Raw genomic sequence first — 107,682 nt, forward strand, 5'->3', positions numbered from 1 at the left:
TTATTTTTAACATCTGATCTGAGGCTGATGGGCGCTGAGGGGTCTGATGGGGAGCTGATCTTAAGCTGATGATGGTTGATGGGGGTGTCTGATCTGAAGCTGATGTCTGATCTGAGGCTGATGGGAGGTTGGGAGGGGGTCTGATCTGAGGCAGATGGAGGTTGGGGGTCTGATTTTAGGCTGATGGAGCTTGGGTCTTTAATTTGGGGTCTGATGAAGAATATGGGGTCTGATTTGAGATCTGAAGAAGAATGGGCATCTGAATTGGGAGTCTGCTCCGAGGTCTGATGGAAAATATATTTTTTTCTTATTTTCTTCCTCTAAATCCTAGGTGAGTCTTACAGTCTGAAAAAAAAAAAGGTAATATGGCGATACCCTTTAAATATTATATCCACGGAACCATGATGTTTCAGTGGATATAAGTTTCTGGATCCCATTGCTGATAAAGAGTTACCTGCCATCCAAAGTTTGGAAGTCAGTAGGTAAACTTTTATATAGAGGTATCAGTGAGCTGGCTGCCCTTTTACCCCTTAGATATCCATGAATCACTGCATGGTCAGGAAAAGCTTGTTGCTCAAGGCACCCAATTACCCTTATGACCCCAAAGTTCAGCATAAGCCCTTATTCACACAGTCAGTGTTTGAACAGTGATTTCCATCAGTGATTGTGAGCCAAAACCAGGAGAAGAGACTACACAGAGGTGAGGTATAAGGAAAAGATCTGCTCCTGCTTTTGTATCACAATCACTGATGCAAATCACTGACCGAACAGTGACTGTGTGAATAAAGACTTATTGTTAGAAAGACAGTCCCCATGCTCTTACCTTTCATCCTCCATCTCCTCCACAGTTGTGTAGTTCTCGGTAGATGGCTGCCCAACCATGTAAAGACATGTGCTCATCACACAGCATGATCTGCTGCCCAGAAATGATGATTTAATGTGCTGCATGACAGATCATTTCACCTGATGTTCATCGGGTGGGCAGCAGCACATTTACAAGGGCAGATCATCAGGAACGACAGTTTGTAGTAACATTTGTAACTGATAATCTGCCAGACGATTGTGCAGTGCAAGACTACCTTACCTGCAGACATGGGCGTAACTACCATAGCGGCAGACCATGCGACTGTTATGGGGCCCAGGGCAAGAGGGGGCCCGGTCTTAGTTGGGATGATCCCCTCTTCTACTGGAGGCGAAAACTTGGTCAGGACTCTACCCTCTAAATCTAAAAGGAACAACTTTTAGCAAAGGAGGCAGTGGAAAAAATGGCCCAAGGGTCATTGAAAAGGGTTTAGTCGGAAACCCTTCTGTCCTGTGTGGGGGGCCTGGTTTGATAATTGCTATGGGCCCTTACTTCTCTATGTACGCCACTGCCTGCAGATTACCCGCGTTTTTCCTGTGAAGAAAAACTGCGGAGTAATAGAGTACCAGCAAAGTGTAAGAGATTAGACAAATCTCATGTAAACTTTGGGGGAGATTTATCAAAACTGGTGCCAAGGAAAACTGGTTTAGTTGCTCATAGCGACCAATCAAATTGATCCTTTCATTTTCCAAAGGGGCACTGGAAAATGAAAGCTGGAATCCGATTGGTTCCCATGGGCAACTAAACCAGTTTTCCTTTGTACCAATTTTGATAAAATCCATCTTTGCTTTTTTTCTTCTGTGCAGAAATTCGCTTGCTGTGTGGATTTTGAAATCTGCATCATGTCAATAGTTTGTGCGATATCTGGTGTGGATTTCATCCTTTGCAATTCAAGGATGATATCTGCAAAACCACATCAAATCCGCAACAAAACCTGCAAGTAACATGTGGAAACGCACAGAAATCCCCACGCACTTTCAGTTTGTAAACCTGCACCCGTGTGTAGGTAGCCAAAATCCGCCATAAGCAGAGAGAAGGAAAGCAATCAGACAAGAAAATCATCATTTTTATTCTTCCAACTAAACGACATGGTCGTGTAAAATGATAGGACTTTGTCATTGGTCTACTTTTGTTTAACCAAAGTGAAATGTAATCACCCATAGGAACTTGTACTATAAATGAGATATTAGAAGTAATCATTCTGTAAATTACAAAGGCACAAAGTCAAAGATTTAGGTCTTTTTATACACACACAAAATAAAAATCGCAATTTATTTCCGATATGTATTTCTTTAAAAGGGATTTCCAGCCTTGAAGCCGACAACCTCTGGGTTCTAACCTGTGCCCTTAAATATAAAATCCCCACCCACCTGCCAGTAGTGTCACCATTGCTGCATTACTGGCTGCTTACAGTCCCCGAAGGACCAGGAAACTGCTTGGTCCCACAACTGCTAAGGCCAGTAACAGGCCTCAGTGGACACACTGACTTGATCGCTTTGACACAGCAGCGTTGTACCATTTAAGCCACAGAGGCCTATGCCTGGCTGCAGTGGTCACGAGACCAAGTCACTTCCTTGTCCTGTGGGGGCTGGAAGCAGCCAGGAACGGGGTAGTGGACATGCAAGAGTTTTGTTTTTTTATGATCGGGGCATAGGTTAAGGCGCCAAGGATCTATTATTTATAAGCCTGTGTACAGATATGAGGAAAGTTTAAGCATTTTCAGGTAAAAAAAAATAATTGTTGTGTGTGCATTTACATTAGATTTAAACTATGTTCTATTTCTGCTGATTTCTGGTGAAGAGGTTCATCCGTTACCAAATTCATGTGACACGATTTACATACTCCAGCCGCCATCAATGATGTGCGCATTACCAGTAACGTAAGCGGACTAAAAAGATAGGAAAAAAAAGAACATTCATCTTAGATGTAATACTATGCGATCCCAAGAAATATAACAAAATGCAAAACCTAGGAAATATCAGATGACTAATTCACATGTCTAAAAAAATCAAGTAACGCAATCGAGGACCAAGGACCCCTTACTGTCATTCCTGGGAACCTAGAACAGATCCCAATGCTGTCCTTACAGATAGCCTGTTAGGGCATAACTTTTATTTTAGTAACAGCCTATCATAATACAGAGCATACTATATTAGCATACACAAAAATACAATCTCCTTGGGCCAACCAAAGGAAATTTTCCGGGCCTTACCCTTATATTGTCAATAAAGTCTAAGGGTACACTCACACGTTCAGGTTTCCCGATACAGTTTTGGAAGCCAAAAACCAGAAGTTGCCACCTTTGGCCAACCTCCCTACTGGATAGACCTGCAAAGGGAAGCATATTTGCTTGTTCCCGGAGATTGGTCGTGGCTACTTTGCTCCCCGGCCTCGGCTGCCTCACTCACGTGCCCCACTGTCAAAATCCGCTTTGACCAAATGACATGACACAAGGGGAGTAGATCACCGCTGCGGTCAGGGGAGCGAAGGCATTGGGACCAACCGCCGGGTAGCAGGTAAATATGCTTTCCTTTGCAGGTCTGCTCAAGAGGGTGACTTGATAACACCCTCCCCCCCATATGGGTGGTAAAACCTGCCAAAATTAAAATGAAATTGAAATAATTATTATTAAAATAACGTTTTAACATTTTAATTTCATCTAGTGTCTGCAAAATGCATGCCAAAATGAGAAAGAAAATTCAATTTCTCTATTTGAATTTTCTTTTCCAACTCCAGTGTGGGTCATAAGTGTTAAAAATAAATGTCAAATTTATTTAGTCTTTTCCATTTTAAATTTCCACTTTGTCAATTAATTCTCCTCTTCCTATAGTGGGTTTTGAAAATGAAATGAAAACACCATGTAGAAGATGAAAATGGTAGATTGAGATTTCAATTTCATCTCTTGCAGGCATTTTCCCTGCCAAAAGTCAAATGAAAGAGAAAGTCCATTTGAATTTTCATTTTAACGTTGTACTAATATTCAGATTCATTTAAATGAGCAGTAGTGGGCGTGGTGCAGCATGCAAAATGCTGTTATTTCATTCCTGACAGACCAGACAGTGACTCTGTAGGTCCACTAGAGGGCGCTGTGCTTCTCCACATTTCCAACAGCTAACACAGGATCAAGTTTATCATTCCAATAGATGGCGCTGTGACAGCGCAGTGAAATCTTAGCACTGTGCAGAATGCGTAGGATAAGATTATGAGTCTAATAGATGGTGCCCTCTTTTTGAGGAGTGAATTATACTAGGATTATGATTATATCATCAACTCTGCTGCCCTTTTAACCCCCTAGATGCCATGGTGCCCAATCACCTGCAGCATCTATGGGGTCAATCCCCTGCAGGGTCAGGGGAGCACATAGCCTTTGCAGTGCCTGAAGCAAAAATTTAAACAGCAACTCCTGTTGCAGTTGATGATATACTCATAATCCTAGTATAATTCACTCCTCAAAAAGAGGGCACCATCTATTACACTCATAATCTTATCCTATGCATTCTGCAGAGTACTAAGATTTCACTGTCACAGCGCCATCTATTGGAATGATGAACTTGATCCTGTGTTAGCTGTTGGAAATGTGGAGAAGCACAGCGCCCTCTAGTTGACATACATACAGAGTCACTGTCTGGTCAGTCAGGAATTAAACAACAACATATTGCCTGCTGCACCACGCCCACTACTGCTCATTTAAATGAATCTGAATGTTAGTACAGCGTTAAAATGAAAATTAAGATGGGCTTTCTTTTTCATTTGACTTTCCGCAGGGAAAATGCCTGCAAGAGATGAAATTAAAACGTTAATCTACCATTTTCAGCTTCTACTTGGTGTTTTCATTTGATTTATGATTTTAACATGAAAAACCCACTATAGGAGAATTAATTGACAAAGTGGAAATTTAAAATGAAAAAGGCTCATTTATTTTATTTGATTTACATTTATTTTTGACACTTATTACCCACACTGGAGTTGGTAAAGAAAATTCAAAAGGAGAAATTGAATTTAGTTTTTAATTTTGGCATGCATTTTGCAGACACTCGATGAAACTGAAAAAACTTAAATTATAATTAAAATAACGTTTTAACATTTTAATTTCATTTTAATTTTAGCAGGTTTTACCTCCCATACCCCTAAAGGTGACCAACCCCTTTAATCTCTTTTTAGGATGCACTACTTATTTTGGCTTCTAAAAAGGCATCAGGAAACTTGATCATGTGGCCGTACCCTCATAGGTTTTGAAACCAAGGAAATAGGCCCTAGTCACAAGTGGGACCTTTGGGGCCCACTTTGGCTTCAGAGACTGGGTCCATCCGAGGATCCTCTGGTGGGCCATTCTGACCCTGCCTTCTACCCTCTTTAGGAGCAGAACAATGAAAATAACAGACGTCCCAGATCCAGCACATAATTGCACCCATTGACTATAATAGGATCCATGAGGTTTCCATTTGCGAGTCATTTTACCAGACAAAGTAGTCCTGCATGCATTTGAAGTTATAACAAATTTTCCTCGCAGGAGCCCATACATTTGAATTACATTTGTATAGCATTTAAACAGTTCTGAGCGAATTGACTTTGGATCTAGGATCTAAAGCTCGATTCGCCCAACACTATTTGAGAGCCTTTCCAGTATGCACATTCATACACAGATATAGCATAACTTGTATTCCTTTCATTTCAATTTCTGCTCTTCCTGTGCCCAAGAATACATTGGTGGTCCATTTCAGCAACTGACCTCCATCTTTGTAGGACTGTGCATACAGGAAAGGCTCTCTTTCATTCAATTAACAGGCTACGGTTGTGGGCATCACTGGGTTTGTGTCTACAAATCTATATATCAATCTGTGCTGCTCCTTCTGCTCTATAACCTGTTGCCTACAGATAGAACTACACGTACAACGTCAACCCTTTAAGGGTCCGACACACCAACCCAGCACAAGGTGACAGCAAGTAACTCCATAAACATACATTTCTTCACATACAATATTCTTTTTCAAGGTTGCTGGAAATTTTGACAGACTTTTCTTATTATGATATTAACCAAAATTATAATGGGAATAAAAAATAAAAAAAAATAAAAAAAATCACCTCACACAGGAAACTTTTCTAAAAATGTTTTACCACATGTTCCAGGTTGTATACAACAAACAACTCCAAAGTGGCGATATTTAATCATAAGTTCCTTTACAAGAACCCATAATAATTTCCAACAAATCAGTTTTTTTACCCACTTCTCTCTTTATAACCACACGTGATCAACATAAAGATATCATAAGGCCCCACAGAAAAACATAATGGATGTACTGCATCTTCATAAAAGTTAAAGGGAGTCACATCATTGTCACTAATCTAACTAACAGCATTGCCCCTCAGAAGTTTGGTAACAAAATAAAAATGTATACGTTGACCTATACTTTTTCTTTTTTTTACAACAGAACTCTATGGTGAACATATGCCACTGTATGGCATCAATCTTAGGGCTCTTTCACACTTGCGTTGTCCGGATCCGGCGTGTACTCCATTTGCCGGAATTACATGCCGGATCCGGAAAAACGCAAGTGAACTGAAAGCATTTGAAGACGGATCAGTCTTCAAAATGCGTTCAGTGTTACTATGGCAGCCAGGACGCTATTAAAGTCCTGGTTGCCATAGTAGGAGCGGGGGAGCGGTATACTTACAGTCCGCGCGGCTCCCGGGGCGCTCCAGAGTGACGTCAGAGCGGCCCATGCGCATGGATGACGTGATCCATGCGATCACGTCATCCATGCGCGTGGGGCGCACTGACGTCACTCTGAAGCGCCCCGGGAGCCGCACGGATTGTAAGTATACTGCTCCCCCGCTCCCCACTACACTTTACCATGGCAAACAGGACTTTAGCGTCCTGGCAGCCATGGTAATCATTCAGAAAAAGCTAAACGTCGGATCCGGTAATGCGCCGAAACAACGTTTAGCTTAAGGCCGGATCCGGATCAATGCCTTTCAATGGGCATTCATTCCGGATCCGGCCTTGCAGCAAGTCTTCAGGATTTTTGGCCGGAGCAAAAAGCGCAGCATGCTGCGGTATTTTCTCCGGCCAAAAAACGTTCCGGTCCGGAACTGAAGACATCCTGATGCATCCTGAACGTATTTCACTCCATTCAGAATGCATCAGGATAATCCTGATCAGGATTCTTCCGGCATAGAGCACCAACGACGGAACTCTATGCCGGAACAGAACAACGCAAGTGTTAAAGAGCCCTTAGGCTACTTTCACACTCGCGTTTGGTGCGGATACGTCATGCATCTGCACAGACGGATCCGTTCAGATAATACAAACGTCTGCATCTGTTCAGAACGGATCAGTTTGTATTATCTGTAACATAGCCAAGACAGATCAGTCTTGAACACCATTGAAAGTCAATGGAGGACGGATCAGTTTGTATTATCTGTAACATAGCCAAGACAGATCCGTCTTGAACACCATTGAAAGTCAATGGAGGACGGATCAGTTTTCTATTGTGCCAGATTGTGTCATAGAAAACGGTTTGGCTCAGTTTAGTCAGATGGACACCAAAGGGAAATAGAGACAGAAGAGAGCCAAACTGATGCATTCTGAGCAGATCCTTTTCCATTTAGAATGCATTAGGGGAAAACTGATCCGTTTTAGACTGCTTGTGAGAGCCCTAAACGGATCTCAGAAACGGAAAGCTAAAACGCCAGTGTGAAAGTAGCCTAAGGCATCCATTAAAGTATACATTTTTTTTGTATACTTTAAACATATGTTAAAATAGGATTTTCTCACTCGTATCATTGGGGGACGCAGGAGACCATGGGACGTTGCAAAGCAATACCATGGGGAGGGAATAACAGACTAGAACAAATTTAAGGCCGGTCATAAGACCCCACACAGAAATGTGGGGAAAGGATGCACAGGAAACCTGAATAAGGCAGGAGGAGCATGAACCAGGAAGACCAGCCAGAGAGCGTAGAACGCACGGCGTCTTAGACTGGGCAAAAAAAGGAAAACCTAGTTAAAAGAAGCCCGGGGGCTCAAGAGGCTTCAGAAGATGTGCATAGCAGCCCATAATATCCACAAGAAGGATAAGCATGTCTGACGACTGAAGATGATGTGCGGAAGGTACTTCCAGATAACGAGGACCACAGAATTGCTGTCTTGCATGGCAATAGGCACCATAGAAAACCGAGGGGTGTCTACTCAACAGAAATGAACCTGTAGAATCTGGGTATGCACGAGACCTGGCGAACGAGCAACAGGAAAAGCCAGACACGACCCTACCCAATGTGTAAGCATCAGGATGGGATACTTCAACCCAGGAAAAAACTGGGAAAACTGGAATGAATTACTGGGCAACTGGCAGAGAACTAGTCCTGTAGGGATCTCCCAGGTACATGAGGAGACCCTGTGGACCAACTTGTAAAATAAAATAGCGAATAGCCACTCCCTTGTAAAGAATCCAGCACGAGAAGAGACTAAAAAGTATGGAATATGATTGATCACTCATCAAGACAGAGATATGGGATGGCCAAGGGGGACAAAAAGCCACAACGGGAACTAGTCAGGAGGAAGGAAATGAAAAACCATAGACAAATGGGGAGTAGTCTAAAAGGAGAAGACTGTATACCCGGGGATCAAAAGCATCCCAGCCATGCGGCAGCAGAGAGCAAAGCGGTAGCAGAGAGCAAAGCAGCAGAAGAGTGCAGCCAAAACAACCTCCGCCACTGGACAAAAGGAAGACTGCAAGTGATGCTGGAACCAGGACCATATCATGACTGGCATTAGACAGCCTGAGGAAACTGAGCAACTGCACTCTTAAAGGAGAGTAGGCTACAATACATGAGAGAGAGCAGATACACTCCAAAAAGGTAAGGATCACAGCATACATCTCTTCTTAAAAAGGAAACGCTCCCTAAGGTCAAGTATTATGGAAGACAGATGCCCCCAGCGCTGTTCAGTAGGAGCCATGGCATGGAGTGCTAACACACATCCTTCCCCGAGAAGAATCCCAAACAGCTAGTAACCACCGAAACAAGAGCTAGGGCAATACCTGAGAAGGCCATACAGTAGTAGTCATGATATGTAGCACTAGCGCAAGACCGGCGTCAGCACCCGACATACCAGGGCAAGTGGCGGGGCCCACAGCTCCTGCGGGGGCCCACAGCACAGCTGCCAGAAGCAATGAGCGCTTCCATCAATGCAGATGGAAGCTCTCATTGCTTGAGCGCAGGAAGCTGGGTCCTGTCACTCACGGTTCAGCTCCCCGTGCTCCTCCCCTCCTTCTGGCCAGCCACACTCTGGACGGTAAAAGCAGGAAGACTTCTCCCTGCTCCACCATTCAGCCTGCAGGCACGGATCGTGCTGCCGACCTGTGTGGGCGGAGCCTGCAGCCCGGTAATCTGCATAAGATCCGCCCACACTGTGCTGCGATCTGTGCCTGCAGGAAAGAGGACTGTGAGTAACAAAGTGAGTAGTTACTGTGTTTTTCTTTCTTTCTTTTTTTAATATATAGGGGGCACAGAGGGCTTAATTACTATGGAGGGGGCACAGAGGGCATTTCTTACTATGGAGGGGGCACAGAGGGCATTTCTTACTATGGAGGGGGCACAGAGGGCATTTCTACTATGGAGAGGGCATTTCTACTATGGAGGGGGCACAGAGGGCATTTCTACTATGGAGGGGGCACAGAGGGCATTTCTACTATGGAGGGGGCACAGAGGGCATTTCTACTATGGAGGGGGCACAGAGGGCATTTCTACTATGGAGGGGGCACAGAGGGCATTTCTACTATGGAGGGGGCACAGAGGGCATTTCTACTATGGAGGGGGCACAGAGGGCATTTCTACTATGGAGGGGGCACAGAGGGCATTTCTACTATGGAGGGGGCACAGAGGGCATTTCTACTATGGAGGGGGCACAGAGGGCATTTCTACTATGGAGGGGGCACAGAGGGCATTTCTACTATGGAGGGGGCACAGAGGGCATTTCTACTATGGAGGGGGCACAGAGGGCATTTCTACTATGGAGGGGGCACAATGGGGATTATTACTGTGAAAGGGGGCACAATGGGGATTATTACTGTGAAAGGGGCACAGAGAGGGCATAAGTACTGTGAAGGCACAATGTGGGCATAGCTACTGTGAGCGGCCACACATCTGTACATAACTACTATGAAGGTTGTACTCTAAGGGCAATACTACTGTGAGGGGGTACACGTTTTTTTTAAAGTATTGGGGGAGGGGTACCAGAGAAAGAACCCGCCCCAGGTTCCAAACACCGTAGGCACGCCACTGAAGCAGGGAACTATTTGCTCCCCACTCCACCATTGAGCTGCCAGAGCTCCATAGCAGCAGCACGATGTCCTCACACATGGTCCTGCTGATCTGTGTAGGAGGAGGAGCGGGACAGGCTGGGAATCAGCCTCTGCTCCTCCTACACAGCAGCGAGATGTGTCACAGTATTCTGCTGCTGCTGATGGGGAGCGCAGATCATAGGAGGAGCCAGGTGATTGAGGCGAGGAGGATTTATTGTTTGTTTTTTCAAACCTCTTCCTGTGAAGGGGCACATCTGGGCATAACCACTGTAAAGGGGGTACATATCTTGGCATATCTACTGTGAAGTGGGCACACATCTTGGCATATTAACTGTGAGGGGGAACATTTTGGGATATCTACTGTGAGGGGGCACATATCTTGGCATATCTACTGTGAGGGGGCACAAATTTGGGGATATCTACTGTGAAGGGGGAACATATCTTGGGATATCTACTGTGAAGGGGGCACATATCTTGGCATATATACTGTGAGGGGGGCACATATCTTGGCATATCTACTGTGAGAGGGGCACATAGTTTGGCATATCTACTGTGAGAGGGCACATATCTTGGCATATCTACTGTGAGGGGGCACACATTTTGGGATATCAACTGTGAAGGGGCACATATCTTGGGATATCTACTGTGAAGGGGGCACATATATTGGCATATCTACTGTGAGGGGGGCACATATCTTGGCATATCTACTGTGAGAGGGCACATATCTTGGCATATCTACTATAAAGGGGGCATATCTTGGCATATCTACTGTGAGCGGGCACATATCTGTGAATAGACCTGAGGGACTGAAACACTGGATAGAAAATAAAAGTAGGCACATAAGGACTGATTCACATATATCCGCTCTGTAGAATGCTCTGTGTAAGGTATTTAATCTATAATACATGCAGTTTCATTGATGTAAGCGCCGTGCAAAATGCCACAAGGGGGACCACTTGGACTTTATCGCCCAAGGGCCCACATGAACCTGGAGCCGGTGCTGCGCTAGCGTAAATACTCCTCCTGAGAAGGAGGCTATAACATAGTAGCCACAAAAGCCAATGTCAGTGTAGACACGCCACCTGGGAAGGAGGCCCTACAGTAGTAGCTACAATCTCTAGTGCTAGCGCAACTACTCCACCTGCGGAAGAGGACATACAGTAGTAGCCATGGAATTGAGTGCTAGCCTAAATACGCCACCTGAAAAGGAGGAGAGCTAGAAGTGGAAACAGTATTCAGAGGCAGTGTAATATTCAATTAGCTTGGTAGTAACCACCAAATTTTTTTCTAGGGCAGATACATCACCTAAGAAGGTGTTGAGTATCATGAGCAATCATGTAGTGTGGAGTCCCACCGGGACTTAAAGCGGTGTTGTGGGGATACACCCTGGGAGGACAGGGACTGCCATGTCAGCACTCAAAACCAACAACCAAAAACGAAGGGGGTAATGCGGTAGGAGCTGCCGTATCCAGTATTCCGCTTGTGGGGGAGGACCGGGTAATAGTAGGTACCGTCTCTTGGCATACACCCCCGTGGAAGTGGGAGAATATGATAGGAAATATAGCATCTGGTGCTGTGGCATAGTAGACATAGTATCCAATGGTGGTGCAATTACTTCACCCGTTCATGTGAATACTGAACTTGTGGGAGTAGGTAACGCAGGATATACTATCCACTGATAGAGCAATTACTCCACCTATGAAAGGGAGGTAATGCGACCGGCTGTGCCGTCTCCAGTGTTTGTGCAATTACGCCACCTACGAAGGGAAGTACTGCAACAGGCAGTACAGTATGCAGTGGTCGTGCAATTTCGCCGCCTATGGAGGGGGGTAATGCGACAGGCTGTACAGTATACAGTGGTAGTGCATTTATGCCACCTAAGAGAGGGGGGCAATGCTACAGAGTGTGAGGCATCCAGTGGTAATTACTCTACCCGAGGAGTGAGTAACACGACAGGATGTACGGTATACGTGGGTAGTGCAATTAGTCCGTCTATGGATGGAAGGTCATATAATGGGATATACGGTATACATTGGTAGTGCCATTACTCCATCTAGGGGAGGAGGGGAATTTGGATGTACAGCAACCAGTGGTAGTGCAACTACTCCACTTAAGGAAGGGGGAACGCGACAGGATGTACAGCACCAGTGCGTGTCCGTGGAAGGGGGGTTGCACGAAAAACATCCAGTGGACTTGTTGCAGGGAACCGCATGAAGGGGAGCGCTCATGCACCACCTTAGAGGGGGTTAATTCTGCAACAGACACCACACTCAGCACATGATGTGCCAGGGTAACTTACTATTTATTTTAATATAAACATATAGTCGTGTATTCGAAAACTGGGGTCTTGCGTAGGCGCGGACCGACCGGAAGGACTTCCAGCCGGAACAGAAGGCCGGGAAGAACGGCCGTGGGATTCCCAACCCCAGACCGAGGAGACCTGTGACGTGGGTAGTCGACACCTGGTAGCTGGATTCAGCGGTCAACCCAGGAGGGGATGTGACCGCTGGGAAATGGTACCGGTTGGCCCCAGAGGAAGGGGGTGGAGAGAGGGGGAGGAGTCACAAGGCGAGAACCCGGGCCGGGAGGGAATGCAGTAGAAAAACAGCACTTGGCCGAGAAATGGAGGGGTGGAGATGGGAGGAATGGAGAGGGGAGGTGAGAGATTGGGGGAGGAGGTGGATGGAGGGGGTTATACTCACCCTGTGTTCACAATACTCACCGATTTCCCCCCCCCCCCTCGGGGTACCAGCAGGGTCACCTCTTCAGCCACTAGCACTGAGGTGGTAGTAGTGAGGCTGGAGTGGAGGGGGAACTGCAACAATGCAGGTGACCCCATGCCTTCTTTGGGGAGGTCGGGCGGTGAGGGGAACCGACACCGGCCTTCCTCCCCGGGAAAACAGAGAGGCCGGGCGTCTCTGTTTCCTGTACCTAAAGGGGGAAAAAGGAAAAATAATAAAAGACGCCCTGCAAAGCAGGGAGGTCTGCCTCCTATCGACACTAAGCTAAAACTGATTAACTGAGAGGAGGAGATAACATTTTTTTGCCTAGTGTCGCCTCCTAGTGGCAGCAGCAGCTATACCCAATGGTCTCCTATGTCGCCCAATGATATGAGCGAGAAAAACTTTTATTCTGCTGAAAAATGGCTCCCAAGTGCCTCTCCCCTGATGTCAGCATCTCAAAATCTTGTGCAAGCACCCTATGCTGTGCTTCCAGCGCCTGCACAATACATTTCCTTTTGTGGGCTACTGCCTCAGGGATATGTTCTGCGCAGGCGCTGTGACCTACGCTTGTGAAGATCAGAGGCCGAGTGGCTTATTCCCATGTAATACAGGAGATTCTGAGATGCTTCACAGTGACGTTAAGGGAGAGAGGAGGAAGCCTTGTGCGGTTAAGGGATTGCTGCTGGATTGCAGGGCGGTTGTAACTCCTGGAAACGAGAAGTGTCTAATGTGAAAAATGAATCCAGCCAGCAAAGGAAGCAATATGGACAATCACAATACATTATTAAGTGCCTGGTACAAACTTTCTCTACGCTAAAGCGAGACAACCCCTTTAAAGTCTTTGTCTGTGAAGGTTCTCATTTATCCAGGTCATGGTATATATCTGTAAAGAATAAATCAAGGCAACTGGACGTACTGTAGATTTCTTGAAAACGTTTCACTCGTTCTTCCAACGAGCTTTCTCAATTCTGAGTGACTGTACAAAAATTCTGGGAATAAATATGTAACTGAATCCACATCTGGTAATTATACCCAGCATTGGGTCAAAGGTGTTGATTCCATTATCCTAATTGGAGTCAGTAGGTGATAAAGACTTCCCAGAAAAAGGTGTCAAGACAGCATTGTATGTGGCAGACAATAGATGTCTAACCCCCCCACCTCTATTCAAGCTTGGCTTCTCCATTTTTACGTAGATGGCCTCCTTCACGCCTCGTTTGTACCAATCGGCCTCCTTATCCAAAACACACTGAGGCAACAACTGGTTCACCCCAAAGACCCAATGCCTAAACACAAGATGGACAACATTGTGTACGCAGTCCAGTGCAATGAGGAATGCTCAGAACTGTATATCGGCGAAACAAAACAACAACTACATCAGCGTATGGCGCAGCATAGAAGAGCCAAAACCTCTGGTCAAGATTCAGCCGTGTACTTACAAGTAAAAGGAACAGGTCACACCTTTGAAGACAGTCAAGTACGTGTTTTGAATAAGGAGGCCGATTGGTACAAACGAGGCGTGAAGGAGGCCATCTACGTAAAAATGGAGAAGCCAAGCTTGAATAGATGTGGGGGGGGGGGGGGGGGGGGGGGGGGGGTTAGACATCTATTGTCTGCCACATACAATGCTGTCTTGACACCCTTTTCTGGGTCAAGACAGCAAGTCTTTATCACCTACTGACTCCAATTAGGATAATGGCATCAACACCTTTGACCCAATGCTGGGTATAATTACCAGATGTGGATTCAGTTACATATTTATTCCCAGAATTTTTGTACAGTCACTCAGAATTGAGAAAGCTTGTTGGAAGAACGAGTGAAACGTTTTCAAGAAATCTACAGTACGTCCAGTTGCCTTGATTTTTTCTTTACAGATTTAAAGCCTTTGGACACCTTTATATAATTTTTTAATTGTTGCATTGCATTTATTATTTTATAACTGTTATTAAATGTTTTGTATCTGTAACTTACGCATCTAAAAATTTACTTTTGCACATTTTTTATCCCATTACTAGACCCCAAAGGGCAAATCCACCATTTTAATTTTATGCCATGCACTATGCAGTGTAAATAATATGATTCTTTTAATCTATGGATCACGGTTATTGCAGAGATGTCCGATATGTAATTTTATTGCTTACTGTTTTAATCTAGGGGAATTGAAGCCTTGATCATTTGATCGCACGCATCATTCTTTGTAGTATTTCAATGCATTCTTTCCTGTCAGTGTCACTTCTGGCATGGTCTAATAGGCAGGCAGTTTATATTGATGACCTATCCTCAGCGGGGGTCCAACACCCGGTATCCCCTGCTGTTTGAAGAGGAGGTGGCGCTCCATGTGACAGCTATTCCTCTTCATCACACTGCCCGTCATTTTGGAAATGCAGTGTAATCACAAGTACTTGCTCTATTCATTTTAATGGAGCGAGTACTTGTAATTAATTTATGCCACGACTGCAAGGGAGGCAGTGTAATGAACAGTAAGCACCGCTTGAATGGAGTACTGCCTCCTCTTCAAACAGCTCATCAGCAGGGGTGTCAGACCCCCACCGATCAGATATTGATGACCTATCCTGAGGATAGATCATCAATATATACTGCCTGCACAACTCCTTTAAGGGCCTTTTGATATGCACTCAGATGCCATGGTAACCCATCTGCACCCCACAATCATCCTTTCCCTCTGTCAAGCTCCTTAGATGCTGTGGCTAATAAAGACCATGGCATCTAAGGGGTTTACAGGTCAGGATCCAAGGTTTCTCTGATCCTAGCCTTTACAGCAGGAGCCTGGCTATCAATTACCATGGGGCTCCTGCTGTTGAACTTCATGATGTAACTGTAAGTCATGGTGCCTTAGTGTATGGCAATCCATGACGCACATTTAAGTCATAGTGCGTTAAGAGGTTAAACACAATGACAGCTGTATACATCTATATGCAGTTACCACCTCCTCCTTCTTGTGGCTATAGTTCAGTGTCAGGATCCCGTGCATCACAAGCCTCCAAGAAGTTGTGTGCCGTGCCTCCATCATAAGTACGGCACAGACAAGGGCATTCTTTATGACCCCCTAGAAACAGCAAGACCTACAGAATGCAGATACAACTGAGAGAACTGGCACCAGGCAGGATGCCCGCTGCCAGTAACTGCTATTTACCACCTGGCTCCCACTGGCCTCCGAATTTAGAGGGTTTCAATGTTTTTTGACTTTCATAATGAGAGGAGTATAAGCTGAACGGTCTGATTCCATAGTCCAATCTTCAGGCATCTCTTGTTAGACAATATGGACCAATAGCTCCAAAAAAATGGGAAGTCTATTTTCACAACTGTCTAGGTCTAGAAACATGACTTAAGGACTTACTTCATCAGAAGCGAGGTATACGCACAGATGGGCAACTTCTTCTGCTGTGGCCATTCTTCCAGTCTTTTGTCTCGCAAGAAAATCCTTTAAAGCCTGGTCGAATGACGGGAACACGATGAGATAGCATCGACACATGTAGCACTGCAGCTAGAAATAACAGACTATTTCATGTCCTTACCTGTTCAGGGTTTGGTCTGGCTTGGATCCTCTCTCTCAAAGAAGGTGTATCCACGGTTCCTAAATATATATACCTATATATTAATGCCCATGTTTGAAGCATTATAATTCTCAGATTATGATATCATCATTTTAGGCTTCACGTAATTACACAGAAAGTAGCAACACTGTTAAAGTCTTAATCCAGCTTTGGTAACAATTTTATAAAGTATCAGAGGACACAGTCCATATTTGCCCCGTGAATGAGTAGTGACTGAGCTTTTTATTTCAATCTGGCCACATGAACAGGAAGCATCCAGGATGCCCACATAGCACCCACCTCTCAGCCTGTTATAGACCAGCGATATGTGTATAAAACATTAATGTTGAATGCAATTTTCTAATATACTTTGTGCTTTAATTCCTCATATTTTCCAAGACCTCTGCTTGCTGACAGTGAGCCAAATAAGGCAGCAGCCCAAATGTCTCCCCTGAACTGAACACTGGGCTGCAAAAACTGATAAACCCTAACCCGTGTAATGTCTCATAATAAATGCCCAATAGTGTATATCTGCCTTAGATTAGATTTACAGACAGCACCTCTGTGTACAGACAACACAGGATCCTCCATTCACAATGGGTGATTTCACAGCTTATCTGCTCCCTCCTGACCTCTGCACAGGTCACAGAGCATGCCTAGAAAACTCTCTCATAGAAGTCAAAGAGGTAGTCTTCTGACCATTGTGTCTATGGGGCTGCCATAAAGCAACCTCTCTAACAGCTCTCCCATGTGCCGGGCTCCTCACAGGTAATATACTTACCCCGCTCCCGGGGCCGCTCTTGGTCCCTGCACTGCTGCCGCTGCTTCTTCCTCTACACCAGGGGTGCACAACCTGCGGCCCGGGGGCCACATGCGGCCCTCAATACCATTCTATGCGGCCCCCAGCCATCTGGTAGCAGACATGTATGTCTATGTCTTGTGGCTGCTCACATGAATCTTTCATGTATTCTCCCATTAGATGGGAGTACTAGAAGTGTAACTAGACATTTAGAATATATACTGTATGTTCAATATGCCATAAATATAGTATTTCACTTGGTAATACCCCTTTAAAGATTATTTTCGGCCCTTGGAATTGTTTCAGGTTGACAATGTGGCCCCCAACCAGAAAAGGTTGTGCACCTCTGCTCTACACGGATGAAAACATCCGGTGACGGGGGAAGGAGCAGCCAATGACAGGCGGGGACGAGCCTCCCTAGCGTCACCAGAGACGTTGGATAACCCCTTTAATGATTTCTAAATGCTGTTAAGAACAACTCAGGCAAGATGGCCGCTCCCATAATCATGTTCAGTAAATAGAATTAAAAAAAATCTCCAAATCAGAAAATAAAAACAAAAATTACAAAAATAGGAGATGTGTAAGTATCTGGTTTTAACTGGCAGATTTTGGTGACACATTTCCTTTATATAGCAGATGCTGTAGTCCCATTTACCATGACACAATGGTAACTCACCGAGGCCTTAAATGGGGGCACTGGAGGCTTTAAAGGGAACCTGTCACCAGTATTTTGGGTATAGAGCTGAGGACATGGGTTGCTAGATGGCCCCTAGCACATCCGCAATATCCAGTCCCCAAAGTGTGCTTTTATTGTGTAAAAAATCAGATTTGATACATATGCAAATTAACATAAAAGAGTCATATCTTACTTGTGTGACCACCGAAGAGTCATATTTTCAAGCTCTGACTCATCTTAGGTTAATTTGCATATGTATCAAATCGGTTTTTATACACAATAAAAGCACACAGAGCTATGGGGACTGGGTATTGTGGATGTGCTAGTGGCCATCTAGCAACCCATGTCCTCAGCTCTATACCGCAAATCCTGGTGACAGGTTCCCTTTAAAGATCACCTAAAGCCAAGCCTTCAGGGTTTTCATGTCCATCAGTTGGGCCAACTAGCAGATATTAAAGCAGTAATTGTTTGTTCCATACCTTATATCTGATACAAATTTCTCAATTTCTAGCAAGGGAGGGGGCACTTACCCAAGAATCTAGATGTATGTTCCCTTTTTCTTTTCAGTTTTTTCATGTTTTCATTTTTATGTAGGTATGGAGGACCAAGTGTATGGACATTTATACAGGGAGTGCAGAATTATTAGGCAAATGAGTATTTTGACCACATCATCCTCTTTATGCATGTTGTCTTACTCCAAGCTGTATAGGCTCGAAAGCCTACTACCAATTAAGCATATTAGGTGATGTGCATCTCTGTAATGAGAAGGGGTGTGGTCTAATGACATCAACACCCTATATCAGGTGTGCATAATTATTAGGCAACTTCCTTTCCTTTGGCAAAATGGGTCAAAAGAAGGACTTGACAGGCTCAGAAAAGTCAAAAATAGTGAGATATCTTGCAGAGGGATGCAGCACTCTTAAAATTGCAAAGCTTCTGAAGCGTGATCATCGAACAATCAAGCGTTTCATTCAAAATAGTCAACAGGGTCGCAAGAAGCGTGTGGAAAAACCAAGGCGCAAAATAACTGCCCATGAACTGAGAAAAGTCAAGCGTGCAGCTGCCAAGATGCCACTTGCCACCAGTTTGGCCATATTTCAGAGCTGCAACATCACTGGAGTGCCCAAAAGCACAAGGTGTGCAATACTCAGAGACATGGCCAAGGTAAGAAAGGCTGAAAGACGACCACCACTGAACAAGACACACAAGCTGAAACGTCAAGACTGGGCCAAGAAATATCTCAAGACTGATTTTTCTAAGGTTTTATGGACTGATGAAATGAGAGTGAGTCTTGATGGGCCAGATGGATGGGCCCGTGGCTGGATTGGTAAAGGGCAGAGAGCTCCAGTCCGACTCAGACGCCAGCAAGGTGGAGGTGGAGTACTGGTTTGGGCTGGTATCATCAAAGATGAGCTTGTGGGGCCTTTTCGGGTTGAGGATGGAGTCAAGCTCAACTCCCAGTCCTACTGCCAGTTTCTGGAAGACACCTTCTTCAAGCAGTGGTACAGGAAGAAGTCTGCATCCTTCAAGAAAAACATGATTTTCATGCAGGACAATGCTCCATCACACGCGTCCAAGTACTCCACAGCGTGGCTGGCAAGAAAGGGTATAAAAGAAGAAAATCTAATGACATGGCCTCCTTGTTCACCTGATCTGAACCCCATTGAGAACCTGTGGTCCATCATCAAATGTGAGATTTACAAGGAGGGAAAAACAGTACACCTCTCTGAACAGTGTCTGGGAGGCTGTGGTTGCTGCTGCACGCAATGTTGATGGTGAACAGATCAAAACACTGACAGAATCCATGGATGGCAGGCTTTTGAGTGTCCTTGCAAAGAAAGGTGGCTATATTGGTCACTGATTTGTTTTTGTTTTGTTTTTGAATGTCAGAAATGTATATTTGTGAATGTTGAGATGTTATATTGGTTTCACTGGTAAAAATAAATAATTGAAATGGGTATATATTTGTTTTTTGTTAAGTTGCCTAATAATTATGCACAGTAATAGTCACCTGCACACACAGATATCCCCCTAAAATAGCTAAAACTAAAAACAAACTAAAAACTACTTCCAAAAATATTCAGCTTTGATATTAATGAGTTTTTTGGGTTCATTGAGAACATGGTTGTTGTTCAATAATAAAATTAATCCTCAAAAATACAACTTGCCTAATAATTCTGCACTCCCTGTAGTGTCACTAACTTTTCCAAAAACTTTTGATATGTCATAGAGGCATATAAAAAGTTTTGGTCGATGGGGGGCTGAATGCAGAGACCCCACTGATCTCTAAAATTAGAGGAGAGAAGCGCTGCTGAGGATGGAATCGAGACAGGCCCATAGACGTCTATGGAGCTTGTCTCGTGCAGCGAGAAGAGAGAGCGTCATATGCACGCACTTCTCTCCCTTCGTTCAAGATGTGTGGTTCTCAGCACTCAGGCTGCCACCAATCAAAACTTTTGATATGACATATTTTTGAAAAGTTAGTGTCTAATAATTATGCTACTGCACCTTCGGTTATCTGTAACGCATGTATAGTGTATGTTTACCTTGTATCACTCACTTCCTCCAATTCTGAAAAACCCAATAAAATAGAGATCTTGAAAATAGTGAGGAATCTATTCACAAATTATATTAGAAAGTTGCAGAACTCTTGGAGTATGGATCCACTCCATCGCTCGGGTAAGGGGGGGGGGGGGGGGGGGGGTACTGGGCTTTAGTTGGGTAGGGAGGGTTGGTTTCCTGTTTATAAATTATTGGGTGGGAAATGTGGTTCTGTACCAGGTATACTTTGTAACTAGACTACATGATTTTATGTGCTTCTTGTACCATGGTTTATGTTACTTGGGATACTCATGTAAGTAACTATCTGCCCGATCTTGTAATGCTATGGTATTTTTGTCATCAACTGTTGCATGTATGCTGTACAGTATGTCTTCCTTTTGCTTTTTTGTGATTTTCAGAAAAATCAAATAAAAATTATCTGATAAAAAAAAAAAAGAAAGTTGCAGAACTCTTTATTGTGCCATGGACAACCCGATCATGGCAGATGCTCTCTAAAAGAGTCCCATGAAAAAGTAGCCTGCTTCCAATATCTCCAAATCAAACTGCCTAATAGTAAATCAGTTTTAGTTGCCCATAGCAACCAATCAGAGCTCAGCTTTCAGTTCCTACAGAGCTATGAAAAAAATTAAAGCCGAGCTCTGATTGGTTGCTATGGACAACTAAGACAGAGTCACTTTTCGGCAGTTTGATTTGGAGATATTGGAGGCGGGCAATTTTTTCGAGGGCCACCCTGTAATTCAAAGATTCTTGAAAGAGGTCACATAATTCCTGTGTGAGTGTCCCAGTAAGACCACCCGGTGGGTTGCCTGCCTGAAGTGCTGGAGGATGACGATTGGCTGTATCATGTGAGAAGAACTCCTTCCCTCGCTTTGTGGACGAATTTAGTTAACCCCTTCCTGAAGCAGCCTTTTCATTTGTTACTCCATGGCTTCAGGGGCTGTAACTTTTAACTACTTTTCCGTTCACATAGCTAAATCTGGCTTGTTTTTTGTGGAAAAGTAGTAGTTTCTAATGTCACTACTTAATATTCCATGAGATGTAGTTTAAATACTCATGTTTTAATATGTAAAAAAAAAAAAAATATGCCATTGCCTTTTGCTGACCACCATAACTTTTTTATATTTCTATCTACGGAGCTTTGCAAAGGCTCATTTTTTCTTTCGGCTACCATATTCAACATAACAGATAAAAAAGGTTTACATTTTAATATTCAGACATTTGTGGACGCTGCAATACCAATGATCTTTTTTAGGTCCCCCTAGTCAACATGCAATCATTAGATCACTTACAGGAAGCATAGGATAGGAACTTTACTATGGCAGCCTATGGAGCCTTCAGAAGCCCTAGGCTGCCATAGCAACTAAATGGCTCCTGCGATATCATCACGGGGGAGCCATTTGGTCACCGGGAGCACTGTGCTTCAACAACTGATGAGATGCCATGATTGCAATTGGCCACGGCACTCTGAGGGGTTAAAAGACACCTCTGATCACAGACTCTGTTTAAAACAGCATGCACATGGCATCTATGTTGCCCACTGAGCAGGCGCCACCTTTAACGACCTGACATCTGCTGTACATGTACGGTGGATGTCGGGGCAGCGTTAATACCGTAGTCCCTATAACCATTGTGCTGACAAAGGCAGAGGTTGTCCCCTGTTGTGGAGACAGTGGTGCACTTCTCTACGTACACTATGAAATGCTACTTTGTTATTCAACTCTTTGAACTTATTCAATAGATACAACTCTGCATGCAGTTTGGTTGGATGTAGAATATGTGCCCTCTGGTCTATGTGTAGGTAATATATACCATATGGATCAATTGTTGTGGTTGAGATATGTTGTATACCTTTTTTGTATACTGGATGCTCTGAATTCCCTTTAGTATGTTACTTTGTATTCTATGTGTCACTGTAGGCTGTTAATTTTACTGACGTAGAAGGAAAAAAATTATAAATGTAAAATGTGTGCTTGCTATATGTTTCAATAAAAAAGAATTTAAACAGAACAGGCAATGCTAATCTGGCCTCAAACTGTCACAAAGCTCTTATAGCTAATACATGTCATTAGAGAAGAATGCTAAATAACACAGCAATACACCATGTTATGAACGTATGACTGGAAACCCTATATATTTCATTCTGTACTTCACTTACCTGGACATATGCAGTTACACCGAATCCCTTGCTCAATGAAATCTGCAGCAACAGATTTTGTCAGACCAATGACTGCGGCCTTTGAAGTGCTATATACACATCTGTTTACTACTCCTGGAAGGAAAAGAGTAATAGAAATATAGTAACTAAAGGCACGGTGTAAAGTACTGCATACATAAAATACAATACTAGTACATAAGCTCCTCTCCTACTACACAGACTGTGTGCATCTCACTTTTTTCCTAATGTCAGACTGCTGCTGTATTTGGGGATACTATTTCTCCTTATAGAGAGCACCTAGTAGGCCTAAGGAATCTTATAGGCAAGGCAAAGCACTTTTGAGGGGGGGTATGCAAATTAGTTATTTTTCTAGAAAAGAAAGCTGTACCTCCAGTGCCACCAATGTAAGGTAGCTATCCTATAAGTCATTGCTCGATGAGGTACTGGCTTATAGCTATAATCCAAGTTATGTCTTAAAAGGGTTCTGCAGTTTGTTTTAACTGATGATTAGGGATGAGCGAACTCGAACTGTATAGTTCGGGTTCGTACCGAATTTTGGGGTGTCCGTGACACGGACCCGAACCCGGACATTTTCGTAAAAGTCCGGGTTCGGGTTCGGTGTTCGTCGCTTTCTTGGCGCTTTTGTGACGCTTTCTTGGCGCTTTTTGAAAGGCTGCAAAGCAGCCAATCAACAAGCGTCATACTACTTGCCCCAAGAGGCCATCACAGCCATGCCTACTATTGGCATGGCTGTGATTGGCCAGAGCACCATGTGACCCAGCCTCTATTTAAGCTGGAGTCACATAGCGCCGCCCGTCACTCTGCTCTGATTAGCGTAGGGAGAGGTTGCGGCTGCGACAGTAGGGCGAGATTAGGCAGATTAACTCCTCCAAAGGACTTGATTAACTGATCGATCTGCAGCTGTGGATCATTGAGCTGCTGATCCTCAATTGCTCACTGTTTTTAGGCTGCACAGACCGTTTGTCAGTCTCATTTTTCTGGGGTGATCGGCGGCCATTTTGTGTCTTGTGGTGCGCCAGCACAAGCTGCGACCAAGTGCATTTAACCCTCAATGGTGTGGTTGTTTTTTGGCTAAAGCCTACATCAGGGTGAAGCTGTCACACCAAGTGCATTTAACCAGCAATAGTCTGTTCATTTTTTGGCCATATACAAAATCAGGGGCAAGCTGCGCCTGTCACCAAGTGCATTTAACCCTCAATGGTGTGGTTGTTTTTTGGCTAAAGCCTACATCAGGGTGAAGCTGTCACACCAAGTGCATTTAACCAGCAATAGTCTGTTCATTTTTTGGCCATATACAAAATCAGGGGCAAGCTGCGCCTGTCACCAAGTGCATTTAACCCTCAATGGTGTGGTTGTTTTTTGGCTAAAGCCTACATCAGGGTGAAGCTGTCACACCAAGTGCATTTAACCAGCAATAGTCTGTTCATTTTTTGGCCATATACAAAATCAGGGGCAAGCTGCGCCTGTCACCAAGTGCATTTAACCCTCAATGGTGTGGTTGTTTTTTGGCTAAAGCCTACATCAGGGTGAAGCTGTCACACCAAGTGCATTTAACCAGCAATAGTCTGTTCATTTTTTGGCCATATCCCAGTCTAATTCTGTCACTAAATCCATACCGGTCACCCAGCGCCTAAATACTAGGCCTCAAATTTATATCCAGCTAAATCTGTCCCTAGTGCTGTAGCTGGGCGAGTTATTTAGTGTCCGTTCAAGCACATTTCTTGTTCTGGGTTGAAATACAATTCCCAATTTAGCAATTTCATAATTTAGTGGTTCCTGCTATATCAGAGCTCTTTGAAATCTATCCCAAAAAGGGTATATAATATTGAAGGTGCACATAGGGTCATTCAGAGTAACTTCACACACACCCGCTACTGTGTATTTCCAAGTCTAATTCTGTCACTAAATCCATACCGGTGACCCAGCGCCTAAATACTAGGCCTCAAATTTAATTCCCTCTAAATCTCTCGTTACCCACCGCTGTACTGTTGTTGCTGGGCAAGATATTTAGTGTCCGTCAAAGCACATTTTTTGTTCTGGGTTGAAGTACAATTCCCAATTTAGCAATTTCATAATTTAGTGGTTTCTGCTATATCAGAGCTATTTGAAATCTATCCCAAAAAGGGTATATAATATTGAAGGTGCACATAGGGTCATTCAGAATAACTTCACACACACCCGCTACTGTGTATTTCCAAGTCTAATTCTGTCACTAAACCCATACCTGTCACCCAGCGCCTAAATACTAGGCCTCAAATTTAAATCCCTCTAAATCTCTCGTTACCGTTGTCCTGTTGTAGCTGGGAAAGTTATTTAGTGCCCGTCAAAGCACATTTTTTGTTCTGGGTTGAAGTACAATTCCCAATTTAGCAATTTCATAATTTAGTGGTTCCTGCTATATCAGAGCTATTTGAAATCTATCCCAAAAAGGGTATATAATATTGAAGGTGCACATAGGGTCATTCAGAATAACTTCACACACACCCGCTACTGTGTATTTCCAAGTCTAATTCTGTCACTAAATCCATACCGGTGACCCAGCGCCTAAATACTAGGCCTCAAATTTAATTCCCTCTAAATCTCTCGTTACCCACCGGTGTACTGTTGTTGCTGGGCAAGATATTTAGTGTCCGTCAAAGCACATTTTTTGTTCTGGGTTGAAGTACAATTCCCAATTTAGCAATTTCATAATTTAGTGGTTTCTGCTATATCAGAGCTATTTGAAATCTATCCCTAAAAGGGTATATAATATTGAAGGTGCACATAGGGTCATTCAGAATAACTTCACACACACCCGCTACTGTGTATTTCCAAGTCTAATTCTGTCACTAAACCCATACCTGTCACCCAGCGCCTAAATACTAGGCCTCAAATTTAAATCCCTCTAAATCTCTCGTTACCGTTGTCCTGTTGTAGCTGGGAAAGTTATTTAGTGCCCGTCAAAGCACATTTTTTGTTCTGGGTTGAAGTACAATTCCCAATTTAGCAATTTCATAATTTAGTGGTTCCTGCTATATCAGAGCTATTTGAAATCTATCCCAAAAAGGGTATATAATATTGAAGGTGCACATAGGGTCATTCAGAATAACTTCACACACACGCTTCTGTGCATTTCCAAGTCTAATTCTGTCACTAAATCCATACCGGTGACCCAGCGCCTAAATACTAGGCCTCAAATTTAATTCCCTCTAAATCTCTCGTTACCCACCGCTGTACTGTTGTTGCTGGGCAAGATATTTAGTGTCCGTCAAAGCACATTTTTTGTTCTGGGTTGAAGTACAATTCCCAATTTAGCAATTTCATAATTTAGTGGTTTCTGCTATATCAGAGCTATTTGAAATCTATCCCTAAAAGGGTATATAATATTGAAGGTGCACATAGGGTCATTCAGAATAACTTCACACACACCCGCTACTGTGTATTTCCAAGTCTAATTCTGTCACTAAATCCATACCGGTGACCCAGCGCCTAAATACTAGGCCTCAAATTTAATTCCCTCTAAATCTCTCGTTACCCACCGCTGTACTGTTGTTGCTGGGCAAGATATTTAGTGTCCGTCAAAGCACATTTTTTGTTCTGGGTTGAAGTACAATTCCCAATTTAGCAATTTCATAATTTAGTGGTTTCTGCTATATCAGAGCTATTTGAAATCTATCCCTAAAAGGGTATATAATATTGAAGGTGCACATAGGGTCATTCAGAATAACTTCACACACACCCGCTACTGTGTATTTCCAAGTCTAATTCTGTCACTAAATCCATACCGGTGACCCAGCGCCTAAATACTAGGCCTCAAATTTAATTCCCTCTAAATCTCTCGTTACCCACCGCTGTACTGTTGTTGCTGGGCAAGATATTTAGTGTCCGTCAAAGCACATTTTTTGTTCTGGGTTGAAGTACAATTCCCAATTTAGCAATTTCATAATTTAGTGGTTTCTGCTATATCAGAGCTATTTGAAATCTATCCCTAAAAGGGTATATAATATTCAAGGTGCACATTGGGTCATTCAGAATAACTTCACACACACACGCTTCTGTGCATTTCCAAGTCTAATTCTGTCACTAAATCCATACCGGTCACCCAGCGCCTAAATACTAGGCCTCAAACGCAGCCGCCTGTCTACAGCCAATGTGGACAAGCTGACGTTCATAAAAATGAACCAGGCATGGATCCCACAGGATCTGTCCGTCCCTTGTCCAGATTAGACATTAACTACCTCCCCTTAACCATATATTATTGGACTCCAGGGCACTTCCTCATTCAATCCTATTTTTATTTTCATTTTACCATTATATTGCGAGGCTACCCAAAGTTGAATGAACCTCTCCTCTGTCTGGGTGCCGGGGCCTAAATATATGCCAATGGACTGTTCCAATGTTGGGTGATGTGAAGCCTGATTCTCTGCTATGACATGCAGACTGATTCTCTGCTGACATGAAGCCAGATCCTCTGTTACGGGACCTCTCTCCTCTGCCTGTGTGCTGGGCCTAAATTTATGAAAATGGACTCTTACAGTGGTGGGTGACGTGAAGCCTGATTCTCTGCTATGATATGAAGACTGATTCTCTGCTGACATGAAGCCAGATTGTCTGTTACGGGACCTCTCTCCTCTGCCTGGGTGCTGGGCCTAAATATATGCCAATGGACTGTTGCAGTGGTGGCTGACGTGAAGCCTCATTCTCTGCTATGACATGCAGACTGATTCTCTGCTGACATGAAGCCAGATTGTCTGTTACGGGACCTCTCTCCTCTGCCTGGGTGCTGGGTAGTGTTGAGCGCGAATATTCGAAAAGCAAATTTTTTTCGCGAATATCGCAACTTCGCGATTTCGCGAATATTTCGAATATAGTGCTATATATTCGTAAAAACGAATATTCGTTTTTTGTTTTTTCCCCCCCCCACAAAATTACAGTACACATATAATTGATTGTTTCCCAAAGGTCCAACAGCTCAGATCTTACTCACATTGCCTAGAAAGTGATTGAGGCGCGAATCTTCGTAAGGCGATTTTATTAGCGCACATGCGAATATCGGCACGTCCCAGAACAGAGGCAAAGGGCTTTGCATTCATACATTAGTGAATTGAGTTGCGAATCTTCGTAAGGCGATTTTATTAGCGCACATGCGAATATCGGCACGTCCCAGAACAGAGGCAAAGGGCTTTGCATTCATACATTAGTGAATTGAGTTGCGAATCTTCGTAAGGCGATTTTATTAGCGCACATGCGAATATCGGCACGTCCCAGAACAGAGGCAAAGGGCTTTGCATTCATACATTAGTGATTGAATTGAGCTGCGAATCTTCGTAAGGCGATTTTATTAACGCAAATGCAAATATCTACACTTGTCCCCAGAACAGAGAGGCAAAGGCCTGTGCATTCATATAGTATAGCACCATATTCGCGAATACGTAGAACTTCGTAAAATTCGATTTACGAATATTCGTATTTTTTATTTTACTTTCCACCTTACAGATTACATTGATCTGTACTCTGTCAACTACTGTCATCACCCCCCACTGTATCTCGATTGATTCCCAAAAGTCTCACATTCCCTAGAAAGTGATTGAGTTGCGAATCTTCGTAAGGCGATTTTATTAGCGCACATGCGAATATCTACACTTGTCCCAGAACAGAGGCAAAGGGCTTTGCATTCATACATTAGTGAATTGAGTTGCGAATCTTCGTAAGGCGATTTTATTAGCGCACATGCGAATATCGGCACGTCCCAGAACAGAGGCAAAGGGCTTTGCATTCATACATTAGTGAATTGAGTTGCGAATCTTCGTAAGGCGATTTTATTAGCGCACATGCGAATATCGGCACGTCCCAGAACAGAGGCAAAGGGCTTTGCATTCATACATTAGTGAATTGAGTTGCGAATCTTCGTAAGGCGATTTTATTAGCGCACATGCGAATATCGGCACGTCCCAGAACAGAGGCAAAGGGCTTTGCATTCATACATTAGTGAATTGAGTTGCGAATCTTCGTAAGGCGATTTTATTAGCGCACATGCGAATATCTACACTTGTCCCAGAACAGAGGCAAAGGGCTTTGCATTCATACATTAGTGATTGAATTGAGCTGCGAATCTTCGTAAGGCGATTTTATTAACGCAAATGCAAATATCTACACTTGTCCCCAGAACAGAGAGGCAAAGGCCTGTGCATTCATATAGTATAGCACCATATTCGCGAATACGTAGAACTTCGTAAAATTCGATTTACGAATATTCGTATTTTTTATTTTACTTTCCACCTTACAGATTACATTGATCTGTACTCTGTCAACTACTGTCATCACCCCCCACTGTATCTCGATTGATTCCCAAAAGTCTCACATTCCCTAGAAAGTGATTGAGTTGCGAATCTTCGTAAGGCGATTTTATTAGCGCACATGCGAATATCTACACTTGTCCCAGAACAGAGGCAAAGGGCTTTGCATTCATACATTAGTGATTGAATTGAGCTGCGAATCTTCGTAAGGCGATTTTATTAACGCAAATGCAAATATCTACACTTGTCCCCAGAACAGAGAGGCAAAGGCCTGTGCATTCATATAGTATAGCACCATATTCGCGAATACGTAGAACTTCGTAAAATTTGATTAACGAAAATTCGTATTTTTTATTTTACTTTCCACCTTACAGATTACATTGATCTGTACTCTGTCAACTACTGTCATCACCCCCCACTGTATCTCGATTGATTCCCAAAAGTCTCACATTCCCTAGAAAGTGATTGAGGTGCGAATCTTCGTAAGGCGATTTTATTAGCGCACATGCGAATATCTACACTTGTCCCAGAACAGAGGCAAAGGGCATTGCATTCATACATTAGTGATTGAATTGAGTTGCGAATCTTCGTAAGGCGATTTCATTAGCGCACATGTGAATTTTGCATAGCATATGTATTATGCGATGCGAAAATTCGAATTATCGCATATGCGAAATAATAACGAATTTGAATAATCGCGAATATTTTACGAATATTCTTTCGAATATTCACAAAATTTCGCGAATTCGAATATGGGACATGCCGCTCAACACTAGTGCTGGGCCTAAATTTATGACAATGGACTGTTGCAGTGGTGGGTGACGTGAAGCCTGATTCTCTGCTATGACATGCAGACTGATTCTCTGCTGACATGAAGCCAGATTGTCTGTTACGGGACCTCTCTCCTCTGCCTGGGTGCTGGGCCTAAATATATGCCAATGGACTGTTGCAGTGGTGGCTGACGTGAAGCCTCATTCTCTGCTATGACATGCAGACTAATTCTCTGCTGACATGAAGACAGATTCTCTGTTACGGGACCTCTCTCCTCTGCCTGGGTGCCGGGGCCTAAATATCTGAGAATGGACTGTTCCAGTGGTGGGTGACGGGAAGCCAGATTCTCTGCTATGGAACCTCTCTCCAATTGATTTTGGTTAATTTTTATTTATTTAATTTTTATTTTTATTCATTTCCCTATCCACATTTGTTTGCAGGGGATTTACCTACATGTTGCTGCCTTTTGCAGCCCTCTAGCTCTTTCCTGGGCTGTTTTACAGCCTTTTTAGTGCCGTATAGTTCGGGTCCCCATTGACTTCAATGGGGTTCGGGTTCGGGACGAAGTTCGGATCGGGTTCGGATCCCGAACCCGAACATTTCCGGGATGTTCGGCCGAACTTCTCGAACCCGAACATCCAGGTGTTCGCTCAACTCTACTGATGATCTATCCTCTGGATAGATCATCAGCATCTGACTTGAATGGAGCTTAGCCGCGCCCAGGCCAGTTGATACTAGTCGTGACGTCACTGGGCCAGCGGTAAACAGTGAGAAGGCCGCGGCGCTGCTGCCTTCTCAAACAGCTGATCGGCGGGGGTTCCGGGTTTTGGACCCCCGCCGGTTCGATGCTGATGATCTATCCAGAGGATAGATCATCAGTTAAAACAGACTGTAGAACCCCTTTAAGGCCTGTTTAAAAGGTTGAGCATTGGCTTCTAGGATAGCTACATCTGGTGGTATTATAGACACAGCTTTCTTTTCTTTTTTGGGAAGAGAGCTAACTTGCATACCTTTTTCTCAGAAGGGCATTGTGTCTGGGCTATAAGATTCTCTACACCTCTAAACCTGACAAAGGGCTCTCACTCAGTCAGTTCCCTCTGCTCTGCAATAATGAGTAGCAATCATCCTGAAACAGCTGTCTCCAGATGAGGTGCTGGCTTAGTTATTTTCCAAGTCATGTCTCAAGCCCTGTTTAAAAAAGGTTGAACATTGGCGGAGCCTAGCGGCGCATGGAGTAGGTCGCACGCCGCATCAGCTCCGGCATTATCCTGCTCGTTTATACCTGACACGGTGGCAAATCGCCTTGGATTTCATCGGAGGTGCAGGGGACAGATCCGGGAGGTGGTCCGGCGCAGGAGTCCGACATTATGCCCGCGAAGAGAGGCAAGACGCCGAGCCGTCCTGAGAGAGAGACCCGGTCCCAAGATGGCGCCGAGGAGGAGGACTGGCCTGACCTGAGGGCGGCGGTGAGTCAGGGAGCTGCAGCGCGGCTGGAGCGCTTTGCTCACAAGTCACAGCGGTCCCCCAGTCATGTGTGGGGAGAGGGAGATGACACCCTGACGCCAGTGGAGGAAGGTTTAGGGGAGCAGGATGGCCCCTGTGATGAAGACCAACAACCCCCTGTTCAGCAGGAGGGGGGGGGCGAGTCCTGGCCTGTGCTGCACTGGTAAAGACCTGCCAGTGGTCACTGCCCCTGAACCCACGTTGAAAGACGTGATGGCAGCTATAGCTAGTTGCAATGTCACCCTCCAGTCCATGAACATTAACATTGGAAGCCTAAAAGCGGACATATCCATCATCCGGCATGACCTGCATAAGGTGGCTGAACGCACCTCAGAAGTAGAAAGGAGGGTCTCTGACCTGGAAGATGGGGCTGTTACCCTGCAGAGAGTGAGCAGGGCTGCGTCAAAAGATATAGAGGCGCTTTATGCAAAGACTGACGACCTTGAGAATCGCTCCCGCCGCAATAATATTAGACTGGTGGGCATTCCTGAGAAGTCTGAAGGCCCAGAGGCGACTAAATTTATTGAAAAATGGCTCGCAGAAAAATTCCGTGATAAAGGACTGTCTGCACTCTATGCGATTGAGCGGGCACATAGGGTCCCCACTAGGCCCCTGCCGCCAGGGCGGCCGCCACGCCCAATACTTGCTAAAATCCTGCACTATCGAGACAGGGACACTATACTGAGGGCTGCGAGGTCTCATCCTGATTTGAAAATTAATGGGGTTCAGGTGTCCCTGTTCCCGGATTACTCGTCGGCTGTACAAAAGAAGAGGGCCCGCTTTGTGGAGATTAAACGGAGGCTGAGAGACTTGCAAGTACAGTATTCCATGATGTTCCCGGCAAGGCTCAGGGTGGTGGCGTTTGGATCCGCTGTGTTCTTTGAGGACCCGGACGCTGCGGTCAAGTGGCTGGATCAAAATGAGCGCCGCCTTAGGATCCCTTCAACGGACACCTGAGACTGATGGACATTCCTGTTCCTGATTGAAGTTCTGATGTCCCCTGGACTGTCCACCCACCGTTGTGGACATTTTATTTCTGTTTCTGGCCGGTTGCTGGAGACACTTTGTGGGTAGAGCATACGCCCTCGGTTGCTCCCCACTTTTTCAATGTGCCTGCACATGGTATCTTGCTGGATGCTGTGCTGCTTCAGGCGCTGTTGGGCCAGGTTCGCAAGGTTGGCCCCAGAGTCAATATTGATTCTACATATGCTGCATATGTTTACTTTGTGGGGTGGGATGTTTGGGTGGGGGGGGGGAGGGGAGTTGAGGTTAGCGGGGGGTAATACTGTCAGGGGTACTATTGACAGCAATACTAAGGTGCTGAAACGTACAGTCCTCTCATACCTATACGGGGGACTTGGAGTGGAGTTAGGAGACTGTATTCTGGTGATTAACATTGTTTTTCCTTGCAGCTGCTGGGAGGTGGGGATGTGTGGCTCTCAATTGTGCTTTTATCTATGTATGCATTCTTATGGGACCTGTTACGAGAGTACTTAGCTGGAATGTGAGGGGAATGGCGGATGCTACAAAAAGACATGGTCTGTTCCGTTACCTATCTAGATAGGGGTTAGATACTGGCGATTGAATGCCTTTTGGTTGAAATTGATAGGTGACCCGTCCGAGTTGCTTCAGTCCCTTAGGGAGTATTTTTGTATAAATGAGGGGACTGCATCTCCGATAATTGTTTGGGAGGCGATGAAGGCCTTCCTCAGGGGCTCCCTTATTAAAACAGTCAATAGGATTAAATCTAAATCTAGAGAGCTTGATCTGCAGAAACACGATAACATGAAGCTAGCGGAGGAAGCATTTGTGCTGAATCCATCTACCCTAACTAGCAGTGCCTTGAAAATCAGACAGGAGGAACTGAGGTGTCACCTCTTGGAAATAGCAGAGAGGAAAAGACTGTTTTATAGGCAGCAGTTTTTTACTGAAGGGGAGTGTGTGGGCCATATGCTCTCGGTTATCGCAAAAGCGCAACAGGGGTCTCAATGCCTACCTGGCCTGCTGGATGCTGATGGCGTCCTCAGGCGTGATACTGACAACATTTTGAACATATTGAATAATTTTTACTCTTCTCTGTATGCTCCTAAGGTGACATGTTCGGAAGAGGATATTGACGCATTTTTAACCACATTGAATCTTCCTAAGCTTTCCAGGGAGGACAGTATGCGGTTAGAGGAGCCGATTGAGCTAGAAGAGTTGAGGGCGGCGTTGGCAGCTATGGCTAATGACAAGGCTCCGGGTTTAGATGGGCTTCCGGCGGAAGTGTATAAGACCTTCGCGGATGTGTTACTCCCGGAACTTCTGAAGGTATTCAATTATTCCAAGGAAGGAGGGGTGCTTCCTCCGTCTATGCAGGAGGCATTAATTGTAGTCATTCCTAAGCCAGACAAGGATCACTCTCTCACAGACTCATATAGACCGATATCGTTACTCTCCACTGACGTTAAGTTGCTTGCAAAGGTATTGGCCATGCGTCTGTCTAAAGTGATTTTGTCTATCATACACTCTGACCAGACCGGCTTTATGCCTCAGAAATCGACGTCACTTAATATCAGAAGAGTGTTTGCCAGTATTCAATTGCCAGCTGAGAATGTTGGAGATAGAGCTATCCTTTCTTTAGACGCGGCCAAGGCCTTTGACAGCATTGAGTGGCGCTTTCTGTGGAGAGTTATGGCGTTTATGGGGTTTGGGGATGAGTATATATCCTGGGTCCGGGTGCTATACTTTAATCCCAAGGCATGTGTCAGGGCGAACGGAGGGGTATCTCCCAAGTTCTGCTTGGGCAGGGGTACCAGACAGGGGTGCCCGCTGTCGCCTCTGCTATTTGCAGTGGCGATTGAGCCGTTAGCTGCAGCGATTCGTCAGTCACTGGACATTCGGGGGTTCCAGTATGGAACAGTTAATAATAAAGTGGCGATGTACGCAGACGACACTTTGCTTTTTTTAGGGGACACTGGTCCATCTTTGGAAGCGGCTATGAAAATTATTGACTGCTTCGGTGCCCTGTCGGGTCTGACTATTAACTGGAGTAAATCGGCAATTATGCTGCTGGACGGGCAGGGGCAGTCGCAGATAGTGAGGGACAGAAATATTCCATGTGTAGCGTCCTTTAAGTATTTGGGTATCCATATATCGCCTAGAATCCGGGACTTTGTGCGCCTTAACTTTGACCCGCTGGTTGGTAAATTTCGGAACAAGGCTAAGGCATGGTGTAAATTGTATCTGTCGGTGGCGGGAAGAGCCAATCTCATTAAAATGGTGTTGATGCCTCAGCTGCTTTATATTCTACATAACTCCCCGGTCTGGCTGCCAAAGTCCAAATTTGTTCCAATTAATGCTATTTTCAGGGAGCTCATATGGCGGAAGGGGCAACCGAGGATTAAGCTTGAAACGCTGCAGTATCCTAAGATGGAAGGGGGCCTTGCAGTGCCAAACCCCTGGGTATACTTCCTGGCTGCACAATGCCAGCATTTTAAAGGGTGGATAGAACTGGAGTCGAGTGAGGTGTCGTGTCAGTTGTTTCAGCATTGTTTGTCATCTAAGGACCTAATGATGATTCTTGAGACTAGAGGAGCTGGGAAGAATGGTCTGTTGGGAGATTTGGGTTACTTGATGCATTCTGTGTGGAACAGGGTTAAGATCCTGAGGGGGGTTGTCGGCAGCACGGAATACACTCCATTGTGGGATAATCCCGTGCTGCCGGAATTCCTCTCTCTGTCTGATTTTGGGGAGTGGAAAAGGAAGGGTATTCTGAGGTTGGGCCACCTTCTGGAAGAAAAGAAGTTCATGTCCTTTACCAGATTTCAGGAATTGTATGACCTACCTAGAACACATTTTTATAAATATCTTCAGGTGCGACATGCGCACAATTCCACATTTAAAGGTACGACTGTGATGGCGGGGAGAGATGCTGCATTGCACCAGATTCTGTCCAGGGGGGCAAGGAGAGGTATGATCTCATGTATATACAAGCTGCTGCTTGATAAGTTCCTACTGTCACATCCGCTTGCGGCTAAAGGTAAATGGGAGAAGGATGTTGGCGAGTTAACTGATGACCAATGGTCTGACATACTGGAGGCGATACCTCTCTCTTCCTTGAGTGAGGGGCGTAAACTCTCGCAACTGTTCATTGTCCATAGGGTCTACAAGACACCGGTTTTTTTGTTTCGCATAGGGTTTAGACCCACGGATGAATGTCCAAGGTGCTCTATGGCTTCTGCTGATTTGTTGCATATGTTGTGGACGTGCGAGAGATTAGGGAGATACTGGGAGATGGTATCTCAGACGATACAGGACGTTTATAAGGTGCCGGTGCCGCCGGATCCGAAAGTGTGTGTGTTGGGATACGTATCTGAACTGGCCACTAGTCAGGTGCATAAAATAGCTATAGGTAGAGTGTTATATGTTGCTAGGAAGTTGATTGCTCTGCACTGGATACAGACAGCGCCGCCAACCCTAGGTGAATTCCTAAGTGCTGTTAACACAATGTTAAGCTATGAACGGATGGTATACCAGAAGCGTGGATGCCCAGCAAAATTTGAAAAATTATGGGAACCGTGGCTGTCGTCTCGACGTCTGCATAGGAATATATGTTAGTGCGCCTATGTATTGTGTAGATTAAGAGGGGGCGGGATGGGTGGGATGGGTGGGGGTTGGGGAGTTGGGCGGAAATTTGATTTTTACTCATGGATTGGTATCCTGTGTGTTACCAGATTTGCTGAATAATGTGTCTGTATGTCATATTGGTTGTGACACGCTATAGTGTGCATTTACTTTGTACATTTTTCAATAAAAAAGATCTGATTTAAAAAAAAAAAAAAAAAAAAAAGGTCGAACATTGAGTTATAGTATTTAGCTATATTATATCTGGTGTCATCAGTTCAGCTTTCTCTTTTGGAGAGCTAATATACATACTGCAAGTACTGTAATGTTCATAGAAGTTCAAGAACCTCATACAGAGAATTAATACAGAGACTACAGAAGAAGGATAGAATGAGTGATCAATGATTTCAGCACCAAGCTAAGCAAGTCAGTAGCTTTACATTCAGATTATTCACTATATATAGGCTGCAAGAATTTTACAGTAAAGTTCCAGCCGAGGTCTAAAGCAAATATATGCGGGGGTCATGCTTGTTGGCTATGTTCAATAAGGACACAGCTATGATCAGTTTTAGCAGCTCAGCTGTAATCTAAGCTACTGACAAAACCACCATCATATAAGTGGCTTGAGCTGCTGTATCCAGCTTTATGCTGCAGCCCTGTGTGCTCAGATTGCTGAATATAAGCACAAGCTCACCAGGATGATAACGGAGAGGATTTCTCTTATTGAATTATCGAACAAAACCAACGGTGAGAAATAGGTTATTAAGGCTAGTTTCTCACCTCCGGCATGCTGTTCCGACAGACAAACGGAGAATCGTCCGGACACAAACCGCAGCATGCAGCGGTCTGGCTGACTCCCCACTTGTCTTTCAGAACAGCGTACGGCAGCTCTCCACCTCACCCTACGAGGCCAGCGGACATTCTGTCCGCATCTGGCATTGCCGGATCCGGTGAACTCCGGGAGGCTGTTCTCTGCTGGAATTCACACCAGAGGTGTGAAGGTAGCCTAACAGGTTTTTGCCATATATACAGTGGGGGAAATAATTATTTGACCCCTCACTGATTTTGTAAGTTTGTCCAATGACAAAGAAATGAAAAGTCTCAGAACAGTATCATTTCAATGGTAGGTTTATTGTAACAGTGGCAGATAGCACATCAAAAGGAAAATCGAAAAAATAACTTTAAATAAAAGATAGCAACTGATTTGCATTTCATTGAGTGAAATAAGTATTTGAACCCCTACCAACCATTAAGAGTTCTGGCTCCCACAGTGTGGTTAGACACTTCTACTCAATTAGTCACCCTCATTAAGGACACCTGTCTTAACTAGTCACCTGTATAAAAGACACCTGTCCACAGAATCAATCAATCAAGCAGACTCCAAACTCTCCAACATGGGAAAGACCAAAGAGCTGTCCAAGGATGTCAGAGACAAAATTGTAGACCTGCACAAGGCTGGAATGGGCTACAAAACCATTAGCAAGAAGCTGGGAGAGAAGGTGACAACTGTTGGTGCGATTGTTCGAAAATGGAAGGAGCACAAAATGACCATCAATCGACCTCGCTCTGGGGCTCCACGCAAGATCTCACCTCGTGGGGTGTCAATGGTTCTGAGAAAGGTGAAAAAGCATCCTAGAACTACACGGGAGGAGTTAGTTAATGACCTCAAATTAGCAGGGACCACAGTCACCAAGAAAACCATTGGAAACACATTACACCGCAATGGATTAAAATCCTGCAGGGCTCGCAAGGTCCCCCTGCTCAGGAAGGCACATGTGCAGGCCCGTCTGAAGTTTGCCAATGAACACCTGAATGATTCAGAGAGTGACTGGGAGAAGGTGCTGTGGTCTGATGAGACCAAAATAGAGCTCTTTGGCATTAACTCAACTCGCTGTGTTTGGAGGAAGAAAAATGCTGCCTATGACCCCCAAAACACCGTCCCCACCGTCAAGCATGGGGGTGGAAACATTTTGCTTTGGGGGTGTTTTTCTGCTAAGGGCACAGGACAACTTATTCGCATAAACGGGAAAATGGACGGAGCCATGTATCGTGAAATCCTGAGCGACAACCTCCTTCCCTCTGCCAGGAAACTGAAAATGGGTCGTGGATGGGTGTTCCAGCACGACAATGACCCAAAACATACAGCAAAGGCAACAAAGGAGTGGCTCAAGAAGAAGCACATTAAGGTCATGGAGTGGCCTAGTCAGTCTCCGGACCTTAATCCAATCGAAAACCTATGGAGGGAGCTCAAGCTCAGAGTTGCACAGAGACAGCCTCGAAACCTTAGGGATTTAGAGATGATCTGCAAAGAGGAGTGGACCAACATTCCTCCTAAAATGTGCGCAAACTTGGTCATCAATTACAAGAAACGTTTGACCTCTGTGCTTGCAAACAAGGGTTTTTCCACCAAGTATTAAGTCTTTTTTTGTTAGAGGGTTCAAATACTTATTTCACTCAATGAAATGCAAATCAGTTGCTATCTTTTATTTAAAGTTATTTTTTCGATTTTCCTTTTGATGTGCTATCTGCCACTGTTACAATAAACCTACCATTGAAATGATACTGTTCTGAGACTTTTCATTTCTTTGTCATTGGACAAACTTACAAAATCAGTGAGGGGTCAAATAATTATTTCCCCCACTGTAAGTAACTTAATCAGAAATGTCACACTGTTACTGCACCCACTCATTTCATTAGGTCAGAAATCTAGGCTACACGTGGCAGATGATGAAGCAGATTTGTGCTATTCTGGCCATCAAAATCTATCAAATCTACATGTAGAATAAAACAGTTGATGCATCTGGACTTCCTCAGCAACTTACGAGAACACACAGACACCACAAAAACTCATAGTAAGCCACAAATAAGTAAAACATACATCATATACAGTATTAACTGTATATGAATCATGTGTACCTTTAATACTGGAGGCTACAGAAGACATGTTGATAATATTTCCGGATTTTTGAGCAAGCATCTAGAAAACATTAATAATCACAGTCATGTAATGTCCAATATAATTGCTTCTAACTGCTATATAGTATTGATAACTATCTCAGAATTAGAGAAGGTGTTGGCAAAATGCTGGGGGAAAAAAACAAGAGCTACAGAATGCTGTGTTTTTTGTTTTGTTTTTATTTAAAAGAAGCCAGAAAGATAAAACAAACCACCTAATTAACAAAAATGCTTTAGTTTCACATTCCCATGAACTTTCACCCAAAATCTGGAGCTGGTGTTTTTACAGCAAAAAATGCCTCTAAAATGCAAAACTGCGGAAAAATGCCAACAAAAACCTGTGTGTGAAAGCAAGCACTCTAAGGGTCCCTACCACTTACGGTATTTCTAGGCCACTTGTGGTTCTTGCCACTTTTTTTTGCAAACAGCGTGACTTACCACTAACGTTTTCTTCATGGCATTTTTCCTTACATAGAAGGTGTAGGCAAAATGCTTGAAAAAAAAAAAAGGTGTGAAGGTAGCCCAACTGTTTTTTGCCATATATAATTAACTTAAATCAGAAATGTCACACTGTGTTACTGCACCTATTTCATTAGGTCATTTTTTTTTTAGATAGGGACATGAAAAAATAAGAATCTCACCCAAAATCCTTAAAAAATATGTTTAACATAAAATCTTGATTTAAACACCAAAATCCTTAGGCCAAACACAGATGAACGAGTTCAGTGCGAGAAACTCTCTGTGTGTGGCAGTGCGAGTTCCCTTTTTTCCTCTGACGGTATCGCACGGCATTACAATGCTTTATAATGCTGTGTGACCACATAATGCGTTATGGAGGAGAGGACTCCAGCATACTGGAAAAGAGACGGATCCGTTATGCAGCCCATAGACTTCTATTATGACAGAATGAATAACGGAATGCCTCTAAAGGTATTCAGTTATGCATTCCGTCATGGAAATGCGCTATGGTCCGTGGTAACGGAATCCATAACGCAATTCAGTAAATACCACAACACAAAGCGATAACTAATTTCAAAATATAAAAGTCGCTCATCCCTAGTTGTAATCATACTGACCCAGAGTATGAAGGGCACAGGTCAGTTTTGCCGCAAAGGGAACACCATAGGAACAAAACCCGTAAAATGGTTGAGGAATTGCGTATTTTTTTTTCCAATTCCACCCTATTTTGAATTTTTCTCCCGCTTCTCACTACACTGTGTATGCCTTATTAAAAGGTGGCATTAGAAAGTACAACTTGTCCCGCAAAAAATAAGCCTTCATATGGATACGTGAGTGGAAAAATTAAAAAATTATGGCTCAAGAAAGATAGGGAAGAAATATTTTAACGCAAAAACGAAAAAAAAAACTTCTGTATCCTAAGGGTTACAAAAGTGTCAAACTGGCTCCAGTAGGGAAGTGGTTCAGAAAAACTGGAGTAGCATTGCTAGATAAAAGTGTTAGGTGTATATTTAAAAGGTATTGTTCAGAGTGCTATATTGAATGTTAAAGATGGTGTTTTATGTTTGATTCCGCTACCATAATCATGAGATGTCATTTTTAATATTATATTAATATAAGAGGATTATTTTTAAAAGGGAACAGAGTTGTACTCAGTTATTTAGTTGGTATACTAACTTATTTCAAGTAGTTCAGTAAGGTAATGGTGTTTCTGTATAGTGGATATACCGTAATATAGTATTGATAATGGAGTGTTACGCAATTTTCCGTACAGGATTAATACATTTACCCATAAGACGCACCTAGGTTTTAGAGGAGGACTATAAGAAAAAAATATTTTTCATTAGAACTCAGATCAGATTACCAATTAGACCCCAAATATTAATCAGACCTCAGCTCACAGCCCCAATCAGATCCCCAATGTTAATAAGACCTCAGATCAGACCCCAATGTGAACGACCCCCAATCAGACCTCAGAGCAGAGCCCAATATAAAGAAGACCCCCAATCAGACCTCAGATGAGACCCCCATGCCTCATATCAGTCCCAAGCCATATGTGATTAGCCCCCAGCCATAATTTAGCAGTACCCAGCCATATAATCAACCCCCAGTCATATAATCAGCCCCCAGCCTTAGATTTGGGGCAAAAAATACGGTATATTTTAATGGTACAGGATGTTTTAAAAAGTGGCAATGACGATCATTTTCTTTAAATTATTATTTACATATTTTTTTTATATATACGGGGAATGGAGAGTAATTTGAATTTTTTTTTTCCATTATTTATTTAAAGGAACCCCATTATCAGCCTATGGCAGTTTTATTATGTACCTATGCAGCCCTGTCACAGGCTCAAGGCTACTACAGCAAAACGAACGGCTCCCTTGATCTCATAGCGGAGGAGTCGTTAGGGCCCTGGGAGCGCAGTGCTCCAGATGTTTTGCCCAGATGCAGTCGTCACAATTAACCATGGGGTCTCAGAAGTTAAATGCCTTTTCTACCGATCGCAGACAGCTTCTGAGTGGGCACCATCTTTAAAAGACTACAGATGTACGTGCGAGAAGGGGTTAGTCAGTAAGTTATTATAGTAACCACTACAGATCATTAATACAAATGTGAAACAATACATTGCGCACTGCATGGATGAATGAGAACAATGTACACTTACTTTTGGCAGGAATGTTTTGATCATGAGATACATGCTTCGTACATTGAGATTCATAGTGAAATCCCAGTCCTTCTCCTCACAATCTAATATACTTCCATGGTGAACAAAGCTTTAACACAAAACAGATTACAGTTCAAAGTGAGCACCACTACAAAACAAATCACATAACATAGACTTCTTGTACACTACATGGTCTGTCTGCTGTAGGGTCCACTGGATATGGCACTGTACAGGGATTCAAGGAACATCCACAAGAGAATCCCCATACACCATCTTATGTACCCCGTATTGGGCATAAAACGGGTATCGGTTTTACCTAAAGTGTTCCCTAAAGGGGTTGTTCCAAGGATAGAGGACAGCTGACTGATTGTTGGAGGTCCAACTGCTGGGACCAACACCGATCCTGAAAACGGGGATTCCTTCGTCCCTCCTTATGAACATGCGCCCTACTGCTCCATTCATTTTCTATGGGACTGCAGGAGATAGCTGAGTACATCATACATGAAGACATGTAACGTGTGCCCCCTGTGAGCGCCAATGGATCATAACACATCCCGAATCCTAAGAGAATTAAGCAATGTCATAGCCAGACCCTTATTTCTGATATTTAAGGACACTTTAATGACAGGAAGTGTTCCACAGGATTAGCGCATAGCAAATGTGGTGCCAATATTCAAAAAGGGTCCAAAAACAGAGCCTGGAAACTATAGGCCAGTAAGTTTAACATCTGTCGTCAGTAATCTGTGTGAAGGTTTTCTAAGAGATGCTATCTTGGAGTACATCAATGAAAAAAAGCGAATAACACCGTGTCAGTTTAGCTTCATGAGGGATCGGTCATACATAGTAACATAGTATATAAGGCCGAAAAAATAAATCTGTCCATCCATTTCGGCCTGTTATCCTGCAAGTTGATCCAGAAGAAGGCAAAAAAATTCCTGTGAGGTACAAGCCAATTCTCCCCACTTAAGGCCTCTTTCACATGACCGTTTTTTTTGCCGTTTACAGGCCGTTTTTTCCGTTGACAGGTAGAACATATCCTATTATTGCCCGCAAATCACGTTCCGTGGCTCCATTCAAGTTAAAGGGTCCGCAAAAAAAAAACGGAACACATACGGTCGTGTAAAAGAGGCCTAAGGGGGGGAATAATTCCTTCCCGACTTCAATCAGAATAACTCCCTGGATCAACGACCCATTATTATTATTATTTATTATTAAAGCGCCATTCATTCCATAGCGCTGTACATATGATAAGGGGTGCACATACATAATACAGACAATTGCACTAATCATAAACAAAATGAGTTACAAACTGGTACAGAAGGAGAGAGGGCCCTGCCCGTGAGGGCTTACAATGTACATGGTATGGGAGAAGGACACAGTAGGTGCGGGTTAAGTTGGTCATGGCGGTATAGAGGCAGCAGGGTCACTGGTTGTAGGCTTGTCTGAAGAGGTGGGTTTTCAGGTTTCTTTTGAAGGATTCCACTGTAGGTGAGAGTCTGATATGTTGGGGTAGCGAGTTCCAGAGTATGGGGGATGCACGGGAGAAATCCTGTATTGGATTGTGGGAAGAGGCAATAAGAGGAGAGGAGAGAAGGAGGTCTTGTGAGGATCGGAGAGTGCGTGTGGGGGTGTATCGGGAAAGTAGCTCAGAGATGTAGGGAGGGGACAGGTTATGGACGGCCTTGTATGTATTTGTAAGTACTTTGAAGTGAATTAGTTGGGCAATGGGGAGCCAGTGAAGGGATTGGCAAAGGGGAGAGGCAGAGGAATAATAGGGTGAGAGGTGGATTAGTCGGGCAGCAGAGTTGAGGATAGATTGGAGGGGTGCGAGAGTGCTGGATGGAAGGCCACAGAGGAGAATGTTGCAGTAGTCTAGGCGGGAGATAATGAGGGCATGTACAAGTATTTTTGCAGATTCAAAGTTAAGGAAAATGATGATTACACTTACCGGTAATCGGATTTTCCAGACCCCCACGACAGCACCATAGAGAGAGAGAGGGATCCACCCCCAGGGACAGGAAACCTACAGAAATAAAAGGGTGGAGCCTCTCCTCCTATTCAGTGGATTACAGAGCAAGAGAGGGACTCCTACACCATTAATCAGTCTGAGCTGAACAGCATATATTCACATAAACAATACAAATCTTGAAAATTAAATTATTCTTTTTATTTATTTTTTTTTTTTTTTTTTTTTTTTTTTTTAGGGAGGGAATTAGGAAGGGTGCTGTCGTGGAGTCTGGAAAATCTGATTACCGGTAAGTGTAATCATCATTTTTCCCCTCCCCCACGACAGCACCATAGAGAGAATTACAGAGGAAGAACCCTTGCTAGGGAGGGACCACCGCTTGCAAAACCTTTCTACCGAAAGAAAGATCAGAAGAAGAGTGCAGATCCAAACGGTAGTGATGGAAAAAAGTAGAGGGAGAAGACCACGTGGCTGCCCTACAAATTTGCTCGATAGGAGGCCCCTGACCTTTCTGCCCAAGAAGTGGAAACAGAGCGAGTAGAGTGAGCCTTCACCGAGACTGGAGGAGACAGGCCCTCCTCCAGGTAAGATTGTATAATGCCCAGTCTAAGCCACCTAGACAGGGTACTTTTGGTAGCCTTCTTCCCTTTATTTGGTCCTGAAAAGAGGATGAATAAAGCAGAAGACTTTCTCCATGTCTTTGTAATTTTGAGATACTGAATTAGGCATCTCCGCACATCTAGAGTATGGAATGTCAATTTTCCAGAGTTTCTGGGATGGTCACAGAAGGAGGGAAGAATAATCTCCTGAGACCTATGAAATTTAGACGACACCTTGGGTAAAAAGGCTGGATCAGGCAATATGATAACTCTATCCTCCAGAATTGTAGTGAAAGGGGGGTTAATGGAAATGGCCTGTAATTCGCTAATCCTTCTAGCCGTAGTGAGGGCCACTAGCAAAACAAGCTTGAAAGTAAGAAGCTTTACGCTTACAGAATCTATAGGCTCAAAGGGTACTTTGGTTAAGGAGTTAAGTACAACATTAAGATCCCACGGGGGAACTCTAGGGGATGAAACTGGCGTCATCCTATCTACCGCTTTGAAGAATCTAGTGATCCATGGATTGGAGGCAAAGTTCTGCTCGAATAGAACCGACAGGGCAGAGACCTGTACCTTAAGGGTACTCTTAGCAAGACCTAGGGAAAGGCCTTTCTGTAAAAATTCAAGAACCTGAGAAATAGGGACAGACAAGGGTAAATGCCCTGGGCTCAGTTTACTGAATTCAATAAATTTCTTCCAAGTTCTGGCATAGATGGAAATGGTAACAGGTTTTCTACTTTTAAGCAAGGTCGTAATAAGCTCCTGGGAGAAACATTTTTTAATCAATAGGCTCCGTTCAAATTCCATGCAGTCAGATGGAGACCATTGACCACCTAATGAAAAACTGGACCTTGGGACAACAGATCTGGTAGGACCGGCAGAATCCATGGTTCTGAGACTGACATTGTCCGGAGCAGGGTGAACCATGCCCTCTTGGGCCAAAAGGGGGCAATAAGGATGCCCCTTGCCCTGTCCTCTTTGATCTTTCTCAGGACTGCTGGAATCAACTGGAGGGGGGAAGGCATATGCTAGGGGAAAGTCCCACTTCAGTAGAAAAGCATCCACCCCATATGGGGATTATGTTGGATTTAGGGAACAAAAGACTTCCACCTTCTTGTTCTGGCTTGTACTGAAGAGATCTATGAATGGCATGCCCCATGACGCACTGATCCTGGAAAATACTGAGGAGTTCAGGGACCATTCCCCCTGCTTTAATGGATGTCTGCTGAGAAAATCTGCTTGAATATTCTCCTTCCCTTTTATGTGGAGGGCCGATACGTGTCTGACTTGTTTCTCTAGTAGTGCTAATAATTTTTCTGCTTCCCACCGTAGGGACGCTGACCTTGTCCCCCCTTGATGGTTCACATATGCCACAGTCGTCTGATTGTCCGAAAGAATTCTCACATGGCCTGTGCCTAATAAGGGCAGAGCTGCTTTTACGGCTAGTCTTACAGCTACCAACTCTTTCCGGTTGGAAGAGTATGATTTTTGGACTGGGGACCAAAGACCCTGAAAATTGTATTGTCGAATGTGGGCACCCCACCCCCAAGGGCTCGCATCCGTGGCCAGGACCATAGGATCTGGGTAGGACCATGGAACCCCCTGAACTAGATTGTCCCTATCCAGCCACCAAGATAGACTCCTTCTGGTTGTGCCTGAAATTTTTATCCTGACATTCAACATCCCCTTGTGTTTTTTGAAAGCTGTCAGGATCTCCGACTGTAACTGACGGGAATGAAGTTGGGCCCACTCTACCGCCGGAATGCAGGAGGTAAGGGATCCTAGGACTGACATGGCCTTTCGAAGAGTCAGGGATGTGGAAGAGAGGGATCTGACTTGATTCCGGATTTTTATAATTTTTTTCTTCTGGGAGATACACTTTCTGAGTCTGAGTTTAAAATAAGGCCAAGGAACCGCTGAATCCTGACTGGTTTTAATTTGGACTTTTTGTAATTCACTATCCAACCCAGTTCTTGAAAGGTCTGAATGACAGTCTGAACATTCCTTTCGCAATCCAGCCTGGAACCCGCTATAATCAGAAAGTCGTCCAGATATGGAACTATCAAGAGGTCTTTGATTCTTATGAACGACATCATCTCCGCTACCACTTTCGTAAATATTCTTGGGGCCATAGTCAGGCCAAAGGGCAATGCCTGGAACTGAAATTGCCGAATCTGACCATCCATCTGAATCGCCACTCTCAGGAATTTTTGAAACCGCTGGTGCATTGGTATATGGAAGTAGGCGTCTTTTAAATCCAACACCGCCATGAAACAATAAGGAAAAAGAAGCTGTATCGTATTCCTCATTGTTTCCATCTTGAACTTTTTGAACACCAGAAATTTGTTCAAATCCCTGAGATTGATGATCATCCTGTGAGTACCATCTGGTTTTGGAACCAGAAACAGATGGGAGAAAAACCCTTTGAATTGTTCTTCCGGAGGAACGGGAATCAAAACATTTTTCTTGATAAGGTCTGAAACTTCTTTTATTATGGGAAACCGACCTTTTACACAAAAGCTTTTTGTAATGGTGAATCTTTGCGGAGGCAAAGAATGGAATTCTGGTTTTAGACCTGAACGAATAATATCTAGAACCCAAGGCCCTGCAATCCTTCCCCAGGCTTCCTGAAAGAATTTTAGCCTTCCTCCCACCTCTAACCTGGCGTCATTGTTGAGGTTGTTTCTTATTAGTAGAGGAAGGATTTCCGAACAGGAATCCCTTGCCCCCAAAATTTCTGGATCGGAATCTCTGGTCCTTATCCCTGCTCTGCCTTCTGCCTGCATAATTTCTATAGGGACGAAAGGACTGGAAACCTTTTCTTTCTATCGGCTGCCTTTTCTAGCAGATCGTCTAACTCTGGCCCAAACAAAAATTCTCCCTGACAGGGGATATTACATAACCTCTGTTTGGAGGCTAGATCACCCCCATTCCAACTTTTTAACCAAAGAGCCCTACGCGCAGAATTAGTGAGGGAGGCTGACTGTGCGTCAAGCTTAATGGAATCAACCGACGCATCTGTTAGAAAGTCAGCTGCTTTTTGTAACGTTGGCAACGAGGCTAATATCTGATCCCTAGGGGCTCTTTCTTTTAACTGCACCTCTAGCTGCTGTAACCAGAGAGATAAAGTCCTAGCCGTAACTGTGGCTGCTACAGCAGGACAAAAGGACAAGGTAGAGGCCTCCCAGGCACCCCTAAGGAAGCCTTCCGCCTTTTTATCTAAGGGCTCTTTTAGCATGCCCGTATCTTCAAAAGGGAGAGAAGATTTCCTAGACACCTTAGAGATGCCCACATCAATTTTAGGAGCTTTCCCCCAAGAGGAAGAGGCCGCTTCTTCAAACGGATATTTTCATTTAAAAGCTTTAGAGGCAAATACTTTCCTGCCTGGCTTCCTCCATTCTCTCTGAATCAAAGACAGAATGCTGCTATGTACGGGAAAGTAGCGACCCTTCCTTTCCTGTAACCCCTCGAACAACGAGTCTGCTACAGATTTATCCTCCTTAACATCCTCAATGTTCATGGTGGATCTTATAACCTTCAGCAATTTGTCTGCATCTTCTGAAGGAAAAAAGGTGTTGTATATAGACTCATCTTCAGATGATAAACCAGACAAGGACGACCCTTGTGGTGTGTCACTGTCGTCTGGGGGGAAGTCCTGAGGCAGGCCAGATCTTGCATTCTTATCCTTAACCGCTGCTTTTTCCTTCTTGCCTGACTTAAGGGTATTTTTAACCTCCGTCTTAATGAGCGATCTAATATTTTCCAATAAGGATGGGGATTCGTCCGAAATGGTCTTGTCTATGCATTTTTGGCATAATTTCTTCTCATAAGAGGAAGATAGAGAAGTTCTGCACAGCGCACACTCCTTGATTTTTCTCTTTGCCAGCATTTTCTTTGGTTTAGGCTGTGTCACGACTGTAAGTGAGCAACACACAGTGAATAGCGACTGACCGGACCCAAACTAGGGAGGATAAAGGGTGACCCCTGTCAGACCCTAAAAGCTCTCCCTGAGCTGCTATGCACATGTCCGGATCCATATGGTGGATCGAGACATGCCCGCGTACCTTAGGCTGATGACCACTGAAACCCCTACAATAGTGGAAGGGGCACGGCCACCGGTGCCCTGCTCAGTATATGGACGGAACCGGGGTCGCCTCGGATCCAGTCAGCAAAGAAACAGAAACACACAATGTCTGAACACTTAACTGAAGGAGTTGCGGCTGCAGTGAAAACAGATCTGAAGTCAGCAGACAATATCCGAAGTACTTGCTTCAGCAGAACACAGATCCAGTGAAAAGATATCACACAGGTGAAGTTACTCAAGCGAGAGATACAGCTCAAATGAAAAGTATAATCCGCACCTCTACAAAGGAGGAGGGGTGATTTAAAGGCAGCGAAATCAAACACAGGAGAGACAGCTGGGAGGAAGGAAACAGAAAGTAAAGACCTCATCACAGGGGCGGAGAAACAGGGCAGAGGGAACTCCTCCAAGCTCTAGTAGTGACATCATCACAGGGGTGGAGAAACAGAGCTGTGAGAACGTCTCAAAGCTCTGGTAGTGACAGTACCCCCCCCCCCCCCCTCTACAGGTGGACTCCGGACACCCAGGACCCACCTTCTCAGGATGAGCCCTATGAAATGCCCTGATGAGGCGAGTGGCTTTAACGTCCGACACCGGAACCCACATCCTCTCCTCAGGACCATAACCCTTCCAATGAACGAGGTACTGAAGAGAACCGCGGACAATGCGAGAGTCCACAATTCTGGAAACCTCAAACTCCAGATTGCCATCAACCAAAATCAGAGGAGGAGGCAAAGAGGAGGGTACCGTGGGCTGGACATATGGTTTTAAAATACATTATGTATCTTCCAAACCCGTGGAAGATCAAGACGGAAGGCAACAGGATTGACGACTGACAAGATTTTATAAGGCCCAATAAACTTGGGACCCAATTTCTAGGAGGGAACCTTCAGTTTGATATTTCTTGTAGACAACCACACCAGATCACCCACATTCAGGTCCGAACCAGGCACACGTCTCTTATCAGCCACACGCTTATATTTCTCACTCATCTTTCTAAGATTACTCTGAATCTTTTGCCAAATGGTAGACAAAGACGAGGAAAATCTCTCCTCAGGCAAACTAGAGGGAGCCCCTCCCGAGAATGTCCCAAACTGCGGATGGAACCCATATGCACCAAAGAATGGTGACTTATCAGAAGACTCCTGACGAGGGTTGTTCAGAGCAAACTCAGCAAGAGGGAGAAATGAACACCAATCCTCCTGGTTCTCTGCCACAAAACAGCGCAAATATGTCTCCAGATTCTGGTTGATGCGTTCAGTCTGACCATTCGACTGCGGGTGAAAAGCAGAAGAGAAGGACAGCCGAACCCCCAGGCAAGAACAGAAAGCCTTCCAGAATCTGGACACAAACTGCGTGCCTCTATCGGAAACAATATCAGAGGGAATTCCATGCAATTTAACAATATGGTCGACAAAAGCTTGCGCCAACGTTTTAGCACTGGGTAAACCAGGGAAGGGTACGAAATGAGCCATCTTGCTAAAACGGTCCACCACCACCAGGATCACCGACTTCCCTGAGGAACGAGGAAGATCCGTGATAAAGTCTATGGAGAGGTGTGTCCAAGGACGGGAAGGTATGGGTAACGGGAGAAGGGGACCTGAAGGCCGTGAACGAGGGACCTTAGCGCGAGCGCACGTCTCACAAGCAGCCACAAAACCCTCCACCGACTTACGAAGAGCCGGCCACCAAAATCTCCGAGCAATGAGATCTACCGTGGCTCTACTCCCGGGGTGACCAGCAAGAACAGTATCATGATGCTCCTTGAAGAGTTTGTGACGTAACTCAGGAGGCACAAACAACTTCCCAGGAGGACAACGGGCAGGTACCTCAGTCTGGGCAGCCTGGACCTCGGCCTCCAAATCAGAATGCCGAGCAGAAACAACCACCCCCTCCGCCAAAATGGGACCCGGGTCCTCGGAGTTTCCTCCTCCCGGAAAACAGGGAGAGAGAGCATCAGCCTTCACATTTTTGATACCAGGGCGGAATGTAACGACAAAATTGAATCTGGAGAAGAACAGAGACCATCTGGCCTGTCTCGGATTCATACGCCTGGCCGACTCCAAGTACGCCAGATTCTTATGGTCGGTAAAAACGGTGATAGGGTGCCTGGCCCCCTCCAACCAATGGCGCCATTCCTCGAAAGCCAACTTGATAGCCAACAACTCTCTATCTCCCACATCATAGTTTCTCTCTGCCGGGGAGAGTTTTTTAGAGAAAAAGGCACAGGGTCGCCACTTGGCAGGAGAAGGGCCCTGGGACAAAACCGCACCCACACCCACCTCGGAAGCATCCACCTCAACAATAAAAGGTAAGAAAACATCGGGATGCACCAAGACGGGAGCAGACGCAAAACTCTCTTTATTCTTAGAAAAAGCTGCAAGCGCCTCCTCCGACCAAGAGGAAAAATCCGCCCCCTTTTTTGTCATGTCAGTGAGGGGTTTGACAACAGAGGAATAATTCAAAATGAACTTTCTGTAATAGTTCGCAAAACCCAGAAAGCGCATCAATGCCTTCTGATTCTCAGGAAGCTCCCACTCCAGCACAGCACGGACCTTCTCCGGATCCATGCGAAAACCAGAAGCAGAGAGGAGAAAACCCAGAAATTGAATCTCCGATACCATAAAAACACATTTCTCCAGCTTGGCGTACAATTTATTCTCCCGCAGAATCCGCAGAACCTGAAAAAGATGATCCTGATGGGTCTGAACATCAGGGGAAAAAAAAATCAAAATATCATCAAGATACACCAATACAAATTTCCCCATTAAATGGTAGAAAATACTGTTAACAAAATGCTGAAAGACGGCCGGAGCATTCATCAGGCCGAAAGGCATAACGAGATTCTCAAAATGCCCGTTAGGGGTATTAAAGGCCGTTTTCCATTCATCCCCCTCTCTGACCCTGACCAGGTTGTACGCGCCTCTCAAATCCAATTTGGAAAAAACCTTGGCCCCAACAATTTGGTTGAAGAGGTCCGGGATCAGAGGAAGGGGATAGGGATCACGAATCGTGATACGGTTCAGCTCCCTAAAATCTAGGCAAGGTCTCAGAGAGCCATCTTTCTTTTTAACAAAAAAAAAAAACAGCGGCAACAGGTGATTTTGAGGGACGAATATGCCCCTTATCGAGACTCTCAGAGATATAAGTACGCATTGCGATTCTTTCCGGTTGTGAGAGATTGTAGAGGCGTGCTTTTGGCAGCTTGGCGCCGGGAATGAGGTTAATGGGACAGTCAAACTCCCGGTGAGGAGGTAGCTCCTGAACACTGCTCTCGGAAAACACGTCCGAGAAATCAGAGAGAAATGATGGCACCGTTTTAGTAGACACCTCTGCAAAAATCGTTGTGAGACAATTCTCTCTACAAAACTCACTCCACCCATTTTTTTGCCTTCCTTGCCAATCAATAGTGGGGTTATGTCTAGTGAGCCAGGGTAACCCCAAAACTAGAGGAGAAGGCAATCCGTTAAGGACAAAACAAGATATATCCTCCACATGAGTGTCACCTACCGCTAACCGGATATTGTGAACAATGCCCTTCAGGGATCTCTGTGAGAGTGGAGCAGAGTCAATAGCAAAAACAGGTATATCCTTTTCTAATGTGCAAACCTGAAAACCATGCATGGCTACAAATTGAGTATCAATAAGATTGACGGCCGCTCCACTATCGACAAAAATTTCACAAGAAATTACTTTGCTCCCTAGCGCTACCCTGGCAGAAAGGAGAAAACGGGAACTGCAGGTCAGAGGAAAAGCATCAATTCCTACATCAACTTTGCCCAAAAGTAGCAGATGAAGCAGAGTTTGACGATTTACCTTTTGAGGTTTTTCTCTTATTATAACTCTTAGTACAGTTCAAGAATTTCCTAGACGGACAAACATTTGCCAAATGACCTATGCCCCCACAACAAAAACATACCATTCTCTGAGGACTAAATCCTCTTTTATCAGGGGCAAGTCGACCTAGCTGCATGGGCTCCTCCACAGAGGGAACCGAGAGAGGATGAGGCCCCTGCACAGTGAATGAGTCCGCACCACTGCCCCTAGACTGAAAATGACTGGACAGAGAGGTCTCGTTTCTTTCTCTTAGACGCCTGTCAAGGCGTACCGCCAATGACATGGCAGACTCTAAGGACGTTGGTCTCTCATGGAAAGCAAACGCATCTTTCAATCTCTCTGAGAGACCATGAGAGAACTGACTCCGGAGTGCAGCATCATTCCAACCTGAATCAGCTGCCCATCTCCGAAATTCAGAACAATAAAGCTCCGCAGACAGTTTGTTTTGGCATAAAGAACGTAAGTTAGATTTGGCCAGAGCAACACGATCCGGGTCATCATATATCTGCCCCAGGGCCACAAAAAATCTTTCCACGGATCGAAGGGAGGGATCCCCGATGGCAACGAAAAAGCCCAAGTCTGAGCATTACCCCTGAGCAGGGAGATGACAATCCTCACCCTCTGTTCCTCATTACCAGAGGAATGGGGACACAAGCAAAAATGGAGTTTGCATGCCTCTCTGAAACAAACAAAATTCTCACTGCCCCCGGAGAACGTTTCCGGAAGTGAGACCTTTGGCTCGCAACAGACTCCATGGGCCGGAGCAGAGCCCAATGCTTGAAGCTGAGTCATAGATTGACGGAGATCCGCTACCTCCAAAGAAAGACCCTGCATGCGGTCAACCAGGTCAGAAAGCGGATCCATGTCAAAAAAGGACGGTTTGGCGGATTATAATGTCACGACTGTAAGTGAGCAACACACAGTGAATAGCGACTGACCGGACCCAAACTAGGGAGGATAAAGGGTGACCCCTGTCAGACCCTAAAAGCTCTCCCTCAGCTGCTATGCACATGTCCGGATCCATATGGTGGATCGAGACATGCCCGCGTACCTTAGGCTGATGACCACTGAAACCCCTACAATAGTGGAAGGGGCACGGCCACCGGTGCCCTGCTCAGTATATGGACGGAACCGGGGTCGCCTCGGATCCAGTCAGCAAAGAAACAGAAACACACAATGTCGGAACACTTAACTGAAGGAGTTGCGGCTGCAGTGAAAACAGATCTGAAGTCAGCAGACAATATCCGAAGTACTTGCTTCAGCAGAACACAGATCCAGTGAAAAGATATCACACAGGTGAAGTTACTCAAGCGAGAGATACAGCTCAAATGAAGTATAATTCACACCTCTACAAAGGAGGAGGGGTGATTTAAAGGCAGTGAAATCAAACACAGGAGAGACAGCTGGGAGGAAGGAAACAGAAAATAAAGACCTCATCACAGGGGCGGAGAAACAGAGCTGTGAGAACGTCTCAAAGCTCTGGTAGTGACAGGCTGGAAAGGAGAGAGCACAAGGCATAACTTTAATATAAAAAAAACCATAAACTGAGCCACTTACCCCCTGAAGATCAAAGAACTACCGGGATGGGATTCACTTCACCCTCAGAAAATTCCTGTCTTCCTTCTTCCTCCATGAAAAAACCGGATGGTAGGAGGTATGGAGTCTATACACTTAGTAGAGAAAAAAGAAGAGGGGGTATAAGCAATCCATCTGGCCCATAGTACCTGTTACCCATGTAACAACCGCCAGGAGGCTCCTACATGCGATATCGATAGGCGCAGACCGCTGTATAGCTCACTGTTGGTCTGGCCTGCCTCCTTTAAATACAAAAAGTTCGGCATCTCCTGCCGCTTTAGAAGCGCGTCACATCCGGTGTCTAACCCGGAAGTCGCGCTTGCGTTCCACTTGTCCTATGGAGCTGGAGGGCAGACCGGAAGTGCGTCAAACCCTCCGCGCGTACCGGAAGTGACCTCCACGTGTCCGGAGGCGCTCAGCTGCTCCAGCCGAATCCAGGTGGCAGAGCCTCGCCTGTTCCAGGATACCACCTGATCGCATGTCTAGCGTTCCTCATGGGGCAGAGCTCTCCCTGAGAGTTACCCACATGGCTGCCGCGAGATACGGAGGGCCCCGGAGCACCTCCGTACCCTAGGGTCCTGTCAGCCTGCCCAGCAGCGCGATGGACCCCAGCAGCAACCGACGGCCCTCTAGGAAACTCCTAGGAAGCAAAACAAAAGACCGCCGGTAAGACCTGAAAGAGAAACTGTAGGTCTCCCACTCCAGGGACAGGAAACCACTGAATAGGAGGAGAGGCTCCACCCTTTTATTTCTGTAGGTTTCCTGTCCCTGGGGGTGGATCCCTTTCTCTCTCTATGGTGCTGTCGTGGGGGAGGGGAAAAGCGCGGATGCAGGAGATGTTTTTGAGTTGGAGGCGGCAGGTGGTGGAAAGGGCTTGGATGTGCGGTCGGAAGGAAAGGGCAGAATCCAAGGTCACTCCAAGGCAGCTGGCTTTGTTGACTGGGGAGAGTGTGCAGCCATTGATCATGATAGACAAGTCTGTTGGGGGGGGTTGAACAAGATGGGGGAAAGATTATGAATTCTGTCTTATCCATGTTAAGTTTAAGAAAGCGAGAGGCGAAGAAGGATGATACAGAAGATAGACATTGTGGGATTCTTAATAGTAAGGTGGTGATGTCTGGACCAGAGAGGTAGATTTGTGTGTCGTCAGCGTAGGAGTGATACTGAAAGCCATGGGACTCTATGAGCTGTCCCAGGCCAAAAGTGTAGATAGAGAAGAGCAGGGGTCCCAGGACAGAGCCTTGCGGGGCACCAACAGAGAGGGAATGAGACGAGGAGGTGGTGCGGGAGTGGGAGACACTAAACGTCCGGTCTGTGAGGTATGATGTGATCCAGGAGAGGGCCAGGTCAGTGATGCCAAGAGATGAGAGGGTTTGCAACAGAAGGGAGTGGTCAAAAGTGTCGAAGGCAGATGACAGGTCAAGGAGAAGGAGGACAGAGTATTGTTTCTTAGTTTTAGCTGTGAGTAGGTCATTGGTGACTTTGGTAAGGACAGTCTCGGTCGAGTCATGGGGTCGGAAGCCAGATTGTAGGCGGTCAAAGAGGGAGCAGGAGGAGAGGTGGGAGGACAGTTCTGAATGGACATGTTGTTCAAGTAGCTTTGAGGCATACGGAAGAAGTGATATGGGGCGATAACTGGACAAGGAAGATGGGTCAAGTGAAGGCTTTTTGAGGATGGGTGTAATGGTAGCATGTTTAAAAGCAGAGGGGAAGACACCAGAGTTTAGTGATAGGTTGAAGAGATGAGTTAGGGCTGGGATAAACACTGCGGTGAGGTTAGGGATGAGGTGGGATGGGATTGGGTCAAGTGCACAGGTGGTCAGATGAGATTTGGAGAGTAGAGTGGAGAGTTTTTCTTCTGTAATGGTAGAGAAGCGGGTTTTGGGAGAAGAGGACCGAGCAGTTGTAGCTATAACCTGCAATATTATTACACTCCAGAAATACATCCAGGCCCCTCTTGAACTCTTTTAGTGAACTCACCATCACCACCAACTCAGGCAGAGCGTTCCATAGTCTCACTGCTCTTACTGTAAAGAATCCTCTTCTACAGACGTGGACAAAATTGTTGGTACCCTTTGGTCAATGAAAGAAAAAGTCACAATGGTCACAGAAATAACTTTAATCTGACAAAAGTAATAATAAATTAAAATTCTATAAATGTTAACCAATGAAAGTCAGACATTGTTTTTCAACCATGCTTCAACAGAATTATGTAAAAAAATAAACTCATGAAACAGGCATGGACAAAAATGATGGTACCCCTAACTTAATATTTTGTTGCGCAACCTTTTGAGGCAATCACTGCAATCAAACGCTTCCTGTAACTGTCAATGAGACATCTGCACCTCTCAGCAGGTATTTTGGCCCACTCCTCATGAGCAAACTGCTCCAGTTGTGTCCGGTTTGAAGGGTGCCTTTTCCAGACTGCATGTTTCAGCTCCTTCCAAAGATGCTCAATAGGATTGAGGTCAGGGCTCATAGAAGGCCACTTTAGAATAGTCCAATTTTTTCCTCTTAGCCATTCTTGGGTGTTTTTAGCGGTGTGTTTTGGGTCATTGTCCTGTTGCAAGACCCATGACCTGCGACTGAGACCAAGCTTTCTGACACTGGCTAGTACATTTCTCTCTAGAATTCCTTGATAGTCTTGAGATTTCATTGTACCCTGCACAGATTCAAGACACCCTGTGCCAGACGCAGCAAAGCAGCCCCAGAACATAACAGAGCCTCCTCCATGTTTCACAGTAGGGACAGTGTTCTTTTCTTGATATGCTTCATTTTTTCGTCTGTGAACATACAGCTGATGTGCCTTGGCAAAAACTTCGATTTTTGTCTCATCTGTCCACAGGACATTCTCCCAGAAGCTTTGTGGCTTGTCAACATGTAGTTTGGCATATTCCAGTCTTGCTTTTTATGATTCGTTTTCAACAATGGTGTCCTCCTTGGTCGTCTCCCATGTAGTCCACTTTGGCTCAAACAACGACGGATGGTGCGATCTGACACTGATGTTCCTTGAGCATGAAGTTCACCTTGAATCTCTTTAGAAGTCTTTCTAGGCTCTTTTGTTACCATTCGGATTATCCGTCTCTTAGATTTGTCATCAATTTTCCTCCTGCGGCCACGTCCAGGGAGGTTGGCTACAGTCCCATGGATCTTAAACTTATGAATAATATGTGCAACTGTACTCACAGGAACATCTAGTTGCTTGGAGATGGTCTTATAGCCTTTACCTTTAACATGCTTGTCTATAATTTTCTTTCTGATCTCTTGAGACAGCTCTTTCCTTTGCTTCCTCTGGTCCATGTCGAGTGTGGTACACACCATATCACCAAACAACACAGTGATTACCTGGAGCCATATATATAGGCCCAATGGCTGATTACAAGGTTGTAGACACCTGTGATGCTAATTAGTGGACACACCTTGAATTAACATGTCCCTTTGGTCACATTATGTTCTGTGTTTTCTAGGGGTACCATCATTTTTGTCCATGCCTGTTTCATGAGTTTATTTTTTTACATAATTCTGTTGAAGCATGGTTGAAAAACAATGTCTGACTTTCATTGGTTAACATTTATAGAATTTTAATTTATTATTACTTTTGTCAGATTAAAGTTATTTCTGTGACCATTGTGACTTTTTCTTTCATTGACCAAAGGGTACCAACAATTTTGTCCACGTCTGTATGTTTGTGTACAAACCTTCTTTCCTCCACACTCAGAGGATGTCCCCTTGTCACAGTCATAGTCCTGGGGATAAATAGATGATGGGAGAGATCTCTGTACTGACCCCTGATATATTTATACATAGTTATTAGATCTCCCCTCAGTCGTCTTGTTTCTAAAGTGAATAACCCTAATTTTGATAATCTTTCAGGGTACTGTAGTTGCCCCATTCCAGTTATTACTTTAGTTGCCCTCCTCTGTACCCTATCCAGCTCTGCTATGTTTGCCTTGTTCACAGGAGCCCAGAACTGTACACAGTACTCCATGTGTGGTCTGACTAGTGATTTGTAAAGTGGTAGGACTATGTTCTCATCACGGGCATCTATGCCCCTTTTGATGCAACCTATTGAACCTGACACTGGTTTGTACAGCTTAGTTTGCTGTTCAATAAAATTCCTAGGTCCATTTACATGTCAGTGTTACCCAGTGTTTTACCATTTAGTATGTACTGGTTACTTGCATTATTCCTTCCCATGTGCATAACCTTACATTTGTCAGTGTAAAACCTCATCTTCCACTTCTCTGCCAAAGCCTCTATCCAGATCCATTTGTAGCAATATACTGTCCTCTTCCTCCGCTTCTGGAGGAAAAAACTTTGTACACAAACATAGAAGAAGATTAGCAGTGAGACTATGGAACTCTCTGCCTAAGGAGGTGGTGATGGTGAGTTCACTAAAAGAGTTCAAGATGGGCCTGGATGTATTTCTGGAGTGTAATAATATTACAGGCTATAGCTACTAGAGAGGGGTCGTTGATCCAGGGAGTTATTCTGATTGCCCGATTGGAGTCGGGAAGGAATTTTTTTCCCCTAAAATGAGGAAAATTGGCTTCTACCTCACAGGGTTTTTTGCCTTCCTCTGGATCAATTTGCAGGATAACAGGTCGAACTGGATGGACAAATGTCTTTTCTCAGCCTTATAAACTACTAGCAAAAGGACACGGCTTCGTACGGATATATTTCATTCTTTTAATTTAATGTTTGTGTGTGTTGTTAAAAGATATCGACAGTATCCACTATAACAGTGACATCTACAGTACCCTGCCCTTTTAACAGTGACCTACACAGCAGCTGCCCCTTTATTAGTGACCTCCACAGTACACAGTCTCGTTAACAATGATTTCCACAATAACCCACCCCCTTCAAAGTGACCTCCACAACACTCCGCCCCCCTTAATAGTGACCTCTACAGCACCCGCCCCTTAACACTGACCTCCATAGCGGACAGTCTTAACTGTGACCTCCACAGTTCTGTCCCCTTAACAGAGACCTCCACAGCGCCCGCCCCTTTAACAGTGACCTCCACAGCAACCCGCCCCCTTATCAGTGACCTCCACAATAGCCCGCCCCTTTAACAGTGACCTCCACAGCGGCCTCCCCAGTACCCCATCTCCTTAACAGTGATTTCCACAACACCCCATCCCCTTAACAGTGGCCTCTACACCCTTCCCACCCCTGCAGCTGACAGAAGTTGATTTTTACCTTCATTTTTTTAATCTCTGTCAGCTGCGGAGTGGGAGGGGGCATGGCTTAGCGGGACCTGGTGGCGAGGTTTTTAAGTCCGTCTTTTGAGGGTGACCTGAATGGCCACCATATCTGCCCCTGAACTGTGACCTCCACAGCACTCAATTTAAAGCTGACCTACAGCAGTGAGAAAAATGGCTGAGTTGTTATAGAAACCTGCTGTAAAACTGTGTGTATGTGGAGACTAAGGGCCTGCGAGCTTCTATTGGCTGATAAGGGACATGTGACTGTGTGGCAGTTGGGTTTTGAAGAGAAAGACCTGCAGGCTTCTATTGGTTAATGTAGGTAATGTGATGTGCCATATTTGTACTTTTTGGGAATATCTCAGGAACGGTATGTGCTAGAGAGTGTGCCAAATTTCGTGATTGTAAATGCGACGGCGTGGATTTCTTTAGCGGACTTCCATACAAACACACACATACACTCAGCTTTATATATTAGATGTTACTATCCCTCGGTGGAGTCAAGCTGTGCTTGTTTATTGGCTGCCCGATTATAGGGGCCAATTATTGGGAGCGACCATTCCTATGAAGTCTAATAGGGGCTTCATATATTTGTCAATGCAGCGCAGTGCTTGACATTACATGTACATAAGTAGATAAAGCATGTCAGATATATGGAGCTTGCAGTTGACTTACCCAGCCACATTGAAGAGAACATCAATTCTATCGAGCTCCTGGCATAGCTGTTCAATCTGCTCCTTCTTCGTGACATCTAATACTCTTGTCTGAATACCTGGAATAATGGAATATAAATCCCACTTACTGATTCAGGTTACACAGCAGAGCTTCTTATTTCCTATGTTTCTGCTTGGAAAACACCTTGTAAATGCCTCATTCTTAGTATTTTTAATACTGCAGAACTGTTCTTCATCACCATTTATGGATTTATTGTCCCCGGCTGGAATGTCACACAGGGTGGTAGTAAATGGCTACCACAGTCACATGACATTATAGACAACATGCCATTGAACCGAGATGACAACACTGGACTGGCTGGTATCCATAGAGGCCAATGGTGCAGGAATGGCCTTGTTTGTTATCTTGGGGCAGCTTCAAGGGGCTTTCATACTGTTAACCCTATTTGCTCTTGTAGATAACGGTGTCTGTCAGAACCTGGCTGCATCCTTATAGAGCACCTGACAGAAGGATAAACCCTATAAAACATTTATTAAGATTGGCGTATCCATACGCCATATTCTGATCCTCATAACTTTTTTATATTTCCATCCACAGACCATTTCTGACTTTTCGACCACTTTCTGTTAGCTCCTAAAAGGGAGTGATGAAAAAACGTTGAATAAGCCATTTTGATTTTTGTTGCTGTTACAGTGTTCACTGTATGCGAAAAATGCATTTAGATTTTAATAGTTCAGACTTTTTGGGATGTGTTGATGCCTATAATCTTAATTTGTTTTTTATTTTTTTTATTGTGGGGAAAGGGGAGATTTCAGTTTTTACATTATTTTATTTTTTAAATGTAAAAAGTTTTTTTTATGTCCCCCTAAGGGACTTGAACAAGCAATTGTCTGATCGCTTCTCCCGTAGACTGCAATGATTTAAAGGGGTCGTCTCACTTCCGCAAATGGCATTTATCGTGTATAGATAGTTAATACAAGGCACTTACTAATGTATTGTTATTATCCCTATTGCCCCCTTTGCTAGCTGGATTCATTTTTCCATCACATTATACACAGCTCATATCTATGTTTACGACCACCCTGCAATCCATGAGCGGTGCTCACACATTATGGAAAAAAGTGATGGCCTCTCTGGTGGCCGGGACCATGCACACTCCAGCAATTTTGTCTACAGTGTCTTATAGAAGTGTCTTGTAATAACTTTGTCTACATGATAAATTCCATTTGCTGAAGTGAGACAACCCATTTAACATTGCAGCGTGTAGGAGATAAATTTTTCATAACTAACCATGGCATCTGAGGAGTTAAATGTCCGTGATCGTCATTATCACCGATCAGGGACATTGCCTCCGAGTGTTGTGTAAGGGTACTTTCACACTTGCGGCAGAGAGATCCGGCAAGCAGTTCCATCGCCGGAACTGCCTGCCGGATCAGGCAAAATGTATGCTAACTGATGGCATTAGCAAGACTGATCAGGATCCTGATCAGTCTTAAAAATGCCTGATCAGTCAAAAAAATGCATTGAAATGTCGGATCCATCTTTCTGTTGTCATCCGGCAAAACGGATCCGGCATTTATTTTTTTCACATTTTTTTCAGTCTGCGCATGCGCAGAACGGAATGACGGATCCGGCATTCCGGTATTCTGAATGCCGGATCCGGCACGAATACATCCTATGGGAAAAAATGCCGCATCCGGCGTTCAGGCAAGTCTTCAGTTTCTTTTGCCGGAGATAAAACCGTAGCATGCTACGGTTTTCTCTTTTGCCTGATCAGTCAAAACGACTGAACTGAAGACATCCTGATGCAAACTGAACGGATTACTCTCCATTCAGAATGCATGGGAATAAAACTGATCAGTTCTTTTCCGGTATAGAACCCCTGTGACGGAACTCTATGCCGGAAAAGAAAAACGCAAGTGTGAAAGTACCCTTAAACCAGTGCTTCTCAAATAGTGGGGCTCCGTGAAGGGGGGCTCGTTTGACCTTGGCAAACACTGTCATATTGGATGTCCAGATCGGATTATCCGACTCACTCGCAAGCGGCGTCCCACACGGCGTCGGTTGCCTAGCAACTCTACAACTGGAGAGAGGGAGCAGCGCGGCGCGATCACTGGAGATTGTCCCAGCGCAGCCCGACGCGGAGGACCACGTGACCGCCAACGCACGTGACACATGCAGAGGACCCGTGGAGACATACAGGAATCAATATGCCGGTTCCTAGTGCCACTCACAGAGGAGAAAGAGCAGGACGCTGGCATGTCATCAAGGCAGAGTCGCAAAGATACATCCGCAGCATCACCAGGTGGGAAAACAAGAGCTGAAGCACAGAAAGAACATAAAGAGCAGGGGTCAAGGAGAGGAGGTAGGACAAACACAAAATCTGATAATATAACTGAAAAGGGGAAAAGAAATAGTAACCAGGGGATGGAGGAGGAAAAAGTATACGAACTAGAAAGCAGTACCCTGGATCAAAAGGAGGAGGGGGAAGGTGCAAAAAGACGCTCTGCAGGTAAACTAAGCCCTGAAAGTAACCTAGATAAAAAAAGGGCATAATGCAGAGGTGTACTTATTTTATAGACAAATGATACTATTTACAGTCGCGCTGGGGGCGCGAAAGGTTTTCTTCTTCCTAGGGGGGGCATGACAGAAAATAATTGAGAAGCACTGCCTTAAACAGAAGGCACCTGGTGGCTAAGGTGCCTGCTCAGCTTCAGAGACCGGACTTCTTGCGTACATATAAGGAAAAGGTCCGGAAGGGGTTAAAAAACTGCAGGACTGAACCAACCAACGTTTACGTATTGGGACTTGTATAGTATATAATCTTCCATCCCCCTATATTCACTGTAATCATAATTATAAATGATACATTTCTAAACCTAATATAATATATTAATGGGGTATTCTGACTGGTTAGAAAGTTATAACTATCAAATTGGTGGGCATCCTACCACTGGAAACCCGTGCCTCCTGCAGCAACTGTAAAAAGAATGGAGTGGCTGGATGCACATGTGCGCAGCAACTCCATTTATTTCTATGAGAGTTCCAGAGAAAGCCGAGCGCTGTATTTGACTATCTCTGGAACTCCCATAGAAATGAATGGACAGGCAGCGTGCAAGTTCTCGTGATTGGTGGGGATCCTAGCAGTAGGATCCCCACTAATCTGTTATCCCCTATCCTGTGGATAGGGAATAACTTTAACCAACCGGAATACCACTTTAATTATGGCCAAGTAATTTCAGACAAGTATGATGCAGATGCTTTACTACTCCTGTGGTTCATCAGAATTGTAGTTGGAGCACATAATTCTGGTTCTGATGAGCTGCAGGAGGTCAGAGAGTTGTTGCATCTATAATATTGGCACAAAAAAGCTGTTACGCATGTATGAAAATTGGACGAATACCACAAATGTATTTATTTTTTTATTTATTTATTTAAAAAGTCAGCAATTGACAATGATCATTTATAGCAACAGTGGCCAAAAATGTGATTTCTGACTAATGAAAATATTTTCTTTTGTCAAAAATAGGAAAAAAATTGTTATCACTATTACTTCAGCATGTAACAGGTATCACTAGGGAAGAGTCTGCATATCTTACGCTAAAGATCGGGTATGGACAGAATAGGGCTAGCGTAAAATGTAAACTTCATTGAGGTCTATAGTGTGAGTGTTTTGTGTGATAAAATACCCCCACATGTGACAGAGAGCAAATGTGCTCTTTGATTGATAGCTTCATGGACAGTTAGAGACAGAAAAAGATATGGCTCTTCTCCCTGCAGGCTGTCAGCAAGCCCCCCACTGGCCTTCCTCCTCCTCTGCTTGCTGAGGTCACAGCCGGCTGAAGAGGGGGGTGATCGATTTAACCTGGAATATCTCAAGCTGTTTAGCCTGACAATCCAAGCTTTGAAACAAGACTGGGATCACAGTGCTAGCTGCCATACACTCAGAGGAGCAACCGTGAGAAATTGGGTCATGAATGAGTGCTGCAGGTTTATACAGCTCTCACTGGGACTCATTTCTAATAGCTGTATCTCAGAATGTATTGCGGTTAGGCAGTGCGATCCTGGTCTGGCTTTAAAACTTAGATTGTCTGATCATATCGCTCGCTGCTACACATCCTAAGATACAGCCTTCAGTAATATGGACATATGAGATATGTCCTTGGATACTGCAGTGTCACTCTGTAAGGATATAAAAGCTATTTTTTTTTAACAGAGAAAGGGTTAAAGAGGGTTTTCTGGGACTTAGATATTGATGACTCATCCTCAGGACAGTTCATCAATACAAGAGATGGGTGAGGGTCTGACACGTGGCACTTTAACAGATCACCTGTTTTGGGTACTTGTCACTGGAAACTATACAGTGGACAAAGCTGGGAGCAGAAGGCTCTGTCCACTGTGTAGTGGCCATGCCACGGTACTGCAGCTTAGCTCCTATGTATCGGAGACTACTCAGTTAACGGATCTTTTAGTTTCAGGCTCAGTCCAGTGTATAATTTCCAGCACCGGGAGCTTCCCAAAATAGCTGATCGTCGGGGGTGCTAGGTGCTGGACCCCCACTGAGGATAGGTCATCAATATCTAAGTCTCGGAAAATCCCTTTTTGTAACCTCCTATTATATTGGTTATAACATCATGCCTTGAAGTACGGGATTTTGCTTAAAACTGATGATACTTTGCCCCACAATGACATTTCTTCTTTATTATACAATACGTATCTTGATAGACTTTGAAACATTATTTTGTTTGTTTTTCAAAATTTAAAATAAAAAAAATAATAACCAAGTGGAGGTAACAACCTTTGTACGACTCTAGAGCTTTCAACTTCTCTTCATTGATGTCCGTTGCAATAACCTTTGCTCCTTCATTAGCAAATGCCTAAAAACACAGAAACAATAATAGCACTGCTAGTGGTGCTTACATAGTAGCAACTACCAAGAATTACATCAGAAGAAAAAATAATTCAGTCTTAGGCCTCATGCACACAACCGTATGTATCTTGTGGTCCGCAAAAAAACTGATCCACCAAAAAAATACGAATGACGTCCGTGTGTATTCCGTATTTTGCTGAACGGAACAGCTGGCCCCTAATAGAACAGTACTATACTTGTCCGTAATGCAGACAATAATAGGACATGCTCCATTTTTTTGCAGAACGGAAATAAGGACAATAAGTAAATTCCATTTTTTTTATTGCGGACCCATTGAAATGAATGGTTCCGCATACGGTCCGTAAAAGAAAACTAAATGGACACAGAAGAAAATACGTTCGTGTGCATGAGCCCTTAACAAGATTAATTTTCGGACCAAAACATCAGATTTTTTAGCAGCTGGATATAAGTGAGATTTATCAAAACTGGTATGACGTAAAACTGATTCAGTTGCCCATAGCAACCAATCAGATTCCACCTTTCAATTTTCAAAAAAGGAGCTCTGAAAAATGAAAGGTGGAATCTGATTGGTTGCTATGGGAAACTAAGCCAGTTTTTCTTTATACCAGTTTGATAAATCTCCTCCGAAGGTGTAGCCTGCATTCTATCCCAAGCAGGGACTTTTAACTCCTTGTACTCCTGCCACTACTAGATCACTTCAACAATCCCATTATTAAGGATACTGTATTTTATGCGTACAGATTGTACTGTGAAGTCTATAAAAACCACAGCATGTTCTGGGTATGCGTTTTATGTTGTTTTTTTTTGTTCGTTTTTGACATTTTGTACGATTTATTTTTCATATCCTACAGAAAAACCTTAGAAAAATTAGATGTTTGTACTTACCGTAAAATCTGTTTCTCTTCCGTTTATTGGGGGACACAGGTTTGACCATGGGTTTAGCTGCTGCCAATAGGAGGCGACACGAGGAGCTCCTCCCTTCAGCTATACCCTTCCTACAGGGACAAAGCTAAAACAGTTTGTGCAAAAGCAGTAGAAGAAGCAATAAAAAAACACAGGAAACCCAAACAATGTACAAACCCAGAACATGAAGGCCACAAAGAGGCCCGTAAAAAGATAACATGGGTGGGAGCTGTGTCCCCCAATGAACGGAAGAGAAACAGATTTTACGGCAAGTACAAAAATCTAGTTTTCTCATCCGTATCATTGGGGGACACAGGCTTGACTAAGGGATGTTACAGAGCAGACCCAAGGGTGGGCCATAAACAAAGAAACAATTAGAGAACCGCCATCTGTAAAACTCTACGTCCCAGAGAAGCGTCAAAGGACGCAAAGGTGTGTACTCTGTAAAACTTTGCAGAAGTGTGCAAAGACGACCTGGTAGCCGCCTTGCATACCTGAAGTGCCGAGGCCCCATGATGCGCTGCCCAAGAGGCCCCTACTGCCCAAGCAGAATGATCAGTAACGCAAAAGGGCGGGACCCGGTCACTGATGCGGTATGCCTCCACAATAGCCAAACAAATCCATCGGGAAATGGAGGCTTTTGATGCAGCCAACCCTCGTCTCGGCCCCTCTGGGATGACGAATAGCGAATCCGTCAGTCGGAAAGATGACATCGGAGATAAATAGATACGAACAGCCTGTACTAAATCCAGAGTGTGAAGTGACTGCTCACGAGGGTGAGACGGGGCAGGACAAAAGGAAGGAAAAATGATCTCTTCATTGAGATGGAATGTCGACACAACCTTCAGAAGTAAGGACTGAACCGGGCGAAGTACTACCTTGTCCTGATGGAGGGTCCAACAGGAAAAAGCTGCGAGTTCCGACACCCTACGGATGGAAGTGATGGCGACTAAAAAGGCCACCTTGTAGGACAGGAAGTGAAGGGACACCTGCTGCAAAGCTCAAACAGAAATGACTGAACAGTTCGTAGCACCAGATTAAGGTCCCAAGGATTCAACGGAGGACGGTAAAGGGGCGCAGTGTGCGCAACCCCGTTTAGAAAGGTCCTAACCGCAGAAAGAGAAGCCAAGTTCCGCTGAAATAAAATAGAAAGAGCCGAAACTTGCCCTTTGAGAGAACTGAGAGCCAGACCCAAGTCCCTGCCCGACTGCAGGATAGAGTCGCGGCAGCAAAAAATAAACAGGGGTCAGCTGCTGCCGTTCGCACCAACTAAAGTAGGACTTCCAGGTCCAGTGATAGATCTGGGAGGACGACGGCTTCTTGGCACGAATCATGGTCTGGACAACAGCATCCGAGAAACCCTGAGCCCTTAGTACGGCGGCTTCAACAGCCATGCCGTTAAATGAAGAGACCTTAAATTCGGGTGGAAGATCGATCCCTGCGACAAGTTGTCCACCCGAAGGGGAAGACGACAGGGTTCGTCAGTGAGGAGGGAGACTCGAGAAAGCGGTTGAGAGCTTTAAGATCCAGGATGGGACGGACTGTACCTTCCTTTTTGGGAACCACAGATTGGAATAAAACCCGCGAAAACGGTCTTGAGTAGGAACCAGGACGATCACTCCCTGCCGCAGGAGGGTGAGAATAGCCTGAAAAAAGGAATGGGCGGCGGAGGGAGAGTTCGGAGGAGATGAGTGGGAAAAACAGGGTGGAGCTGAACTCCAGTTTGCAACCCTCTGAGATGTCTTTTCTCACCCAGGCATCTAAAACATGAGCTAGCCAGACATGACGAAACAGATGAAGGCGGCCGCCCACTCAGGTTGGGGAGCGTCAAAAACCGCCAGTCAGGCAGAGGTAGTCTTGGGGGCATAGGACTTGAAGCCCTGTTGGCGGGGACGCCAGGAAGGGTGAGGTTTAAAGGAGGGCTTACACTTCTGATCCGGGTCAGACTTGTCTGAAAAAGTGCTTTTACCACCTGTAGCATCAGAAATGATCTCGTCCAGGCGTTTGGCCATCAAGGCCAGCTTTGAAGCATTATCTGCCGCCCAGCAAAAGAACCATAGGGTACAGCGAATAGCCACCCAAAGAACTGACGAGCGGACCATTAGTCTGGCCGCATCCAGAGAGGCTTCACAAATATACGAACTGGCATGGGAGAGCTGCAGGGCAATATCAGAAAGTTCCTCAGTGGAGTCCCCCCGAGGAGAGACCATGACGCAGTTTGTTTGCCCACTCACCCATAGCTTTGCTAATCCATGTAGAGGCAAAAACCGTCCGCTGTACTGTGCCCACTACTTCAAAGGATGATTTTGCAAAAGATTAAATTTTTTTATCCCTGATATCCAAGAAGGAAGCCCCATTCGCCATAGGCAAAGTGGTATGGCGGGTCAACTATAGGAGAGGAGGACCACTTCTTAGTCAAATCCTCCGGAAATGGATAAAAGGACGTCCAAGCGCTTTGGCAAGGCAAAATTCCGCTCCTTGGAAATAGAGGAATCAAAATCCTGGTGGTTGGGAAAACATTTGGGCGAGCTACGAGACCGCCTGAAGGAAAAACTCAAGCCGGCTGATGAGGGAGCAGGGTCCTCAACCTGTAAGGTTTCTATAACCGCTGTAATGAGAAAGTCCACCATAGAGGACAGTTTTGAAGACTGGTCCTCAGGAGAGACAAAGTCCGCATCTGAAAACCCTTTCTCGGAACATGCCTCTTTCAAGGAGGACACGTCAGAGTGGGACTGTCTGGGAGGTGGCGGAGAGGCAGAAAAAACGGGGGGATACAGACACTCTTCTGGGGGAGGGAGGTCTGGCCCGTTTTGCAGGTCGGCCACGATGGGAATGAGCTCCAGCATCCCCAGAGTCGGATGAGTTAGAGGACGGCCTGGCGGACAAACGCCCCAGTATTTTCACAATGGCTTTGTTGGTACGGGAGACTACCTGTACCATCTTTGACAGGGAGCACGCCCACTCCGGCTCTACCATGGGCTGGGCAGTAGGGGCGACTGGGTCAGGGTCAGAGCCACTTGGCGGTGGGGCAGAGCAGGAAGAGCAGAGGGGATCCAACTGATCAGATGGAAATTTGGAGCGACAAGAAGCACAGGCAAAATGGCGCACAGAAGTGACAGCCTGCTTTGGGGCCTGGGGTCTGGGCTCGAACATAGTAAGTAACCTGTAGTGACAGGAAGGAGGATAAGGAGGGGTGGTTAGACCCTGTAAAAAGGGGAGACAGAGCTTACCCGGCCTGCGTCCATCAATGCAGCTGGTCCAGAGGAGCCTTGAGCTAGAGTCCCGCAGTCCCTGTAGAAAGGGTATAGCTGAAGGGAGGAGCTCACACTTTTGTGCTTAGTGTCGCCTCCTAGTGGCAGCAGCTATACCCATGGTCAAGCCTGTGTCCCCCAATGATACGGATGAGAAAAAAAAAACATGTTTAAAATAATGCTTGCTGTTTTTTTAAAACAAAAGTGTGAAGGGAGCCTTGTGAAGTTTGTCTGTGAAGGTTCTCATTTATCCAGGTCATCATGGTATATCTGTAAAAAATAAATCAAGGCAACTGGACGTACTGTAGATTTCTTAAAAAAAAAAAAGGAACACTTAACGAAGTTTCTTAAACTATTACTATAGATTTACCAAAGGTGACCACAGACTTCCAATAATTGTACAGCAGTGATGCTGAAAGGCAGTGATAAGAATCAAAGAGGATGAAAAACTGACTAAAGACTGGCAGACTTACAATGGCAGCGGCCTGTCCAATTCCCTGGGCTGCTGCTGACAGCAAAATTACTTTTCCATCTAAGCGACCCATTCTACCTGAAAGAGATCAGAAAAACAGCATGGATCAATCCACAAGTACATGAAATAAAATCTATAAATGTTCTCCTGCTGTCAAGAACCAGCGGCTATGAACCCATTGTGCCATGTGTCCTACCTCCTCTAAGGGCGTTGTCCCCACCCCTGATAGACTTTCGCTACCTCTTGAGGAGGATAGGTAAATGAGGCAGCTGGTCCAGGCGGACCAGGAGGTACCTGAGAAAGGTACCAGAGGTACAGGCGTAGTCAGCAGGCTAAATCGTTACCAGGAGCAACAGTGCAGGACCGAAGGAGGCGGCAGAGGCGAAGTCAGACAGGCAATAGGTCAGGGCAGGTGGCACAGGTACAGGTCAGGCAATCCGGTTTGGCAACAGGAGAGTCAAGGCAATCAGGGATCAAACGGGTAGCAGAATCCAGGAACACAAGTACAAGTCAGGAACACAGGCACACAAGCAGATATCAGGAACCTTAGCAGGACACAAGGACCTTGACACTGAGGCATCTAGGATGGGGGGGGGGGGGGGGTGAGCCACTTATATATGTGCAGGAGGGCTAGGAGTGATTGGCAAGGTCACGTGATCCAACCCATAAAACACAGGGCCTTGGCCTCTAAGGAAATGCTGCAGGAAACAAGCAGCAAGCATGTTGTGGCCAGGACTGAAAGGAAACACTGGCAGCAGATTACTGCTGAACACGGCGCCCGGGACCACGGCAGTAAGCAGGGGAACAGCGGCACACAGCAGCCGCCGTTACATCTGATATGGATTTACTACAAATCAGACAAGCTTAATGTCTATTATATTTTTGTAACCTTACAGGGGTTTCCAGGAGGAAAATATTCCAGATAAAGGGCTCAGATTGGGTATAAAAAGGTAAAAGAAGTGAACAGTGGCACAGCTAGACTCCTATGGGCCCCAAAGCTCTGGATTGGGCCAGCTCTATACACCCAAATACATAATCATATGTATGTAACACACACATACAGTACATCATATATGCATTACATACCCAAATATACACATACACCATATATCCATCATATATACTGTACACTAGGGTTGTCACGATACCAAAATTTGGATTCGATTGCGTTCACTGCATAGGAGATATTTTTTTATATTTTAATAGTATAGACTTTTTCGGACATGGCGATATGCAATATGTTTTTTTTTTTTATTGATTATATATTTTAGGCTACTTTCACATTATCGTTGTTTGCAGATCCGTCATGAATCAGCAAAAACTCTTCTGTTACAATAATACAACCATCTGCATCCGTCATAAACCGATTCGGTTGTATTATGTCTTAGGCTACTTTCACACTAGCGTTCGTCGGTCCGCTCGTGAGCTCCGTTTGAAGGGGCTCACGAGCGGACCCGAACGCTTCCGTCCAGCCCTGATGCAGTCTGAATGGATGCGGATCCGCTCAGACTGCATCAGTCTGGCGGCGTTCAGCCTCAGCTCCGCTCGCCTCCGCACGGACAGGCGGACAGCTGAACGCTGCTTGCAGCGTTCGGGTGTCCGCCTGGCCGTGCGGAGGCGTGCGGATCCGTCCAGACTTACAATGTAAGTCAATGGGAACGGATCCGCTTGAAGATGTCACCACATGGCTCAATCTTCAAGCGGATCCGTCCCCCATTGACTTTACATTGAAAGTCTGAACGGATCCGCTCAGGCTGCTTTCACACTTAGAATTTTTTCTAAGTTATTAATGCAGACGGATCCGTACTGAACGGAGCCTCCGTCTGCATTAATATGATCGGATCCGTTCAGAACGGATCCGATCAAGCGCAAGTGTGAAAGTAGCCTTATATAGCCATGACCATGACGGACCCGTCATGAACCCCATGGGAAGTCAATGGGGGACGGATCTGTTTTCTATTGTGTCCGCACCACATCGCGGACAGAAAAACGCTGCTTGCAGTGTTATTCTGTCTGCGATGGGGATGCAACCAAATGAAACGGAATGCATTTTGGAGCATTCCATTTTGTTCAGTTCAGCTTTGTCCCCACTGACAATGAATGGGGACAAAACTGAAGCGTTTTCTTCCGCTATTGAGATCTTATGACGGATCTTAATAGCGGAATTAAAAACGCTAGTGTGAAAGTAGCCTTATATGTAAAATTGGGAAAGGGGGTGATTTAAACGTAATATTTATTTATTTATTATTACTCCCCCCCCCCACTTTTTATTTAATAACTAATAGCCCCTTAAAATCCCTTGTCCTATTCACCCTAATAGAGCCCTATTAGGGTGAATAGGATCTCACACGCTCCCTGCTGCCCTGGGCTTCAGTAGCATCCTGGCTGCCATAGTAACCTATCGCAGCCCCGCTCCGATTGGAACTGCCACTGCGCCACCAATGATTATAATTTATAATACTGGGGTTGGGGTGGGGGCAGTGCGCCACCAATTTAGATAATTAACTTATTAATACAATTGTAGGTACCTGGCACCCAACCTCTATGACAGTGCACTGCAATCTGCGGCAATTAACCCCTCGGGTGCGGCACCTGAGGAGTTAACTGCCACGGATTGCAGTGCCCTGACATAGAGGCTGGGTGCCGGGTATGTGATCTTACATCTATCCAGCTGCTGCATCCTAAACTTGTATGAACAGGTTTATTATCTTCATTGGTGGCGCACTGCCCCCCCCATCCTAACCCCAGTATTATAAATCATAATCATTGATGGCGCAGTGCACCCCCCAGTATTATCTTTATTGGTGGCAGTGGCCACAGGGTCCCCTCCCCTCCCCTCCTCCTCATTGGTGGCGCAGTGGCCACAGCCCCTCCCCTCCTCCTACCCTCTCTCTTCTCATTGGTGGTAGCGGTGTCACAGTGGGGAGGGAGAGACTCTCTTCTTCTCCTCCCCTGTGCTGGCATTTTGTTTGGCATTTCCTAATGCTTTGGGGCCTCCCTAAATAAAAAATAAATTAATAAAAAACAAAACACAAAAACAGTGTTGGCTACCTCCTCTGCATCTTCCACCAACACCGCCATGTCCATCTCCTCTTTACGTTTTTTACCATTCCTCTACCTCTCATCATAATGGAGTGGCATCAAGACCCCATCACACTACTTTCCAATCACCCACTTTAATAATTATTCACTGAATGCCCCTGGCCCAGGGTCAGGAGTACAAGTACTGCTGTAGCAGCCATAGCAGCTGCAATATGAAGGCTACCCAGCTGAAGAAAGTGGGTGCTCTCTCTCAGGCTGTATAAGGGTACAACCCCATGGTGCAGTCATGCTACACGGCCGTACAGGTAACAGCATGCCCTAATTAAACTAACACTGCACTGTTTAGTCAGTCTGCATTGTTAACGGTCGTGTGGTATTGAAGGTGCCGTGCGGCAATTAACAATACAGACTGATTAAACAGTGCAGTCTTCATTTAGCTTAATTAGAGCCCACTGCAACCATACAGAACTTGACCGCGACACGACCGTGCCATGTAGTTGTACCCTAACAGCTAGACATATAAAGCTGACAATGTCATCTTTAACCCTAAGTTCACACCTGAGCGTTTTACAGCGCGTTCAAACACACTGTAAAACGCTCAACACGTGAAAACCAATGCTTCCTATGGCCCTGGTTCACACTTGAGCGTTTTACAGCGCGTTTGAACGCGCTGTAAAACGCCCGACGCATAAACAAGTTCTTGAGCTTTTTTTGGGGGCGTTTGTCGCGCGTTTTGGCCATAGACTCATTGGACAACACTACAGTCAATCACTCAAACGCGCGTTTACTATTGCAAAAAACGTGCGACAAATACGCGCGTAAAACGCGCGTCTCAGAAACGCTCAGGTGTGAACCCAGGGTAAAACAAGACCAGGCTCACTAGACACCATGCAGCCAAAGACTAAGACTTTAGAAACTGAGTGAGCAGCGAGGTCTGCGAGAAATACCTGCAGATCTCCCCCATATCTGAGCAAGTAGGCTTACGTCTCTAGCGGCACTACAGACTGAGATATTCCAGGTTAGAGCAGCTGTTGTGATCGCAGCCAGTGGAGGAGGAGAGGGGCCGTCGGTGACATGCAGATAAGCTGCAGGACGAAATGTAGAGACACATCCACTTCACTACCTGTCTACCTGTACATGACCCCAGGGGAATCACATGGACTGCTTTCCATGTTATACCCCCCCCCCCCCCCCCCCCCATCAATAACTGAGAATATCGTACTTACTTTTTGATTGTCACATATGGGAAGGGGGGCATTTTTTTGCAGAAAAAGAGTGAACCATCGCTCTGTGCCTAATAAGGCCATTTATTGACACCACTACCCAGATGTTTACCAGCGTCCGCATAATGGTGAAAAATAAAAACTTGCACCCCAGACACACAAGCTTCAATATAGAAAACATATTACACTGTCCCTTTATTGTCCTTTTTTTCATGAAAAGTGCTATTATTGTACAAAAGTGTAAAAAAAATAATATATATATAAATATTTGTTATCACTGTAATCATGCCGACCTAAAGAACAATACATTATTTATGGCACGTGATGAGGAGGGGTCCATTCAAAAATGTGATAGTGGCCCAGCCGTTTCTAGTTACAGCCCGCCCAGGCCTTGCGTTACTCACTCCTGACCCCGGCCCTCTGCGCATCACGACATGTGTCTAGTCTCCACATGTGCATACTGGGACAATACATAAAGAATGCCATGTGAACAGACGTGATGTGCAGGAAGGACTACACAACTCATGCCTGCTGGGCTACCACTGACTCTGGTAGGCCTCACCGAACGGTGGAGAAAGACACGGCACAGAGAAGACAAGCACGGCTGGCAAGCTGCGCTCTTGCAGGATCAGGGCTCATGCACATGGCTGCAAATCGTGGATACGCAAAACACAGACCCCGGCCGAATGCATGCCTCCCTTTTCTTTGTTTTTTCACCCCGGCAGAAATGTCCTATCCTTGTCCACCAAGGACTTACGGGTGTGCTGTCCGCATCTTTAGTGGCGCCATTCAGATGAATGGGTCTGCATCCAATCTGCAAAAAACGCAGGTTGGATGCGGACCAAAACTACAGCTGTGTGCATGAGCCCTAAGGATGGATCCTTCATGATTAATCGGGTGGCTGTCGGCCTTGCTGCCTGCTAGCGAACCGTGTTCATTGTTAAAGGCCACACAGCAACCTGCAAAACAGCGCAGCCATCCACACTAAAAAAATAAAAAAATAAAAAATTGTTCTAATAAGTTAATATTGTCCTGCTGAGGTTTGTACTGACATGCGGTACTCCGCTACCAGGCGGATGCGTCTTGACTGCAGCACAGCCATGCCATGTGGCCGTACCCTAAGGCTGGGTTCACACTTGAGCGTTGCGCAAACGCGCATTTTTATGCGCGTTTTTGTAATAGTAAACGCGCGTTTGACGCGCGTTTGTGTGATTCACTACAGTGTCCTATGGCCACAAACGCCCCAAAAGTCGCTCATGTACTTTTTGGAGCGTCGGGCGTTTTACAGCGCGATCGTACGCGCTGTAAAACGCCCAAGTGTGAACCATTCCCATAGGGAATCATTGGTTTCTCCTTGTTGAGCGTTTTACAGCGCGTAGGAACGCGCTGTAAAACGCTCAGGTGTGAACCCAGCCTAACAGAACCTCCGCCTCCCTATAAATGTGCTGCACACAGGACTCTGGTCTAGCATCAATAGTAAGGGTCCATTCACACGTCCGCAATTCTGTTCCGCATTTGGGGGAACGGAATTGCAGACCCATTCATTTCTTTGGGGCCGCACGATGTGCGGCCCAGATCCGCAATTCTGGGTCCGCAATTCCGTTCCCGAAAAAAATTAGAATTGCGGACAAGATTAGGCATTTTCTATTAAGTGCCGGCGATGTGCGGTCCGCAAAATGCGGAACGCACATCGCCGATGTCCGTGTTTTGCGGATCCAGGGATCCGCAAATCACACACGGACGTGTGAATGGACCCTAAGGTTACCTGCACATGATGTGGACTACGAGTGGTTTTTCCATGCAGATTTTCATGCATAAATAAAATGGACCATAAGGTCTCATGCACAAGCTTGTAGACGTTTTTGCGGTCTGCAAATCGCGGAACGCCAAGACACAGACACCAGCCTTTATTTTGTGGAACAGAATGTCTGGGCCATAATAGAACAGTCCTATCCTTGTCTGTAATGAGGACAAGAACAGAACATGTTCTATATTATTGCAGACGGCACACGGTGTGCTGTCCGCATCTTTTGCAGCCCATAACCCTGCTTTCACACCTGAGCGTTTCTCAAACGCGCGTTTTACGCGCGTTTTTATGCATGTTTTTTGTAATAGTAAACGCGCGTTTGACGCGCGTTTGTGTGATTGACTGCAGTGTCCTATGGCCACAAACGCGCGTCAAAACGCCCCAAAGAAGCTCAAGTACTTGATTATGCGTCGGGCGTTTTACAGCGCGATCGTACGCGCTGTAAAACGCCCAGGTGAGAACCATTCCCATAGGGAAGCATTGGTTTTCATGTGTTGAGCGTTTTACAGCGCGTTTGAACGCGCTGTAAAACGCTCAGGTGTGAACTTAGGGTAAAAGTGAAGTTCACATCCAACCCACAAAAAATGTGGATCGGATGCAGACAAAAAATACGTTCGTGTGCATGAGCCCTAAATGAGATTTGATAAATCATATGCACATTTTGTCTTTTTGTGTGGATTTTGTGAAGTGTGGATTTTAAAGTAAGTAGAATGTTAATTGTTTGTGCGATTCTGAACCTTCTGTACAGAGATTTTCCCCATAGACTCAATGGTGTTGTTACCATTAAGAGAAAGGCCGCTTTCAGACGAGCGAGTGTCACGCTCTGGACTTGCAGCGCAGCTCCCGTCCTGAACTTCCAGCACTGCTAGGGTCGCATAGCATTATAGTGAGTTATGATGCTATGTAACCCTCAGGCCCCTTTCACACGAGCGAGTATCTCGCGGGGGTGCAATGTGTTATGCGAACGCATTGCGCCCGCGTGGAATCCGGACCCATTCATGTCAATGGAGCCGTGTACATGTGCGTTAGTTTTCACGCATCACTTGTGCGTTGCGTGAAAATGGCAGCATGTTCCATATTCTGCAATTTTCACGCAACGCTGGCCCCACAGAAGCGAGTTGAGCTGCGTGAAAATCGCATTGCATCCGCAAGCAAGTGTGGATGCCTTTTTCACGGATGGTTGCTAAGAGCTTTTGTTTGTAAACATTCAGTTTTTTTTATCACGTGCGTGCAAAATGCATTAAATCGCATTACACCCGCGCGATCGCAAACTGAACGCGATCGTAAACAAAACTGAATAGACTTGCTTGCTAAATCGCGCAGTTTTCACTGAACGCATCCGGACACGCTCATCTGCAAGGGGCCTTAGAGGTCTGGAATGTATTAAATGACACTGACATAATGCTGTCAGTGTTATCCAATACATTCCAGAACTGCACGGTTTCTTGTGCACACTTCTTTTGATGTGGTTTTGACTCAAACTTACCCTTTACATTGCAAACGCTGAACTTCCCACAAAAAAAAAAAAATATATATATATATATATATATATATATATATATAAAAAAAAAATCGGAACAACTGACACGCTGCGGGTTTCTAAATCTGCATGGCAGGTCGATTTCCACATGGAAAAAAAGCTGTGTACATGAGATTTGTCAGATCTCATTCACGTTGCTGATACTGTAGAAAGGGAGCATTCACACAACCGTATCCAATCTGTAAAACACGGATACTGCCAGTTTCCGCGGGCCCTAATGTAGAAATGACTATTCCCTTACGTCCTCAACAGCAGCACAGATGGGGTTAACTGCCCCTGTGGACTGGTAGGACCGGCGGAATTTTAATGAGCCCAAGAACCAATAAACGATCTTCAGCTCCCTGAAAGGGAGGAGATCACCCCCCAGCCCACCGTGTTTTTTTCTGTCCTCTGGACAGGTGGACTGGCGTGTCGCTCCCTCTTTGGGAGCTGAAGATTGCTTAGGGGTTCTTTTTTCCCTCCTTAAAGCTTAGCTCGCTTTCTATGCATCTCAGTGCCTTTATTTTAGGCCTGATCATGGCGATTTCGGTCTGGGGTACCGTTGGGGAGGGGGGCGTCCCCTCCCCTCTTCTTTCATCATCTGTAGACGGTGCTCCGTTCCTCCGTTACCGCATGTGTGCGGCGCTATGGGCGCCGCCATTTCCCGGAAGTGACGCGCCTTAGGTGCGCTACGTCACTTCCGGTTTTCCGAAGCGATGCGGTGATGTATAAAACTCACCTTTTCTTAAACTGGCTCCCTAGAATGACATCCTGGACTTAGGATTAGTCTGGGGAGACAATTTTTCGTTTAGGTAGAGCCAGTATAGGCTCTGGTTTTTCTGAGTGCTTGCTTTGGCAGCACATATACAAAAAAAAAAAAAAAAAGGGAGTGGTGCTGATCTCGTTTCAGGAACCCGCCCATTGGGCGGGGTTTCCTCCTTTTAAGCGCCCAGAGCCCATCAGTCAGTGCTCTGGTTGCGTTGCTTTCACAAGTTAGCTCCAGAGCTCTCCTGTGCTTTGTGATATTCCTGCAGTATTGCTTTGCTTGGGTTTTGTACTTCCTCTTCTTTCAGCTCTATTTCTTCTAGTGCTGGTGGGCCCCCTTAAGGTCTGGTTTTCTCCACCTCCTGATGTTGTAGGTGTTATGACCTGTTTTGTTTCTTCCATTACAGACTATGGCTTCCCCTAAGGAGGATCAGCGGAAGGCTGGGGCCAAGAGGAAGCATTTGGCATGTTACGAATGTAACACACCCCTAGTTGACAGCTGTCCTTACTCCAGATGTGAGAGTTGTCGCACGGCATCCACGGAACCCACGATGCAGGAGATGTTCCAATGGACCAAGACATACGTGGATGATTCCATCAAGGGAGTAGTTCAGCTACTTAATGAGAGGCTACCAGGTCCCTCTCAGACTCCCATGGAGGTGGGCGCACCGGTCGAAAGACCTACCCCCTGTTCAGTGGGGTCTTCTTCTTCTGAGGAAGAAGAATCTACTTCTTGCTTTTTTCCTCCAGAAAAGACGCAGAAGTTACTCAAGTCCATCAGGTCGGGGGACCAGGATGTTGACATGGGGGAGTCCTCCGATCCCGCCGGTCGGACACAGCGTGTCTTTAGAGCGGATGAGACCCTCCTCTCTGTGATGCGCACAGAGTGGAAGAAGCCTGAGAAGGGTCCAGTGCTTACCAGAAAATTCAGACTCATGTACCCGATGGCTAAACCCTTGGTGGAATCGTGGGGTTCCGTTCCCAAGGTGGACATGGCTATAGCCAAGTTGTCCCGGCGCACTCTAGTCCCTGCAGACGATGGGTCTAGCCTGCAGGACCCCCTAGACCGGAGGGCAGAGTGCACCCTTAGGAGGGGTTACGCGGCGGCCGCCGCCTCCGCATCTACTTCCATTGCGGCCACTGAGGTAGCCACCTATCTACGCTCTAGGCTTAATCAAATCCAGACGGATGTGGACCAGAGCGTATCAAGAGACGACATCCTGGCAGCCTTCAAGTCAGCCAACCTGGCTATGGACTTTTTAGTTGATTCCTCCCAGATGCAGCTAAAGCTGGCCGCCAAAACTATGGCCCTAGTTTCAGCTGCCCGCAGACCACTCTGGCTGAAACCGTGGATTGCGGATAACGCATCCAAGTTTAACCTTTGTGGGCTCCCCTTCGAACCAGATAGGTTATTCGGGTCCGAATTGGACAAAATAATGGAGGGGCTCTCCGATAAAAAAGGGAAGAGCCTCCCCCAGCAGCCCTTTCGGGGACGCCCCAGACAGGAAAAGAAGGGCGGAGGTCGTTCTGGGCAGCAGTCTAGGCGCAGAGATTGGGGGGGGCCATCTCGTAAATATCCGAGACGCCCCCGCAAACCCACCAGGGAGGCAAAACCCTCCTGACTATGGGCCTCCTCGAGGCTCTTGGATAAGCCCTGCTGCCCCTGCAGTGTCTCCTCTAGATTTTCCCGTACCCCTCCCCCAGATTCCCGTGGGGGGCCGTCTTACCCATTTCAAAGACTCTTGGAGCCGGTTGATTGCAGACCCCTGGGTCCAGGACATAGTTTCCGCCGGGTACCGGGTAGATCTTATCTCTCTCCCCCCAGAGAGATTCATCGCCACACGAAGCTTCGGGTCTGCCAAACAGGTGGTCCTAGAATCTTACATTCAGGACTATATTTCCAAGGGAGCCCTGGAGGAGGTACCGGCAGGGGAGAGGGGCCTAGGGATTTATTCACCAGTGTTCCTGGTTCCCAAGAAGACAGGAGATCTCCGGATGATCATCGATTTGAGATTCCTCAATCGATTTATAAGGAAAACAAGGTTTCGCATGGAAACCATAAGGTCAGTCAGCCATATCCTCAATTCTGGGGACGTCATGGCTACTCTGGACCTCAAGGATGCGTACCTTCACATTCCGATCCATTCCGCTTCCCGGAAACTCCTCAGGATCGCGGTCCAGATCTCAGGGGTTTGCAGGCACTTTCAGTTCGCCGTGCTTCCCTTCGGAATCTCTTCTGCCCCCCTCATCTTCACCAAGGTGGTAGTTTCGGTGGTGGCAGCTTTGAGACTCCAAGGACTGACTATTATTCCTTATCTGGACGATTGGCTTTTCATAGCCTCTTCAGTTCCGATCCTTACCCACCATCTTCAGGTCGCAGTCTCCTTTCTCTTCCGCCTAGGCTGGATTATCAACTGGCAGAAGTCGAATGTGAGCCCATCGACTTCAATCCATTACTTAGGATTCGTGGTCGACTCTGTGGAGATGTCCCTCCGGTTGACTCCAGAAAGGAGAGCGCGGATTCAGGACCTGGCAAAGGTCCTTTATGTCCCTCGTCGAGTCTCTATCCGGACTCTCATGAAGATGCTGGGGCTCATGTCAGCGGCTGCGGATGCGGTCCCTTGGGCGTTATGGCACCTCCGTCCTCTTCAGTCGGAGGTCTTACACCTATGGAACGGCAGCCCTGCGGGGCTAGATTCCCTGTGCTCCCTGTCCGGTCAAACCCGAAATTCCCTCAGATGGTGGTTTCAGCTACCAGCAGGGAAGTCTATGACCCAACCAGCTTGGGTCATATTGACTACAGACGCGTCCCTTGTAGGCTGGGGCGCTCACCTGGACGGATCCCCAATTCAGGGATCTTGGTCTCCTCTGGAGCGGCATCTTTCCTCCAATCTTCGCGAGATGCGAGCTATCCGGCTAGCCCTCCTTCACTTTGCGCCTCAGATCCGGGGCAAAGCAGTGAAAGTCCAGTCAGACAATATGACTGCTGTCCTCTATATAAACAAACAGGGAGGCACAAGATCATTGCCCCTTCTGTCAGAGATCGGGGTAATTCTTCGGTGGGCAGAGCTGAACCTTTCCCATCTATCTGCCGTTCATATTCGAGGCTCCCTCAATATGATAGCGGACCGCTTAAGTCGAGGATTACCGACCATGGAGTGGTCTCTGCATCCGGAGATCTTCAGGCAGCTAGTTCACAGATGGGGTATGCCAGAAGTGGATCTCATGGCAACCAGGTTCAACGCCAAGGTGATGAGGTTCTGTTCCCTCTACAGGGAAGACAACCCCCTGGCGATAGATGCTCTGTCAATACCGTGGAGGTTCAGGCTGGCTTACATCTTCCCTCCCTTTTCCATGATACCGAGGGTATTGATGAAAATCCGTCAGGATCAGGCCTCGGTAATAGCCATCATACCGTTTTGGCCCAGAAGATCCTGGTTTACCCAGCTCATTCAGATGAGTCGGGGACAATACTGGAGACTCCCCCCGGAGCAGACCCTGGTGTCGTGGGACACTCACCTCTGCCCAGATCTGCACAGGTTCAACCTGACAGCCTGGAGGTTGATCAGTCCCTTCCCAACATAGAAGGGCTTTCCGAGTCGGTCCTGAGAACTTTGTCGCATTCCCGAGCAGAGTCTACAAAGAAGGCCTACTCCAGGATCATGAGAATCTTCGAGGCATGGTGTGATTCCAGACAGGTGGCGTCTGCAGATCCGCCCCTTCCTGCGATACTTCAATTTCTTCAGGATGGATTAGATAGAGGCCTATCTCCAGCTACCTTGAAGGTACAGGTTTATGCCATCTCGGCCTGTCTCAACAGGCCACATTCTCGGGACCCACTCATCAAACGCTTCCTGAAGGGAGCTGAAAGACTAAAGCCTACTATACTGAAACCTATCCCCCAGTGGGATCTTTCAGTAGTGCTCAGGGGGCTAGCATCTCCCCCCTTCGAGCCCTTGGAGGAGGTAAATTTTAAATTTCTGACTTTAAAGATGGTCTTTCTTCTGGCTATAGCTTCAGCCAAAAGAGTTTCTGAATTGCAGGCTTTTTCCGCAAATCACCCGTACATTATTTTTCTACAGGATAGAGTACTCCTGAAGTTTTTACCTTACTTCAGGCCTAAGGTGCCTACTTTCCAGAACATCAATCAGGTAATATCTTTACCAGTTTTGTTTACAGCCTCCTCCTCTGATACTCCAGCTAGAGACCCGCTGGATATTTCAAGATGCCTCCAGATCTATGTGGATAGATCTAGTGAGTTCAGGAAAGATGAGAATCTTCTTATCCTGTTTGCCGGTAAGTCTAAAGGCCGTAAAGCGTCTAAAGCCACCATTAGTCGCTGGATCAAGGAGGCCATTTTGGAAGCTTTCGTCTCCCAATCCTTAGATCCTCCCGAGTTTGTGAGGGCCCATTCTACTAGGGCGGTCTCCACCTCGGTTGCGGAGAGAAGACTCCTCCCCTTAGAGTTGATCTGTAAGGCGGCCTCCTGGAGCTCTGAGTCAACCTTCATCTCCCATTATAGGATAGATGCTAGGATGGCAGAGTTTTCGGCTTTTGGGCAGACTGTTCTTAGTTCTGCCAGGCATGAGGACCCTCCCTAGGGGATTCTTCTTGCTATCTCCCCATCTGTGCTGCTGTTGAGGACGTAAGGGAATCGTTAATTTCTAACGATAATTTGTTTTCCCTTAGTCCTAACAGCAGCACACAAATATCCCACCCTAAATACATTATGCTTGTTAAAAACACGGTGGGCTGGGGGGTGATCTCCTCCCTTTCAGGGAGCTGAAGATCGTTTATTGGTTCTTGGGCTCATTAAAATTCCGCCGGTCCTACCAGTCCACAGGGGCAGTTAACCCCATCTGTGCTGCTGTTAGGACTAAGGGAAAACAAATTATCGTTAGAAATTAACGATTCTATGCCTGAAAAATGGACAGGAATTGGGAATTTTCGATAATTTGCGGAACAGCAGCACAGATGACATCGCTGTGCTGTCTTCTTTGATTGCAGCCCCACAGAAATGAATGGGAAAAAATGCACATCGGAATGCAGACTGAAAATACGGCCGCGTGAACGCTCCCCTAAATACGGCCGCGTGAACGCTCCCCTAAATACGGCCGCGTGAACGCTCCCCTAAATACGGCCGCGTGAACGCTCCCCTAAATACGGCCGCGTGAACGCTCCCCTAAATACGGCCGCCTGAGCGCTCCCCTAAATACGGCCGCCTGAGCGCTCCCCTAAATACGGCCGCCTGAGCGCTCCCCTAAATACGGCCGCCTGAGCGCTCCCCTAAATACGGCCGCCTGAGCGCTCCCCTAAATACGGCCGCCTGAGCGCTCCCCTAAATACGGCCGCGTGAACGCTCCCCCGCACAAAGATCCATGCGGAAAAACAGTGCATGATCCGTAACGTGTGCAAGTAGTCTAAACCTGGCGCAGGGGAATGGACTGTGATCCTCACTGGGACTGATGTTAATGATTACAATGTCTGTTGTACAGCACTGCGGCATATGTTGGTGCTTTATGCTTATTATCGTTGGTTCTGCCACTGAGTGCAGATAAAGTCTCATTCACATGCAGACCCCACTACCGCAACCTCCATCCCCAAGAGGAGAACCCGATTACTAACGCATTGCAGGACATTACACACGCCAGTCTCCTTATCTGTAGCTATAGGATACCTGTAAGGGACAGTACAGACTATGCTGCTCACTCAGTTATTACTAGCGCCGGGTAACTACATACCATAGACTAGAAATGAAGGCACTGACCTGAGTACTCGGCCCCCGGACTGTCAGCAGACTGACCTCTGAACTGTCAGCAGTCACGTGTCACACAGGAACTAGCCCCCACTGAATCAGCGAGCTAAGCGTTCTATACAGGGGCTCACCCGGCGGTTGGCCGCCACCTAGTGTTCAGTTCACGTTAGTACAAGCGATCATCATGTCTTCACTTCAGGTCATCGTCCACAGTTTGTGTGTGGCGCGCAGACATAAAAACATACAGTGAAATGTCTCTGGCGTGTAAAAACCTCACCAGAATAAATACTATGTGGTTTTCTTTAACCACTTTCCGCTTTTGAGTTTTTTTCTGGAATTTTTTTTGCACTTGCACACAGTGGCCCAGATTTACTAATGTGTCTGTACCAAAAAGCTGTTTAAAAGGGGACCTAAATTAGGCTGTCTAGGGCTTCTACATGGTTTCCTGGCATGCTCCACAAAGGGCAGGGCTTAGTCAAAAGGGGTCCAAGTAAGATGAGCCATTTTTCACCATAATTGTGCCACAATTCTGGCATAAAAATCTGTCTGAAAGTCCGCCGATCAATAGATGGAGTAGAGCAGGGGTCAGCAACCTCAGGCACTCCAGCTATTCAGAAACTACAACTCCCAGAATGCTTCATTCACTTCTACATAGTAACATAGGGGGTCTTAATAAACCCTATATCTGGAGGCCTCTACATAACTTCGGCGTATCCTGTGCCAGTCTAGATGTAAGACTACTTCAGTTCCGAGTTAGGCTACTTTCACACTTGCGTTTTGGCTTTCCGTTTGTGAGATCCATTCAGGGCTCTCAGAAGCAGTCCCAAACGGATCAGTTTTGCCCTAATGCATTCTGATCCGCTCAGAATGCATCAGTTTGCCTCCGATCAGTCACCGTTCCGCTTTGGAGGCTGACACCAAAACACTGCCTGCAGCGTTTTTCTGTCCACCATGTGGTGTGGAGCACCTGCATGCATGACTCCATCACGAACGAATCCGGTTGTATTATGTCTTCTATAGCCATGACGGATCCGTTTTCTATTGTGTCATAGAAAACGGATCCGTCCCCATTGACTTACATAGTGTGTCAGGACGGATCCGTTTTCTATGACACAATAGAAAACGGATCCGTCATGGCTATAGAAGACATAATACAACCGGATTCGTTCGTGATGGATGCATGCAGTTGTAATATTGTAACACAAGCGTTTTCGAAGATCCATGACGGATCCGCAAAAAACGCTAATGTGAAAGTAGCCTTACTAGTACTAGTCGGGGAAGCAGAGTTCGGTTTCAAATTTTAAAGTGGCTTTCCACTATAAAAATCAACTACTGAAGTTATTCAACGAAGTCACGCACGACTTCGCGAATAACTAACTTAAGCTAATCAGAGCTCATACATTCTAATATTGTACAGAGACGAATCTCAACTCAAGAGATGAGCAAATCGACTTCGGATGAAACATCCGAAGTCGATTCGCATAAAACTTTGTTCTAATACTGTATGGAGCAGGAGCCAATACATTCTAAGGGTCCATTCACACGTCCGTTGTTTCTTTCCTGATCTGTTCCGTTTTTTGCGGAACAGATCTGGACCAGGTCTGGACCCATTCATTTTCAATGGGTCCTGAAAAAAAATCTGACATTGTGCTGTCCGATTTTTTTCAGGACCCATTGAAAATGAATGGGTCCAGATCTGGTCCAGATCTGTTCCGCAAAAAACGGAACAGATCAGGAAAGAAACAACGGACGTGTGAATGGACCCTTATACTGTACAAAGCTCCTGCTCCGTACAGTATTAGAGCAAAGTTTTATGCGAATCAACTTCGGATGTTTCATCCGAAGTCAATTCATTCATCTCTACTCAACTCTATTTTCAACATTTGCATTTTATATACTTTTTGCAAGTAATAAAAATAATTCCTGTAAGGCTACTTTCACGCTGGCGTTTTAGTTTCCGTTTATTAGATCCGTTCAGGGCTCTTACAAGCGGTCCAAAACGGATCAGTTTTGTCCTAATGCATTCTGAATGGAAAAGGATCCGCTCAGAAAGCATCAGTTTGCCTCCGTTCCGCTCTGGAGGCGGACACCAAAACACTGCTTGCAGCATTTCGGTGTCCGCCTGATGAAACTGAGCCAAACGGATCCGCCAACCAAAATAATGATCGTCAATGGGTGACGGATCTGCAGAGTTAACCTTTTTGCAATCATTTGTTGTAGTACAATTGTGCAGCCTAAAGCAGCACTAGCATCACAGTTTTTTTTATTCCATTAACAGCCTATATGAATATTCTGTATGATTTCTTTATTTTTTTTAACAAAAAACGTATGGTTTTCTGGCTAGAGTTTTTTTTAAGTCACTCCATGTACACCACTTCCTGTCCTGGCTCTTTAACTTCCCCTTTGTACTTTTAGCACAGCAAACAGCTTCATAATAGTTTTTTCTCAGACATTTGCTGTGGTCAGAGAGCTCCTTGTATTGAGTCAATATTACAGAGATACAAATGGAAGAAAGCAGCACCATTCCACAGGAGTCTAAGGCCCCTTTCAGACGAGTGAGTGTCACGCTGTGAGTCAGCAGCACAGACTTCCAGCATTGCCAGGGTCGCACAGCATTATATTGATTTATGATGCTATGTAACCCTTAGGGCTCTTTCACACGAGCAGATGCCATGCGTGTCATCTAGAGTTACCACCCGTACCCGATTGACCCGGACAGTCCGGGTTTGTAATCCTGTGCCCGGGTACAAGCCTTTCTCAGACTCGGGCACAGGAAGATTAATTTCAAACTGCAGAGACGCTTGCCTACCCTCAACTGTCCTGACAGCTGTCAGCAGCACCGGCGGCGGGAGGTGGGTTATGATCCGCCTCCTGGCTTCCTGATTGGCTAGGAAGCCTACTTCACTTGTTGCTAGGCAGCCTGGCTTCCTAAACAATCAGCAAGCTGGGCAGTATGTCATGACTCACGTTCCGGCCTCCTGATTGGTGAGGAATGTACGCCTCCTACAAAAAAGTGAATTTACCCAAAAATTGCAGCGAGGTGCTAAAGTGTTCGGGTTTGGCTTGAGGAGAAGGTGGCAACCCTAGTGTCACCTGCAGCGTGAAAGACAGCCAAGCCCCGCACCGGAGAGCAGAGGCACAGAGCATTAACATGATTGATAATGCTCCGTGCCTCTCTGTGACCTTTTTGCTACAAAATCACGGTGAGAAAGTTGTTACCGTGATTTTGTATTAAAAAGAGTTCTGGAATGTATTGGATAATACTAGCATAATGGTGTCCATTTTTATGGACAAGGATAGGACAGTTCTATAGAGGGCAGGACATTAACCACTTGACATCTGCCCATAGGATATAAAAGTCCTATGGGTGGATGTTTATCTCTGAATGGACGTTCTAGAACGTCCATTCAGAGATGGCAGCTGCACGCTAATCGTGCAGCTGCTTAGTGGGGGGCCAGCTGTCAGTGACAGCAGGGCAACCCAGAGAGAAGGCAAGGACAGCTCCCAGTTGTCCCTGCCTTCTAAATCGCTTTCTGTCCCGGTCCGGTGGTCATGTGACCTCTGGGGTCGGGGAAGTGCAGGAGCGGTCGGGTCTTCCATAGACCTCGATCAGCCCTGCACTGAGGCTGTACAGCGCTGTATACCGCTGTACAGCCTCTGTGGTGGGTGTATTTCCCCTGTAACTGGGGCTACTATGTCAGCCCCAGTTACAGGAGAAATCAACAGTGAAAAAAAAAATGGGAAGTTAAATGTCCCCCAGAGGTCTTGTATGACCTTATGGGGATGCAAAGTGTAAAATAAAAAAAATAAAAAGTGTTTTTAAAAAAAAAAAAATTAAAAAACAGTTGCACATGTAAAAAGAAAATGTTATAAATATAAAAATATAAATAAAATAGACATATTTGGTATTGCCGCATCCGTAACGATCGGCTCTATAAATATATCACCTGAATCACCCTGTCCAATAAACACCATTAAAAAAATGTGTAAAAAGAAGCCATTTTTGTCATCTTACGTCACAAAAAGTGCAACTCCAAGTGATCAAAAAGGCGTATGTCCCACAAAATGGTACCAATAAAACCATCACCTAATCCCGGAAAAAATGAGCCCCTACACAGGAAAATCGCAAAAAAATATATAAAAAAAGTAAACATATTAGGTATTGCTGCATTCGTAACAACCAGCTCTATAAAAATATCACATAACCTAACCCCTCAGGTGAACAAAATAAAAATAAAAACTGTGCCAAAAAAGCCATTTTTTGTCACCTAACATCACAAAGTGCAACACCAAGCGATCAAAAAGGTGTATGCTCCCCAAAATAGTACCAATCAAACCGTCACCTCATCCTGCAAAAATGAGACCCTAAGACAAATGGTCAAAAAATAAAAAAGCTATGTCTCTCAGACTATGGAGACACTAAAACATCCTTTTTCTGGTTTCAAAAATGCTATTATTGTGTAAAACTTAAAAAAGAAAAAGTATACATATTATGTATTGCCTGTCACGCCTTGCCCTGTGAATATGCGGAGATCTGTCAGACTGGCTGCACATGTCTGCGTCACAACCAGACATCTGAGAAGCTCTGACAGATGCCTTTCAGAACCTCCTCCTTGAGCTATTCTTTGTTTTGGTTTTCAGTTCTTCATCTCGTTAGCCTCTCTCAGCTGTCATGTAGTTGGACTGATTGCATCCCTTTAAATTCCTCCCCATAATGCATTAGTGTGCGGCTTATACAACTTCCTGGAGTGTGTGTGCATGCTGATCCTATTTCCCAGTCTGCTACAAGATAAGTGTTACATTCTTTTGTGATTTCCTGTTTGCTAGATCCCAGGTGACCCTGACTCCCTCCGTGTCTAGTGTAGGGAGCCGGTGGTCGTGTCCCCTCACTATTGTAGGGTGTTCAGGTGTTATACAGTCGAGGTACAAGGATATGCGATCATCTACCATTGGGATTTTCGCATAGGCTGAGCAGTCAGGGAGAGTGCCAGGTCTTATGCAGGGGTCTCCCTTTCGTTCCTTAGTTTTGGATCCAGTGAGTCATACATTCATTTTGCATTGTCTTGTTACCTGTACACCTTCCGTGACATTATAAGCCGCCTAAACCGTCTCAAGCATGGATCCGGTTTCACTTTTGACTGAACGCTTTCAGGGTCTTTCATTGGAGGTAGCTGATCTCCGTAAGACTCTTTCTCAGTTTCAAGTGACCGGTTCAGCTTGCGTTCATGGAGTTTGTTCTGAGCCTAAGATCTCGCTCCCACGTTCTCCGGGGGTAGTGAGAATTTTGTGCGTTTCAGAGAGGCTTGCAAACTCCATTTTCGCTTTCTTCCCCATTCCTCTGGTGATGAGGAACGGAGGGTGGGGATCATTATATCGCTGCTCAGGGGTAACGCTCAGTCGTGGGCCTTTTTGCTGCCGGTGGGGGCACGGCCCCTCCGTTCAGTGGATGAATTCTTTTTAGCCCTGGGTCAGATATATGATGATCCGGATCGTGTTGCTTTGGCTGAGTCTAGACTACGTCTGTTATGCCAGGGTAAACAATCCGCAGAGATATATTGCTCAGAATTTCGGAGATGGGCAGCTGATACTGGTTGGAATGATGCTGCACTCCGAAGTCAATTTTGCCATGGTCTTTCTGAGGGATTGAAAGATGCATTTGCTTTTCATGAGAGGCCTATCTCCTTGGACTCTGCTATGTCTCAGGCCGTTCGTATTGACAGGCGTCTTAGAGAGAGAGGAGAGATCTCTCCTTCCTGTCATACTCAGTCCCAGGACAGTGCAGCGGTCTCATTCTGTGCGCAGGGGTCTCAGTCGCTGTCAGCCCCTTCTGAGCAGGAGCCCATGCAGCTGGGGTTGATTGCCTCTGACAATAGAAGATTCAGCCCGCATGGGAAGGTTTGTTTTTGTTGTGGAGGTATAAATCATTTGGCAAATGTTTGTCCCTCTACGAGATTCAGGCAGTTTTCTTGGAGTAATAAAGAAACAAAAAGGGAAAAATCTTTTAAAAATGTTCCATCTGTTACTATTGGCAGGGTTGAGGCGGAAATTGAAGGTTTTCCGTTTGCTTGTAGTTCCCTTTTTGTCCTGCCTGCCAGGGTGGCGCTAGAGAGCAAGAACATTTTTTGTGAGATTTTTGTAGATAGTGGAGCAGCTGTCAATCTCATTGATAATCATTTTGCGATAACTCATGGTTTCCAGGTATGCACTTTGGGAAAGGATATTCCTGTTTTTGCTATTGATGCCGCTCCACTTTCTCAGAAATCATTAAAGGGCATAGTTCACAATATTCGATTAATTGTGAGTGATGCTCATGTTGAGGATGTCATGTTTCGTCCTTAGCGGATTACCTACTCCTCTTGTGTTGGGGCTACCCTGGCTCACTAAACATAACCCCACCATTGATTGGCAAGCGAGGCAAATAAATGGTTGGAGTGACTTTTGCAGAGAGAATTGCCTCACGACATCTGTTTCTGAGGTTTCTACTAAGACTGTACCACCTTTTCTCTCTGAATTTTCGGATGTCTTCTCTGAGAGTGGCGTTCAGGATTTTCCCCCGCACAGGGAGTACGATTGCCCTATTAATCTCATCCCAGGCGCCAAGCTGCCTAAATCTCGTTTATACAATCTTTCCCAACCTGAAAGGCTCGCTATGCGTGCTTATATCTCTGAGAGTCTGAGAAAAGGACACATACGACCCTTGAAGTCACCTGTTGCCGCTGGTTTTTTCTTTGTTAAGAAAAAAGATGGTTCTTTAAGACCTTGTCTGGATTTCAGGGAGCTGAACAGTATCACTATTCGTGACCCTTATCCGCTTCCTCTGATCCCGGACCTGTTTAACCAGATTGTTGGGGCTAAAGTCTTTTCCAAATTAGATCTAAGAGGGGCATACAACCTGGTCAGGGTCAGAGAAGGAGATGAATGGAAGACGGCCTTCAATACCCCTGAGGGCCATTTTGAGAATTTGGTTATGCCTTTTGGTTTGATGAATGCCCCAGCCATTTTTCAGCATTTCGTGAACAGCATTTTTTATCATTTAATGGGAAAATTTGTATTAGTGTATTTGGATGACATTTTGATTTTTTCTCCTGATTTCAAAACTCATAAGGAACATTTACGTCAGGTCTTGCTCATCCTGTGGGAGAATAAATTATACGCGAAACTGGAAAAATGTGTGTTTGCGGTTCCAGAAATTCAATTTCTGGGGTTTCTTCTCTCCGCTTCTGGTTTTCGCATGGACCCCGAGAAGGTCCGCGCTGTGCTTGAGTGGGAGCTTCCTGAGAATCAGAAGGCGCTGATGCGTTTTTTGGGCTTTGCCAATTATTACAGGAAGTTTATTTTGAATTATTCCTCTGTTGTTAAACCACTCACTGATATGACCAGAAAGGGGGTAGATTTTTCTTCCTGGTCGGTAGAGGCGCCTTTTCTAATATCAAGGAGAGTTTTGCTTCCGCTCCCATCTTGGTACAACCTGATATTTCTCTACCCTTTATAGTTGAGGTTGATGCTTCTGAGGTGGGGGTGGGTGCGGTCTTGTCTCAGGGTTCCTCTCCTGCCAAATGGCGACCGTGTGCCTTTTTCTCGAAGAAACTCTCCTCCGCAGAGAGAAATTACGATGTGGGAGATAGGGAGTTGTTGGCCATCAAGTTGGCTTTTGAGGAATGGCGCCATTGGCTAGAGGGAGCCAGACAGCCTATTACCGTGTTTACTGACCATAAAAATCTGGCCTACTTGGAGTCAGCCAAGCGTCTGAACCCGAGACAGGCCAGATGGTCTTTGTTCTTTTCAAGGTTTAATTTTGTTGTCACGTTCCGCCCTGGGGTTAAGAATGTGAAGGCAGATGCCCTGTCACGTTGTTTTCCGGGAGGTGGGAATTTTGAAGACCCGGGTCCCATTTTGGCTGAAGGTGTGGTGGTCTCTGCTCTTTTTCCTGAATTGGAGGCAGAGGTGCAGGCAGCCCAGTCAGAGGCTCCTGATCTTTGTCCTCCTGGGAGGTTGTTTGTGCCTCTCGCTTTAAGACACAAGATTTTTAAGGAACACCACGATACGGTCCTTGCTGGGCACCCGGGGGCAAGAGCCACAGTGGATCTCATCGCTCTGAGATTCTGGTGGCCTGCGCTTCGTAAGTCGGTTGAGGGTTTTGTGGCAGCCTGCGAGACTTGTGCTCGTGCCAAAGTCCCTCATTCACGGCCATCAGGTCCTCTCCTTCCCTTACCCATTCCTTCCCGTCCTTGGACACATCTGTCCATGGACTTCATAACGGACCTTCCTCGTTCCTCGGGGAAGACTGCGATTCTGGTGGTGGTGGACCGTTTTAGCAAAATGGTGCATTTCATCCCTTTTCCTGGTTTGCCCAATGCTAAGACGCTGGTGCAGGCATTTATTGATCACATTGTCAAATTGCATGGTATTCCTTCAGACATAGTCTCTGATAGGGGCACGCAGTTTGTTTCCAGATTCTGGAAGGCTTTCTGTTCTCGCTTGGGGGTTCGGTTGTCTTTCTCTTCTGCTTTCCACCCGCAGTCGAATGGCCAGACAGAGCGCGTCAATCAGAATCTGGAGACATATCTGCACTGTTTTGTGGCGGAGAATTAGGAGGATTGGTGTTCTTTTTTGTCTCTTGCTGAGTTTGCTTTAAATAACCATCATCAGGAGTCCTCTGATAAGTCACCATTTTTTGGTGCATATGGGTTTCATCCGCAGTTTGGGACTTTCTCGGGAGAGGGGTCTTCTGGTTTACCTGATGAGGACAGATTCTCCTCGTCTTTGTCATCTATTTGGCAAAAGATTCAGGATAATCTAAAGAGCATGAGTGAGAGATATAAGCGTGTGGCAGATAAGAGACGTGTGCCTGGTCCGGACCTGAATGTTGGTGATCTGGTGTGGTTGTCTACCAAGAATATCAAATTAAAGGTTCCTTCCTGGAAGTTGGGTCCTAAGTTTATTGGGCCTTACAAAATCCTGTCTGTCATCAATCCTGTTGCCTACCGTCTTGATCTTCCTCAGACTTGGAAGATCCATAATGTTTTTCATAAGTCCTTATTAAAACCTTATGTTCAACCCATTGTACCCTCGCCTTTGCCTCCTCCTCCGATTATGGTTGATGGGAATCTTGAATTTCAGGTCTCCAGGATTGTGGATTCTCATGTTGTCCGCGGTTCTCTCCAGTACCTCGTTCATTGGGAGGGTTATGGTCCTGAGGAGAGGATGTGGGTCCCAGTGACGGACATTAAGGCCACTCGTCTCATCAGGGCTTTCCATAGGTCCCATCCTGAGAAGGTGGGCTCTGAGTGTCCGGAGTCCACTCGTAGAGGGAGGGGTACTGTCACAACCAGACATCTGAGAAGCTCTGACAGATGCCTTTCAGAACCTCCTCCTTGAGCTATTCTTTGTTTTGGTTTTCAGTTCTTCATCTCGTTAGCCTCTCTCAGCTGTCATGTAGTTGGACTGATTGCATCCCTTTAAATTCCTCCCCATAATGCATTAGGGTGCGGCTTATAAATTTTCCTGGAGTGTGTGTGCATGCTGATCCTATTTCCCAGTCTGCTACAAGATAAGTGTTACATTCTTTTGTGATTTCCTGTTTGCTGGATCCCAGGTGACCCTGACTCCCTCCGTGTCTAGTGTAGGGAGCCGGTGGTCGTGTCTCCTCACTATTGTAGGGTGTTCACTAGGGGTGCACCGAAATGAAAATTCTGGTCCGAAACCGAAACCGAAAATTCAGGATACCCCTTGACCGAAACCGAAACCGAAAATGGCTTTTTGCCCAAATACTTTTAAAAGACCCCCCACCCCATAACAGTGCCATCCACAGACCCCCCCACCTCATAACAGTGCCATCCACAGACCCCCACCCACCCCATAACAGTGCCATCTACAGACCCACCCACCCCATAACAGTGCCATCCACAGACCCCCCCACCTCATAACAGTGCCATCCACAGACCACCACCCACCCCATAACAGTGCCATCCACAGACCCACCCACCCCATAACAGTGCCATCCACAGACCCCCCCACCTCATAACAGTGCCATCCACAGACCCCCCCCCCCCACCTCATAACAGTGCCATCCACAGACCCCCCCCCACAACAGTGCCATCCACAGACCCCCCCCCCCACAACAGTGCCATCCACAGACCCCCACCCACCCCATAACAGTGCCATCCACAGACCCCCACCCACCCCATAACAGTGCCATCCACAGACCCCCACCCCATAACAGTGCCATCCACAGACCCCCACCCCATAACAGTGCCATCCACAGCCCCCATTGTACAATTAATAGATTAATTGAAAATATTTCAAAATAGCGGGGAGGGACTGGGAGGAGGAGCTGGGGGCCGGTGCGTTCACTGTGCTCCGGCCCCCAGCTCCAGTAGTTATAAAATGTTGTACAATTAATAAGCATTCTATTCATGAGGCCCCCTCTGCAGTATTACATTCAATACAGCCACATCATACTCACAGGGCTGTCATCTTAATGCTGGCCGGCCGGGCAGAGGAGCTGCAGCGTCACGACTGACGTCATGTGCCCGGCCTACTTTCTGAATGAAGGAGGCGGCGCAGGCATGTGACGTCAGTCGTGACGCTGCCGCTCGTCTGCCCGGCCGGCCAGCACAGCCCTGTGAGTAGGATGTGGCTGTATTGAATGTAATACTGCAGAGGGGGGCCAAATGAATAGAATGCTTATTAATTGTACAACATTTTATAACTACTGGAGCTTGGGGCCGGAGCACAGTGAACGCACCGGCCCCCGGCTCCTCCTCCCAGTCCCTCCCCGCTATTTCCGGCCGATATGTAAAAATATCGGCAGAAACAGATTAGGTGCATTCTCGGCCGATATTTTCGGCCGCCGAAATTTCGGTGCACCCCTAGTGTTCAGGTGTTATACAGTTGAGGTACGAGGATATGCGATCATCTACCATTGGGATTTTCGCATAGGCTGAGCAGTCAGGGAGAGTGCCAGGTCTTATGCAGGGGTCTCCCTTTTGTTCCTTAGTTTTGGATCCAGTGAGTCATACATTCATTTTGCATTGTCTTGTTACCTGTACACCTTCCGTGACAGTCTGACTTCTTTGTTTGTTTGGATTTGGGTTTGAGCTGGATCCACCTTCCCTCAGGTGTACTGCGTTTCATTGTTAGTGAGGCTATTTATCCCTATTGATCGCATGCACAGATTATTGTTAGAGGTTGCTAATCTCCGCAGTTCTGTTGCATAGTGTCAGAATGCTCTGGTATCTGGCCCTGTTGGAGGAAATCAGGTCCACTTAGAGCCTAAAGTCGCTCTCCCTGATAGGTTCTCAGGGGGTGGTGATGACTTTATTCGGTTCAGGGAGTCCTGCAGGTTGTATTTTCGTCTGCGGCCGATGTCATCTGGTGATGAGAATCAAAGAGTGGGGATCATTATATATCTGCTCAAAGGGGACGTGCAGTCTTGGGCTTTTTCTCTACCGACCGATTCACCATTTGGATGAATTTTTTAGAGCCTTGGGCTTATTTTATGATGACCCAGACCGGGTCTCTATGGTTGAATCTTAGCTGCGCAGTTTGTTACAGGGAGAACATACTGCAGTGTCTTATTGTGCAGAATTTAGAAGATGGGCAACTGACTCGGGTGGAATGATCCTGCACTCCGTAGTCAGTTTTGTCAGGGGCTATCTGAGAGGTTGAAAGATGCCCTTGCTTTTCATGAGTATCCCGATTCATTGGAGACGGCCATGTCTTCGACAGTGCAGCTTGATAGACGTCTTAGAGAAAGGTATAAGATTCCTCTCGAGCGGGGGGTCCTGTCTGAAAGTGGATCTGTCCCACCTAGTCCCCGGGGTAATATGACTTTTGAATCTGGGGCAGGAGAGGAGACTATGCAGTTGGGCCAGGTTTCCTTTAGATCAGGTGATAGGGGTTTTAGGAAGCTGAATAAGCTATGTTACTTCTGTGGAAAAGAAGGTCATTTTGTTTGTGCGTGTCCTTTTGTTAAGCCTCAAAACGGTAATGAAAAACTACGGAGGTATTCACATAAAGAGAAAAAAAAGACTTCACTGACTCTTGGTAGTGTGAATGGGGAGTCTGAGCAAACAAATATGCATTCTCCCTGCAATACCCGTTACTCCTGCCTGCCATGGTGGAGCTAGACTCAGGAAATTTAGATTTTGAGGTATTTGTTGACAGTGGTGCGGGGGTAAACCTTATTGATTTTCAGTTCCTCCAAAATCTTGGTTTTGTAACTAGCACATTAGATAAAGAGATACCAGTGTTTGCTATTGATTCCTCCCCTCTCTCACAAAAGAGTCTTACTCATATCGTTCATGACATTCATTTAAGGGTGGGTGATTCACATCTGGAGTCTATTTCTTGTTTTGTTATGAAGGGCTTGCCTGCTCCGATGGTTCTGGGTTTGCCGTGGTTGATAAAGCATAACCCTACTATTCACTGGCAAACAAAACAAATCAGTAGCCGGAGTGAATTTTGTTCGGACAACTGTCTTTGTGCTTCTATCTCAGGGGTGTCAAGTACAGTCCTACCTCAGTTTCTCTCAGATTTTGCAGATGTATTCTCGGAGGGGGGAGCTCAGGAGCTGCCTCCACATCGAGAATATGATTGTCCAGTCAATCTCATCCCTGGAGATAAACTGCCAAAATCTCAACTATACAACCTTTCCCAACCCAAAAGAGAAGCTATGCGGAAGTATATTGAAGAGAGTTTGGCAAAGGGACACATTAGGCCATCTAAGTCCCCTAAAAAAAAGAAAGACAGATCACTTAGACCGTGTTTAGATTTCCGGGAATTTAATTTTATTACGGTCCGTGATCCGTATCCCCTTCCTTTGATTTCTGATCTATTTGATCAAATTGTCGGAACCAAGGTGTTCTCCAAGTTGGATTTAAGAGGAGCTTATATTCTAATCAGAATTAAGGAAGGAGATGAGTGGAAAACGGCCTTCAATACACCCGAAGGTCATTTCGAGAATCTCGTCATGCCCTTTGGTTTAACTAATGCGCCAGCGGTCTTTCAGCAATTTGTCAATGATAATTTCCATCATTTAGTGGGAAGGTTCATTGTTATTTACCTTGATATACTAATTTACTCACCCGATTTGGAGACCCATCAGGATCACGTGAGACAGGTGTTGTTGATCCTTCGGGAGAATAAATTGTATGCAAAATTGGAAAAATTTGTATTTGCTGTCCAGGAGCTACCATTTTTAGGATACCTGCTTTCTGACTCTGGTTTTCGTATATGGACCCCGAAAAGGTCTGGGCGGTACTGGAATGGGACCGGCCTGAGAATCAGAAAGATCTGATGCAGTTTTTGGGTTTTACCAATTACTACAGAAAATTTATCTTGAATTATTCCACCATTGTAAAACCTTTGACAGATATGACTAAAAAAGGCGCCGACTTTTCTGTCTGGTCGGATGAGGCATTACAGGCCTTTTCTGCTATTAAGAAATGTTTTGCATCTGCTCCCATTCTGATGCAACCTAATGTGTCTCAACCGTTTATCGTGGGGGTTGATGCATCAGAAGTGGGGATCGGAGCAGTTCTGTCACAGGGTCCATCCCCTAGCAAATGGCATCCGAGTGCTTTTTTTTCTCCCAAAAACTCTCGGCCGCTGAAAGAAATTATGATGTAAGAGATAGAGAGTTGCTGGCCATTAAATTGGCCTTTGAGAAATGGCGTCATTGGTTGGAGGGGGCTACTCATCCTATTACAGTATATACTGACCACAAGAATTTGGCTTACTTGTAGTCTGCTAAGCGCCTGAATCCTAGACAGGCTAGATGGTCACCGTTTTTTTTACTAGGTTCAGTTTTGTGGTCACCTTTTCCCTGGGGTTAAAAACGTCAAGGCAGATCCATTGTCACGTAGTTTTCCTGGGGGGAGTGATTAGGAGGATCCTGCTCCGATTTTGGCTGATAGGGTGGTGGTTTCCGCTCTGAACTCTGAGTTGGAGATGGAGGTGTTGGGGGCCCAGGAGCAGGCTCCTGATTCTTGTCCTCCAGACAAGTTGTTTGGTCCTGCTGAACTGCGATACAAGGTGTTCAAGGAACATCATGATACGGTCCTTGCAGGACATCCTGGAAGCAAATCCACCATAGATCTTATTTCCTGTAGATTCTGGTGGTCAGGGTTGAGCAAGGGTGTGGAGGGTTATGTGACAGCTTGTGAGACCTGTGCACGCGCAAAGGTAGCTCACACTCGGCTTTCAGGATCCCTTCTTCCTTTATCCATCCCGTCTCGTCCTTGGACGCATTTGTCCATGGACTTGATTACCGATTTACAGAGTTCCTCTGGGAAAACTGTGATTTTTGTGGTAGTGGTCCGCTTCAGTAAGATGGCCCACTTTGTACCGTTGCCTAGCTTGCCCAATGCCAAAACTCTTGCTCAGGATTAGGGCTGCAGCTAACGATTATTTGAATAATCGATTAGTTGCCGAATAATTTCTACGATTAATCGATTAATCGATTAATCGGGAAAAACGACAAAATTACAAAACAGAGAGGTTTATATGATCTTACTTGAAAAATTATGTTCAAAGGCCATATTAAAACAAATTGTGGACGACACTATTATGGGGGATCTGTGGACGACACTATTATGGGGGATCTGTGGACGACACTATTATGGGGGATCTGTGGACGACACTATTATGGGGGATCTGTGGACGACACTATTATGGGGGATCTGTGGACGACACTTATGGGGGATCTGTGGACGACACTATTATGGGGGATCTGTGGACGACACTATTATGGGGGATCTGTGGACGACACTATTATGGGGGATCTGTGGACGACACTATTATGGGGGATCTGTGGACGACACTATTATGGGGGATCTGTGGACGACACTATTATGGGGGATCTGTGGACGACACTATTATGGGGGATCTGTGGACGACACTATTATGGGGGATCTGTGGACGACACTATTATGGGGGATCTGTGGACGACACTATTATGGGGGATCTGTGGACGACACTATTATGGGGGATCTGTGGACGACACTATTATGGGGGATCTGTGGACGACACTATTATGGGGGATCTGTGGACGACACTATTATGGGGGATCTGTGGACGACAATTATGGGGGATCTGTGGACGACACTTATGGGGGATCTGTGGACGACACTATTATGGGGGATCTGTGGACGGCGTAGTTATGGAGAGGGGGATATGTGCACTGTTATGGGCATAACAGTGCACAGATCCCCCTTCCCATAGCAGTGCAATACACAGACCCCCCCTCCTCCCCATAGCAGTGCTATACACAGACCCCCCTCCCCATAGCAGTGCTATACACAGACCCCCCTTCCCATAGCAGTGCCATAGACAGATCCCCCCTTCCCCCTACCCCCTAACAGCCCCGGCCCCGATGCTTGCATCTTTATTTTACCTTTTTACAATGACGCTCCCGCTCCTGTAACAGCCAGGCAGAGCGGACGGCGGCGTAACGTCACTCAATCACGTGACGCGCCCGCTCCGCCCACTTCATGAATGAAGGAGGCGGAGCAGGCGTGTCACGTGAGTGAGTGACGTTACGCCGCCGTCCGCTCTGCCTGGCTGTTACAGGAGCGGGAGCGTCATTGTAAAAAGGTAAAATAAAGATGCAGCGACCGCCCGCCCGCCCGAATAGCAACGAATCGGCGATTATTCGATAACTGGATTCGTCGACAACGAATCCAGTTATCGAATATAATCGATTACATCGATTAATCGTTGCAGCCCTACTCAGGATTTTATCGATAACATTGTAAAACTACATGACATTCCCTCTGATGTGGTGTCTGATAGGGGGACACAATTTGTTTCCAGGTTTTGGAGGGCGTTCTGCTCTCGTCTGGGAATTCAACTCTTTTTCTTTGGCTTTTCATCCCTAGTCGAATGGTCAGACAGAGCGCACTAACCAAAACTTGGAGACCTATTTGAGGTGTTTTGTTGCCGAGAACCAGGATGACTGGTCTTCGTTCTTGTCTCTAGCCGAATTTGCCTTGAATAACTGTAGACAGGAGTCCACTGATAAGTCGCCATTTTTTGGCGCATATGGTTTTCACCCACAGTTTGGTACTTTTTCTGGGACTGGATCTTCTGGGATGCCAGAAGAGGAGAGATTCTCTTCCGCCTTGTCATCTATTTGGCGGACGATCCAAGTTAATTTGGAAAAGATGGGTGAAAGATATAAACGGATGGCTGACAGGAGACGTATGACTGGTCCGGACCTGTGTGTGGGTGATTCGGTGTTGTTGTCCACTAGAAACATTAAGCTGAAGGTATCATCTTGGAAATTGGGTCCAAGATTTATTGGCCCTTACAAAATCTCTGCGATTGTCAACCTGGTGGCGTTTCGTCTGGATCTTCCGCAGACCTGGAAGATCCATAATGTGTTTCACAGGTCTTTATTAAAGAAATATGTGGAACCATCTCCATTGCAATCTCCCCCTGTCCTGGTGGGTGGCAATTTGGAGTTTGAAATCTAAGATTCTCGACTCACGTGTTCTTTGGGGTTCCCTCCAGTACCTGGTGCACTGGAAGGGATACGGTCCTGAGGAAAGAATGTGTGTTCTGGCTGCTGATGTCAGTGCTAGCCGCCTGGTGAGGGCCTTTCACAGGGCACACCCGGATAAAGTTGGTTCGGGGTGACCGGAGGTCACCCGTAGAAGGGGGGGTACTATCACGCCTTGCCCTGTTAATGTGCAGAGATCTGTCAGACTGGCTGCACATGTCTGACTTCTTGGTTTGCTTTGATCTGGGTTTGAGCTGGAGCCACCTTCCCTCAGGTGCACTGCGTTTCATTGTTAGTAAGGCTATTTATCCCTCCTTCCCCCAGTGGCCTGTGCGGGTTATAGTTCTTTCCTGGGAGCTCTTGATTTGTGGTGGATCGTCTGCTCCAGATAAGTCCTTCCTTTAATTTCCCTTTGTGTGTTTATCTAGGCCTCTACGGAGACGCTTGCTTCTTCCTGGTTTGAAGAAGCAGGTTGCCTCTTGCCTTTTCCCTGCTGCTTAGGGTTTGCCCAGGGTGTTCAGGTTTAGGCACGAGGCCATGTGCATATCCACCCTAAGAGTATGCACATGGGCACAGAAGTTTAGGGAAAGCTTTTAGGGATCGCTAGGAGGTGACCCTTTTCTCCCTAGCGATGTCACCTTGCCTCATTAAGTGTAATAATGAATGATCAAAACATCATATGTACCCGAAAATGGTACCAATAAAAACCCCAAGTCTTCCTGCAAAAAATGAGCCCCTGCACAAGCAGAAAAATAAAAAAATATGGCGTTCAGAAAATGGAGACACAAACATAATTTTTTTTCAAAAATGCTTTATTATGTAAAACTGAAACAAAGAAAGTAGACATATTTGATATCTTTGCATCTATAACAACCTGCTCTATAAAAATATCACATGATCTACCCTGTCAGATGGGTAGAAAAAAAAACAGTTCCAAAACAGCCATTTTTTGGTTACCTTGCCTCACAAAAAAACTTAATATAGAGCAAATAAAAATCATATGTACCGCAAAATAGTACCAATAAAACTGGCACCTTATCCCCTAGTTTCCAAAATGGGGTACATTTTTGGGAGTTTCTACTGTAAGGGTGCATCAGGGGGGCTTCAAATGGGATATGGCATCTAAAGAGCAAAATCTGCCTTCCAAAAACCATACGGCGCTCCTTTTCTTCTGCACCCTGCCGTATACTCTTACATCAGTTTATGACCACATGTAGGGTGTTTCTGTAAACTGCAGAATCAGGGTAATAAATATTGAGTTTTGTTTGGCTGTTAACTCTCGATGTGTTAAACAAAAAAAATTGATTAAAAGGGAAAATCTGCCAAAAAAGAAATTTAGAAATGTCATCTCCATTTGCCTTTAATTCTTGTGGAACACCTAAAGGGTTAACAAAGTTTGTAAAATCAGTTTTGAGTAACTTAAGGGGTGCAGTTTCTACAGTGGGGTCATTTATAGGGGGTTTCCACTAAGCCCCACAAAGTGACTTCAGACCTGAACTGGTCCTTAAAAAGTGGGTTTTATTATTTTTTTAAAGAATTACTTCTAAAATTCTAAGCCTTCTAACGTCCTAAAAAAATAAAATGACATTTACAAAATGACACAAACATAAAGTAGACATATGGGAAAAGTACTTTCTGTTTTAAAAGCAGATAAATCGAAATTTTGAAAATTGCTAATTTTTCTAAATTTTTGTTAAATTGTGGATTATTTTATTTAAAAAATTGAAAATATTGACTCAAATTTACCACCGTCATGAAGTGCAATGTGTCACGAGAAAACAATCTCAGAATGGCTTGGATAAGTAAAAGCATTCCAAAGTTATTACCACATAAAGTGACACATGTCAGATTTGCAAAATTATGCTCTGTCAGGAAGGGAGTAAATGGCCCAGATGTGAAGTGGTTAAAATGCAGAATGCACACATCCGGTATCCATGTTTTGTGGACCTGCAATTTGTGGACCACAAAAAAACGTAAACGGTTGTGTGCATGAGCCCTTATTACGACTGATATAGCTGTACTGGAGTTATCTCTGTGCTGATTGCAATTAAACAACTTAATATTTTGGTAATATAGTACTGCCTACATGAAAAATGGCCAAACATTGTAAAAAAGAAAAAAGTTTTCTACACCACAGAATATGTAGTTTTAGGTCAAATGTATGCAGAACTATAGAAAATTCTGAAGGGTTCACAAACTTTTAAGCACCACTGCAAGTAGTCCCACAGCTGTGAATGGAGAGCAAGTGGTACATGCATGGTATGCCCTCTGTCCATGACAAGAACCCATTCTTGAGTTGTGAGCAAACAAAAAAGAAACAAAAAACGTGTATATTTTTGGGCACTGGTTTTTACCAGGACAGAAAAATGACAGTACCAGGAGAGAGGACCAGGAGAAAGGAACCTCCGCCCAGGGCAGGAAACTCACAGGGGCCTCTCCATTCCTCAGTGGTCTTAAGAGACAATAGAGAGCATCCCTGATAACCATCCTTCTGATTCATCCAAATCCATTTAGTTTAATTCATTCAAATAATAAATAAAAAATCTGTGCACCCTGTGTACCATAACCAAGACCCATTACCAACACCAAACCAAGTGAGGGAATATAAGGGTGCTGTCATGGATTCTGAGAATCTAATTACCGGTAAGAGTAATTCTAATTTCTCCCTTCGTCCTATGACAGCACCAGGAGAGATCTCAGAGATAAAGAGATTAGGGAGGGATAAGACCTGCAAGACCTTGCAATCAAAAGACAGATCAGAGACAGAAGAGAGGTCCAGTCTATAGTGCCTATAGAAGGTTAGAGCAGAAGACCAGGTAGCTGCTTTGCAAATATCGTGGATGGACGCATCTGCTCTCTCTGCCCACGAAGTAGATACCGATCTTGTGGAGTGTGCCATCCAACCCATAGGCACTGGTTTCTGTAAGGAAACATAAGCTAGATAGATAGCCTGTTTAATCCACCTGGCTATTGAACTTTTGCTGGCAGCCTTCCCTTTATTAGGACCTTAATATTGAGCAAACAAGGCACCTGACCTTCTCCAATCCCTAGTAGCATCCCGGTAAGTTAGAACACATCTCCTAAAGTCTAAGTAACTAAATTCCAACTCCTCCTGACACCTGAGGTTAGTACCGAAGGACAGAAGAAGTACCTCTTGAGACTTATGGAAGTTAGATACTACTTTGGGAAGGAAGGCTGGGTCTGGTCTAAGAACAATTTTATCCTCCTGGATGGAAGTATATGGGGGATTGATGGACAAGGCCTGAATCTCCCCTATCCTTCTAGCTGACATGATTTCCACCAAAAATGCACATTTAAGGTCAACATTCTGATAGAGATCTCAGAAATGGGTTCAAAGGGTCCTTTCATCATACTCTGCAGTTCTAGATTTAGGTCCCAGGGAGGAACCTGTAAAACCCTAGTCGGCATGTCCCTTGCTATTGCTTTACAAAATCTCATGATAAGGGGATGAACAGCCAACCTAACGTCAAACAGAAAGCTTAAAGCCAAAATCTGGACCTTTAAAGTACTAAGGGAAAGGCCGTTCTCTAAAACCCCCTGAAGATACTACTAAATTCTGGAAATAGAGAGACTATCCTGCGGGACAGGATCAATTCCCAGGAAAGCAAAGAAATCTGCCCAGGTTCTAGCATAGATCCTGGTGGTTACCGACTTCCTACTTTTAAGCAGAGTGGAAATAACTGATTCAGACAAACCCTTATGCATTAGCAGCAACCTTTTCAAAATCCAGGCAGTCAAGTGAAGGCCCTTTACTGGAGGGTGGATGACTGGTCCCTGGCTTAATAAGTCCGGGATCTCTGGTATCACCCAAGGCTCCCTGACTGAGAGAAGCCTCAGCCACGTGAACCAAGCACGACGGGGCCAAAAAGGTGCTATCATGATCACCGAAGCCCTGTCCTCCCTTATCTTCTTGAGAACCCTGGAGATTAGCTGAAGAGGCGGGTATGCATAGAGAAGACCTTGGTCCCATGGCTGTAGAAAGGCATCTACTGCCAAAGGAAGGTCTCTAGGAAAAAGGAAAAAATAACTTTTCCACCTTTCTGTTGGATCTTGTAGCAAAAGATCCACTGATGGCTCCCCACAAAGCTGTACTAGCTGGGAGAAAACCCAGATTCAAAGATCACTCTCTGGTCTAGTTTGTGGTGACTTAGAAAATTCTCCTGTTAATGTCCACTCCTCTGATATGAAGGGCCGACAATGACAGGACTCTTCTTTCTAGTAGGGAAAAAATGTGGGCGGCTATCTTCTGTAATTCTTTGGACCTGGTCCCTCCCTGATGATTCAGATAAGCTACGACGGAACCATTGCCTGACAACTTTTAGATGACTGTTCTCGAGCAAGGGCAAAATGTCCTGCAAGGCTAGAAGAAAGGCCATCAACTCTTTTACATTTGAAGAGGCTTCCCATATCGATCTGTCCCGAGGGCCCTGAGAAACTCTGCCCTGGACATGAGCTTCCCAGTTAACAGGACTGGCATCTGTAGTTACTACTATTGGGTCCACAACCCTCCAGGGAACCCCCAGGGCAAGGTTTACTGGATCCAACCACCATTTCAGGAAACTGCATGTCTGCCTAGAAATGGAAAACTTTCTGTCTAACTCCTCTACCTTCCCTGACCAAGACTGGAGAATCTCCCCTTGAAGGCTCCTGGAGGGAGCCTGAGCCCATGGAACCACCGGAATGCAGGAGGCCAGTTCCCAGAGCTGACATGCCATTTCTTATAGGCAGCGAAGGAAAATGAATAAGCTGACGTACCACTGACCTTACTCTCTGGTGGCAGAGATTTCTGAGATGTAGAGCCCAGCAATATGCCCAGGAATTGCTGAACCTTCTGAGGGACTATTATGGACTTTTCCACATTGATTATCCACAGAGAGTTAAGAATGCAGATCACTTGTTCCATCTGGGTGAGGACTGGGCTATGATTAGGAAATCATCCAGACATGGAACAAACAGGATGTCCTTTTCTTTTATATGAGCAGCCATTTCTCCTACAAGCTTTGCGAAGATCCGCAGAGCCATAAAGATTCCAAAGGGTAGTACCTGGAACTAAAAATGCCTCAGACATCCCTGTACCTTCAGTGCCACTCAAGAATTTCTGATGAGCCCGGGTATATTGGAAGATGATGATGCGCGTTCCTGATGTCTAGGACTACCATATAACAGTCCCTGTATAGGAGGTCGACTACTGACTATATAGTCTCCATTTTGAATTTTCTGTACACTAAAAACTTGTTTAATCCCTTTTATGTTTCAAAGATTTATTTAATGGAGAATGCTTATCATTATATAGAAGAACGTACAGATTTTGTACAATACAAAGTCGTACAATCGTGACAACAGTTGCAATGGGAGATCAGACATTGTCAATAATAAATGGCAGTGTAGTATGACAATAGTGCATTAGTAAAGCTTAGTGACTTTTTTTTTTCAATTTTGAACAACCGTATGTGACTATATAAGGCATATAATAAGTTACAATGTCATGCTATTTTGAAAGTCTACTGAGTGGGAAGAGGACAGCCAGGGCTCCCAGAGCTTTACAAAAGTTTTGTATGTATCCATATGAATGGCCGAGAGTCTCTCTTAAAGGAGGATTCTATTGATCCTATCTATCACTGCTTGAAAATCCAAGGAGCTAGATCTCCACTTAGCGGCAATATGAATTCTGGCTGCTAGTAATATATGTTGGGAGAGCTTAAATTTGGAAAAAGTCATCCCTGGCGGTTTATCCCCAAGGAGACATAGAGAGGGAGAAGGCGAGTAGGTACAGTCCAATACCGAAGAAAGCAATAGAGAGATTTTTCTCCAAAATAGCTGGACATGTGGACATGACCACCAGGTATGGTAGACTGTACCTTCAGCATCACAACCCCTAAAGCAAAGAGATGAGACCTCCGGATAAATACGGTGCAGTCTACAGGGTACTAGATATGTCCTGTGAAGGACTTTTATTGGAGGTCTCCGCCAGAGTGACTTGCCATGAATTCTTAGTTAAAGTCAAAGGTAAAATCTAGGCTCAGGTTATTAACCTTCAGAGAGTGAAGAAAGGAGAAGATTTGGTTAGCATTATAGCATTCATTATCTGGGAGTTCATATTTATCTTTGAAGTCAGTTAGTGAAATCAATTTCCCCCTAATCAGGAGCTTATGAAGAGAAGAGAGTTTATTAGAGATCCACCACTGAAAAGTATCTGTCCGGAGACACGGGGAGAAAGCCGGGTTCCCAAACAGGTAAATAAGTGGTGTATGTCTAGACTGTAGCCCAGATTTAAACCTAACAGACCAGAGTAGTAGAGTGTGATGGGATAATGGAGAGTTGGTCCAAATCATCGGCGGTAAGAGAAGGAGAGTCCAGAGCAGGGCCTTCTAGGACCATGGGGTAAGGAGGGACTGTTCAAGGGAAACCCATAGAGGGTGTGCTTCTGGTTTTAGGTGTGTTAGGAACAATTGAGCCAGACCCGCCGCTTTGTAATACTTTACAAAGTCGGGGACTGAGAGACCACCCTGTGATTTATATCGACATATTATAGTACGGGAAATACGTGCACGTTTATTACCCCAAATAAATCTCATCACTTCTGCTTGTAGACTACGGAGGTCTCTACTGGGGATTTGAACTGGGAGGGTCCTAAACAAATATAAAAGCCTGGGTAGGACCACCATTCTAACTATGTGTATTCTACCAATCCAGGACACTGGTAATGAGCTCCAGGTTTTGAGGTCTTCCCTAATTTTTCTATACAATGGAAGATACCGTAATTCATTTTATATATGGTGTTTAGTTAGGTATCAGGGTACCTAAATATGGAATGTACAGTATGTGGGCTGATGTGAAAAGGGGAAATTCTGTAATAGGAGGGATTTTGTCGAGGAGGGAGTATTACATAATAGGATTTCAGATTTCTTATGGTTAATGTGAAGCCCTGATGCTGCCGAGAAGGACTTCAAGAGATGTGAAAGGTTTGGGAGAGAGATTATGGGGTTAGTGAGGGACAAAAGGAGGTCATCCGCAAATAGGCTAAGTTTGTATTTATTATTTTCTATCTTAAGACCAGCAATATTTGGGTTATTTCTAATATGAATGGCGAGGGGTTCCATCGCTATGGCGAATAGGGCAGGGGAGAGGGGGTAGCCCTGACGTGTTGCTCTGAGAATCTGAATGTGTGTTGGGTGTGTAGATGGGAGTTTGAGGTAAGCTACTGGTGTGGCGAAAAGGGACTGAACAGCATGTAAAAACGGGCCTCTGATACCCATAGCTTGTAAAACTTTATAGAGGTGATCCCATGTGACGGAATCAAAGGCTTTTTCTATGTCGAGGGCCAAGATTGCTAATGGAGTCGCCTTCTTATTAGCTACTTGTATTATGTTAAGAATTTTCTGAATGTTGTAAGGCGCCTCCCTGTCGGGGATAAATCTTACTTGGTCCCTATGAATAAGACTGGGTAGAAGAATATTGAGACGTCGGGCCAAAATAGATGTAAAAATGTTTGTGTTCAGGTTTAGAAGGGATATGGGTCTATAATTGGATGGTGATAGGGGTTCCTTTTTGGTTTGGGGATAACTGTGATGTTGGTGGCTAGAAAGTCCGGATGGGGGACATTACCCTTCAGTAACTGGTTACAAAATTTGGTGATATGTGGGAGTAGTGCAGGGGCAAATTTTTTATAATAAAGGGCTGAAAGGCCATCGGGTCTGGGAGCTTTACCCAGTTTCAGGGCCTTAATTGTAAATTCCACCACTTCTACTAGCATCGCCTTACCCAGGTCATTTAATGCTTCTGGGGATATCCGCAGGAGTGGGATGGATGTTAAAAAGGTATCGTCTGTTTGTCCTTGGCCCGCATCTCGTTTTGTATAGAACTGTTGGTAAAAGGCGTGGAATGTATCGTAAATGACTTCTGGGTTGGAGGATACTTGACCAAATCGTGAGCGAATTTGGAACACTTAATTTTCTTTTAATTGACGTGCTAGCATTTTGTCGGGTTTGTTCGCATATTTGTAGTAATACGATGCAGTCCAATGGAGTGCTTTTTCTGTATTGTTTGACAGAATCAGGTTTATTTGCATTTTAGTATCTTTCACTGCCTTGAGCAAGTAAAGTGAGGATGACCTCTGATTAACTCGGACCAGTCTACTAAGTTTGGCCTCTAGAGCTAAAAAGCGTTGAGTTCCTTTCTTTTTTTTTTTTTTTAAAGGGAGTCT

General features: G+C 45.4%; 1 protein-coding gene across 1 annotated transcript; it reads right to left on the reverse strand.

The window, feature by feature from the left end:
* Window positions 1-1,910: 1,910 nt before the first annotated feature.
* Window positions 1,911-83,046, reverse strand: BDH2 (3-hydroxybutyrate dehydrogenase 2). Its single transcript, XM_044276561.1, has 10 exons — window positions 82,967-83,046; window positions 68,845-68,921; window positions 64,125-64,203; window positions 59,327-59,423; window positions 41,387-41,495; window positions 38,722-38,782; window positions 22,631-22,744; window positions 16,421-16,479; window positions 16,243-16,335; window positions 1,911-2,750 (listed from the first exon to the last, which is right to left on the reverse strand). The coding sequence occupies exons 2-10, from the start codon at window positions 68,914-68,916 to the stop codon at window positions 2,697-2,699; spliced, it is 738 nt and encodes a 245-aa protein (XP_044132496.1). The 5' UTR covers window positions 68,917-68,921; window positions 82,967-83,046; the 3' UTR covers window positions 1,911-2,696.
* Window positions 83,047-107,682: the final 24,636 nt, after the last annotated feature.

This window comes from Bufo gargarizans, chromosome 1 (assembly GCF_014858855.1).
Source record: "Bufo gargarizans isolate SCDJY-AF-19 chromosome 1, ASM1485885v1, whole genome shotgun sequence".
Lineage (NCBI taxonomy): Eukaryota > Metazoa > Chordata > Amphibia > Anura > Bufonidae > Bufo > Bufo gargarizans.

Bases quoted from the DNA above. Each gene is read 5' to 3' on its own strand.
- BDH2 (XM_044276561.1), bottom strand. From the start codon at position 68,916: ATGGGTCGCTTAGATGGAAAAGTAATTTTGCTGTCAGCAGCAGCCCAG. The intron at 22,745-38,721 runs GTACACATGATT...TTTTCCTTCCAG, and splicing joins TGTAGCCTCCAGTATTAAAG to GAGTAGTAAACAGATGTGTA. The intron at 2,751-16,242 runs GTAAGTCCTTAA...CTATCTTTTTAG, and splicing joins TATACCTCGCTTCTGATGAA to TCCGCTTACGTTACTGGTAA.